Source organism: Arachis hypogaea, chromosome 6 (genome assembly GCF_003086295.3).
Source record: "Arachis hypogaea cultivar Tifrunner chromosome 6, arahy.Tifrunner.gnm2.J5K5, whole genome shotgun sequence".
NCBI lineage: Eukaryota > Viridiplantae > Streptophyta > Magnoliopsida > Fabales > Fabaceae > Arachis > Arachis hypogaea.
Window position 1 is genome coordinate 111,321,579 of NC_092041.1, and position 124,778 is coordinate 111,446,356.

Here is a 124,778-nt window from a genome sequence, read left to right on the forward strand (position 1 = left end):
CCGGTTCTGTTTGTTGGAGGAGGAAGAAGTTGGTTCGGTTGTTGGCTTCAATATGTGGAGGCTTCTCTCTTCTATAAAAAGAGAGAACAGCCACTGTTTGGAGCAAGGAGAAAATTTGAGAGTGCAAGGCACAGAGTTCTCAGAGCTACCTGAGCTAACAGTTTTCTCTTCTCCTTCAATGTATTTTGTTTTGTAATTTTCTGTTTAATTTTGTCATGTCTTGAGTCTCATGGAAAAAGGCAAACAGTGAGGTTTGTATGAAAAAGCCATAGAGCGGAAAAAGGCAGAGAGTGCAAAATTAAAAGAAAAAGCCATAGATGTCTTAGAGTTCCTTTGTTCATCTATGTTGTGTTTCATGATTCTGTGGGAATCCCTTTGTAAGTTGGGTTAGCACTTTACAGTTTGTAATAAAGTTGATTATAGTGAAATTCCATCATTGTTGTGATGGAGACTGGATGTAGGCTGCACTGCACTTAGCAGCTGAACCAGGATATATCTGGGTGTAATCTTTCTTCTCTCCAACTCCATTTCTGTTTACTACTGCACAGGAGCAAAAACTAAAATGTCTCGTGCCAAGTGACAAGACAAAACAAAAAGTCTCGTGGTTAGGGACGAGATAAAAGAAAAAGTCTCATGTCTAGAGATGAGCCAGAACAGAAAAGTCTCCTCTGAGTTCAGCAAGTGTTAGCAACATAAAAAGGGGCTAAGATTCAACCCCCTTCTCTTAGCCACTGAAACCATCAACTTTAATCCGAGAACTAAGAGATCTAAACGCCGATTCAAATTCCAAGAAAGATGGTGTTGCAATGATGAAATAAGGCAGATTGTTAGAGAAGTTTGGCACGAACAGATTGATGGTTCAGCCATGTATATCCTAGCTCAAAAAATAAAGCGTTGTTGGCATAAGATTGTCAGATAGCATCAAGAACACAGATCTAATTCGAAGGTGGAGATTGATTTACTACAGTCTGAATTAGAGGAACTTCATTTAACAAGAATTTATGGAGGTGACATCATTTCAGAAATAGAAGACAAATTTGAAAAAGCATTGCAAAATGAGGAATCTTATTGGAAATATAAGTCTAGAGTCAAATGGCTCAAATCCGCTGATCAGAATATAGCTTTCTTCCATCAGAAATTTAGAAATTGAACCCGAAGGAATAGAATTTGGCAACTAACTGGCAGTGATGGTGAAGTGGCTACTTCAAATGCTGGTATTGCTTCTATGGCTGAATCTTATTTCAAGGACATCTTTTCCTCCACTTTTTATGAGAACCCTGAACCTCTGTTTACTGATTTTGAACCTAAGGTTACAGCTCACATGAACCGTAGGCTTCAAAGACTAGTGACTATGGAGGAAGTGAAACGTGCAACATTTAGCATTCATCCTCAAAGTGCTCCAGGAGATGATGGTATGACAACAAAATTTTTTCAAAGCTTCTGGAACATACTTAGTGGTGTTGTGTTTTGAGCAGTTAAGAGCTTCTTTTCAGGGGGCATAATTTTGAAGAGTTTTAACCACACTCAGATCTGCCTTATTCCCAAGATTTATGATGCTAAAGATATGACTCAAGTAAGACCAATAAGCCTATCTTCAGTCTTTTACAAGATTATCTCCAAAGTATTTTTACATAGACTTTAGGGTATGATGAATAGACTAATTAGCCTTATGCAGAGTGCTTTTATTAAAGGCAGATTAATCTCTGATAATATCCTAATTGCTCACGAGTGTATGCATTACTTGAAGAATAAAAAAAGGGGACTCGAAAATGAAATGGCACTAAAATTATATATGAGTAAGGCATATGATAGGGTGGAATGGTACTTTCTTTGGTTTATATTGGAGAAGTTTGGTTTTGACTCCCGGTGGATCATGTAGATTCGAGAATTAGTGACAATTGTTTCTTATTCTGTTATTGTGAAAGGATAACCTTATGGTTTCTTCAAACCAAATAGTGGTATTCGACAAGGAGATCCTCTATCTCCCTATCTTTTTCTTTTCTGTGCAGAATGTCTCTCCTTCTTGCTACACAAGGCAGAACAAAACAGACTAATTCAGGGTCTTCAGATACATAGGCGATGTCCCAAGGTCAACCACCTCCTCTTTGCTGATGATTCCATCTTATTCTGTAAGGCTAATCCTGAAGCATGTTCAAATATCCTGCATTTATTGAATTCTTATGAAAGCATCAGTGGTCAGAGGGTAAATCTTAATAAATCTGCTGTATTCTTTAGCCACAACACTCCCTCCACTACTCGTACACTACTGGCTAACTCTATGAATATTAATCATATTGGGGCTCAGAATAAATACCTTAGTTTGCCTTCTACAGTCTCTAAATCGAAAAAAGCTTCTTTTAGTATGATCAAAGAAAAGGTTCGGAAAAGAATCCAAGGATGGAAGCGCAATCTTCTATCATCAGGTGGTAGACACATATTGCTTAAGGCAGTAGGAGAAGCTATTTCTATTTATACATTGTCTTGCTTCAAGTTGCATGATGGTTTAATTTCAGAAATTCACTCTCTACTTTCTCAGTTCTGGTGGGGACAAAAATGTTCTGAAAGGCAGATGGCTTGGATTAGCTAGGACACTATGACTCACCAACGAAAAGAAGGAGGCCTTGGATTTAAAGATCTCAGAATCCAAAATCTAGCGCTTTTAGGCAAACAGTTTTGGCGACTCGTAACACAGCCTAGTTCCTTATTATCCAAAATCCTAAGAGGTAAATACTTTAGCAATGGTAATGCTATAACGGCAGAAATTGGAGTCTTACCTTCTTGGGGATGAAGGAGCATACTGGAAGGCCAAAAGATTGTTGAAAAAGGTCTTAATTGGGCTGTGGGTACTAGAGAGAATATCCGAATCTTTGAGGATCCTTGGCTGCCTCCTCCGTATCCTTTAATGATTTCTGACATGCCAAATAGATAGGCTATTTCTGAGTTGGTTCCAAGAGTTAAAGATCTAATTACTGAAGATAGGAATTGGAATCAGAATCTCATTCAAGAATTATTTCTCCAAGACGTTGCAAATAGAATTTTGTCAGTTAAAATTCAGCAGAGAAGGGACAAATTGCAATGGGATTTGAACAAATCCAAGCAATATGATATAGCTTCAGGTTACAGAATTGGCTATTTATTTTACCATCCATCTCTGGAACTTTTCCCTAATTATATGCATCAGAAAAAGTCATGGATTGATCTATGGAAGTTGAACTTGTCTCACAAAATTAAGCTATTTATCTGGAAAGCTCTCCATGGCCGGCTTCCGGTGCTTGCTCAGATTCATCACCGCATCCCATCTATATCACCAATATGCCGCTGCTGTCATGAAGCAACAGAAACAGTCACTCATTGTTTGATCGATTGCTCTAGAATTAAAGATGTATGGTCTCAGATTTATCTTCGTGATTGTCTTCCCCCTCAGAGTCCTAACGACTTTTGGACATGGTGGATTGCATCAACAGAGATGCTTAACCCGTTGAAGAATGCTGACCGTAATCCTCAATTGCTTGCCATCATTTGCTGGAACTGCTGGAAAGCTTGCAACCAGTTGATTTTTGAAGGTTCTACTTTAATGCCGTCTGCCATTCTAGCAAGCTCTGTCAAGTTGCTCCGTAAAATCCAAAGAACTCTCAGTTTAGGTCGTCATATCCATGAGGCAAGCTCTTAGTTTCATTCAATTTGATTTATCATTCTTTCTTCTTTAAGAATTTTCTTCATTTTTTGACCACGCACCGTTGGATGAATACCTTTAGTGTAGTGTTTTTGGAAAATTCCCACCTTTTATTATGCTGTCCTGCTTTTGGACAAAAAAATATATTAGTTGTATGTTTATAAAATATAACCTACTATCTTTAAAAAAAAACAAATTGTATGTTAATATATTAGTTGTGCTGTGCTAGGGCTAGTTGTGCTCTGCTATGACTATTCTTTGGAGAATCCTAGTTTGTGAACACACATTCATTTTTATGCCACATTGATTTATTAGTGAGGCATAATTCTGCTGCATCTCAACTGGGGATTGCGGGAGAGATCCTATTTGTTTCTCTTCAATTGAGGATTCCATTAATCTACATCACAATAAGAAAATTGCGGAAGAGTTTCACTTTGTTCTTCATCACAAAAAGACATCTTATTTAACCAATAAATGGCAGCAGAAGAAGTAAGGCAAACATAAAATCCAGATTTGTTAGGAGAAGAGGAAGAGGAGATAGTATACATGGAAGAGCAAGATGTACGTAAAGGAATTGAAAATTGCTCAAGAAGTCTAATAGGAAGACTCATGGCGGATAGAGGCTTTAGTGGGGGCATAATGGAGGCAGTGCAATCTGGAACCATTCCGATGGCTTTTGAGTCAATGCTTATGGTGACAATGTGTTTCAGGTCTTTTTCGAACGCGAATCTGACGCCATAAAGATAGAAAAGGTATCCTCTTGTGAATTAAAATTTTATTACTATTTATCACATACAACAACACCGTTATGGATGAAGATGAAGTAGAAGGACCAATTTCTACCTAAAAAATAGAACTAATAAGAGAACAAATAAAGAATTAATTACCTAAACAATTGTAGTCTTAGCATAGTTGTCAGAACCGAACCGGTGATCAAACCGGTCAGGTTACTGGATCACTGGGTCACTGGTTCAACCGGTGGGTCACTGGTTCAACCGATTAACCCGGTCCCACATAAGTAAAACGTATAAAATAGCTAAAAACTTAAAAATTAACAGTTTAAAAACATATCTCCAATAACATTTTAATAAACATTAAGTCTCAAATCCTAAAAATAAGTAGTAATACGAAAATAAACATAATGTGAATGTGGTAACATGGCCGAGGATTCATGAAGAAGAAGATGGGGTCCAAACACTTCAAGCCTGCCGCTGTGGTCCCATAGAACATGCTGACATGAGCATTCATAGCCACAGAAACTATTTCATCAGCAACACAGCAAACAATGAGCTAAATCTTAATAGGTATGGCTCCCTACAAGTTATTCCTTCTGGACATACTACCAAGTCACCTGTTTTCCACACACCAAATCACAATCTTGTTTTCTATCCCTTGTGAGTCTAACAGTCCTAATTGGAGCTATGAACTCTGACACCTTACTCAAGCTATATGTGACTGCAATCAAAGGCTTAGCCAAACAAGTGCTTAAGAAAACAGGATCAAGGAGTGTCCTATGTGTGCAAACATATATAACACTAATCTCCAAGAATAATGCACAACAACAATCCACTAACTACTAAGAATAATATACAACAGCAACCAACATATATAACACTATAACAGATAATCAACAATCAATAATCTAACAACAATGGATAATCAACAAACTGGACAAAAATAAAAAATAAATCAACAAACAAGAGAGATCAAACAGAAAAACATGTGGAAGTATTCATGTTCTCATCTGCCAACATACAGAAATTAAACAGAAATCAAACATATGTGATTATGTGAACAATCAACAATCTCAAACAGAAACCAACATACATAATCAATCTACAATAATCAATTAATTCTAACTACCAGTACTAAATTATTGAAAATTTAATATCCTGAATAACTTCAAAAAATTAAAAATACATACCTGGGCTGGACCTAGAGGGATGGAGGGATGAGCACTCGAGCAAAGAAGAGGGAGGTCGAAGGTGACGACTGACGACTGACGAGCAGAAGGTAGTAGGCGACGAGGCGACGACTTGAATCTTCGATGGACCGTGGACGTGCTTCTTGGAGGTGGTGAGTGGTGCACTGGTGTGGCTGTGTGGTTGCGGTGGTGAGTGCCGCGTTGCCTGAGGCTGAACAGGTCTTCGATCCGCGCTGGCGACGAGGTGGCTGAAACTGAAGCAGACTCTCTAGTCTCTATCTCTCAGGCCTCAGCTCTCATGGAGTCATGGTGGTCTCTCATGGCCAAAAGGGTTGGGAAGGGAAACAGGGAATGGAGTGAACACGATGGGGCTAGGGTTCCATTTCAGCAATCAGCAGCTTTAGTTTTTTTTTTAATAAGAAACGACGTCGTTTCAAGCGAAGGATTTAAAAAAAAAAAGAGTTCGAACCGGTCCGGCTTAAATGAAACCCGCCGGTTCGCCGGTTCTGATCAAATCCGGCCGATTCAATCCTGTTCGATTCTTTGTTCGGTTCGAAAGCTTACCCAAACCGATTATGGCACCGGTTCGTCGGTTTTTTGGTCCGACCGGCCGGTTCGGTCCGGTTCTGACAACACTAAGTCTTAGTGATTAGGTTATAGAAAATCTAATATTCAATATTGAAAAGTATTTGTTATCATCGTTGTTTTAATATCCATTTTTTGAATTATTTATCCAAACGCTACAACTTTAAAATAAGTACTTCTATAACTAAAAATCCAAACACAAAATAACCTATTTATAAGCTGCTATTAATAAAAGTCCTTATACTTTTAAGCTCTTTTGGAATTTCCAAAAGAGCTTATTTAAGTTGTTTACCCAAACTAAGCCATAAAACATGAAAGCAGAAACTGCTCTAAATTTATTGAAGTTGCTGCAAGGAATCAAGGGGTAAAGGAGGCTTGGAGCTCAGAGTTGAGAGCCACTTAAATAGGATGGAGACTTAAAGACCAAAAAAAACTCAAACCAAAAGAACACCAAACGGGAATCAAATCAGCACAAGCCCTCTATGAAAACAACATCTGTAAACCTCCTAAAATTTTTTTCAAACCTTGCAGTTAATGAGACAAATAAAGCCCTACTAAATCACTAAAACCAATTAACCCTGGTCCATATTGAACCTCGTCCTGACCACCACACATTTCAATATACTAAGTGTTCCGTGCATATGTAGTCGAGGTATGGTAACTTCTTCTGCTGCCGATCGAATTCGGGTGGGAGAGTTACACGTAGAGCTGGCAATTCATACCCTATCCGCGGGTACCCAACCCGGTCCAACCCGTTCGGGTAGGGTAGAATACCCTACCCGCTGCGGGTAGGGTAGGGTACGGTTCGGGTATGCCTGCGGGTATGGTAGGGTACGGGTTAGGGTGTACCCTACCCTACCCGCACCTCAAATATAACACATATTTTATAAAAATTAGGTATATAGTGAAGAAAGTGAGAGTTAAACCCACAACCTCTCTTATGTAATGACTTACAATAAGTGAACAACTACTAAACTAGTTAGTTAATTTAGTAATTTAGAGCATTAGTTAGTTATTTTTTATGTTATTAATATGTATAAAATTTGAAATGATTGAAATTTATATTTACTTTGAAAAAATTTGATATTTCTGCGGGTATGGTAGGGTAGGGTAGGGTAGGGTTTAGAACTTTAGGGTGCGGGTAGGGTTAGGGTTGAGAGATTCTCAACCCACGGGTAGGGTAGGGTAGAGTTTTAATAGAATTTTCAACCCGCGGGTTGGGTTGCCAGCCCTAGTTACACGTCGGCTGAATTGAAACACTGCGGCGGGAGCACTTGTAAAAAGCACTCCGACGCTCAAGTAAGAATATAAGTTATGAGAAGTGATGATAATAAATCAGAGTGAGTTATATGACCTGTTTTACTCCGAGGTTACCTATCTGCTTATATAGGCGTTTTAGGTTGTTCGGTTATAGCCTATCTCGGGATCCTCCGTTTTTGCCGGAAGTTATCCTTAATGTTTACGTTTGACTTGTCAATGACGTTGTCGAGTTTTACATAGCTCGTCCGGATCTTGTGGGTTAGTTATTGTTTGATCCTGTCTTGTGCCGAGATATTCGTTTGTGAAGACTGCCGAGATGTAAGTTTGTGAAGATTGCCGAGGTATACGTTATGTATCATTAAGCAACATCAAAACTTAAACCAAAATACAGAACCAGACCTCTCACACAACCACCAACACATCCTACCTCCCACCAATACCCATAGCCCACAGTATCACACTAATTATGCCTTACCTGAACCAATTCCAGCAGTGAAAGAAGACCATGGCGGAATGCAAATTGTCTCAAATGTTGAACTCGCAATAGGCGGTAGCAATAATATGACAAGAGGAAGCAGAAAAAGGCTAAAACTAAAACATCCAGCAAGAAACGAAGAAGCAAGAGAGAGACTATTTGTTGGAATCGGTGGTAAAAGAAGTTCAGAACAAAGGAAGATAATAAATAATAAATAAATAATATATATATATGTTATTTTTATGTTTTATTTCTACTAATAATTATTATTCATATATATCATATTATTTTATTTTTTGTTATTTAAAAAAATTTGTTTAATAATATTTTTAGAATAAATATGTTTAAAAGGGTAAAAAAAGAGGTTTATCAGAGTAAAAAAGAGTTTTACTAACTTTTTCTTATGTAGAAATAAATTTTTCTAATATATTTTTTATTTTATAAATATATTGTAAATGTGCAAATCGGATTCAAGCATAAAGAATATAGATATTAGATTCGATCATAAAAAATGCAAATATTTAATGCAAATCAGATCGACCATACCAGATTTGATAAGCAAATTTTTTTAATAGAAAATAACATAATAATTAAATTGATACAAGGTTTTAAAGGATAAGGATATTGACTTACAATATACTATTTTCAAAGATTCTTAAAATATTTTGGATATAAATAAGACAGATAATAAAATTTAGTGCGATTGAGTGGTTAGTTCATTAATCTTCCTTTCTACATGTAATACTCTATTGGCCAATGATAAATTCTTAAGGATATGTAAGGAGTTCTAATTGTATATATAACAATCTGTTAATTTTTAAAATAAGTAAATATTGAAAAAAAATTATTTTGAAAACAAAGAAATTATATGGAAATTAACTATTTTTTCTTATTGAAAAATTATATAAAAAGAATACTTAGAAAGGTGGTTTAGCTTCATGATTTATTATATTTTTCATCATAAAATAAAGAATACTGATATATCATTCAAAGAAATGTGCTAACTATCTCAACAAAATATATGGCATTTAACATTCTTTTTCTGTTTGTCATCCACCTCCTTTGTCAACATCGATACCATCATCACCTATTGAGGCTGAACCCATAAGCATCCTTCCTCCTCTTTTTTTAACCGGTTGTGAAAGTCTTGTCTCCTAATCCTTTATCCTGCCCCCAGTTTCATATAATCCTTTGTAAGCATGATAATATCAACCTTGCATGCATAGTCATAAACTTGAGGTTCAATTGACTGAACAGCTTTTCACTCTATCAAAGCAGCACTACCATTTCCCCATCTCTCAACAGTGTAATATCAAAAGCCTTTTCACTCTATCAAAGCAGCACTACCTTTCTTCCCAAATAGAGAAAACTTCCCTAATACATTGACGAATACTTTTTTAACCTTTTATATGAGCATAGTAGCATGTATACACTTGATTTGGTTGTTGCAATAACATGTATTGAACACATGAAAAAAATAGTCACTTTTTACCTTAGAAATACTTTTGAGATGTTACAACAGATGATCTAATCAATACTTTTCTTTGAAACGCTGTACAATTAACACTTCACATAGCAAACATCTATCTATGAAACCAAATTGTTGAAAAAATTCAGCATACAGAAAATCGCCTAACTTTTCTTTTGGCTAAAACAGAATTCCTTTCAGTTTCATCTACAGGTTCTTTATTGATTCTGGTGTGCCAATACAAGTTATGCTAGTCTAAAGAAATCCTTCAATACTTCTTCCAGACCTAGCATTCTTGTATATGGTGAATGCTTCTTCCATTATTTTGGCCTGGGAGAGCAACTCTGCTCTCTTTCTTCCAGATGGATGAGTAGAGAGATAGTCCCTGAGTGCGGAGTCACCACCGGTGACTTTTCCCAACTTCTCATACACTGTGGGTGCTACCCGTGGATCATATCCGGCGGAAGCAATTAAGAGCAGGCCAATGTAATCGGCTTCCATTTCCATCCTGAAAACAGGATTTAGTTATAAAAAATTGAAGGAAGAAAAAGTGTCCACTTTAACAAAATATCTACCACGAGGAACAAGTACAAGCAGCATGTACATGATTATTCAAGTATAATACGAAATTTAAAACAACATTGACATGCTGATAGATGGGCACGCAATAATATCTCAAGGAAACTACAATTGAGGATGAATGAGAAAAGACATGTCAAAATTTGATTACTGTATCACAACACCACAGTTTCAAATGAATTATTAAATCCCATCTCACTCAAATTTTATTCAGAAAATATATTAACTATCATTCACTTAATTGAAATTATGGTAAATGAAATGGAGTTCTTATTTGCTTGGAACAATCAAAATCTTCTATGAACTAATATGTTATCTGGAATAAAGCACTAAAGCAATCCACAACAGCATTCTACACTATTTTGACAGTCATGACAAACATGATGTTAAGTAAAATGCAACAAGTGTAATCAAAGAACCACCCGCTGAAATTGACTTATTAGAAAGACATGAATGAAGTTATACCGTCGAGAGAATGGTAGCCTCAAGAAAAGAGAAGACATTGTGTTGACGATATCGGGGGTGACAAATTGATAAAGAATCAACTGCAGGATAGCAAACCACAAGTTCTTCGTCATACCTTCAGCGCTGTGTCGGGCCACAGCATGGCCAACCTAATTAAGAAGTAAAAACAGACAATAAGCATAGATATCTTTCAGACAAGTTAATAAAAGAACTCCTACAAATCTTAAACTGAAAAAAGAATTAGTTAAAGAAAGCACAATTATACCTCATGTCCAATTATAGTGGCAATCTCAGCATCACTTTTAAAATGCTCTAACAATCCGGTGAATACAACAATCTTACCACCAGGTAGGCAAAAGGCATTGACAACCTCCTCATTGACAACAAGCACCTCCCAATTCAATCCATCGAGATGCGAGGTAGCTGGCCCTTTCTCGTGGCCTTTCTTTCTACTTTGTTGAACCCAACTGTCATCAAGGATTTCATCTTCTTTGGGCCAACCACTTTCTGCCTTGCCATCAGCACTAGCATCAGTCAACGATTTCAAAGTCTCCTCAGTATGCCCTTCAAACCCTGTGACATGTGCTGATGCATAACCAACATCACTCCAAATTTGTTCCTTGCTCAACCCTCTCTGCAAGGCATCAATGATTTCCTTTGATATCATCCTTATCCTCACACTCTGAGGGTGTATAGGAGGCAAGATCTTTCCCTTGAAACTCGCCTTCAGTTTCTCAAATTCAGCCTCCCCAAGTTGCCTCTCCATGGCTTTAGATAACAAAATCCAGTGGGTTCTCTTGGTATATGGAATTGTTTCTAAATTCCCAAAATACATAGTTATCAATATCCCTGACCCAACCACCACAACAATGAATACATGTCTAGGATTCTCAAACCACTTCCTTGGCCCTCTAGGCCTGAAATGATGCACATTGTAGGGATCCACATAATAGAACCTCCTACCCCCAACATTAAACCGGTTGTGCAAGTTCCTATTAAATCCACCACCCCATGTGACTACCCTAGTAGGAATTGAAGAAAAAGACTTGAACCCATTGGCATTCGACACCTTAGAACCCGAATCCAAATACCTAGATTGGAATATCCTCGAACCACGTTGGAAATTTTTATTTTGGGGAAGAACCTTTGAAGCCAAGGTCCGAAAACAATCAAGAGCAACCTTTCCCTTTCTATAAGAACCCATGATAAATTCACAGGGATTACAAAAAGGCCTATAAATGGAAAACTTCAGAATTTATGTAGGTGAAATGAATTAAAGAGAAAAACTAAAAGAACATGAATGAAGTAGTAGAAAAGGCTTCGAATGACGATTATTACAAACAACCCTGCAACAGAGAGAGAAATGAAGGCCGAGTTAGATAAGAGCATGAAACATTAAGCTACTTAACTCGATTTTTATTAATCCCCGTCAAAATCAAAATCTAATTTTTAAAGTTCAATTGTAAAGAAGATAGAATCTTTACAACTAGCCTGGCATGAACTCAATGAATCATGCAACACAAGCAGAGAAGAAGGTAGGTTGCTATATATAACATGGAATCAGCAATGAATAAATAAATTGAATAATGATAATCAAACCAATAGAAATGAAGAGCAACTCACCAAAGGAGAGGGTTAAGGTTCGAAGGCGAAGAGGGAGACGCAAACAATCGAAAAGAAGAGAGCATCTGAGAATGAGAGAGAAGAGAAAGAAATAGGGACCGAGAAAGAACGAGAAGAAACGGAAAGGAATGGGGGACGGGATTAGCGTGATTATTGAGACATAACCCAATTCCCGTTCACTGTACTAAAATATTTTCCGAATAAATAATCACTCTACCAAATCAATTTGATTATTGTGCCAAAACTTTGATCAAGTAAATCACCGTTTATTTTCCGTGCACCAAAGATTATTAAAAATTATTAAAATTTATTATTTTTAGTTATTATTTTATTATTAATTTTTAGTTTAATTTTTTTAGTTTAATAATCCAATAATATACTTTATCTCATATATTTAAATATTGATGATTGACTAATAACCAAAATTAATAAAATTTTGATGATCTTTTAATAAAAAATAATAATATTTGAAAAAAAACAAAATATAATACTTTTATCTAGGGGTGTACATGGGTCGGGTCACACCAGATTTGGCTTAACTCAGATCTGACTCGAAATATAGACCGGTCCTAATTTTTAGACCCTAACCCGATTCTAGACCCGATAAAACCTACGCACCTTCGGGCCGGATGAAAATCGGGTGAAAACCGGGTCTTTAGCATGTAATAATTATCTAATCTCCAACTATTATTTCACAATTCACATAGTAAAATTCACTTAAAAAAATATAACAAGAATCAACCATTCTCTAAAATTAAAGCATAACCATAATCAATACTAATATTGTCTAATAACACCAAATATTTAAATCAATACAAATAATACAATATTATGCATTAGTCTAAAGTCTTATGCATTTAAACATAAAATATTAACTTATAATCTTATAATGACTAATAACACAAAATATTATGGTTTACAATATTTAAATTCCACATAACAATAACTATCATCCATCATTAATAACACAAAATATTAATTGTGTATGATGACGGGGCCACCGGGCCGAGTTCGGGCGGCCCGAGCTATGGCCCGGACCCGATCCGAAATAATGACCGGGTCTATTTTTAAGACTCTTACCCGACCCTAAACCCGATGAAATCACACTAAATTAACCCCTAAAATGTTCGAGACCGGACCGAGTCTTCGAGTCGGGCTGGGCCATGTATACCCCTACTTTTATCACCCAAAATTTGTTTTCTTTTTTTAAGAGGATGAGCACAGATCAAGTGGGCTCATCCCAATCTGGCCCAGATTATGAGTTCATTTTTGGTTATTTAACATTATATATACTACTTTGGACAAAAAAACGTTATATATAATTATATATTAGTATAATCTGTTGTTCACCAAAAATATATTAGTATAATCTACTCTTATTTATTGAGTTAATACTCAAATTGGCCCCTGAAATTTGACCCCAACTTAATTTAGCCCTCAAGATTTCAATTGACTCTAATTGTACCCGAAAATTTTGCCTCGAGCCTCAATTTGGCCCTTCCGGCGTTTTTCGTCACCGGAGAGCTGACTTGGCAATTTTGGTAGACACCTGGCACCCTAGCAGTTAGATGACGTGGCAAAATATTTGAAGGATTCATTTTAACCCCTAAAAATTTCAAATAAAACCTAGAAGTTCCAATTTTTCCAAATCGAAGAGTGTCTCCAAGAGGTGAGAAGAATGTTGCGAAGCAGCAGCCAAAGCTCAGGTAGCTCTAGTAGAGCTCGTTCGCATGGTGGCTGGGTGAAAAACACACATTGTGACAGAGGTGGGAAGGTTCCGCATTGGTGCAGTTGTGGGTTGCGTCCTATTCTTCGGTGGTCTGGGACGGACTCCAATCCAGAAAGACCATTCTATGGATGCTCTAACTATAATGTGAGTTGGTTGAATTATTGCAAGTTGATTGTGTGTCTTATTTCTCAAATGCTTGTTGATTTTGTAACTGTTTTTCCTCTCAATTTTTTTTTGGATTTTTTGTGTTGTAGACTACCGGTAAGAGATGGTGTGGCTTTTTTAAATGGGCAGATGTTGAAGAAGAAGAAGCCATAGTTGGAAGAAATGAAAGTTCAGTTAGTGAAGATCATTGAAAAATATCTCTGGGATGGAAAATTAGTGCAGTTGAAGCTGAAATTAGAATATTAAAAATGTGGAATATTATGTTGTCTGTGTTTGTTATTATTTTTGGAATTGTGATTGTAACTTGTGGATTAGGTGGGATGAAATATATGTAACTGTATATCAGTTATGTGAATGAAGCATTGTTATGTATTTAATGAGAAAATAGAAATGAAATTTTATGTTCTCTTTGCTAATGATATATCCTGTAAAAATTCTTTAAAACTGAGATTATATATGAAGCTGCTATAAGTCTGTATATGAAGACAAGATCAGGAGCTGGCTCTAATAACTATATATGTAGTATGCACTTCTATTAGTGAATAAATTTAAGTGTATAGTTCATTTGTAAAAAAAGATATAAATAGATGAGATGTTTTGACAAAAGAAAATCTAATAGAACCTTGTGTGGTTCTTGCACTTGACAGAAGACCCAAAAATAAGTAATTCATTAAGTAATTCATAGTCATTAATCATTGTCAATATCACAGCATTAGCAATAGCAGTATCTGTATCATACCTTAGATACCCTAGATAACATAGTTTCAAATATCCTAAACCAAAACAGATTACTCTACATAACATAGTAACAAAATATCAAAAGAGCATAATTTGATCAAATGCTCTCTACAAAATATGTTCTACACAACTTCCAGTCAATATTGCAAAGCGTTTTCTATTTTGTTGTTGGTGGTTTGAAGCCTGGGGTGGGAACAAATGTCATAAACTCTACCAAGCATGCAGCTATCCCAGAACTTGTTCCTTGCATTGGGTCCACATTGAAAGTTGTTTTTCTCTTAGATTGCAACTTGTGAGGCCTTGTCACCTGTTGTGGAGGTGGAGTTGGGTCTGATGGAGGGACCTAGTAAAATTGTGAACAGAAATAGTGACCAATACAACCCAATAAAAACCAATCAATATGTTATCAAATAGTATCAATCAGTTAGATCTACCCAACATTTACTCGTGTATTATAAACCAATATAAACCAGTTAACAGTTAATCAAATATTAGAAACCAAACACTACCTGTTCTTGATTTTCCGGCTATGAGTAAGTGGGTTGGGTGAGTACAAACTCTGAAGAATTTGCATCAGCAACAGCTTGACCTGGTGCTAATGGAGCATTTTCATTAATCTCAGCAGCTTGGGTGTTAGTAGTAGCAACGTTTGCTGGATCTGTACCCTCTCCAGAGTTAGAACCTTTTTCTTTTGCAACAACAGCCGCTGCTGCATTAACAAGGGCACTAGCAAGGTCATCAGCTTTCCTATGAGCGCAACTCCTCTTTGTATGCCCTCTCGTACCACAGTAAGTACATGTGAATTCTTTGTATTTCTTCTTCAGCTTGGTTTCAGTTTTTGACTTCTTAACACTAGATGACTCTTCATCAGCATCCTTCTGTCTTTTTTGGGTTATTGGCCCTGGTTTTCGCTTCATTTTAGGTGCATAAGACCTATTTTGTTCACTTCTCTCCCAAAGATCTTGTCCTGGTATTGGATTGAGAGAGTGCTTGTAGGTATCTCTATAAGCTTCCATGGTCAGCCAATGATGACAAAAATCCCCAGCATTTCGATTTATCTTGGAGATGGCTGCACATGCATGGACACACGGCATGCCTACAAGGACAGATGTTATGAAACAGTATCCAACAATCTATTTAAATAGAGACTAATCACCAGAGACATAAAACATAGTGAAACAAATAAGAACACTTAAATGAATACAAACCAGTCACTATCTAATCTAAACTATGTTTAATTAAATGAATACAAACCAGTCACTATCTAATCTAAACTATGTTTAAGCAATTATTGGCTACCTCAGTACCTGTTATTCTTTGGGTTAGGTGTGGTCCCTTCGACAACGTTTTCTACACCAGTGGCATTGGGTGTTAGCTCTCTCAATTCAGGTGCTTATTCCTCTACCATGGGTTGGGAAACTCCATGCTCATAGTATATGTGCATTGTTCCCCTATTGTTCTTTGCATAGAAGCACATCTCTACTAGCTCTTTGTCATGACTTAGTGCTCGCTGTCCACTCTTCATAGATCTACCAGGAACAAGCCACCAACACTCAACCATGTTATCATAACCTAGAACCTTGTAGTAGTCTCTCAGTGAAAATACTTCTAATACGTCCTCATCCAGCCCAGTCAATTCATCAGTGTGAATGTGTGATCATTGTCATAAACCAAACTGTCATTTGATTTGGTGACAAAATTGCCTCTATGATGTACACAATCGTTATACGTTCATCCATCTATAAATAAGATTCAGGAGACAATGATTAAAAACAACATTAACTTCAATAAATTGACAACAACACTAATTTCAATTTGTCTCATGCAATCCTTAATCATGAAACATGAAAGAATAAAGCAAGTAAAATCAACAAAATTTGAATATACTTACATATATAATTGTTCCCATTTAAAGGGAATATTAAAAGTGATCATAAGTGATTAATGGGAGAAACTATTCAAATTAAAACATTAAGAAGAAAAGTTAAAGATACGGTATAATCCCCATTTACTCAAACTTCTTCAAATATTTTTTACCAAAATAGCACATTCTTCCATTTAACAAATTGATATGCAAAGATTTGAAGTCAACTAACGTTAATGAAGCACCTTCTAGGATAAACACAAGATTCATCCATAGAATTCACACATGCATATATTCAACCCTATTATTAATATAATCTACAATCTTATCAATATAATATAAGTTGACAATGGTGTTCAACTGAGTTTAAGAATTGTCCTATATTAACAATTTATGTGTTCTGTTATATTAGATGAAAATATGTAAACAAGCTCATTTTTTAATGTGATAAGGATCCGTAGAAAACTATGCCAGGATAAGGGAAGAAAGGAATATCTAGAACAAGACGAACATAATGAAAAAAATTAGCATAAACTCTGTTAACGAAACAATAATCAAAAGTTAAATACACTACAATGACTGGCCAAAATACAAAATCCTCAGTTCATGATTATCACTTAAACATTCATAGTGGTCATTGATGCATATAATGTTCAGCACAGAAAATATTTTATTTTTACAAGAAATTATCCAATCAACAATTAAATTAAAATGGGATATGAAGGAGTATAATTGTTATTTTAAAATGGAATATGAAGAATCAAAGACTACTCAAACGGATAAAGAATTGAACGATTCAGTTGATCACAGTCACACACATGCAAAAAAATTAAATCCTAACATACAAAAATTCTATCATCATCAACAACAATAATCAACCACATTCTCCCAAAGTTTCACTGATCAAGTAGTGTGAAAAAAATGAAAAACAACACACAACCAACATTTTGATAAAAACAGAGCACGATAGTTGAGAGCATCGATTTTGTTACTAACCTATTTTTCAAAAGATGACTCCCAAGTAATTAATCTTCACAATGGGAGTAGAAAGAAGTAAGAAAAGCTTCAAAGCTCCATTACTGTGACATCCATGGTGCTTCTCTGACGGAAAGGAAAACGAGAGGAAGTGGAGGAAGAGAAATGGTCAACTGAGTCTCACCTTTGGAGTGGTTAGTGTTTGGATTTTCATTTAACCCCTTCTTAAGGGATACGGCGTCGTTTCTAACAATTTCGGCACCAACAGTAAAACGGCGTCGTTTTGAGACTGCCAGGTGTCATTTAAATTTGTCAGGTCAACTCTCTGGTGACGGAAAACGCCGAAAGAGCCAAATTGAGGTTCGAGGCAAAATTTCAGGGTACAATTAGAGTCAATTGAAACCTTGAGGGCTAAATTGAGTCGGGGAGTCAAATTTTAGGGGCCAATTTGAGTATTAACTCCTTATTTGTTATGTTGCTTATGTATAAAATTATAAAAGTCAAATTAGTTTAGATAAGATAGGAGTCATAGGACGTGGAGTCCGGTGATCTACTCGGATTCAGAGTGATTGGAACCTGGAAAGAGTATTTTGGAAGCTACTCAAATTTCCAAGAGAGACCGATGCTAATTCATTCTAGGGGTATAGTTATTAGAATCAAATTGTTCAAGAGTATTGAATTTAGAATTGGTAGATATAAAATAATTAAAAGGTTAAAATTAAAATTTAAAATATATATTATTGTTGACACTTTAACAATAATCAAATTTCAATTCAATTTCTAAAACAGTAGTGCTAGGGAATTAGTACATTTGGTAATTTATACTCATTAATTAACTATTATTAATACTTTTAATAGTGTAAAATTATATCTAATAGTATGGAATTATAATAAAAAGTGCTGGCTCTCCTAAGACATTCTCTTCCTAAAAATAACATATATAAAAAATAGACATTAAATGCAAAGGACATACCCAATTACCCATGGTTGTTTATGTATTCCTTCACTTAATTTGAAGCATATAAACTCAATTACCACTCAAAAGTTATTATGTAAACAAGTACAGACTTTGATATAACAAAATTAAGAATGATATTAACTAAATAATCAAAAGGCATGGTGATATAAACAAGCAAAGAGACTTTTTTTTTTACTGGAAAGGGAGGAAATTCATTCAACGGGAACCAAAAGGTCCAGCAACGCCAAATTGAGTACATGAATAGGAGCATCCTCCATCCACAAAGAATTTGGATTGGCAGGTGCTAATTGTGCTAATTCATGAGCAATTTTGTTTCCACCTCTCTTTACATGATTGAAACTAACTGATCTAAAATTACTTACTAGATCTAGAGCATTAACAATGAAAATTCCAAAACAAGAGTCCAAATTACCTCTTTTTTTTGAGAGCATTCACAACCTCTATATTGTCACTCTCTAATGTAATATTAGTAAAACAACACTCCATTGCTAATTTTATACCAACAAAGACTGCATAAGCCTCTGCCTCTCGGGGTTCAAGTGGGTACGGTATGACCCATGAAGCTGCTGCCATTATTTGGCCCCAATTGTCTCTAACTACCACTCCCACACCACCATTAAAATTTCTGAAGATTGCAGCGTCAATATTAACTTTCAGGAGTCAGGACAGAGTCTGGTGGGCACTCCCAATTTTGCATTGATGGACGCTGCTGCTCATTCCCTCTTGTCCTCGTTTCCTCTCTGATCTGGGTTTGCTAAAATTCCTCAAAGAGTGATCTAGCTTTTCCCAATCCTCAAACACCATGGAGTTTCTCGCCTTCCACAATTGATTCAGCATGGTACGGAACAAAACAAACACTCCTTAATACGCTTCTCTTCCATAGAATTATGATCCGCAAGTTTGTAGTGGTCACTTCCAAACTTAGAAATTCAATGTTTCTTCTCTTATGATATCCACATACATTCACACACAACTTACTTACTTGATAGATAAATAAACATCACAAAGTTTTCCTCATTTCATTATCTAATAAATCTAGATATTGCCAATCTTGACCCAATCATCTTCCTACTTATCACTATTGATAAGCTCAAAACAATGCGCATAGCTGCTGCCAAAGTAAGCAACACACCTGAATAATTTCCCCTTGAACAGCTTTGCAGAACAATATCAGAACAATCCTTTCCATCAAAACTACCATGAGAGTTATTCATCTTCATAACATATTATCTAATCACTATAACTAATCATCAATTTATCTAAACCAATTAGCATCAATTTATCCAAAACTACATTAAAACTGAAAATACTAAGCATAAAACATTAATAGATATTAAAGAATAACTGAAAAAAAAAAAATCACCTACAGAAGCAGAAGTAGAAGTCGATTCAGAGGTGGAGCAGCTTCAGAGTTCGGAGCTTCAGCACAGCCACACCTAAATCAACTTCATCATTACAATTACAGCAAAATGACAAATTAATTAATTAGGTAAGAAGAATGTAAGAAGCTGTGAAGGATAGAGTGTGAACCACGGAAGACAGGGCCAGGGGGAAAACAGGGGAATGCAGCCAAGGACTCACCACAGCGGCTTGGCGACGGAACCGGCGAGAAGGAGGCGACGAAGCAAGAAGACGACGATGTCCGAACCAGAGGCGGCGATTGCTGGTTGCTTCTGTTTCTTCTCGACTGATCCGGCGACGACGAGACCAAGGAGGGCGGCGATACACGAACTACGGGGGAACGCCAGCGATTGTGATTTGTGAATGAAGACCAAGAAACTGGAAAATTGGGAGACTCTGTTTTGGACACGAGAAACTGGATGTCAAATTTTAGTCCTTTTAAATTTTAATATTTTTTGGAGATACGGATAATTAAAATTTTTAGAAATAAAAAATAAAATTTTTGTAATATCTTTTTTTAGAAATATTTTTATTCAATTTATTAAATTTTAAATTTATTTTTTAATTTTTATATTTATCTAAAATCAAACATAATTTAATATATTTTACATTTCATACAATATAAAAATTTAAACCAATTTTAGTCTTTTAATTTTATTTTTCAGTCTTAGTCTTCTTTTTAAATACAGTTTTAAAATTTTGAGATTAAATAATCTTGTTTATATTTTTTATTTTAAATAAATTTGTCTAAATCTAGATTTTAAAAATCGGCCAAGTTATTGGATTTCTATAAAAATCGATCAGATTAAGACAGATTCTACTAAATTTAATGTAAGAGCGATTTAAAAAATTGTTCGACTCAAATAGATAATCGAATAACTGACCAAATAACTTAGTTAAATCAGTTAAATCAAGTTAAGTTTAATTATTATATCTGAACTGAGTTTAATTATTATATTAAGAGACCTTCTATTTTTTTATTGTTTTTTTAATTTTATTTAATCACCAAAATTATTAAAAAAAATTGAAAAGATTACAATGGTAAATTTTAATAACTTATTTAATACTTCTTTCTTAAAAAATTATAAATATTTAACGACACTGAATGTTATTTGGATGTGTTTAAGCACATCTTGACATTTGCTTAAGCAACTCAGTGAAATAACCACTCTATTTTGGAAAAAAAAAAATATTTGTTTTATTTTTTTGTTTATTTATTTTATTTATTAAAAATCCGCTACCCGGAGGCGCCAACCGACCCGAACTCTCCCAGTCTCGCTCTCTCTTTCTCAGCTCTTTTTTTTATTATTTTCATCCAATCATCCCAAACCAAACCCCATTTCTTTCTCCAAAATCAGCATAATACGATTGACAAAAAATCGATTGCGCTGCTATTTCCAACCAAAAAGGATTAAATTTTTGTCCCCAGATTTGAAAAATAAAAAATGTCATCTTTCAGGTTTCCGTTACAATAATTTTCTGAAACCAAAACATGCCAATATTTTTATTTATACATTGGAGAACCAAACAATTCGAATATTTCATTGCTTTTTGTCCCCCCACTCCACCTCCATTTCTTTTCTTTATTAAAGTCCAGGAAATTCTCTGCTTTTTATTTATTTATTTATATTTTTATGTTTAATTTTTTTTTATTATTGTTATTGTGATTGCAGGGTATTAAATTCTCTTCGGCGATTCAGAATTTTAGCTGGAAAATCTCTTCTTTGACTTGTAAATGCAATTCTGTAGATACTTTCCACCTTGGTTTTGTCAAATTCTTGCGTATATGGGGTGAGTTCTATGCTCTTTTTTTCTGCTTCTATTTGTTTGGTAGATGGAAAAAACAAAAACCTCGATTTCCATTTGAATCTCGCATATACCGTTCTTGTTAATCTGAACTGAAATGCTTTTTCTTTTCTAATTTAATATAGAATTGTTATTTATTAGTATAGTTTCAGTCCTTTTAGCTATCTGTGCAAGTGAATAATCAGCCAAGTGAGTTTTTGAATTTTTGTGTTTAGGGTTTAGGGTAGGAAAGATCCAAAATCAGTAGTTATCTTAGTTGATGTGATGCTGTAGTTCTGGAATTTCAAGAGACTACAATCTATTAATTTGAAAGTTTTATTATTTTTCATATCAAATACCTTTCTAGGCAAGTTAAGGTCGTAATATTTTTTCTATAGTTTTGTTGTGTTTTTCTAATCATGTTTGGGAATCTTTGCTTGTACTTGCTTTGTTTCCAAGCAAGCATAATAAATAAGATGTAGTGAACAGGGTTAACCCTTGATAAGGCTTTATTGTTTGTCATTCTTTCATTGGATTCTTTGGAAGTTTTCCATTAAGATATATAGATAGATTTTGCTTCCTCTATAGGGTTTTATAGGGAGGTATGTATTCTAGATGTTGCTTTTTAGCACATTTTGGTGTATGCTCTGGGAAGAAACCGTGCTGGTCATTTTTACTGTTTTGTTGTGCCTGTTTTCGCGTTCTCTTGCTTTCTTCTATGGAAAAGTTAAAGCTCAAATGCAAGGGGGTTTTCTGTGTAAGTGAGAGTCGATTATATGCTAATTTTGATTTCAGGAAATTTATTGTTAAGGTAAATGGTGGATTTCTTTTTTCTTTTTAATTAATATGAGAAGAGTAGAAGGATTTAAGTGTCAAGAAACTTGAATAGTTCAGGTCCCTTAGGCTTGGTTTATCTCATTTATAATAGATTTAATTGATTTGTGTTTCGGTGTTTAAATTCAAGGTTTGGTAATTGGGTAATAAAAATTCGAATAAGTGGAGATTATGTTGTAAGTTTTGGGATACTTTACTGCATAACTTTCTATTACAAATACTTCTTATATGTGTATATCAATTACAACAATTGGATTTGTTAGATTTTTGTTGTATATGTTTATAAATTCCAGTGGTAATCTATGCACAAAATGATTTGTGCACGCGTGTTTAACTTTAGTTTCTTTTTTGCCATGGCATTATTCAACACTAATCAAAGTATGTACTGTTTAACCTTTAATGCATGGTTATAATCAAACAGATAATCTTCTGTAACTGAAATATGGATTGAATTGACTGATTCAAACAAATAAATTTTTTAATACCAATAGTTTGTATTTTTTTCAAACAAACTATAGTAGGCGAGTTGCATTTTCAAGAAGAATATTGAAGTTCCTAGTTCAAAACCTTAAAGAGAATAATTGTTAAGGAGGTCTCTTAGTTTTAATGGTGCATTTTAGAGGTTGTTCTCATAATAATGCATGTGGTATTAGCCTAGTCAATTGATTAATATCAAGAACGTTTAATTACTCTGTTGATTCCTATAGTTTTACTAAATTTTTAATTAGGTCCTTACAGTTTAATGATTGGCTCTCTATATTAGATAAAAGTTTTTAAATAGATCCTCTACTCTTTTAGAAAAAGCAATCTTAGAATATTCCACAATTCATCCTACATCAAACACGAAAAGAATATTCTAAGAATATTTCATTTTTTTTTTAACAAAAAACAGTTAGCAAGGACCTCATTGAAAATTTTTATCTAGTATAAGGATTCAACAAACTTACAAACAGACTAGGCAATTACATTTCTCTTTATTTTAGTTTCTGCTTAAGGGATACCTTTTCTGTGGATCTATTCGGAAGTGCTGCAAATATAGTGAAGCTATCATGCCAGGTTGTGTTATTCAATTTGAGTTGTAACTGGTACCTGCATTGCTGTATCATTAACATCATGTTCTAATTCAACACCGAAAAAACTAAGTATAGTTATTAGTTGGTGTTAATCATACTTTTGGTTGAATCTGCTTTGTAACAGAGCAGAGGTTGCCTTGGATGCTTCACAAAACCTTCAGTAACTATTCCAATGGATGAGCCATCTAAAGGACTAAGAACTCAAGGTCAAACAGTAAATAAAGACAACAGAACAGAAGATATCTGGAGCAGCAGCACTTTTGAAATGGATAATAGTGCTGCACAGTCCCAGAGAAGCATCTCATCGATCGTAATGTCAAATAATCCTTCTGATCCTCAAAGTAGTACCGGGAGTGAAATTGGTCCGGCTGAATTTGTCAACCATGGCAAGTTTTCATCTGTTGCTTCATTTGACAGTATTAACTATTAAACTTTTATCAAAGTATGCATATATTCTATTGGTACCCACTTTCTCTGTGAGAGCCTCATTTGAATTATCATACTGTCATGAGCGGCTATCATTTGCTTCATATTCCCCTTTTGAAAAAGACATTGAAAAACATAGTTTTTCCCATCTTTGTGTAGGAGTAAAAATTCTTGCTTCTATGTATGTAGTTCTTTATTTTTGTTTCATATGTTTTCCGATGTCTTATTTATATATTTTTTTATTTTTTCTAAACATATTCTTGCATATCAACCATACTAGTTATTTTTAATGACAAAGAAGTTTCACCTGTGCAGGTCTTCTTCTCTGGCATCAGATAAGACAGCAATGGGTTGGGAATAAAATCTCCGAGAGTCAGAAGGAAGTTCGAGAACCGAGAATAAGGTATATCTATATATTAGCTTCCTTAAGTGAGGAGTTAGTATTGGGCTGTAATATCAAACATCTTACAAAGGAAATGGTAGCATTCCCTATTTCCCTTTCATCCATATTCAAAGGGAGTTATGTTTGGTATCTTTGACTACTTGCTTCAAAGTATAATCTGCTAGTTTACATAAACTAGTGATCATTGTCCTCTTTGGGAACTAGTTTATGAATCCGTTTTTAAAAAATTTCATGGAAGAAGCACCCATCCATGCTGACAAGATTATTATTTTGTTGGGTATGCTTTAGCTGATAGCCATCTTTTTACCAAATGTCTCCTATCTATATGGTTGAAGTCTTAATTTAAGAGAATGCCCTTTGTATTTGTCAATATTTGTCAATTTAAAAGGGTTAAATTAATTTGTTTTGCTCTGTAAAATTGTGTTTTGTTCTTGTATTTGTGTTTCTGTTGGTCAAGGAAAATTAAAATGTCTGGCTTTGGTCCTTGCCTTTAGGTTCTCTTTGTTAAATGTTGGTGTGCTAGACGGATATCCAATTCTAGCATGCCGCATCTGGTTTGCCATGTCAGCATCTAACAGAGACAAACTAACTGCAAGGACCAAAACCGAAGATTCCTAATTTTTCTGAACTAAGACCAAAACAAAAATATTACAGAAAGTAAAATAGAAAAATCACAAATTTTGCAAGGACAAAAATTTGACTGTTGATCTCATGCATAAGCACTCTTGATATATGAAGAGACTGGTAAACAGACAGAAAGTTAGCATTCACTCCACGGTTACTCCTTTGAAGTTTATGTCAATCTCTAATTCTGAGTTTATTTTCCACAGTTCGAACGCCACCTACGACAACCTTCTCGGAAACAACAAACACTTTCCTCAACCAATCCCTCTGAGAGTAAGCACCTGCTGCTTCATCTATTTACATTCTTCTCTTACAGTATTAATTCAAAGTAAAGTGACTGCTTAAAGAACAAGGTTTTCATTTTGTGTCATATCCTTAATTGATTATTTTGGTGTCAGGAAATGGTTGACTTTCTTGTTGATATTTGGGAGCAAGAGGGTCTATATGACTGACCAAGGATCTTTTTTTTTAAAACAAGAGAATTGTTGTGAATGGTGTAACTGTTTGCAAGCTATTGTTACTCCCTTTATGAGGCTTCTATTCTAAATGAATTAGATTAAATTAATTTATAATGTCCATTGATTAAATTCCTACTGCAAATTATCTGGTTTCTCTTTTCTTGTAAATTTTTTCGAGCTTGAAATGACGATGATAGCATAGCAACGGTGCCAAGCAAAACCTGACTAGGTGAATATTTAGAAAGACAAATCATCGCCGAGTCATTGTATTTGTGTATTCACTTGTCGTATATTTAGAAGACGACGTGTATTTTTCCTGAGTACTCAAAAGTCAAATTACACAGTTTTGTCACTTGTGTATTTACGTAGTCACACATGTATACATTTATTATATTTAATATTTTTTAATTATTTTAGTAGTAATTAAAAAATATAAAATAAGAAACAAATTAAGAATGTAAATTAATGTTAAACTAGTTGAATTGATTTTATATTCTTTTTTAAATATTTTTGTATGGAAAAAACAAAAAAAAAACATCTAATTAGGAGAATTGATGAAATAGATGTTAAAGGTGTTAATTCTTCAAGAGCTAAATTAATAAGGTATAAATTTTATAGAGAAATTTAAAATTATCTACATTTTTATTGTTATTTGTTAGGTGTTTTTTTTGCCCATGATATTTTTTAGTTCGACATGTCAAGAACTAATTATTCGCTGTCTAAATTCCATTTAAGGGTGACCAAGGGATTGTTACATACACAAGACATAATTTGAACTTCTAATACTTACTTAAATGAATGAGTGTGTTGACTACTCGACCAATCAAGCTGTGTTCATTAGTCTATTTTTTACAACCACTCAACTCAATATGGCAGTTATCCTCAACAGCCTTTAGCTTGTTCTTCTTTAAACACAAACACAAACCATAAGGGGGGGTCGTGGGGACAAAACGGAAATGAAGCTGATCAAACTCTGCACAAATTGTCTAATACTTACCCTCCTGTGGACCAGTTTTACAAGCCCAAGCCCAATCCCAAGTCCTACACCATGGCCGGAGCAATTCCACGCGCTGCTGTACATGAACCTGAGCAGCACGCGGCTCCAACTGAGTGACCTGTGGTACGACTGGCCAAAGGGACGCAACGTGAACATATTCCAGAGACAGTTAAGTGATGTGTTGTACGACATCGAGTGGAACAATGGCACCACGTTCTACTACACTTTGGGGCCTAACGGAACCTGCAGGGTGGAGGATTTCGAGGTTGGGATTCCCAGGCCTGATTTCATGGTTGATGGTTCTGTTTATCTTGGAACCCAGGTCACTGATGGCATCCTTTGTAATGTTTGGGAGAAGATTGACTTCATTTGGTACTACGAGGATGTCCTTTCCAACATCCCTGTTCGCATGGATTTCTATGACGGTATGTGTTATTCATTCTTTTACTTTTCGTTACATTTTATTTTAGGACCAAGATAACATGCTACTATGCTAGACAATATCGACCATTAGTTAATTCAACTTCTAGATCACACATTTTAACCATTTGTGTTCAATTTAGTTCTGAAAGACCAAATTAATTAAAGATAAAAACTCAGATGCATTATCTTTATATCAAATTCGTAGTTAAAAAAAATTATTATTTATACATTATAATTAGTTACTAATATATTTATGTATAAATATATATATTATTTAATTTATTTTTAATATATATTTATATTTTAATATATATTTTATATTAATAACTGGGTTTGATAATTAATTTTAATATATATTTAGTATGGTTAAAAATAATTAAATATTAATTTAATAAATATATTAAATTATTTAATATTTTTAATTATTAATTTTATATAAAAAACAATGTAAATTTTTACTTTAATTATCGATCATGTCCCTTTTGTCTAAAAGTATGCCACGCAGATTACTAAAGAAACAATTAACTTAATTCATTTTTTAAAATGAAGAATTTAATCATTAATAAATTTTGAAGGACCAATTTTTATTGTTATTTTCAACTAGTAATAGATGATAGTTGAGACATTTTTTCTTAAACTAATTTGTTAAAGAACTGTGACTTAAAGGTGAAGCAACTCTCATCAATTTTAGTATGTAATCTTTAGATTAAAGAAAAGAGAAAGAAGGGAGAAAAAAACCATTATCAAAAAGTTTAAAATCGTCAGATTTATCGGTAAAATTTTTAAAAAAATCTAATGGTAATAATGTCATTGTCGGATGAAATTTTTTTTTTGGTGACATCGTTGGATGAAATTTGACAATGTAAATATTGCCGGTAATTATTTATTGGCGAATTTTAAGAATCCAAAGCTAATTATTGTTGGAATTTTTTTACAATAATTTCTTTTAAGATGACCATTTTTATTCATTACTATTGTTAGACAAAATTTGACGTTAAATTTGGTGCCATTTAAAATTTTTGTGCTTTAGTTATTGTCGATTTTTTTTTGAAATTTCGACGGTAATATTATGTAATAAAATAATACTAAAAAATAAATTAAAATACCGTTAAATTTATTCCATACAAAATTCAACGGTAATATTTTTCAATAAAAAAATTTTATTTAATATTTTTTAGCTATGATTATCAAAACTATAACTTGATAAAAACTAAATAATATTGTGATAACTAATATTCAAATTAAAAATTAATAAAAAATAAATATATTTAATTAAAATAAAAATTACAATATAATCCAAATGGATAATAATGTCAAACTACATAAAAAAACACTAAATCCTACGAGTCCTTGTAATTGTCGTCGTCCTCCTCCACCTGATGGTCTCGCTGTTGGTTCTGATGCGGCAGCACTATGAGTGCTAGTGTCCGTGCTAATGCAAGTGGAGATGAGGAGTCACCCCCCAACATCGTTGTCCCTGCGCGCATCTATTTATAGTAGACCGCCATCGGCTGCTGCATGCATCGTATGTGCCCCAGCTCCTATTTAAGCACATACCTCAAGGACCCCACTTCCGCATCCCAAGCATCCCTCTCTACTCTGCGTGCTAGGATATCATTGTACCTCTCCTCAGACAAATGGAGTTGGTGACTCTGATCCTATAGTGCTGGTGGCCAACGTGGAGGAAGCCTGAAGGTGGACATCCACTCTAAAGATGCAGTTCTTCTACGGCTCGGATATGGTCTGGTGCCACACGACATCAGGATCCATCACAAATATGTTCGAGGCATTGTCATCGTCTGCCGTATGCTAAGATTGCTGTGTCACGGACTCAAAGTTTTGGGTGTATAAATCCTAACACATTCAATGTGAATGTTAAGATAACTATAGATATGATAGTATGTTATATTACGTTTACCGATCTTCTCTCCCTGCTTGATCCCTCGGTGTCTTGCAAAATTTGCAAGCGGTGAGTTCTACATCCCTCTTATAATAAAATATGCAATCATTCGTGCAACAATCAATTTTTACCGAATTTACTCCTAGCTTCAAAGCAAGCTTCTTTGCCTCATAATGGTTATGAAGGATCCCAGAGGTTCCAACTAGTACTAATTCATTACAAAGGATGGCTCACTTATTAAATGAATCTTGGTTGTGGTTGACTCGGACTTAATACTCATCATTCGGACATAGGCAACTAACTTAAAGTGAACACAACCATCAATTAGCAGTTGTACGGCAGACTCTAACAGATGATAAAATATAGCCGCATCCAGGTTATGCTATTTCTCGACACTTTCCGTATCTTGAACTCAAACTGTATTAAAGACCATCTCATTGCCTCTCTACTAGTTACCCTCCCAATTCACATCTTCCATATTTGCTTCTCTAACTAAGTTGGTTAACCTTTTTTGACCGACTCTCGTCCCAATTGGCAATAGGTACAGACCGATTGATTTCCTGCTCATCAACTTCTCTGTATTCAGTCCACACCCAATACCCATTCTTGAACCCATTACAATAAAGGTGCATGGTTATATCCAAAGCTTCTAGCCACTTGATCAGCCACCACTTATAACATGGATACCTAGATACCCATTGAGACCTATAAAATTTTATGTTGAACACATACGAAACAAATTGATCAACCCCTCAAAAAACTCAAGTTTTATTCCCCTCATTTGCCATTCTCCCTATCATACATCCAAAAGTGATGATTTAGAATCATTTTACTACAAACAACCTAGAAATTTAACAAACAATACAACTTAATTATTAATTTTTTTTAGGAATTTCGGCTATAATCAACGATCTCCACCAAATGTAATTTTTATCTTTTAAATACCAAATATATCCTAAATAATTTTAACGAAATTTCGGCAGAATTTTTTCTTAATTCATATATCTTCACAAAAAAATTTCTCAATTTTCATAGTTAAAATCATTGCAAGCATATATTAAAACAAACAACTACCACATCTTTTAAATTCTTTCAGAAATTTCAGCAAAGTTTTAGCTATAATTAACGACCTCCACCGAATGTAATTTTGAACTTTTTGAAACTAAACATGTCTTAAACAATTATAACAACAATTCGGCAGAATTTTTTCTTAATTCAAGAATCTTTACCACAAAAATTTCTCAGTTTTAATAATTTAAACAACTGCAAGCATATATTAAGCAAATAAACATTCAAGCAAATATAAAATTTTAGTCATTCTAGTGCGCACCCTTTATTACTCCATAATTTTTCAGCAAACAAGAGTTTCGAAAAAGTATCATAGGCAACCTTTCCCATTTTTGTTCTAAAACTTTATCCTAAAAAAGTTAGTCTAAGTAAAGCTTAAACAATTTAACATGTCTAGAAATAGAAAACAAATTTCAGTATAACACAAACAACCACCTATATAAGCAGCACGAACAATCTATGATAACACTACACAACATTCAAACCAAAAAAAAATCTTAAAACAGACACGAAGTTAGTAAAAATTAAAACCTAATAAACAAAATTAATAAAATTTTTAAAAATACTAATAAAAATTAATGAACCCAATTATTCTAAACTAATCCAATAAGTTGTCAACCGTAAATCTACATAATTAACTACTTAACATTAATTCAAAATCTTAGTTAACACTAAATTAACTTACTTTACCTAAATTTAACCCTAAATTATTCTAACTTCAACCGTAAACTAAATTTAACCTTATCTAATAACAATTTTAATAAAATTCTAAATTAACAAAAAAACACTAATTTATCTAAATAATTACTTTAATTTATAAATTTACCTAACCTAACCTTGTTTAATTTTTAATTATACTAAATTAGTCTAACAAACAATACAATATAACCCAAATCACACATCTCATAAAAAATTTAATAAAAAATTAATAAAAATTTTAATAAAATCCTAAATTAATAAAAAAATTAAAAACTAATTTATCTAATTAATTACTTTAATTTAAAACTAACCTAACCTAACCTTATTTAATTTTCAATTAGACTAATTAATCTAACAAACGATACATTAAAATCCTAACTACACATTTCATAAAAAATTAAATAAAAGTTATAATAATGCCTTAAAATAAAAAACTGTAAAAAGAAAAATTCAATGAAAATTTACCTATGGTTGAGTGGCGGCGCGGTGGTGGGGTGGTGTAGCAGTGAATGGGGGTAAAGAGTGGAATCTGTTTGAGTGAAATAGGATTTAGGATTTTTCTCTTTTGAAAAGGTAAAAAAATGGAGAAACTGGTCACCCTCTGGCGCGGTGGATCTCGGTGGCAATGATGGTGACGCAGTGGTGACTGCCAACGGCGACAGCACAGTGATAACGGGGGTGGAAACGTGGCGAGTTGTGATCGAAAACTCCCACAACAACGATGGCTACATTCTAGAATGCGGCGACAACCAAGGAAAGGCTGCGTTGAGGAGGGTTGCAGTGGCCATCAATGTTGGCGCAATCAAATTTTCGTTCCGTGCCAAAATTTACCATCGAATTTTGGGATGAGTGATTAAATCTGACGGTAATATTTTGGCCAAGCAAATTATTATAACAATTTTATGTAAAATTTGACGAAACTGTGTACCAAAATCGGACAGTAAATTTGATGATAAATTCAATGGTCATTAACAATTTTTTTGTAATGAACTAAAGAATATAAAAAATGAGTGGAAAACAAGGAGGAGGTTTCAGATAAAAGAAAAAAAAAGAAAAAGAGAGAAATGAAATCAATTTTGAAGAAAGAGAAAAAAAACATTGTGCATTAGCTTCTTAAAATGGAAATGAACCAACTAACTACTAACTACTAAGGTGTTGTCTAATATATACTTGTTTCGTCCTGAACGAGCCGAGGTGTGTGGCTTCTTGGACTGTTACTTTGTTCTTGAGCGGAGCTATACGTCGTCCAGGGACTGCGCTGTGAATAGACCTCGGCACTCTGAAACACGAAGGCGGGAGCACCTGCAAAAAGCACTCCAACGTTCAAGTAAGTGTGTGAGTTATAAGAAGTGAAAGTAATGAATTAGAGTGAGCTCTGTAACCTGTGTGTTCATGGACTATTTGGCTTGGCTTTATAGGCGAATGGTGTGTTAATTTCGGTCCGTTTGTTCTGATATTCTTGGTGAGTGCCGTTGATGGTATCTTTGACTTGCACAGAATCGTGATCAAGTTTGTGCCGTTAAACCCGGATTATTAGGTCGGTTACATTAGTGGTATAGTTGTCGAGTTTGTTGGGGTACACGTCATAGCCTCCAAGCTTGTCTGTCTCTGTGCTTTAAGTGGCAGGCAAGCTTTGTTCAACCGGGCTTTTCTTTGTTTTTTTGTTTGGGTTGGGTTTGGGTTGTTGGGCCTAGTTTGTTTCAGTGGTAAAAGGGAGTCAAGGGATTTTCTGTCTCGCTTGGCGTGCTGCGATTAATGCGTCTCTCCTGTGTTTTCCGGGTCGGAGACCGGCCTTCAGGGCATGTAGGTGGATAGCGGGGTCCAGATTGGGTATCTCCATGGTTGCTTCTGCAAATCTGGTTAGGTAGTCTTTCAAGCTTTCTTGGGGACCTTGGCGGATGGTGCCGAGATAATCTGATCCATGCACGTATATTCGTGCTGCCGCGAAGTAGTCGATGAAGGACTTTGCCAGTTCTTCAAAGGAAGAGATTGAACCTGCAGGTAATTTTGAAAACCAAAGCAGCGCAGCGCCGTCAAGGTAAGTAGGAAAAGCTCTGCAAAGTACAGGCTCATTGTTAGGGCCATTGAAAAACATCATAGACTGAAATTTCTTAATATGAGCCCATGGGTCACCAATCCCCTTATATGGCTCGAGCAAGGAAGGTAGTGTGAAGTTCTTTGGCATCTGGTAGTTGGTGATTTCCTCCGAGAATGGGTTATCTAAGGTCAGCTTCTCTTTTGGTGGGTTGACGCTTAGAAGGTCTGCGTTGCCTTTGGCTGGTCCTTTGGAACTGTTTTCCTCATGTTTACTGGCGTTGTTTTGGGTGGACAATTCAGCGAGTCTTCAAACTTCTGCTTGTAGCTCGGCCATCTGGGCTATAAGCTCAGCCTGAGTGAGTTGGTGAACTCCGTTATCGGCCATATTGAAAGGTTGAGAAACCATGCGCAAAAGAGAAACACAATGTGCAGTATATAAGAAATAATGGGGTAAGATTTACTCTCGGACCCCACGGTGGACGCCAAATGTTTCGTCCTGAACGAGCCGAGGTGTGTGGCTTCCTGGACTGTTACTTGGTTCCTGAGCGGAGCTATACGTCGTCCAGGGACTGCGCTGTGAATAGACCTCGGCACTCTGAAACACGAAGGCGGGAGCACCTGCAAAAAGCACTCCGACGCTCAAGTAAGTGTGTGAGTTATAAGAAGTGAAAGTAATGAATTAGAGTGAGCTCTATAACCTGTGTGTTCATGGACTATTTGGCTTGGATTTATAAGCGAATGGTGTGTTAGTTTCGGTCCGTTTGTTCCGATATTCTTGGTGAGTGCCGTTGATGGTATCTTTGACTTGCACAGAATCGTGATCAAGTTTGTGCCGTTAAACCCGAATTATTAGGTCTGTTACGTTAGTGGTATAGTTGCCGAGTTTGTTGGGGTACACGTCAATACTTATAATGCAATTATAAAACTTAGAGTAAATAGTCATTTTAGCACTCGTAAAATTGTAATTTTAACAAAATGATATTCAAAAAATATTAACGATAAAATGACCCCTAAAGAATATATTATATTTGATAAAATTATCCAAACGTTAAGTCAATGGTTAATTTATTAATAATTAATTTTTTTATAAAATTACAAATTTACCCCCTCTATTATCATAATCTCATCTCCATTATCCTCATTCCTCGGCCATCATCCTATATCACTGGCCTCACTCACTGGTATCACCATCATCATCACTACCAGCACTATTACACTCCACCCACTGCTGCTATCTCTCACCAACTCTAACCTCTATCGTGAAACATCAAACTCTTAACACATTTATCTCCGCATACACCTAAAATCATCATCAACAATAACATATTAAAATCATTGAGGAGAGGAGGTAGAAATAGAGATAGAGAAAACGATTGAGGAGATTGAAACAGAGATAGAGACACAAAGAGAGCATCAAAAAAGGAGACAAAGGAGAGAGAGATGTCGCCCCTTCATCGTGCTCCATCATCGAAAGGACACCTGCTTGTCATTGCCCCTCCAACACCAGTTCTCCTCCCCTCTCCCTCTCCAGTTCTCCTGTCATCGCCTTCTCCAGTTCTCCTGTCATCCCTTGCTCGAATCTGACGTCGCCGTCGAGAACCGACGCCGCTAGTCACTGCGACACCTAGCAACTTCCTCTAGACTCTGGATTATGGCGCCGCCAAAAACATCTAGCAACTCTTTCCTTCCTTTGAACACTCTAGTAAAGAAGAAAAAAATATATAAAACAAAAGAAGTAAAATCCCTAATTTCCATTCTTAGAAGTCAGAATTTATCTTTATCACATCTCACAAATTAGTTTGATTTGTGTGTAAGAGAGAGAGAGCGCGCGCGCTTGAGGAGGATGGAGTTGAGGCAGTGAAAAACTAAAAAACTGAATTGGTTATCATGATGGTAGTGGAAGTGGGGGTGACAAGAACAAAAAGAGGAGGTACTGTTACACATATTTGGAATAGGGATAGTGGGCGAATGAAGGGAGATAATAGTAAGTAGGGGTGGCAAAACGGGTCGAATCCGTCAAACTCGTTAAAAAGGGTGGGTTGGACTATGATTTGAAACCTGCCAAATAAAAAAAATCTGTCAAACTCACACCACCCAAATTTGCGAATTTTTGGCGGGTCAGGTTGGCCCGTCGGACCAAAGGCTTTTATTTTATTTTTTATTAAATACAAGAGCAATTATTGCTACAAAATTAATAATTATATAATTTTCAAATACTTTTTTTGTTTTTATTCTTCTTTTAGTTATTAACTTTATTTATTTTATTTTACAATTTTGTATATATATTCAAATTATGTGACTTATTTTTTAAAATAAAGATGGTTCTATTGACAAATATTATTTTAAACAATTTTATTGAAGTTAAAAATTAAAAAAAAATAGTAAAAAATCATATTATAATTTGACTATTTTTTATTTGTATTTAAAATTTTAATTATTTTTTAATTAATTTTAATAAATTTTATTTTTCAAAAAAAAAATCAAACGGGCTAATCCGCCGGCTCGCCAATCCGCCATAAAGCAGGCGCGGACTAGCATTTTGAACCTATTTTAATTGGCTGGGCGGGCCGGCCTGTCCCGTTTGTGGCGTGGGCCTAGGCGGAGAGGGGCGGTTTAGGCGGACCGGCTCGCCACCCCTAATGCTAATAGTAAGTAATGGTGATCGAAGAATGTATGGATAAATTTGTAATTTTATAAGAAAAGATAAAGATAAATTAATATTTTTATGTAAATTTTACCAATTGACTAAATAAATTAATCATTGACTTAACGTTTGAATCAGTTTGTCGCAAAAAATATAATTTTTGAAAAAAAAATTCTCAAAAGTGACAATGTTAGTAAAATAATAAGGTGGTACTTTAATTACTTTTGAATTTGTAATATTTATTATTTGTAAGTTTTACTATTTTAATTTTCAAAGGTGATTAATAGTATATTTTTTCTAAAGTGACTATACTTTTAGAGAAAATCGGATCCATTTTTAAAGGTTATTTACTTATTTTATTATTAATATTTTTTAGATATCATTTTGTCAATCAAAATTTTTGGATGTTAAAATAATTATTTACTCTAAAGTTTATTTGATGCATAAGTTATGGGTCAAAACTCTAACAAACTAACAAACTAGCTCAACTAACTTAATTTATCATAATTGACTCTCAACTAAGTGTGCAGTAGCTACTAGCTATTAATCATGTAACATAATGAATACAATATATATTAAGATTTTAAGTATTATCTTTATATTAAGAATATTTCCATGATAATAAAATGAGCCTAGTTATAATTGGCGGTGTTGACGTCGTTTTTCAGGAATATCGATACACGTGATGACGTTTGAGGTTGGTGCTGTTTTGCCGGATTCATCGGTGACCCAGGCACCCGTGTATTGTTTCAATCAAGGCCTGCAGGCATCTCCGCTATAGCTAGTACATGCACGGTGCCAACACGTGATATTCACTATCATGCGTTGCTGTTTTTTCTTCTAATGATTTTATATTGTATGTCAATGCTGTTTCTTTTTTCTAAAATATAAATAAGAGGTAAAAAAAAATGGTAGGAACTCATGTCAAGTCGACTTCACATGAAATTGATACTTGAAAATTATTGGATGAAAATTTAGTCAAATCAGTCAAATCATCTAACAGTTTTTAAATATCAACTTTACGTGAAGTCGACTTTACCTGAATTTTCACCTAAAAAAAATAAAGGGATAGATAGATGTAAATATTTGATCTCTATTTTTAAAAAGAAAAAACTGTTCAAATAAATATCTAAATTCATTATTTTTATATTTTTATTTCGGAGACAATGTCTAAATATAAATAGACATGACTCTTGGTTAGTGTTACTTCACTTACCTCCAAAGTTTTACCGTTAACAAAACACTATCCATAAAAATATGAAAAATATAGGTAAATAACTTTTAATTATTCAATTTTAAATAATTATAATTAATAATTAATAATTTTATATTTTTAAAAAAATAAAATTTAAATAATTATTAATTAATAATAATTAATTAATATAAAATACAATTTAAAAATAGTTGTTAATTTATTGTGGATTATATTTTTGTTAATTATCTAATGAAATTATAAAAATATATATAAAAAATCATGACGTATAACTTATGCGATATGCTAACTACACCGAGCAATGAATAACTTCGTTTTAGGTAGCGTTTATTTTTAAAAACTGAAATTTGAGAATTAGAATTTAGTATTATATTTATTGGTTAGATATTGAATATAAAATTTTATTTTTTAAATATTTTTAAAAAATAAAAATATAAAATATTAAGATTTTAAAAAATAAAAATAAAAATTTTAATTTTTTTAAATATTCTCATTTAAATTTATCTTTTAATTTTTATAGTTATCTTAAATTAAATATAATATCAAAATATAACTCAATTTAATACATTTTATATCAAATATAATACTAAAACTTAATTTTATCTCTATTTTTTAATTTTTATTTTTCAATCTCAATCTCCATCTCAATTTTCCTTTTAAACATAGTTTATACTATAAGAAACGTTTCAAAGGTACCATATAGTCATTAGAGGCATGGTGATTAATTATGCTATAGAAAATAGTTAATTAGAGCAGTCCACATGTACACTAAAAATTTTAATTTGAATGGAGTAACTCTCCAAAGTTGTCTTCGACAACCACATCATACGCTAAAATCATTTATAAAATTTCAATTACACTCATTATATTTCTAATATTAGTAAAATTATATCACGTTAATCTCTAACTCTTTTTCTATTAATGATACGTTTAGACAGTGTCAAAATTTGAAACAAAATTTTGGGAGCAAAAATTTAACATAAAAATTTAATAATAATATTTAGGAATAAATATTATTTTGATTTCTAACGTTGAGGGTCAGAATCAAAATTATCCCCAACGTAATTTTGGATTTAAAATCATCCTTAATATATTTTTTCGTATTAAAATCGTCCTTTTAATTTTTCTGGACAAAAATGTCCTTTACTACCATCAACACCTATACCTTCACCATCACCGCCACTTTTATTCCCACCATCACCACCAGCACCTTTACCTCCACCACTATTATCTTTACTCCCACCACTACTACTAGCACCTTTACCTCCACCACCAAGAAAAACAACATCAATAAAATCAACACAAATTCAACAAATCTAGAAATCAGAAATTCAACAAATCAACCCAAATTCAACAAATCCAGAAATGAGAAATTCAACAAATCAACCCAAATTCAACAACCAAATCAAAAAACAACAAATCAAAATTAGAAGCAGAAGCAGTCACACAAACAAAAGCAGAGGCAGTCATAGAATCAGAAATAGAAACTCAAATAGAAGCAGATGCAGAAGAAGAAGATGCAGATGCAGAAGCCGTAGCTGCAGAAGCAGATGCAGCAGAAGAAGCAGAAGAAGCAGATATAAAACCACCGGTGCTTGGCCACCCATCAGCAGCGGCGGCGACGCATTCCACCCTCGGATCCCTCTCTCTCCTCGGCCACCCATCACCCGCGGACCGGTGACGGAGCGTGCGCGGACCAGCTCAGCCTCGGATCCCTCTCTCTCTCTCTCTCCTTTGCGCGCCGCCCTCCTCGTGTTGGGCTCTTCTTCCCGGCGACGCACTCCACGGCGGCAGAAGCATGCATGAACGGTCCTCCCCTCCACCAACGCTCCCTCTCTCTTTCCCCTTTTCTCTTCTCCCCCGTCGAAGCCCCTCTCCTTTTTTCTTTCTTCCGGCGACGGCGACGGCAGCTTCAAGCTTCGCCGGCACCGTCCCCTCCCCCCTTCCCCCTCTTCCTTTTCCCTTTCCCCTCTCCCTCCCCTCCCCCCGTCGCGTTTCCTTTCGCCCCCCCCCCCCCCCAAAAAAAAGTATTTCCTTCTCCCCCCAAACGCGTTCTTTTCTTTTTTTTAATTTTATAATTTTTTTATTAAAGTAGGGATATTTTAGGAATTAAATTAAAAATTTTATTAAAAAGAACGATTTTAATACAAAAAATACGTTAAGGATGATTTTAAATCCAAAATTACGTTGGGGACGGTTTCGATTCTGACCCTCAACGTTAGGAACCAAAACATTACTTATCCCTAATATTTATATCAAATAAAATTTATAAATATAATTATTCTTTAAGTTTGTTACTAATAAGATAATAAATAAATAATTCTACAAGATAGAGGATAATTGTCAAAATACTTTTAATATAAACTCCATTTAAGATAAACTCGTCTAACCTCATCTCTCTGGTTTGGGTGATATTGCCAAATTTAAAACCGTTTTTCAGGGTCTCATTCCAAAGAATTAAGGTCAAACTCATCAGATGCAACTCTTTGAATTTTTTAAAGTTGTATCTCAATTTCTTCGTAATTCATTAAAGTAGAAGAACTATTTCCAAGTGTTGATATTGTAGAAGTTATATGTTCTCCTTCTTAAATATTAGACTTCCTCGTAAAAAATACATCAATTCTTTGATTTTTCATCATTATTTATTTTGTTAGATGATTTTTTTTATTCTTATCTCTTTTTGTTAGATAACTTTTTATATTTGATTTGATTGTTAGATAATATTTTTTTATTCTTATCTTTTTTTTGTTAGATAACTTTTTTGATATGATTTGATTTTATCTTTTAATTTTAATGTGTTGTGAAGCCAACAAAGACTCACTTTAAAACTAAAAATTATTATGCAATAAAAGTATGAGATAGAGATTGAACCTAGTTATTCTAAATTATAGTAAAATATTTAAGCAAACTCAATTACTCTTTATTGTTTGAAGAACTACTACTAATTTTTTTATAAAAAATTTGGGGGGCCATGGCCCCATTGCCCTAATAAAGCTCCGCCTCTGCGTTTAGGGACAGATCCACAATCAATAATAAAGAGACATTTGTTTCCACAAATTCTTTTTAAAAAAACTAATATATATATATATATATATATATATATATATATATATATATATATATATATATATATACCACTTGTTATATTTATTAATATTGTAAGTGTGAGATATAGTGTATGAAATTAGTTTCATATTAAAAAAAATAAGAAAGAGTGGGGAGTTTATAAGATGAAAGACACATTAACTTATTACCTAAAGGTTTTGAGTTAAATGTGGTGTCTTCTCATTTTATGTTCTCTCACTTGATTCTTCTCTAAAATCTTTCCAGTGGTTGAGAGTTTCTCACGATGGCTCAACAATATTATATTTGTCCTAAAATAAAACATAAATAATTTTTTTATGTTTTATGTTAAAATAATATTTTGTTAAACTTAACATATAATAATAATTATATTGTTAAATTTAATTTAGTATAAAAATAAATAAATAAACTCAAAAAATAATTTATATTATCTAATGAATTAATAATTAAATTAAAATTTAAAATTTTAATTAAATACAACTTAAATTATTAGTATTTTTTAAAAATTATTTAAGATAAAAAAACATATTATTTATATATTAATATACTGTAATTATTTTGATTAAAAAATTTATTTATATCATAAAGGCTGTAATAAGTAGATTTGATAATTAAATATGAGATAATAAAAAATAAAATAATTGTTTAAGAATAAATATAAAAAAATAATATTTAGTCATGTTAAAAATAAAAAGAAAGACATTATAAATTACTTTTTTTGTTATTTTAAATTTTATAATGTGCGTATAAAATTATATTTTTATTATTTTAAATATTATAATAAGTGATTGTGTGTATATTTCTAGTTCTTATCAATATGTATAGATAGTTCTAATTTAATATTTTAAATATATCTAAACTAATTTAGATTTGTCAAGTGATCAGCTTAGTCTTTCGCTTAAGTAAGTATTGGGAGTTTGAATTCCGTCTCGTATGTGTAGCAACTCATTGTCGGCCAATTGCAGACTCATAAATGGAACTCAAATTCACGATGAATTAGTCCTTAATTTGTTAGGTATTGTGGGAAGCCAACAAAAATATTTATATATATCTAAATTTTATTATATTTTTGTCTCCACTGCTAATTTTTTTTGGGTTTATCACTGGATGAACTGACGTGGCCTTTTAGTGACATGTGTCACCTGGTCACGTGTAGCGATATAAGGTTATTAGTGACACATATAGCATGTTGACGTGGATGTTATGTCATGTGCTATAACACTATTTTATGATATGTCACATATTATTCGTCCACATGTTATCTACGATATCATCATTGTAGATATATTAAATTGATCCCTAATTTTGTACTAAGAAACTCATTTTAGTCCTTAAAATTGAATGTTGTACACTAAATTAGTCTCTTCATTAGTTTTTCCTCATTTTTTTATAAATTTAAATTTTTTTAATATTTTTTTAAAACACTAATTTTAGTTATATTTTTCACAAGTTATTTAAATACAAATATTTTTATAAATTTTAAAATTTAGTTTTAATCGTATAATTTTTTTCATAATAATTTAATACTGACAAATTTTGTAATTATATTATTTAATAAAAAATTTATATGATTGATTAAAAATATATTTTTTTATTTTAGTCTAAAAAACTTGTATTTCATAAGAATAAAAAAATTAAAAACAATGTGTATGTTAATTCTTAATTTTTTTGTTATAAACAATGTTATGAAAACCGGTTCGAATCGATTGAATCGAAAATCGATGAAAATTACTAGGGGTGTCAATAATTTCCAGGAGGCTGGAATCTCTGCGGGGACTGCTCCGAATGGGGCCCCAATGGTGGAGAATTTTTTCCGTAGGGATGGGGATAGGGAGCGAAATTCTCCCGAGACAGGCGCGGGGACCCGAGCGGGAATCCCCGCCCCATCCCCAATAATTCCCCGAATTTTTGAACTTACTTAATAACCCTTACTTTATTTCTAATATAGGTTTTTTTTAGTAATTCACTCATTGAAAAACACTAACCCTATTGCTCAAGATTTTATTTTATGGACTATGATTTGTTATGTTATATTTCTAAATTTATAATCTTGGATACGATATATTTGTGTGTTTGTAATAATATTTTGTAGTTTGTTTTTTGATTTTTTTGATATTTTTTATTATAATTTCCATATAAATATTAAACATAGGGACATGGGGAACGCGGGGAATGCAGAGAACGGGGATGGGGACAATTATTCCCCGCGGGAACGGGGATTAATACTGGGGGCGGGGACGGGGAGTAGGGAGGCATCCCCGCCCCGCCCCGCCCCGCCCTATTGACATCCCTAAAAATTACAGTTCAGTTATATTTTAAAACCGCAAAAAATAAAAATCGAAGTTGAACTGCTGAACGGCCAGCAACCGGTTGATCGAACCGAACTGGAACCCGGCCGGTTCTCTTATTTTGCCCAAAAAAGCGAAAACGCAGCCGTTTAGCATTACGATCCACTAACCAGTAACCTCCCCAACCCTTACCAACCCTCACTCACTCCAGGTCTCCAACGGCGCAGCAGCAGCAGCACACACTCCCTCCCTCGTCCCTCTCATCACCCTCGAGCTGGTCGTTCCTCTCAATGCCGGCGAGATCAGTCCCTCCCTTTTCATTCAGCCGCTGGACTGGTCCTGACGCCGTCGCAAGTTGGGGCTTCGAAGCTCACTCGGTCCCTCACTCCTGCTCGTGTAGCTAACGTCTCAGACTCTCAGCAGTGGAAGCACAGTCGCCGGGCTCGCCTCCTGTCTCCGTCGCGAAGCTCTCTTCCACCGTCGCCGGCACCATCTCTGTTCCTGCCTCCGTCGCCACCTCTATTCTATGCTTCATTGCCAGGTATTTTTATTTTAACAATAATTATTAAATAATCTGTGAACTTGTTATGGGGTAAATAATTGTTAATTAATCTGTGAATTACTAGGTTGAATAATTATAAAGGAGAAGAGAAGAGAACCAGAATCTCCACGGTGCTCTCTTATTCGGCTTCTTCTTGTTCGTTGTTCCGAAAGTCCAAAGAAAGAAGAAGCGGCAAAACGAAACGATGTCGTACAACGACGTTGAGATCGAGGACATGGAGTGGAACGCGGAGCTTCAAGCGTACACGTACCCTTGCCCCTGCGGCGACCTCTTTCAGATCACCAAGGACGATTTGAAGCTTGGCGAGGAAATCGCTCGCTGCCCTAGCTGCTCCCTCTACATCACCGTCATCTACAACATCGAAGATTTCTCCGATCACAATCGCAACAACAAATCTCTCCAACCTTCTGTTTTACTCAAATTTTTGTTCCATTGTTAACAACAAATAAATCAACAATTTTCGAGTTTTGTTTCACAATCTTAATTTAAGGAGCGGAAACGACTCCTTTTGTGGATGTCTCAAGGTCTCAATTGTAGTTTCGAAAGTAAAATTAAAGATGAAAAGAAAACATGCAAGGTGCGGAGGCAAAGTAAAATGCAAAAATTAAAGCAAATAAGAAATTAAAAAGAAGATGAAGAAAGAAACATGAAGGTAAAAGAGAAAAAGACGTAAAGTAGAGGAATTTTATTAATAAAAACTGGAAAAAAGCAAAGTACAAGTGTTTGAGTTCAGAGGAATTACTTAAGATTCCTAATTTTACTCTGTGATGCCAAGGGGCTGAGAGCGTTTTTTGGGTTTCTAAGTGTTTTCCAAGAAGAACTGAACTGATTATAATATTTTCCTAAAACCCTATTTATAGACTAGCCTAATATCAGCTAACAGTTACCATTTGTACACCACTTGCAAAAAATTTGAATTTCTTGTAACTGTTTCCGCACTTCTTGCTTGATGTTAATTTCAAAATTTAAATAAATAACCAACTATCAAATTATCTAATTTAATTTAAAATAGATATAAATATTATATATAGGAATATTACCAAATAACTAATTATTTTTTTTTATAATTTTCTTATAAGAATTATATTTTGTCTAACATAATGCCCCAAAATTTTTCACTTGAAGTCATACAGGGATTGAAAGTGAAAAAATTTTGTTGTTTATAATAATAAGAAAAGTATATACAAACGTATGCTTATTTATTTATTTATTTATTTATCTTCTTGTTTTTTTTAGTATATAAATGATAACAATAAATGTTGATAAGGATGAAATTTTGAAACACCATTTAGAAAGTACACAAGATTACTGTACTCTTTTTCTTTTTCTTTGTTATTTTGTTTATTTATTTAAATTGGCTAAACAAAAAGTAAAATCACTCAGTCCTCTTATCTTCTTGTGGTACATGTGAGAAAGATAATACGCTAGTGTTAAACTTTTTCTTCAACTCTGTATCCCCACGTACTCTCCCAAATTTTATCTATTATGATTGGCTTTCTCTGTTCACAAGGGTTTGATTATACCTAATTTTTTCAATATTTCAGGTAAGGTTTTACTGCTAGCTCCATCTTTATCTTTTCTTTTCCATTAATGATTGTGAAGAACCTTAACCCCAAAAATGGCATGCAAAGTATCCCTTGTATTATTTATGAGTACTCGAATCTTACTCTAAAGAACATTCTTTTTTTTACAGCTTGTTTGTTGATCGTTGACAACCTCAGCATCCAATACTTGAATTTTTCAATCTGCATTATTATGGCAACCTCAAGCAACCATTTGTCAACAATTCTTCCTTCTTCATCTAACGTGGCCACTTGCGATAAGCATGTTGTCAAGAATGGCAAGGATTTTGCTCCTGAACCAAAGGCCTCGAAATCAAAATTATGGGAATCTCAGGTGCTACTCCCTTTGACCATTGACGGTGTAGACTCAGCTTTTGTTGGCCCTATTGTCTCTCTTAAAGAAGCAAACGGGATAAAAAGTGTTTTTCCTGGTCACCCTCAAAGAAAACTTGTTGCTTTTCAAGACTCCATTCCTATTGGATACTTCGACTCCAACAATAGACTATTCAGAAATTCTCCAAAGACCAACATTGGAGGTTACCATGCTTGGTTGGGTAGGGTTGAAACTGAGAAGAAGACCTTGTGGAAAGAAATTGGGATATATGACCTAATTCAGCTTAGTAAAAATTCCTACACTGTTAATTCAGGATTAATGGGAGGTGCATTGTACTTCTGGGACGAGACTTATCATACGTTTCACACCCTTTACGGTATGATTACTCCTACTCTTCTGGATGTGGCTGCAATAACTGGCCTACCTCCCTTGGGAGAGGAAATTTTAACCACTACCCAGTCAACCACAGGCGCTAAGTATGCCATTGACATTTCTTCCACTACCTACCAGAGTTTCATTTTTAATAACAGAGGTCGAGATGGAGAACCTGTTTCTGATAATGAGCACATGGCCTTTCTTATCTATTGGTTGAGTGGCGTTGTTTTCTGTGCCATAAGTATTCAAGTTGAAATCACCTATGTCCCATTGGCCGTTATGTTAGCTGAAGGTAAGAGATTGTGTTTGGCCAAATTGTTCCTGGCTCGACTATATCTCACTCTAGATTGGATCACAGCCCATATGAGGGAGAAGAAAAGAATCACTAATGTTGACGGTCCCATTTGGTTTTTTCAGTTGTGGCTGTCCGCTATTTTTGAATCTGAACTACAACCACGTTCGACCCAAAAAGGTCCTACATATTCTGCAATTGCCGGACACTGCTTGCTCAATTTAGTCTTTCCTGATAAGTTGATGCCCTCACATGATAAGATGAAACACTTTTTCCGTGCTTTTTATCACTTGCCAGAGAAAGACCACAACATCAATTTGACTCCTTTTACTAATTATCAAATTGGTCCGGAATGGTTGACACAATCGCTTACCCCAGCTAAGGTTACACAAAAAGAAAGCATCACTATTTGGTCACAGTTCTTAACTCCCCAATTATTTTTTGCTGGATTCCCGGGTGAGGATGACCTAAGAACAGCGGTCTATATGCCAAATGTCGTCTCAAGACAATTTGGGTTAGCTCAAGCCATTCCATCTCCTTACCATCATCAAGAGTCACAATCTTTGCATGACAAAGCTATTTCACTAGAAGATCTGCTGCGCATTCAGAAAGATAATGTTGCGCGGAGGAATAAATTCCACTTGTTCCCTTTCAAGCCTTGTCCGTTGACCATGTATTCATTCTTTTCTTGGTGGAAAAACTATTACTCCTCTATTGAAGTTGCTTTCAGTACTTGCTGTCAAAGGATGACCACTGTTCTTGTAATGCAACAAGTGAGAAGAGCAAAAAAGGGTAATTACCACTAAACTATTTGCTCATTTTATTATTATTATTAGTTAGGGTAATTTTCTCTATTAGTAACATGTCCTCTCTGTGTTGTTGCTATTAATTTTCTTCATGCACAATGTCTTCTAAGGCTATCACAATGGCACCTGTTTTAATTATTTTTTCATTATTATTATATATTTTTTTTATTATTACAGAGAACACAACTACCCCACTTGCCGCAAATCCTCTTTTGAGAAAGTCTTCTAGTAAGCTTGTAGGAAAAAAGAAATGCAATTTTAATTGTTCAAACTGCCGGGTAAAAAGAAGACTTGAACCAATTGAAGTTTCAATATCTTCAAGTAGTAATGATAAGAATGACACATCAAATACATCCAATGACAATCTTGATGGATTGGTAATCTCTCAACACAATGAAAGGGACAACGAGAACACCTCGTCAAGTGATAAATCAGTCAGTAAATTCTCTTCAGAAGAAGATGTCAATGTTCTTAGCCCCAGTGACCGGCTTGCTTCTCAGGTATTTTTATATATTTTCACGTCTTCCATATTGAAATAACATCATCTTAAAGAACTTACATGGTGATGATACTTCTCATGCTGAGTCCCCTTTTTATTACCTTTGTCCTCATTTCACTTTTTGATTTAGGTTACTGTGACTCCTACCATTTTTTTGATCGTGCTTAATACTGAAAATATGATGGCTGCCACATCTAATAAGCCTATACCCAAAACCAATGCAAATAAGGTATGACATGTCATTTAGCCTTATGGTTGGTATCTCTTCCTTGTATCTTCTTTATTTTTATGTTAACATTTGCTTTTGTATTTTTTGTCTAGCTTCAAAATTCTGAAATCCCCCCAAGTGAGCGGTCAGAAAAATAAATACCCATCACTTTCATCCATGCTCAGACCCCTAATGTGGTGAATGATTTATTGGCTGATTTAGAAACTCTAAATGAAGCATATGCATGTAGCATGAATACACAGAAGGCCATAGTTGAATCTTGTTCTACCATTCAAATTCACCCTTCAACAGAGCAGCCCCATACTACACCTCCCACAACCAAGATTGTTGACAATTCCATCCTGCTTCCATTAAGCCAACAACTCAGTGTCATTCTATCCAAACCTGTTTTGACACTTGCTATAGATCCGCAGTTTAAGGCTCAGATTTCTGTTATTATTCAAACTTTTTCAACTACACCACATCCTGAGACTATTGATCTTTTGTTGGCTCACTTGCGAAAGGTTTATGAGGATCTTTATGCCAAATTTCCAGATTCTCAGGCAGCCATCTCATCGTGTCAACAATTAACTGAATCTCTTTCTAAATTGAAACAAGACACCTCCTCTTTTGAGGCTTTCAAAGCTACCCTGGCTGCCCATATTACAAAAGCTAAAGATCGGGCTCATGAGCTATCTGAGGAGATTCGAGACTTAGAACAACAGCTGACTGTCAAGAGAGGAGCAAAAAGTAGGTTGGATGCTGCTTTGATAAAGAATGAGGCTCAATTTGCCAAAGCAAGTAGCATGCTTGACAGTAGCAATGCAGCCTTACAGTCACTTGAAGAGAAGATGCCCTCCTCACAGGAAGCTGCCAAAGAAGTCAGGAACTTCCAAACCGCTCTCCAAGCTGAAGTTATTCGCTTGAAGGAGATCTTTGAAACCTACTCTTGCATTTCGTATGTGAACCTTTGTGATTTTAATATGTGTCTGCAATCTTCACTTTTTGAACTTTTAGAATTTTGTTTATTATTCGCTCTTTTGAATGCACTCTATCCTTATTTTGGAGATTGGACACTTGCCATATTTTTTTTCTTTGGACACTTCAACTAGATATTTTCGTGTCCTTAAACATGTGGAATGTTTATCTCATGTATGCCTGGCCTATATATCTTTAAATATTTTCCATTTATTGAAGGAATTCTTCTTCCTGATCCGATTTCAATAATCTTATAGCCATTTTCAGAATAAACTTTGTCAACTACATAAGGTCCTTCCCAAGTTGGAGACCACTTACCATAAGTTTTTTACTTTTTTTCTATAGGAAAAATTGTTTTCCACACTAAATCTCCAACTGCAAATGTCTTTGCTTTAACACGACGGTTGTATGATTTTGACATAATCTCTTTTTGTCGAATCACCCGCTCTAAAGCTCTCAACCTTTCGTCATCTAGTTCATTGAGCTCATCATGCAAAGAATTCCAATAATCTACTACTGGTATCTCGTCTTGTCTAGCCACCCTTACACTTTGCAGATTAATATCAATTGGCAACAACGCATCATGACCGTAAACTAACTTATACGGGGTGGTTCCAATAGAACCTCTTGGAGAATTTTGGTAAGCCCAAAGAACTTGACGGAGAGTTTGGTGCCAATTTTTTGGCTGCCTTTCAATGTGTTTTTTAATTAATGCAATCAAAATTTTATTCGCTGCCTCCACTTGTCCATTGGCTTGGGCATAATATGGTGTAGAAGAAAGCATTTTTATATCCCTAGATTTGGCATATTCCATGACCTTTTTTCCAATAAACATGGTTCCTTGATCAGTGGTAATAGACTGAGGAATTCCAAACCTATGCACAATATGCTTCTCAACAAAATCTATTATTTCATTGTGAGTCACCTCCCTCAGAGGGATAGTCTCTACCCATTTAGAAAATTAATCAACACCAACCAAAATGAACTTATGACCTTTAGAAGAAGGTGGGTGAATCTGTCCGATAAGATCTAGAGCCCAACCTCTAAATGACCATGGCTTAATTATAACATGCAGTTCTGACGCTGGAATATGTTGAAGGCTTCCATGTTTTTGGCATTCTTCACAGGACCTGGCATAATTTATACAATCTCTTTGAATAGTTGGCCAATGCAATCTTCTCCTATTTATCACCCATTTCATTTTTTCCCTGATTGATGGGCACCACAAATTCCCTCATGCATTATACGCTTCTTTTTCTCCCAAACATATCAAGAGGTTTCCATCAACAGATTTCTTAAACAAGACATTACTTATTAGAACATAACTTTGAGCCTTATATTTAAGTTTTCTATCGACACTAAGACTTGAATTTTTTAAATATTTTACAATTGGTACTCTCCAATCTTTTGGGTCTAGTTTTTCTAATGACAACACTTTTCTTTCTCTCAAATGCATAAATATGTCCTTTATCCTTACCAATTTTTCTAGTGTTGAGGGCTTGATCTTATATCTTGAAGCAATTTGAACTAATTCATTTGCTTCTTGATTTAACTTCCTTGGAACATGCCTTACAATGACATTATCAAATTTACTCAACAACTCTGTAGCCACATCGAAATACTTTCTTAAATTTTCACTAACACATCTATATTCAAGTGATACTTGACGGACTACAAGCTGTGAATCTCCAAAAATTTCCACATTTTTAACTCCTCTTTCTAATAATAATTCTAGTCCCATTATTAATGCTTCATACTCTGCCTCATTGTTGGAACATGAATAATTTAATTCAAAGAGGAATTTGCTTGGCTCGCCACTTGGAGAAATAATTAAAATTCCTATACCAACACCACCCTTATGGCATGAACCATCAAAATATAATTTCCAAGGCACCAAACCAATGAAACTCAGTAAACTCTCATCAATGTCAATACAAGGATGATCAACCAGGAAATCAGCTAGAACCTGACCCTTAATGGCTCTTGCAGGAACAAAATGTAAAGAAAATTCTGTTAAGGCCAGCATCCATTTTCCTAGTCTACCATGCAATATTGGAGAAGACAACATATATTTAAGAACATCAAACTTAGAAATTACATAAACATTCCTAGGAATTAGATAGTACTTAAGTTTTAAACAAGAAAAATATAAAGCTAAACAAAGTTTCTCAATTGGAGAATAACGGCTCTCAACATCATTTAGCACACGACTTAGATAATAAATCACTCTCTCGTTGCCATTCTCATCTTCTTGAGTCAGTATTCCACCAATTGTTACTTCAGAAGCTGACACGTAAAGTTTTAAAGGTGCTCCGTGCCTTGGAGGTGTCATAATAGGAGGATTAGTCAAATACTGCTTGATGTTGTCAAAAGCTTCTTGATGCTTTGTTTTCCATTGGAACTCTTCCTCTTTTTTCAACTTGATCAGATGCGCAAAAACCTTGGTTTTTCCTGAAAAATTGGAAATGAACCTTCTGAGGTAATTGACCTTCCCTAAAAATACTTGTAGTTGCTTTTTGTTTGCTGGAGGGGGAGCCTCTAAGATAGCCTTTGCCTTATTTTTGTCAATTTTAATCCCTTTTTTCTGTACCAAGAAACCAAGAAAATTTCCTGCACTCACACCAAAAGCACATTTTAAGGGATTCATTTTCAACTTATGCTTTCTCATTCTTTCAAATGCTTTTTTTAAGTTTTCTAGATGCTCTTTTTTAGCATTTGATTTGACAACCACATCATCAACATAAATTTCTATAAAATTTCCAATAAAGTCATAAAAAATTTTATTTATCGCCCTTTGATAAGTTGCACCAGCATTTTTTAGCCCAAATGGCATCACAATCCATTCAAAAGTTCCTAAAGCACCTGGACACCTAAATGCTGTTTTTGACACATCTTCTTCAGCTATGTATATTTGATTATAACCTGAATATCCATCCATAAAACTTAACATTTCATGACCAGCAGTAGAATCTATCAACATATCAGCTATAGGCATTGTATATTCATCTTTTGGTGTTGCAGAATTTAAATCTTTAAAATCAATGCAAACCCTTAATTTTTCATTCTTTTTCATGACAGGGACAATATTAGAAATTCAGTTGACATACCTTGCTGTTCTTATAAACTTAGCCTTAAGAAGTCTTTCAATCTCTTCTTTAATCTTCTGCACGACTTCAGGAGCAAATCTCCTTGGTGGCTGCTTGACAGGTTTAACATTGGCTTTCAATGGCAATTGATGTTCTACTAATTCACGACTCAAGCCTGGCATCTCTGCATAATCCCATGCAAAACAGTCGCAATATTCCTTCAAAATCTCCACCATTTCTTTTTTGAAATCATCAGGCAGCATCTTGCTCACATATGTTGGTCTAGGATAATCACCGTTACCAATATCTACTTCCTCTAAAGGATCCTGCACTTCAAACTTTTTTACAGTGTCAATGTTATTTTTTTCAAAACCTAAAGGACCATCATCATATATACAATCATAAGGTACATTGTCAATGCACCCTTCTCTGTCTGCCATATAGGCTAACAGCCGAGCCAGTTGGCTCGTCAAGCTCATCTAAGTTTCTCCTGAGGCCATATTCGCCCCAGCCTTAGGGACCAAAATAAAACCATTCATATCTATTTCGCACATCTCAATATTTTCAGGATTAAATGCATTGGTGTCAACTGTCAGCGGCTTGACTCCAGGATTATACATCCTGAACTCTACATGCATCTCATCATAGTAACAGGTACTATTGTCAGCAAGAACTTCTTCCACTCCTCCATCTTCATTCCAGAAAATCAATTTTTGATGTAAAGTGGATGGAATAGCACCCATTCCATGAATCCAATCACGTCACAAAAGCAAGTTAAAACCAGCCTTTGAAGGAACCACAACAAATAGAGTTGGCCTATTGACAGAACCAACCTCAATTGACAGCAGAACCACACCTCTAACAGAAGAAGTCCTTCCACTAAAATTTGTTACCCCAATGCTACTTTTAATCAGATCTTTTTCATTCTTTCCAAGCCTTCCCATCATTCTTTCAGGCATGAGATTAACAGCAGCTCCCCCGTCAACCAAAATCTTATTGACTATCCTTCCATCAACACGAGCCTTGATATGCAGTAGACGCAAGTGTTCCTTATCATTTTCAGTAGGCTTCTCAAATAATCCTCCACCACACATATTGTCATCTAGCAATAAGCATTCGCTTCCAGGGAAGACATCATAACAATCATCTTCTAATGACTCTACTTCATGGACTTGACTATACTTCTCATGCAGTATTGACACCACAGCTATAGGTTGCTTAACACCAAATATTTCTTCTAAGATGTCATCAAAATCAGTGTCAAAATTATCAGTAATTAAATCTTTATCCTTTTCTCCCTTGTTTTCAACCATTACCCTCTTCCCAACAAGATTCATCTTGACATTTTTATTGCATTTAGGGTGATTAGAATAATTGCCTGTTTCTACAGACTTGGCCATGATTGGCAAAGGAGAAAAATCTACTTCATGTCCCTTGTATGGATCCAAAGGAACATACTCAGGTATATTCTCTTTCTGCTCAAAAGTTGTAAAAGGATAATATTTTGGAATATTTTGACAATTTGGCCAAGGAGAATAATTAGGAACCTGCTGCATGTTAGGATTATAACAAGAATAAATTGGCTTTGAGGGAACAGGCACATTTTTTGGAATATATATACTCCCTCCATCTTGTGCATGATTCATGTTCCATAACTGAGACTCATAGTACCTGGGCTTAAAAGGTCTAGGTTTCACCCATTTGTTTTTTCCTCTTGCAAAAGTAGTAGGTTGATTCTGTACATTTCTCACATTCTGGACCCATTTATTGTTTGAAATTTTGGTGGGAGGAACTCTTGTCTTTTGAGAAAATCCATCAGGTTTTCCACCAATCATGACCACAGTCTTCATCTTCTGGTTGACGGGTTGTACCCCAGTGTTGTTGACGCACTTGTTCAAAGGAGTTTGACCGCCCAACTTTTGTTTTCCATCGGCTATCTTCCGCTTTAACTCGTTAGTTTCATTTTCTTTTTCAGAAATCTTCTTTCTCAACTCAACCTTATCTTTCTCTTCAACTTTGTACTTTTCAAACTCTTTTGCAGCTTTCTTGTCAAAAACATCATTGCACTTTGGGCACATGGTGATGGTGCTGTCAGATTCTTTAATTCTCAACAAAAAATCTAACAGATCCTCACCAGGACGAGGATAAACTGGCTTCTTATCTTGCTCAAAGACTCTCAGGTCTTTATTTTCATCTTTAGCACTAACCATTGTGGCATCAACTTCTACCATGTTGATTGACAAATTGAATGGCTCAACATAATTTGAGTCAGCAGCAAATGGTTCAGTGTCCACCTTTATAGTAGTTTTATCCTCAAACTTCAATCTTCCCTCCTCAATTGTTTTTTGTATCAAGTCCCTGAAACGGACGCAATTATTAGTGGTGTGAGAAAATACCTGATGAAACTTACAAAATTTCTTATTCTTTATTTCATCAGCTGAAGGCATCTTTTTTCCTTCTGGTAAAATAAGCTGTTTATCTTTTAATAAAACCTCAAATATTTGATCTGCCTTAGAAATATCAAAAGAATAAGTCTTATTTTCAACTTTAGAATAAGAAGAAACTTTTTCTTTTCCTTTAACAGGCTTCAAAGATTTGCATACATAAGGAGAACTCCCACGTAATTCAGCAATATAAATCTCCTTCTCATTTGAATCACTACTATCAGAAAAACAATCAACATATGCAACCTTTTTTGAACCCTTTTTAAAATTTTCTTTTTCTTTCTTAATTTGTTCTATCTGTCTTACTCTTTCAGCTAACTAGGAAAGATCTAAAGTATGTTGATTGACAAGTTTCTTCCTAACTCCAAATTCTAACCCATTAGTAGCCATTTTGATAACTTCAGTTTCCGGAATCGGAGTAAAACACTTATTTCTCATGTTTCTAAATTGTGCCAAATAAGTATCAATGGATTCTCCTTCTGCACGTTTGACAGAGAATAAATCCGTAAGACTAACTTTCAATTCACCTCAGAAAAACTGATCATGAAAATTTCTTTCTAACTGCGCCCAAGAATGAATAGAATTTGGTCTCAAGTTGGAGAACCATGTAAATGCATTTTTGTTAAAGAAGAAGGAAAGTATCTCATCTTGAGATATTCATTAGAAGCTGCTTCCCCAATTTCAACAGTATATCGAGCAATATGCTCTACTGTAGACTCATTTTCTTCTCCAGAAAATTTTGTAAGGGATTTTGAAATTTTCCAACCCCTTGGGAGCTCTGCTTGTTGGACACATTCAGGAAAAGCAGACACAAAATATGGCCTATTTAAGCAACCAACATTAAATCCCAAACGGTTTAAAACTTGTTCAATATTTCTTGCTAGATTATAATGCCCCCTAAGTTGTTTTGCCTAAGTCTTTCTAACATATCATCAGCATTTTGACCATGTCTAGGCATATAGACATCATAATTAGGAATTGCTCCACCATTTTGATTGACATTATCAAATCTTAAACCCTGGTTATCATTTTCTTCTAAATTTACCACAGTAGCAATCCTATTAACTTGCCTATTTAATTGTTCAATTCTAGTGTTTGTGTTTTCTAAAAAAGATTTAAAACTGTCACCATTTGATGAGTTAACATGTTTACTAGATCATGGTGACTTTCATCCATCTGTTGCCTAATATTTGCTAAAGATCCCACAGTTTGAATAGGTTGATTAACAGGCATTGCTCTTGACATGTCAGAAAATACAGGTCTAGAATTTTCTACCCTAGTGACAGTGGATGTAGTAGAATTAGATGCACTGTTATTTCCTGTATTAATAGAATGTGAAAAATTTTGTTGTGATACGTGTGAACCTGACGCCCCAGAAACAGGTACATTTGACATGCCATATGGATTTTGATAAATAGGATTTTGAAAAGTTGAGTAGAGAGGCACAGGCAATCCTTGTGTCACCATGGAGGGGACATACCCCGGTGGCAAGCCATATGGCGGCCACCCCACGGTATTTATGTGAGTTGCATTTAACCCTGTATGGGCATGGCCAACGCCATCATGCCTCACTGATATCAAGGTAGGCTCTACGTTTGAAACCACAGGAGAATTTTCGGATTCATTTCCTCTAATCTCATTACTAGAAGTAGAAGAAGATACTACAGAAGTATTTGACATGTCAACTGACGCTGATTTCCTTGGCTCTGGACGCACGAACTTACCACTGCGCAACCACATGCAAATTCAAAAAATCTTGATTTTTCTTTTGACAAACTACAATCTATTGACAAAGTCCCACTGGGCGTGCCAATTTGTTTTACTCAAATTTTTGTTCCATTGTTAACAACAAATAAATCAACAATTTTTTAGTTTTGTTTCACAATCTTAATTTAAGGAGCGGAAACGACTCCTTTTGTGGAAGGACTTCTTCTGTTAGAGGTGTGGTTCTGCTATCAATTGAGGTTGGGTTCTGTCAATAGGCCAACTCTATTTGTGGTTGTCCACTCAAAGGTTGGTTTTAACTTGCTTTTGGGACGTGATTGGATTCATGGAATGGGTGCTATTCCATCCACTTTACATCAAAAATTGATTTTCTGGAATGAAGATGGAGGAGTGGAAGAAGTTCTTACTGACAATAGTACATGTTACTATGATGAGATGCATGTGGAATTCAGGATGTATAATCCTGGAGTCAAGCCACTGACAGTGGATACCAATGCATTTAATCCTGAAAATATTGAGATGTGTAAAATAGATATGAATGTTTTTATTTAAAAAAATGCATCAAGTTTAAAATCTTGGACAAAAATAATCTCTCATTGACATTTGGCTATGTACTTCATAAATACAAAAGCTTAATTGACTTAGAAATTCTCTTGAGTCTCTTAGCGCTTGGAGTCAAAACTATTAGAATGTTAGTGTGGAGATTTTATAGGATTAGGAATTTTATCAAATTTAATTGACACCTGGAGTTTTACATATGAAAGAAACGACTTCACGAAGTTAAGATTTTGTTACTTCTGAAGTTAGGAAAATTGTGTCAATTAAAACAATGAAAGTGTGTGTGAAAAAACTCTTAATTGAAATATTAAAGGTCAAAACAAAGGTCAATTGATACACATTTAATGTGCCAAAATTAGAACAGATATCATTTGACACACTTAAAAATTTCATACAAAAGAATAGACCCCATTGACAGTTCAACTATTAATAATGTAAAAATTTTATAGACTTAGAAATTCTGTTAAGTCTATTACTAGTAGGTATTTAATCTGTCAAGCGGATGTGTCTAAAATGTCAATTGACTCTCAATATCAAAAATAAGAAAAATGTCAATAAACAACTAAGTTTTCTCACTTTCAATCATTGCATATCTTCAAGTGAGAAATCTTGGGGGACATCTTGTTAGGCAAAAAATTATTATCACTTAGGAAAAAATAATTTGTTTTAAGTAAATAAATATAAAATAATATTATTATTAACTTATGAAGCCAGATTCAATATATTAGGGGAAGCTTCTAATTCACTAGCAAAGAAGCAGTTTTTATTCAAAATTTGAATTAAGCCTGAATTATAGGACGTGCTATATGCAGGAACAGTTATCAACATGGAGCGTTAAAATTTGAGTAAAACAGTTATCTATTTAACTTTTGAAATTCTCAAGAGGTGCGGGAACAGTTACAAGAAATTCAAATTTTTCGTAAGTGGTATACAAATGGTAACTGTTAGCTGACATTAGATTAGTCTATAAATAGAGCTTTAAGAAAATATTGTAATCAGTTCAGTTCTTCTTGAAAAACGCTTAGAAACCCAAAAAACGCTCTCAGTCCATTGGCATCACAGAGTAAAATTGGGAATCTTAAGTAATTCCTCTGAACTCAAACACTTGTACTTTGTTTTTTTCCAGTTTTTATTAATAAAATTCCTCTACTTTTACGTCTTTTTCTCTTTTACGTTCATGTTTCTTCCTTCATCTTCTTTTTAATTTCCTGTTTGCTTTAATTTCTGCATTTTACTTTGCCTCCGGCACCTTGCATGTTTTCTTTTCATCTTTAATTTTACTTTCGAAACTACAATTGAGACCTTGAGACATCCACAAAAGGAGTCGTTTTCGCTCCTTAAATTAAGATTGTGAAACAAAACTCGAAAATTGTTGATTTATTTGTTGTTAACAATGGAACAAAAATTTGAGTAAAACAAAAGTAAAATTAAAGATGAAAAGAAAACATGCAAGGTGTCGGAGGCAAAATAAAATGCAGAAATTAAAGCAAACAGAAAATTAAAAAGAAGTTGAAGGAAGAAACATGAACGTAAAGGAGAAAAAGACGTAAAAGTAGAGAAATTTTATTAATAAAAACTGGAAAAAAGCAAAGTACAATTGTTTGAGTTCAGAGGAATTACTTAAGATTCCCAATTTTACTCTGTGATGCCAAGGGGTTGAGAGCGTTTTTTGGGTTTCTAAGCGTTTTCCAAGAAGAACTGAACTGATTATAATGTTTTTCTAAAGCTCTATTTATAGACTACCCTAATATCAGCTAACAGTTACCATTTGTACACCACTTGCAGAAAATTTGAATTTCTTGTAACTGTTCCTGCACTTCTTGCTTGATGTTAATTTCAAATTTTAAATAAATAACCAACTATCAAATGATTTAATTTAATTTAAAATATATATAAATATTATATATAGGAACATTATCAAATAACTAATTATTTCTTTTTATAATTTTCTTATAAAAATTATATGTTGTCTAACACCTTCAAATCCCCAATCCCTCACCGTTGCTTGAATTTTCAGGTTACTATCCCTGTTTTCTCATATCGATTTTCCTTTCTGTTGCCGCTTAGCTTAATTGCACTGTTTTTTGCACTAATCTGTGTGTTTTACTTTATGTATCAACTTTTCTTTCTTTTTTTTCTTTGTAATAATTTGTTGAGTAGTATATTAGAGATAGAAAGAGAATCTTTTGGCTAAAGTTATGTAACTTAGAGATGAAATTTATCACCTTTGTCTTTGTATCGTGTTTACTTTTAATCCCTAACCCTAAATCAACATATAGTGTGTCTTATATATACGTTTGTTGGAGTATTATTGGTATGTGATATAGCTGATAGGTATAGTCACTCACTTTGCAATTTGCATATCATACCTCCCCCACCATTGGTTTTGGTGTTGCCGACCATGCTCACATGTTGGACTGCATATAGAACTTAGAAGAACTGAAGAAATAAGAGGGGGGGGGGGGGTTGAGTTGAATTAGTGAATTACCGTTTAAGTTTTACCCACATTGAATTGACAATAGGTTTGTGACTGAGCTTCTTTTCAAGTAATCAATGGGAATCTATTCTCATTAGTACTAGTTTGTCATATGCTAAATGCTGATGCACTGATCACTAATTCTATGCATAGAATAGATTATCACTTGCTAACAAATCTATGGTTCCCCCCCTCTCTCTCTTTTTTTTTGGGTCTAATAATGCCTGTTCCTGTTATTGACTATGAATTGTGTTCATTACTATGACACTTCACTTCTTTTTAGTTCCCTTCTGCCATGTTTATGCCTGTTTCATTTGGTCTCCAGTTTACATTGGGATATAGATTTCAAGGAAGTGAAAGTCAAAGGAATACGCTTGATTTGAATGTATTGTATTTATACTGAGAATGTTGCATATTAGTGCTCTTGTGAATGATGAATCTTCTTTTGTGTAAATGACTAAAATTGTATAAAACCACTATATTGCAGGTGTCCTGGAATGGAGGCCGGAACAAGTTTTGTCACAGCTTTTGACTTATTGTAGCATGTACAGCACAGGTCTTGCTTTGCAGATCAGAATTCTTGTTATTTGAAATGAGAAGGGAGAGATAAGCGACACCAGAGATTATATAGTACAGAAAGAGCGCTATTATTTCTGTATCATTGTTATGTGGAAAACTAGCTTAAGCTTTAGTTATTAAACTTGGTTGAACTTTTGATAGGACATCGATTCTTATAAAATAAATCATCATTGGTATATTTATGAACCTTTTATTTTATTTTGGAGCTTATTCATTATTCTATGCTATAGCTGCTCAGTAGTATAAATGGGCAAAAATTTTGGTGCAGCAGTTATTTGACCATGTGATTAATCAATGTGTTTGTCCTATCTACTTGGTACCCTTTGGCAATGTTAGTGGTTAACTAGATTTATAACTCAATTATTTGGTAAACATGATCTACTTATTGTTTGTCCCATACGAACTCGTAATCTAAGCAAGTGAAATAAAAGTTATGGGTGGCAAAGCTGGCCAACTCGCCCCGCCTAGGCCAGCCCTATAAACAGGGAGGGCCGGCCTGTTCTGCCAATTAAGATGAATTTAAAATGCTAGTCCGTTCTGCTTTATGATAGATTGGCGGGTCAACAGGCTAGTCCGTTTGATTTTTTTTTTTTTGAAAAATAAATTCATTAAAATTAACTAAAAAATAATAATTAAAAAATCAAATACAAATAAAAAATAGTCAAATTATAATATAATTTTGTTCGTTATCTTTTTTTTTTAATTTTTAACTTCAATAAAATTATTCAAAATAATATTTGTCAATAGAACATCTTTATTTTAAAAAATAAGTCACATAATTTGAGCAAATATACGAAATTATAAAATAAAATAAATAAAGTTAATAACTAAAAGAAGAATAAAAACAAAAACAAAATACAAGTGTTTGAAAATTCCATAATTATTAATTTTATAATAGTAATCACTCTTTTATTTAATAAAAAAAGAAAAATAAAAATTTTCGGCCCGATGGACCGCTCTGCCCCGCCCCGCCCCGCCAATTTGGCGGTGCGGGTTTAGCAGTTTTTTTAATTTGATGGGCTCCAAATCCTAGCCCAACTCGCTTTTTTTAGCATATTTAGCGGGTCGGCCCGACGGATTCAACCTGTTTTGCCACCCCTATGAAATATTCTGAATAGAGTGACGATGATAAGGGCCAAATTAATAGCCTTTAGTTATACTCACGTCAATATCATCGTAATAAAAATTGACTTAAACTTAAACTTAAAGTATTTATAAAAATTGTACATAAATATTAATTGGCTTAAACTTAAAGTATTTATAGAAATCAGCTAATCATTTTTAATAAATTAATTTTTAAGAGTTCAAATTAATAACATAATTCATTCATAATACAATTTATTTAAATTAAAGTATACAACTCTTTCTTATTTTTTATTTACCAAAATTATAATTTCAATTATACCAAATATCCAATAAAAATTATATAAAAATTTTAATTAATTTAAATTCAAATTATTATAAAAAATTACATATAACTCCTAATTATTTTTAAATTTAAAGTATCATAAAATTTTATTTAATTACTTTCAGTAAAATAATTTTCTTAAAATAAAATCTTCAACAAATATAATAAATTTAATTATTCAAAAGTTTGGGATGTTATAACATTTAATTTTTTAATTTTATTTTTCATGAATAATAACATGTATTTTAAATAATATTATTTTAATTAAATAATATTAAAAACATGTAAATTGCTGAAAAAAAGAAGTGATGTATAGACAAAAAAATATTATATAACTTATGAATACAATCATATAATTACGTAATACATACGTTTAGCAAATTAAAAAAAAAAATTATGATCATCAACTAAATTCTAGTTTTACAAATAATTAGCAAGAATGGAGTAAGAAATAGAGAAAGAGGTATGAAATTATGTTAGAAGTGATAAAAAAAATGTGTAAAGTGAATGTTGCTTTACACAGTAAATATTATTAGTGTTTTGATAATTAAGAATGATATTCAATTTTTTAATTTTAATTTTTATGAATCATGACAAAATATATTTTTAATAGTATTGTTACAACCAAATGATACTAAAAAAATATAAATTGTTGAAAGAAAAAAGAAGTGATATATAGACAACAAAGACATTATATAACTCATGAATATAATTATACAAAAAAAATAAAAAAATAATAAATACAATCACATAATCACCTAATACATATGTTTAGCAAATTAAAAAAATAAAGATAAAAACTATGGTCATCAACTAAATTTTAGTTGTACAAAAAATTAATAAAAATGGAGAGAAAAAAATGAGGTATGGGATTATATAAGAGGAGATAAAAAAAATGTGTGAAGTGAATATTTATTTATACAGTAAATATAAGAATGAGTGATGAGTATGAAAGGAGAAGAGAAGGAATTAAATTTTAATTAAAATTATACATGTTCTTGCTTGCAAAATAGATCGGCCTTTGATGATGAATGTTTGCCGAGCTATCACCTCCGTGGCTGAGCGTCCAATCCTTGAGTCCGAGCTTTCTTCTCAATGTGACGTGAACAGTGCGAACAAATGAGGGGGGAGTATACTTGCAAAGGCACTCCGAAGCTTAAATCAGTATATTGTACTATTTCTTACTTACCTCAAAGAAAATACTTTATCTTGCTTTATATGGTAAATTGTTCTGCCGTTACGTTTTTAGCATTATGGTCGGTTGTGAAAAGGTGGGTAACGTATCTTAATTGTGTACCGTTTTATCGTCGATTATGATGGGAGCATTTATCTGACTGAGTTATGGCTCATGAATGGAGGAGCTATAACGGATCATGCCGAGTTATAGCTCGTTTATGACGACCATATCAATATCTATTGAAAAGAATTAATATTAACATTGAAAGCAATAACACAAAGATAGTATGAGAAGATAAAAATACAATGAGAATCTTATGGCATAATGCAAAGATAGAAGATTATGCTCAAGTTGTGTGAATTAATCACTTAAACCTAAGTGGCATAATAGTTAAAACGTAGAAGGTTAATAATAAATTTATAGACTACTTTTAGCTCTTTTTTAATTACTAATAGATAAATAGATAAATAGATACTAATTTTTTGAATAAACTACATAAATTATCATGTAAAATTGATAATTGAAAGTCGTTAAATAATTTGGCTAAATTATCATCTAACAAATTTTAATTATCAATTTTACATAAAATTTTTATTATATATAAATATGTAATAATTAATTTAATGGTTTATATATATATATATATATATATATATATATATATAGTATTTTTATTTAGAAAATTCTTTTAAAATAAAAAGAATTATAAAATATAAAGTACGTAATTAATCACTGCTAAATTTATAATTTCTATCGTATATAAATCAAATTATCTTAATTTAAAAATAATTAACTCTTACTTTTTCATTTATCTAATTTTGAGGGTATGGATATGTATTACAATATTGTTTGGGTGGACTGTGTCGGTACAGGCCATCCAACAAAAAAATCTAACTACCTATCAATAATTTTTTTTAACCCAAAAATAAAATCAAGTCATAAAATTGTGGATTTAGGCAGACCATCTCATATTCTCATATATCGGTTCATAATTGTATTTAATATTTGATCAAATTTAACAATATTAATAACTTGTGTCCTGCAGCAATTTAGACCCTCCATCAAGAATTTTTTTACTTAAAAATACTTTCTCCACCTAAGACATTTTCTTGTTTAACATTAATATTTTTTAGATATGTGTTGATATGTCTAAATATTATTACGTGTCAGTTAGATATTTTTTGAATTTAAAAATAATATATATCATTTTAAAATATTTATATAATTAAAAAATATAAAAAAATAAAAATTAATTTATATTTTAATATTAATAAAATATCAAATATTATTATAATTTATCTAAAATATATATTATATTATATATATAGTATCTATATGTTATAATAATTTAAAATTTAGAGTAATTATCTAAATTAGTCTCCAAAAATTTTAAAAATAGACATTTTTGGCAAAAAAAAATACAAAGATCAATTTTCAATGTTTTTTTTATCAGATATAATAGATTTTTGTCCATTTTCCGATGTAACTCACTAACAGAGAATGCTGAGTTGACACGCAAACTCACATACGTGGCAGTTAAATGTTCACGTATACGAAAAGGATAAAACAATTTCCACCTTCTAATAAATAATGTCGTTAAATTCTGGTATGAAATGTTGCGTTTAACACTCACCTTCTTAATTATTGCATCTTCAACATGAAGAAGGACGCCATTATTCTATGCCCAACTCTCATATAGAGGCCACTTCCTTTCCATGCTTGAACTTGCAAATTTCGTTGCCATTCACCATCTTTTAGAGTTTGTTTGGGTGAGTTTTTAAGAAAATATATTTTTTTGAGTTATTTTTTTTAAAAGATATTATAGAAAAGTAAAAGTAATTTTATGTTTGGGTATCTCATGCAAAAAGATCTTTTTTATCTATCAATTATGTTTGGATATAAAAAATATAAAAGTACTTTTTTTGTTTATTTATTACATGAAAAACATCTTTTTTTTTTTTAAAAAAAAGATCTTTTAAAAAAGATGTAATTACAGTTTCTCAAAAAAGATGTTTTTTTTTCCTGGTACTTTTACTTTTATTACTAGAAATTTGCCAAACACGCTAAAAAATAAAAATAAAAGAGTAAATTACCAATTATGCCCCCGAATTTGTAAAACGCTGACAAAAATAACCCTAATATTTGATAACGACAATCATACCCTCGAAAAATTTAAAAACGCTACAAATCTGCCCAACCGTAAGGAGAACCCTTCTCCGTTTAACGGAGCTTGGTGATGTGGCAAATGGAAATCCAACGTGGCCTCCGTATTAGGATCCCAATATTTGAAGTTAAGGACTTACTTGAATGAGCTCTGTAAGGCCAACCCAGGATCCACTTGCCGTATGAGCACAACCCCACAACAAGAAGGGTTGCCTAAGTTTAGAAGTCTTTACATCTGTCTAGATGCCTGCAAATAACGGCACCCAGTGTTCTTTGTCTGCCCAACACAAAAATCATTCATCAAGCTCAATTGTCAATGAGGGGAACAAATGAAGCAGAAAATTAATACATACCTTCCACAGAGGACACCTGAAGAACCATCTTCCTGGGTTTCTCCTCGTCTTCGACTTCAACGCCACTACCTGAAGATGGCAGAAGCATGTACCATCATATGACTTGCTCACATGTTCTTCGAGCTCTTCAGATCTACTATTTTCTATAGACTATGTTCTTCGATTACAACTGGACATGACTGAGCATCCACCATGCATGGTAATGGTTAGGGTTTTGCTTTATGCTCAAATTGGGGAAAACATTCTCTCTCAATTCTATATAAGGGAGAAAAGGGATTGAGATCCTAATACGGAAGCCACGTTGGATTTTCGTTTGCCACATCACCAAGCTCTGTTAAACGGAGAAGGGTTCTCCTCACGGTTGGGTAGATTTGTAGCGTTTTTAAATTTTTCGAGGGTATGATTGTCGTTATCAAATATTAGGATTATTTTTGTCAGCGTTTTTACAAATTCGGGGGCATAATTGGTAATTTACTCAAAATAAAAAGATATTTTTTTATCAAAATAATAGCGTCCAAACAAGCACTTACTCTCTATCACCTTCCTCATCTCCACTCCCTTCACATCCACCCCCTCAAAAAATAATGCTTCTCTGCCCTCTCCACTGCCGCCGCACCCTCCATCACCTTCATTCACCTCCCTATAGTCGCAGTCCTCGCCAATCTCCACCTACACATCCTCTACATCGAACTTTTTTGCTACGGCAACCATAACCTTTACCAAATCCTCCATTCCATTTCCAAAATCTCAAACATCAAAGCCATTGTTTTGGACTTCATAAACTTCACTGACACCACACCAGGGTGGGAATGATGAGAAAGGGTGTCTAAGTTGGCTGGACTCGCAGTCGAGTCAAAGCGTGGTGCTGCTGAGTTTTGGAAGTTTAGGAAGATTTTCGAAGAAATAGTTAAAGAAGATAACTATGGGGTTGGAGAAGAGCAAGCAGAGATTCTTGTGGGTGGTGAGAGCTAAGGCTGAGTCAGATAACTCGAAACCGAGTCGAATGAGTTGTTTTCGGAAGGGTTCTTGAAGAGAATGAAAGAAAAGGGAATAGTGGTTAAGGAATGGGCTCTACAGGCAGTGATACTGAGTCATGACTCGATGAGAGTTTTGCGACTCACTACGATTGAAACTCAGTCTTGGAGGCTGTTTGTGAAGGAGTGCTGATGATTGCGTAGCCTCTTTATGCAGAGCGAAAGATGAACATAGTGATTATGGTGTGAGAAATGAAGGTTACTTTGGTGGTGAAGGAGGATAAAGATGGTTTGTGAGTCAAGTGAATTGGGAAGCAAGTTAATGAAGGGGACTGTTTTGTCCTTCTCGCACACGTGGACACTTCATTGCCACGCGTGCAAATTTGCATGCCAACTCAACATTTTTTATTAGTGAGTCACGTTGAAAAATGGACGGAAGACTATTATGTCTGACGAAAAAAATGTTAAAAATTAATCTGTGTATTAATTTTTTTTGGATTAAAATGTCATTTTTTAAAATTTTTTGAGACTAATTTCAAATCATTATTCTAAAATTTATGTCTATATATTTTATATTGCGTTTGTATGTCATATTTCGTGTCTATATCAGTACACATCTTCCACAAAATTGGATGCTATAGCTGATATCATAAGTTTCAGAAAAAGAAAACTAGGAAAGAATAAGAAAATACACTCAAATTATTAAAAAAAACCGACATATCTTTATTTCTAGTAATATTGTAATAGTATAAGATTTTTTTTGTTATTATATATATATATATATACTTTTAATTCCCGAGATCCATTTTTTTTTTGCGTTACACGCAAGTTGGCCGCTCCCCTCAGCAAACTTTGTCATTTTAACAAGGTTTGCTGAACCTCTTAGCGCAATTCAAATAAGTTCGTCAATAAAATCTTATCGAGCCTAGTTGAAAACGAAAATTACTATTAGTAGCTTATCATTTTCCTTGATTTGATCTTTTAATACTTTATACAATGTCTGGAATTCTATTGTTATCTATTCATTATAATAGTGAAACATTATATGATGAAACATGATCTATCGTGTTTAGCTTTGCTGAATCAGTATTTGCATATATTGCACTCGAAATCGAAAGTCTATTAGCGTTGAAGAATTTGATATTATATGCTATTGGCCAACAATACACGAAAAGAATGAAAAAAATTTACTACAGATATCCGTCCGAAGTAGATAATATTTTATTTTACAAAAGGTATATCATAGATTAAAATTGTTGTTATTATTATTATTATTATTATTATTATTATTATTATTATTATTTATTCTAAATCTCCGTTTTGATAAGATTTTATATTTTTGTGAATTAGGTATCGGTTACGTGATGATGAGGACATATGTCTTATTAAGACTTGGTACAACCGTTAGACAAATGTCCATCTGTTGAAACTATTTATTTTTCCAGTCGACTTGGGTGGAGAATCAACTGCAGATACTGCTGATGATACCCCTTTAAGTGGAGCAGTTAGAAGAAATATTAGAAGTACGATAGTTGACCTAAATATGCCACCAAGTGAAGATGGTATGAATATATGATACAAGTTGATGTTGAAAGTCATGAGAATTCTGCCATTAGAGACCTGACGGTAGATCCCTATCAAGTTAACCCTCATGACAGTGAAGATGCTGAGATTGAACCAATAAAAATTCCGGACGAAGAGGAGAAGGAAGAAATGAATTACTACAGTGATATACAAATCGCACTGACACAGCCTGCCATTTTTCGGCCATATGATCATCTGAATCACTTTTTCACATCCGGGTGATGGACTGGGAGATCATCTGGCACAACCCCACCAACCACCAAGTGTTGGTCGCTTTGATCAACCACCTCTATGTGCGCCCACTGAAGTACCATCTCAAATATAGTTGTGATGGGTGCAGGTCAATCGCATGATGTATCTGAAGTCCACGGTCTTCCCAAGTTGCCTACAGCTCATGTCAATCCCCTCAAGAACTCAAGGAATCACTCGTCTCTGCCAAATCTGTCATTGTGTCCATGCATTTCATCAATATTCAGTGGTCCGATCAAAATGTGTTGAAGGCCACCAAACTGACGCACAACGCAGTCTATCTGATGCCACTCGATGATAATAAAGCATAAAAATAGGCATACTATTGCAGTAAAAACTTTAGCCACAACGATCCTATGTGGAACTATACCCTAAATGAGTGGGCCAGCATATATACGACGTCTAATTAACCTGATCACACACCTCAAGAAGCATCATATACACAAAAAAAAGGTTATTTAATATATGAAAATAATTAAATGTTTATGACTTATTTGAAGTTCGTCAAAGAGGACAATGAACTTTACATAATGTATGAAGTTTGGCCAGAGGTACTATGAATCTTGTTAAAATGACCAAGTTCCCGGAGGGGAATGACGAACTTGCATGTAACGCTAAAAAAAAAAGAATAGATCTCGAAAATTAAAGGGAAGATATTTTTTTTGGAAATAATTTTTTTTTATATATTTTATTACGGGGAAAAAAATCCTAATAGTATACATTATTTTTGCTTGTTCTGTCTACAAGGAAACCGAAACGGCTATACCCCATGTTCCTCGTACATATAATCATGTACGTAGCTATGTACATTTCTAATAAAAATTAAAATTATATTCTCACTTCGATTCATCTGTTGTTGTGTAATACAGAAGTAACTATATAGATTTTTTTTTATTTTTATTTCGAACCCACAACCTTTTAATTGAGTATAAAAAAATTATATTATTTGAGGTATAACTCATTGACAAGTAACTATATAGATTTATTTAATACCTTATCTCCTAAACTATTTCTTGATGATGCGATCCTTTCTGTCCAAATAAATATTGTTTTTGAATTTTTATTTAATTCAAATATGATAACTGATAAGCTAAGACTAATGCTCAAAATTAAAGGATCTATTCATGTTCATACTTGATAATAAATTGTTTTAAAAACTTATTCGTTATTATTTTAGAAGCTTAAAGAAGAAAAAGCTATTCACAGACATGTATAGTATCGCCTTCATCCTCCAAATTTCATTAACCCTATTTTAGCAAAATGTTATAATAATGCCAAATATATACACCGACTTTTAAAAAATTGTGCCGGAAGCTTCATTATATTATATATTTAGTCAATATTTTATATTCTAATTATCAAATTTTAAATTAAAATTTAAAAATCTAATTTCTATTATAAAAATAAGATATTGGCGTAATATTAATAAAAAAAATATCGTATCCTAATTTTTTTTCCTTATATATCATTCTGGTGGGAATGATTAAGTGGAGTTAATTCTGCATATTTTGTTTTTGAGTTATTTTTTATTTGTTGTTATATATTGTTGTTAAGTTCTTGGCTGTTTGTCTGTTTCACCTTGCTTCACCTCTATTGTGTTGAATTTTTTTAAAACAAAATTGTTGTATTTTATTTATTTTATTATATTTATTTTTAAATTTAATTATTCTGTTAGTTTTTATAATTTTATCAAATTTTTAGTTAGATTTATATATATATTTTTTAGTTGAGTTCTTATATTACTTTTAATTTTATAATTAAATCTTTTTTAGTATAAAAATATTAGAATTAACTGAATATTTTTTTGTAAATTAAAAATATTCATAATTAAAAATCTAACTAGACTTTTTATCGTATGTATTTTGAAAAAAAATAGTCTGTAAATTTTAATGTTTTTGATATAAAAATGACCTAATTATAAAATTAAAAGCAGTATAGAGATTCAATTAAAAGAAAAAAATATAAAAATTTAATTAAAAATTTAGTGAAACTATAAAGACTGACCAGATAATTAAACTTTATTTTTATACAAAAATAAAAATATATACAAATATTTAAAAAAATGACGTAAATAAAATAAGACAACTTATTTTTTTTCCTTCTTCTTCCTAGAAGATGTGTGTAGTCTTCATGAGCGTTACAGCAAATCAAATTGGCAATTAGCAATTCAAAACAAGGAAAGAGTGTTTTGCTCAAGTGGCTTGAATTTGTTTGGTCAAGTTGTTGTAAAATTAATAAATTATTAATACTTATACTTTTATGCATTCCTTGCATTTGAATAGTTTGTACTTTGTATTGGGTTGGGCTTGTCGCTTTGTCTTGTGATAACGCATAAAAGTAGTTAGCTGCTTCCCAAGTTGGGTATATAAAATAATATTGTGGATCATATTGAAAGTGAAATTAAGGTGTTGATTCATTGCAGGTTCATGAACATCTTCCATGCTTTTCAAATCATTTGAATAACGCAATTTCCATCATTATCACCATAATTATACTCCCATTTTAAAAGTTGCAACTAGTGAGTCAATTTTGTCCCACTAACAAAAAATAAATAAATAAATAACAGTCAATGTTTTTACATAACAAATTAATAAAAGATGAATACCTTCTGTAATATGTTTTTTGTTGGATGTTTATTAAAATTAAATATTTTTTAAAAATTTGGTCTAAAATTAAAAATACTAAAATGCATGCTTACCGTTAAAAGACCATACACAAAGCTTAAATATTCTAAAAGAATTAGTAAAAAGGGGTAAACATTGTAGCTGAATAAATATCCTTGGTCAAAAATACAGTGAAGTACAGTGTCCTTTTTTCTTCAATTACCCCAACAAGTCCCAACCTCTTGTGTTTCCCCATTTATCACTAGTCTCCTCTTTTCTTACACACAAGAAAATTGTTATGTTATGCTATTATGAGGATTGTACTATAATAATAATAATAATAATAATAATAATGTAAGTTTATTCAAAAAATTAAATAATTTATTTAAAAAATTGGAATTGGAAGTAAACTGTATACTAAATAATAACAATAAAAAAAGTTATTTGACACCATGTAAATAAAAATATAAAAAAATTCAAATCATAATTACTCATTATTCATAAACTGAGATGATGATATGTATTCTCTATATTCTTCTATCCTAATCCACTCCATTCTCTCATCTTCCACAGAAACGTTCAAAGTCCAAACATGCTTATCTTTTTAACATGACCTGTGCCCAAACCACTAAACATATCATTTTCTTACAAGAAACATTGATAATAATATATTAAAAAATATTATTATTTATTTGAAAAAAAAAATCATTGTGGTTTCTGGTTTGTGGTATTCATGGTAGGAAGAAGAATAATGAATAATTAGTAATAACAATAAGAAAACCCCACTTTCTATGCACACATACATTGCATGTGCCAACAAAACACAAACCCCCCAATTCAATGCATTGGTCTTTTCTAATTCTATGAATCTCTCTCTCTCTCTCTCTCTCTCAACTTGTTGTAAATAAAAACCTTCCCTTTCTCAAACCAACCGTTATTTTTTCCTCCATTCACACAATTTCCATCTCTTCTTCCTTCTCTCTCTTTTTTCCCTATGTTTTAGGGTTTCAACATTCTACAATCAAAAATCAATCTTCTCTACCCTAAATTCATCTCATGCTTTATTGCTCTCAAGAATCAAACACAGCCAAAACTGAAGTCACCGCCTTGTTCTTCTTCGTGTTCTTCTTCGTCTTTTTTGCTCTCTTTGGAGGGTTCTTTTGTGGAGAACGGTGCGGATCTGACCTCTCACGGTTTTTTGAGCTGTGCCAATGTCTAAAGTCTTCGGCTTTTCCGGTGAGTTAATCGATTCATGGCTTTGTTTCTTGTATTTTGTGGTTAGAATTGAGAAACTTCAGTGTTTGATAATTTGTTGTTTTTATAAGTAAAAGATGAAACTTTATCATGTGTTTGCTTTGAATATCTTAATTTGTGTTTTGTGATGGTTCATCATGTTGTTAACTGTTAAGTTACAAAAGTTTCCGATTTTGAAGCTGTGTAATCAAATTGCATGTATACGCTGAGGAAGATGATATAGTTTTTATACGTAGGTACTTTTTTCTCCGTGTTTGATAGAATGGATAGGTATCTAGTGGTTCTGATAAAGATATGAACAGCTAATGGAGATATAGATAGGGTGTTTTGTCCTTGATTTATGTCATGTATTGTTTTTCCAAGATGGCTGAGCCATGAGTATTTTATCTGTGTATCTATGTGTTATTAATCTCGTTGAAACTTGAAAGTGGATCTGAACCTGTTGTTGATTTCTAAGGTTGAGTTTTCAAGCAAATATGGTTCTTTTGTTGTAAGGTCAAATATTTCTTCAAATGGATATGTAGTTCTTGTTGTTCCTTTCAGTGGTTAAATCTTCATGTTTTGCTACGTATATATGAATGATCTCTGTGTTTCTGATTTTGTTCCTGGTTTGGTTTTCAGGAGTTGATAATTTTTGCCCTGGTGGGTCAATATATGCCTGTGGCAACCCCAAGGAAGCAAGTTTATTCCTTCCTCTTGGTCCACAAGTTGATGTTTACTTTCCACCTCGGAAGAGATCGCGGATCAGTGCTCCGTTTGTTTTCAATGGAGAATGGCTTGAACAGAAACAGAAGACATCTATTGAATCATTACCAGATGAGTGCCTCTTTGAGATCCTTAGGCGGTTGCCTGCAGGACAAGATAGGAGCGCCTGTGCTTGCGTTTCCAAGCGCTGGCTTATGTGTCTAAGCAACATTTGCAAGAGCGAAATTTGCTGCAACAAAAGTGCTGCACCAGAGAGCAGCCTTAGTGTAAAAGAGGGGGGTGATGAGGAATTTGGTGGCGAGGGATACCTCTCCCGGAGCTTGGAAGGAAAGAAGGCAACAGATATTAGACTTGCAGCAATTGCAGTTGGAACTGCATCTCGAGGAGGATTGGGGAAGCTTTCGATCCGTGGAAGCAATTCAGACCGTGTGGTGACTAATCTTGGTCTCAAAGCAGTTGGTCATGGATGCCCTTCTTTGAAGTCTCTTTCTCTCTGGAATGTTGCTACAATTGATGATGAAGGCTTAATTGAGATTGCAAATGGATGTCAACAGCTGGAGAAGCTTGACCTTTGCAAGTGCCCAGCAATAACGGACAAGGGTTTGATTGCAGTTGTGAAGAAATGCCCAAATCTGACAGAGTTATCATTGGAATCTTGTCCTAACATTGGTAATGAATGTCTAAGTGCTATTGGGAAAAGCTGCTCCAATCTGAAGTCCATAGCCATCAAGGACTGCAGTAGTGTTGGTGATCAGGGAATTGCTTGCTTGTTTTCTTCGACAACTTTGCTTCTGTCGAAGGTGAAACTACAAGCACTGACTATTTCCGATCTATCGCTTGCTGTTATTGGACATTATGGAAAGGCAGTTACGGATCTTGTCCTCAATTCCCTCCCAAATGTCAGCGAGAGGGGTTTCTGGGTTATGGGCAATGGTAATGGATTGCAGAAGCTGAAGTCACTTACAGTTGGGCCCTGCCTAGGACTAACAGATGTTGGTCTTGAAGCCGTGGGGAAGGGTTGCCCAAATCTGAAAGCCATCCACCTTCGCAAGTCTACACTTTTGTCAGACAATGGGTTGGTATCATTTGTGAAGGCCACTTCATCTCTAGAGAGCCTACAATTGGAAGAGTGCCACAGAATTTCCCAATTGGGTTTTCTTGGTGTTCTTTTTAACTGTGGTGCCATATTGAAGGCAATTTCTTTGACTAGCTGCTTTGGGTTCAAGGATCTGAATATGGTATTGCCCCCATCATCCCCTTGTGAATCTCTTCGGTCCTTATCAATCCTTAACTGCCCTGGTTTTGGTAATGCTACCCTCTCTGTCCTGGGAAAGCAGTGTCCTCAGCTTCAACATGTTGAACTGAGTGGACTTGATGGTGTGAGAGATGCCGGGCTTCTCTCATTGCTTGAGAGCAACGAAGGTGGTCTGGTCAAAGTTAATCTCAGTGATTGCGTAAATCTGACTGACAAAGCTGTTTCATCCTTGGTCAATCTGCATGGTTGGACTCTTGAGGTTCTAAACCTTGATGGTTGTAAGAATGTCAGTGATGCTAGCATGGTGGCAATTGCTGAAAATTGCCCATTGCTATGTGACCTTGATGTTTCCAAGTGCGCGATCACTGATACTGGGATTGCAGCCCTGGCGGAAGCGAAGCAGTTCAATCTGCAGATTCTTTCTTTGTCAGGTTGCAGTTTGGTTTCAGATAGGAGCTTGCCATCTTTGAAAAAATTAGGCAGCACCCTTCTGGGACTAAACATCCAGCACTGCAACTCAATAAGCAGCAGCACAGTCGACATGCTTGTTGAACAACTCTGGAGGTGTGACATCCTCTCATGAGCAAGAACAACTAATCTCCCTCCCGCAAGTTAGCCCAGGATCGGAACAACCTCAACGCTAGTTGGACAGTTATGATTAGTATTGCACAGTAGTTTTTGGGTCCATTAACTTTTGGGTCTTGATCATCATCCAGCGACTCGGGTTCACTTTTTTTCGGGGCTTGCAGCCATTTCACCACAATTTTTTGCAGGTTTCCTTTGAAATGGTAACCTGTTCTAAGGTTTTTTGGCGTCCCATTCATGGGATTGCCACCTTAATGGCTGCATTATCTCTGAGAACATAGTTACCTGGTTCTGGATTTAGGAATCTTTCTTCACCATGTCTATGGTTTTTCAGCTACTTTTACCAGAGTCTTTTCAATGTTGTTTTACCAAATATGCCACAATGTTTGGGTCTCCCTTTTACTCAAAGGGCACAATAGGTTCCACTTTGTGTTGTTTTTAGGTTGCTTGCAGTTGTTGAGTTCAGAGTTAATGATGCCTTGTCCTTATAGTGGCTTTGGCCATGGCAGCAGGTTATACAGTTCTGCCATGACAACTTCTTCTCTCTCCTTTGGGAAGTTGGTTGTTTTTTATATTCCAAGGTCCTAGTTTTCTCAAGGCTTCATTTTTTTTATGGACTTGTAACTGCAACTTCTATACAATGTAATGTTCATATGTGCCCTTTGTGCTGTAATGCTATGGAAAGTTATGAATAAAATTTGTAGTTTGGTTCCAAATGCAAATGTGTTAAGGTATGCGTGTATATACTTTGATTATGGTTTTCACTAGTATGTTATAAATCATCAATTTTTCTCACAGTATGCTGATAAATTATGCTTCAATCCTTTGTAGAGACATTATTCTTTCCGTTTACCATGTCGTTTCCACTATTACAACATTAATTAGAGTTTTGATACAAATGTTTATTAAGAGTGATCACAAATTATCTTTATTCATCATTAACGTATCTGATTATTTTAATGTATTTCATGAAGTCAAAAAGTTTATTGTTTGAAATCATGTAGACGAGAGTTTCTCATTTTTAGTTGTGATGGGAATATCACTTTCAATTTGCATAGCTATTTGAATCATCATGCCATAATTGGTTATAGTCTCCTCACAAGTCTATGTCTTTTTAAGTTTATGTCTTTTTGACAATTAAATTTAATTAAATTGGTTTAAGTCTAACAAAAATTAGTTTCATTAGTAAAAATATGTTTGTATTCTGTATTTATTTATTTATTTTTTTTTTGCGTTTTGAATTGTGCAAAATTTTATCAGATAAATAGCATTTAAATTTTGTATTTAGGATATAAAAATTTTTTATTTTGACATTGAAATTTTTTAAGCATGATGTATTTTTTTCGTCGTTAAACCAATTGTGTGATATTTAACGAAGAAGAAGAAGATGATGATGATGATGAAAGAACAAGAGAAAAAAAGGAAAAGAATAAATCAAATTAGAAAAGAAGGAGGAGGAGGAGGTGGTGGTAGTGACAATGACAACAATAACAAAAGAGAAAGAAGCGCCTTCGAAGAAGATGAAGAAAATCACGCGTACAGTAAATACTGCGTGATGTGAAAAAAGGTTACAACTTGGTTAGACTTGATTAGATAATTCATTTAGTTATAGAGTTTTTCGAATTAATTAACAACCTAACATTGCTACTAAATATTATGTTTGAAATATTCGTTATTTTTTAATTAAAATTCTCAAGTTACTTTTTATTTTTACTAAAATAAACTAAAATTTTAGAATAAATGGTCAAACTAGTCTTCGAAAGATCACTCATTCTTTAAATTAGTCTTCAGAATTTTTTTTAATCAAATTCGTCCTTTAAAATTTTAAGTTAGTTATTTTAGTCTTTCCATTGCTAACGGCGTTAAAATTTGTTGATTAACACGTTTAGTGACACCACAACACATATCTAGTAGTACTAATTGGCGGCTAACATGATAATTTTATGAATTTAAATCAATTCAACCCCAAATCGAGAGATTTCAATGCCCTAAGTTCTCTCCTACTCTCTAAGGCGCGGGGATCTGACTGTGAAAAATTTTTTCCGTAGAGATGGGGACCGGGTACGAAATTCCCATGAGGCAAGCGCAGGGACCGGACGGGATCTCCGTTTCTGTTAATTTTCGAAATTCATAAATTTATTTAATTGTCTTTAATAATTTATTTCTCATATTTTTTTAGTCATTTCACATGCCATATATGTAGAGAGAGAAACCTTAAATTTTCAATTCTCATTTGCATAATCCTTCTTCCATTTTGATATCCCTAGTATTGTCCATATTCCATCCAACCTATCTACAGCTATTCCCTTGCCACTCTCCCTTCTCACCGTATTATCATCCCTCATCGTGCTGTCAACCCTCACCGTGCCGTTTTCTCTGTTTGCGGTGTTCTTTCTCCTCTTTAATAGTGCATCCGTTCTCCTCTCTGCCATTCCGTCGTCGTGTCCATTCTCCTCTCCATTGTTGCGTCCCCATCTCGTTTCCTGCTCTGTGCGCTACCTCGCTGTCGCATCTTCTTACTGCGTCAGTTCGAATGAAGTCGTCGTCTACAAATTAATATTTTTATATAAAATGGATACTTGCAGCTCTACTCTTATAAAAATTAATAATTAGTCAGAATTATCACAGAAATAAAAAAATGGAGCCCCATAAGAAATGAAATCCCACGAAAAATGGGGATGAGAGCAATATTTCCCATGGTAAAGACCAGAGGCGGAGATGGAGAGTAAATTTAGGGGCAGGGACGGGGAGCATGGAGGCATTTTACGCCCCTATCCTACCCCATTGTCATCCCTTCAGTTAGATTTTGATTTGATTTAATTTCATAAATTTATTATGATAATAGCCAATTAAGATTCCTATGCGTGTGTTGTAATATTACTTAATGTGCCACAAATTTTGGCACCGTCAACAAAAAAAAGAATAAAAAATCTAACATAATTAATTTAAAATTTTTTAAGGACAAATTTGATTAAAAAAATATTTTAGAGACTAATTTAAAGAACGAATAATCTTTTAAGAATAAATTTAACTATTTATTCAAACTTTTATTATAATAAGATAACTACAAGTAGATAAAATCATTTTGACGAACAAATTCATAAACAATCCTTCATTTAAGAATTTTAGTAGTATTAAACTATTAATTTAAGGACTTGGCTAAAATATAACCCTAAGAGTATTGGTTAAGAGAATAAAATAAAAAATAAATAAATATTTTTTAACGAATTAGATGAATACAAAATTTTGAAAAATAATATTTATATTATCAATTATGTTAGATATATACTAAAATCAATTATTAAAATTAGTTATATATCAAAATAGAATACACATTAAAATATAAAATATATATCTATATGTATTTATATATAAATATATGATAGTTGATTTTAGTGTGTGAATAATATTTTTATTATATTACATATTTTATAAAATCCTTTAACTTGTAATAGTCTGAATAAGTATCCGTTAACAAAACTCTTGATTTTAATGATTAAAATAGCAGATATTATGAAATCTAGCCATTCACATTTTGTTGTTTTTGTGGTGGGGAAATGAATCTGTGGTCTGGTTTACAAATCGTCCAGGTTGCATTTAATGTGCAAAACACGGAACTTTAAGAAGCTTTTGGAATCTGTTACTTACATAATCTTAGGTTGGTGGAACAACAATTATTGACAGAAGAAGGAAAAAAAAATGTATGGCACATGGAACTTCACATGCATTGTCATGCTTCAAGGTTCATGCACAAGCTCCATATTACTTAAGCATATATGAACCCTCTTTTATTTTTTGGCCCCACAAAATAAATCATTAATAATTGATTCTGCGAAAGACATGTCCCATTTTCCTCCACTAATAAACTAATTTGACATTTTTTTTAAATATGATTGAACTATTATTATTTGAATTTTATTATTAAAAATTCGATTAATCTTATTTTATCATTGTAGGTTCATGAAAAAATAGAAGCCTTCTAATATTTTTTTAGAATTTAAATTCGAGATTTCTTATCAAGAAGCTAAAATAATTATCAAATTGAATAAGTAATTTGATATCGAATTTATAAATAGACATATCATAGTAATTAACGGAATTATAAGTAGCACTATTAAATTTTACATGATAAATTGATGGAAGGATATAATTTGTCTACTATTTTTTATTATGGAGGACTAAATTGATATTTTTTTCAAAAATTAATTAGTCTGAGATTAAAATCTTTAACGACCTAATTGTCAATATTTTTTATAGTTGTAGATTTATGAAAAAACAGAAGTCTTTTAGTAAAATTATCTTTTTATTTTTAGAATTTAAATTCAAGATTTGAGTGAATACTCCACCCGACCCCTAACAATTACCTCGAAAGGATAATGAGGTTCCTAAGAAAAAAAAAAACACCAAATCTGATCCCTAAACTTTTTTTTGGGACTGATTAATCCCTGTGCAAAAAAGAAACAACATTAACTTTTTTTGGCACAGGAGTCTCGTTATCCTTTCGAGGTAATTATTAGAGACATGATTGAATTTTTTTTTTGGCCTCGTTGTCTTTCGAAATAATTGTTAGGTGCTGTTTTGGTTTTTCTCGCAAGATTTTTTATCAAGAAACTAATATAATTATCAAATTGAATAAGTGATATCGGATTCTCTAAGCATAAAATCTAGTATTCTATTAATAAAATCAATAATGTTATTGATATGCCAAATATGATTAATACATGACAGAGCTTGATTTCAGACAAGAAATGTCAATTTGGTGTTTGATTAGAGAAGTATTTATGATTTTATTCAATAACTCGATTGATAAGATGAGGTTTTGTGGCAAATCTGGAGTGGTTAATTAAGAAGGGTATCCAATAAAGTGAAGGTTTCTTTTCTTTCTTAACTACTACTAATCATTCATGAAACTGCTATTTTAGTTTTTAAAAATTTCAGTTTTAGATAAAATAATATTCTCTAAAAACAATAATGACATTATAATCTCAAAAATTAATTTTATTTAACAACTAGTATCAGGTAAGAAAATAATACTCTAAACAAAATCGATTTTCAATATCAAAATTTGCAACCATACTTAGAAATGATATATTTTTACCTTTTAAATTTGGTAGTTTTACCATAACTGATTTTTATATTTGATAAATAATTTATATATTTAATTGGAATTTTTGTAGAAAAATTTCAATAACTATTTCAAAGGTGCATGAAAAAAGAGCAAAATTTATTGAGAGCTCTTTTTTCGTTTGCCCAAGATACTAATGCTTAAACCTTAAACTTATATAGTTATATATTGATATTATCTTTTGAATTTATTTTTGTCATTGACATAAATTTTTCAATACTATTTTAATAATTTTAATATATATTTTTTTCAAATTGTAACTTTATCGAAAACTATACTCTTATCATTTCTAAAATAATTAAGATGTGAGTTTAGCTATATGTGTTTCTTGCACATGCTATAATTATTAACTAAAGTATTCTTTTAGAAATAAATGTACGAAGTTTAAATTTTTAATTTATTTTTATATATTTATTAAAATAAGTAATTTAAAAGTTTTTTTATAAATAATAATCTTAAAAGTTTTGTTAATTTGTATTCTAAGAACAGAAGTTAAAAACACTAAAAAATATATTTTATAAAAATTATTAAAAAACTAAATCTTTGTATATTTTTAATAAATTAAATACATAAAAAAATTTAAAATTTTTTTTATTATTATATATTTAAAATATATTTTTAAGGCATAAGTTAGTTAAATCCTAATTTTAATAGGGCTTTTTAAGATTAGATTAGATAAACCTATAAGATAAGATTTGTATTATGTAAGAGTGGGATGGATTTGTACCGGATTAAGAGAATTTGGTGATGAAATTAAGAAGGCAGCAGCAGCTTCTACGCAAATTACTTGGAAAGTTAGATTCAATGCATTGTGTTGGTGTGTTTCTAAACAAGGACATTTGTTGAAAATGACATGAGAAAAGCGTAGTAGGAGAGAGGGTAAATGTGAGCCACCACAAAAAAAATAAAAGGTAACCAAAGTCAACGAAAATTTATGTCGTTAGAGAATTTTAGTTATCATATTAGATATTAGATAATAGTATTTCGTATGTGATTAAAATTAGCGTTAAATATGATTTTGATTTTTAAAATAAGGGTTAAAAGTTTTTTTTTTGTTTTCGACCTTTTTTTTGCTATAAAATGGTCTCAAAAATTTCAGTTTATTTTAAAATCGTCATTTTTATCAAATTTTTTATTTTTATTACTATTTCACCCCTAAATAAAAAAATGGGATAAGTATTATTTTGGTCCCTAATGTTGAGGATCAGAATCGAAATCGTCCCCAACGTAATTTTGGGTTTAGAATCATCTTTAACGTTTTTTTTCATATTAAAATCGTTCTTTTAACACTTTTTGGACAAAAATACCCTCCACTACCATTCATTATACCACTTCATAACTTCTTCAAAGTTAGAATTTGAACACAACCAGAACCTGAAGCCACTTTGTGAAGAAGAACTTCTCCATCATGTCCACCATGATATGAATTAGAATAACAGAAGCCCATTTAATTACCCAAAAAAAATGAAATCAATTTAATTGGAATCACTTGGATGCCAGGCACCAAGAACAGAACTCAATTTAAAATGAATGACCTGGTAAATACCTTCTAACTTGTGCTCTTTCCTTGTTAGTAGGGTGAGCACGGGTAGCGGGTACCCGATTATCCGTTTGAATTCGAACCGAACCAATTAAATTGGTTCTGAAATCAATGGGTAATCGGGTCCAACCCGAACCAAATCGATGGCTTTTGTTAGTGATTGGTTCGGGTATCGGTTTTGGAGGTGCGGAACCCGAACCAACCCGCGAATCCGATCATATATTAATTAAATAAAAAAATATATATGGCTTTTCTATTAGACAATGATTATTCATTATTAATATGTTTGGATTTTAATGAGTTTAGTTTTTAATGTATTTGGTGTTTAACATGTTTGGATTATTTCTATTGATGTTACATATTTATTGTACTTGTTGAATTTTTAAGATAAAAATTTGTTTTTTTTTATGAATTTCAAAATCATCGGGTACCCAATTACCCGAACCGAACCAATCCGTTCTTAATCGGTTTGGTTTGGTTCGGGTATATGTACAAAAAAATACAAATCCGAACCAAACCGAACCAATTATATTTTGATCGGTTCAGTTCTAACTTTACCATAAATCCGAACCAAACCGACCCGTGCTCACCCCTAATAGCCATGGATGCACCCAAGTGTGGATAGGAATGGTCTCTCGATGTAATTTCCAAGTATTTGCAAACAATTTTGGCAAGATTATGTTGTCCAATATGGTAGTGAGGACTGAAGGAGGAAGCAACTTCTCCCACAAATCAACAAATCGTAGCATTGGCTCAGGATCCCGTGCTCAGATCATAAACCTTGAAAATGTTCCTTGATTTTATTTCTGATTAAAAGCAAGAAAGCAGAAACAGAAGCAGCAGAAGCAAAAAGCAAGAAGCAGAAGCAAGAAAGCAAGAAGCAGAAGCAAGAAGCAAAATCAAGAAAACAAGAAAGTAGAAGCAAGATGCAGAAGTAGAAAACGAGGCGGCGAGGGGGCGAGGTGCAGATGAAGCGGCGACGCGGCGAGGTGCAGCAGCGAGATCAGCGGCGGCAGTGGCTCGCGTCTCCTCTCTCCTTCGCGATTCCCAACGGCGACGGCTACGACGGCGGCTCCAGGCTTCGCCGCCGCCGTCCCCTCCCCCCTCCCCCTCTCCCCTTCCCCCACCCCATTGCCCGCGTCCTTTCCCTTCTCTCCCCCTTCCACACACGCGTTCTTTTATTTTTTTTTAATTTTATAATTTTTTATTAAAATAGTGGTAGTTTAGGAATAAAATTAAAAATTTTATTAAAAATGACGATTTTAATACAAAAAAAATGTTAAGGATTATTTTAAACCCAAAATTACGTTGGGAACGGTTTCGATTCTGACCTTCAACGTTAGGGACCAAAACAATACTTATCCCTAAAAAAATTATAAAATAAAATTTAAAAAAACAAAAGAAAGAAAGGAAACCGGGGGAAGGGAGGGGAAGAAAAAGAAGGGGGGAAGAATGAGAGGGGGTGGAAAAGGTAGCGCCGCCACTTGTGAAGGAGAGAAAGAGAATTGGGGGCGGGGGAGGGGGGAGAAAGAGAGTGGGGGTGGAAAAGGTATCCGCCGCCGCTTGTGATAGAGAGTGGGGAATCTCCACGTCGCCGCTGTCGCCACCACCGCATCGCCGTTCTCGTCGCAATTCGCGGCATCACCACCACTACCGCAGCCCTTTTCACGCGATCCACCACCACCACCGCATCTCTCCTCCCCTCGTGATTTACAGTTCACCACCGCAGCATTTTTTTCTTGAGTAAATACATTTTTTGGCCCTGTCCTTTTTCAAAATTAACAAGTCGCCCCTTAACGTTTAAAAAATGACAAATCGGCCCCTGTCTATTTCTTCCGCTAGACACATCAACCCCTATCTATTGGCCACAAAAGGGTCTCTAATGGAAGAAATAGATAGGGGGCGATTTGTCATTTTTTAAATATTAGGGGGCGGCTTGTCAATTTTCAAAAGGGACAGGGGTCGAAAAAGATATTTACTCTTTTTTCTTTAATTTTTCTGGTTTTGCTTTTGTTGTTGCTTTGATTCCATTATCCATTGTTGTTGTTGGTGTTGTTCTTCTAGTTGTTGTTGTTTCACTATTTCTGCATTCTGCTTTTGTTTCTGCATTTTGGGGAAGAAGGGGGAAGGACATTTTTGTCCGAAGGACGATTTTAAAACAAACTGAAATCTTTGTGACTATTTTGTAGCGAAAAAAAGGTTGGGAACGAAAAAAATTTCAACTCCTACCTTAGGGACCAAATCGTACTTAACCCTTAAAATTATTTACCATATCATTATTTCAACTAGTAGATTAAATATTTCAACAGCTAACAATTTTTAAGAATTAAACTTTTTATAAAAGCATATAAAGTAATTTTTTAATATATTTATTAAAATTAATAATAACAAAACTTTATTAATAATAATTAACATGTGTTCTTAAAATATATATTAACTATTATTGTTGTTGGTGTGACATTGATTGAGATTTGTGAAAAATAAATTAAGTGAAAAATGGTTAAGATGAAAGATTTGGAGTAAATAAATTTGTGAGGAAAATACTTCTATTAATAACAAATAAACAATACAAGAACTAATGATAAAAAATAGAAGTGGAGAATAAGTGTTGAGACCTCACTAATGTCACAAAAAGATGAATGAGCTTTTTTTTAAGTGGACAGTGGTTGATTAATTACTGTCGGGTGTTCCGGAATACCAATTTTGCTTGTGAAATTGATGAATAAAATGAAGAACAATGAAAGAAATTTGAAGAGAGAAAAAGATGAATTTTTGAGCTTATAAATTTCAGGAAAAAAAAAAAGTCTTTTAAAAAGGTGATTTGTAATCTTTATATAATATAAAACTATTTTAAAAAAAGAGTCTATTATCCAATAGTTATAATGTAATATTTGGCCTATTCTTTTTACTTCAAAACTTATTACTAAATAAGATAGTTGATTAAAAAATATTTTTAGATGTTCTGTCATTTCAAATCTTTTTAACTATAAATAAAAGAAATTAATTTTCACAAATTAGACTAAAATTGTGCTAGATGTTTATAATGAGGTATATGAATAAATGGAGTGTTCATAAGCACGGTAAAATTCACCATCCTTATTTATACTACTCATCATTTCCCAATTATTTTTTTATTTATTATTTTAGGTCTAGTTACCATTGTTTATTTATTGAAATTAAGCGATGAAGTTTCAAATCTTCTATCGGTTTTATGTCAATGTATGCATCTTTTTTTTGTCCCATTGATATTCCGTGCAATCTAACATTTCATGGAACAACTCATATATTATTGATCAAAAACCAAATTTATTCTTATATTTAAAAAAGAGAAAAAAAATAGAAATAGAAACAAGCACTACTTTTTTTTTTTGTCTTTGGTTGATTAAATATTGGATGACAATGGATTAGATGAAGAATTTGTATGCTGAATTTTTTTTTGGGTAAATACTCTTTCCGGTCTCTGAGCATTTTAAATTGGGACATGTCGCACCTTTATTATTCAGAAACTTCAACCAGGTCCTCAACCATCAACATTAGTGGACGTATCGATCCCTGTGACCGGTTGCCAACAGGTTGCCTGGATGACGTGTCAGGTGGAGGCTGAGTTGTCAAATGCAGGTGCCACGTGTCACTAGAAGTTGTTGCAGAGACTAAAAATCCCCTCCCTGCCCAAACTGTTCTCAGCTCCACCGGCAACACCCTCCACTCACCACCCCTCCCCAGCACTCCTCCACCACCGCCACCGCCACCACCACTACAACCGCCTCACAACCTTCGCAACTCATGCGAGTCCTCCACCTCTTCTTCTTCCTCCACAACCTCCCAAAGCTTCACCCAATGGAGGTTCTCTCTCCCGACAACACCTTCCACCACCACCACCACTACTCCTCCGCCACAACAACCACCACCAACGCCACCACCGCTTCTACTTCCCAACAATCTCGAAGAACTCTTTCACCTCTCCGAGCAATATAAATACCTATTTCATAACGTGCTGTTCATTTGTTCAATTCTGTTGGGCGAGGGAAGAAAAGAGAAACATGCTGCGACGCAGGTTTATTGAGGCAATGCGTCGAGCACCTTCTGCCCACCTCCGTTTCAGATTCCTTTGCATCCAATCACCGCGAGAATCCTCCGAAAGCGATTCTGAGAGCCCTCAGAACTCAGAGAGCTTGTCTAGAAGGATCGAGAAGCTTTGGAAAGGGGAGGTTGTTGGGTCTGCCTTCCGCACTTGGATGGGCGATGGATTCCCCGTTCACAGAGGCCATGTCTTCCACGCCATCAACCGTCTTCACAAGCTCAACATGAACAAACGCGCACTTGAGGTAACAACCAATCATTATTGCTTCCAAAAATATGATTTTTACTTCCAAAAACATTCCCTTAAGTTGAACTCATGTTACAATTATTGTAGGTGATGGAATGGGTGATCCGAGAGAGGCCCTGTAGGCCTAGGGAACTTGATTACTCTTATCTTGTGGAATTTACAATTAAGCTTCATGGGATTGAATATGGTGAGAAGCTCTTCCCTCGCATTCCAACCGAGTTTCAGAATGAGTTGCTATACAACAATCTGGTCATTGCAATGCTGGATAAAGGTGTCATAAAGCTTTCACTTGAGTACATGAAGAAAATGAGGGAGTTGGCTTATCCCATCTCACATTTGGTCTTCAACCGCCTCATAATCCTGCATTCCTCACCCTCCAGGAAGAAGTTGATTCCGAAATTGCTCACGCAGATAAGGTCACCCCCCACGTGTCCACCTACAATATTCTGATGAAAATAGAAGCCAATGAACATGATCTTGAAGCCTTGGTAAAGGTCTTTGCTCAGATGAAGAAGCCACAGGTTGAACCGAACGAGATATCTTACTGCATTTTAGCTATTGCTCATGCAGTGGCAAGGTTGTATACTGCAACTGAAGCATATGTTCAAACTGTGGAAAAGTCTATTACAGGAAACAATTGGTCAACATTCGATGTTCTACTTATATTGTATGGATATTTGGGGAGCCCAAAGGAGCTAGAAAGAGTTTGGGGAATCATTCAAGAACTCCCCTTGGTTAGATCGAAAAGTTATATGTTAGCTATTGAAGCATTTCGTAGAATCGAAAAGTTATATGTTTGCGAAGGTTGTGAGGCGGTTGTAGTGGTGGCGGCGGTGGCGGTGGTGGAGGAGTGCTGGGGAGGGGTGGTGAGTGGAGGGTGTTGCCGGTGGGGCTGAGAACAGTTTGGGCAGAGAGGGGGGTTTTTAGTCCCTGCAACAACTTCTAATGACACGTGGCACCTGCATTTGACAACTCAGCCTCCACCTGACACGTCATCCAGGCAACCTGTTGGCAACCGGTCACAGGGGTCGATACGTCCACTAATGTTGATGGTTGAGGACCTGGTTGAGGTTTCTGGATGATAAAGGTGCGACATGTCCTAATTTAAAATGCTCAGGGGCCGGAAAGGGTATTTACCCTTTTTTTTTTTATAAAAGTAATATGTAGGGTGTGCATGGGTCGGGTGAAACCGGGTTTGATGTGATCCAGACCCGGCCTGAAATATATACTGGGCCTATTTATTAGACCCGAATCCGACCCTAGACCCGATGAAACCTATACACTTTCGGGCCACGATTATACCTGGTAAAAACTGGGTGAAAATCGGGCCGTTAACACTACATTATCTTGATACCTTCTTATAAGCTAGCATGTGAAATATCCAAATTTCCAAGACTCCAACCATTATTTGACATGGTAAAATTCACTTAGAAAAATATAACAAGAACCAACTCTTGTCTAAAATTAAAGCATAACCATAATCAATACTAATATTGTCTAATAACACCAAATATTTAAATCAATATAAATAACACAATATTATATATTAGTCTAAAATCTTATGCATTTTAAACATAAAACATTAACTTATAGTCTTATAATAACTAATAACACAAAATATTAAGGATAGCCATAATCAATACTTAAATTCCACATAAGAATAGCCATCATCCATCACTAATAACACAAAATATTAATTGTGTATGATGATCGGGCCACCAGACCGACTTCGGGTGACCCAAGCCATAGCCCGGACCCGACCCGAAATAATGACCAGGTCTATTTTTGAGACACTTATCCGACCTTAGACCCGGTAAAATCATACCAAAATAGCCCCTAAAATGTTCGGGGCCGGGCCGAATCTTCGAGTCGGGTCGGATCATGCACACCCCTAATAATATGTAAATTGTAATTTATATAATTATGTGTATATTATTAAAAAGTGTTTGTGAGCTCGAATTCAGTTAGTTGTCTATTAGATAAAATTATTAATAAATCGAATTCAATTTTTTTTAGTCTAACTCTTATTCGACCCAATTTGATTTTTTTTTTTTTTTTTGTCAAGCTACATTAGGAGAGCCTCAAAGACCTCTCATTCGGAGAGTTGACAAATTTTTTTTAATAAAAGTAATATGTAAATTATAATTTATACAATGATGCGCATATTATTAAAAAGCGCTGGTGATTTTAAACCAACTCATAAATTTTAGAGAAAATGATAAAAAAGTCTCTGAACTTTTGCTTGGCGGACATTTTTGTTTTTAACTATTAAAAAATATTTTTAAGTCCCTGACCTTCACAAAATTTGGATGGATCAGTCTCTGACAGAGGCATTTGGACGGAGGGACTGATCCGTCCAAATTTTATGAAGGTCAGGAACTTAATAGTATTTTTCAATGGTTATGGACGAAAATATCCGCAGAATAAAAGGTTAGGGATTTATTTGTCATTTTCTCTAAATTTTAAGTGAGTTAGCCAATTGGACAAAATTATTAATAAGCCAAGTGGTAAACTGAATTCACTTTTTTTTAGCCTAACTCTTATTCGACCTAATTTGATTTTTTTTTTTTTTTTGAGAGGCTCAAAAGTTAAGACCTCTCATTTGGAGAAGGGGACATGTGTCATTTGAGCAGTTTATTGGCAATTTGATTCAATTTAGTTTTTGGACGTGGGCAATTTGATTAACTTTGTTTTTTGGTATTATATATTTTGATTCACTTTTAATATCAGCATTATCAATCTTCTTTTTGGTCAACGGACCTAGGATCCATCTTTCGTTTTTAATCAACGGACCTAGAATCCATCTTTATGAATGATTAATTAACCAATGGGCAATGGCCAATTGGCCATCCACTATTTGGGCTCTTGGAGAGTTATTTTATTAGGCCCAAATTTCTAAGGAATGACTTGATTCTTTTGCTATATTATAATGGACAGCTTGGATAATTGCTTTTTTTTTTTTTTTTTTTACCAAAAGATAGAAGATTCGAACCCGCAACCTCTTAATTGAGTAAGGAAAGACTATGCCATTTGAGCTATAACTCTTTGGTTACTCATTAGAGGATTTTGGTGTTGATGGATTTATTAAGTTGCTTTTTATTTTTATAAACTCTCGATGAGACGACATTTATTTTACAAGGTCATTGGAAAAGAAGACATGAAACTATATTTTGTGTGCTAATATTGTAATATAGAAATAGTGAATTACCAATTCGATTTTTGTCTATTTTTTTAAAATGATAATGCGATCTTTTAAAATAAAAATGTTTTACTTTGACTTTTATTTTCTATTTCTGTGACATAATATAGTCCCTGTAGGTATTTTTCTATTAAGTCCTACCGAAAAAACGATGACGTATTTGGTTACATACATGAGTTGTCACATCATATTTGTTAAGTTGGTCTTTATGTGTCAACGTGAATAATCAGAAATGAATAGAGATCTAACTGTTTCTAAATTTGAATTTATTAGAGATTTATCTATCTTTATTTTTTAAATAATATTTTTTTAATTATTTTTTATTCATTATATTAATATTTTTTTAATAAATTATTGAATATATAGTATAATAAGTACAAACTAATTAATAAAATTATTATAAACTAAATAAATAATTTTTAAATATAATTTATTATTAATAATAATAACCCTATGATATATTATTAGTATTATGATGTAGATAATTTTTACAAAAAATTAAAAATTAATAAACACATTATTTGATATATACTAAATTTTTCTTTTAGTAATAGCAAACTTAATTTTTATCTCTTTAAACTAAATTAACAATTTTATTTGATATCTTTGCACTAAAATATACTATCGGCAGACTACTAATATTAAATTAAATAAAATATAATATATATTATGGACACTATTTATAAACTCAACAAACTCAAAGTATCAATAATATTATTAATCTATTAATAATATATATTGTCCTAAAATTATAGATCGATAAAAATTTATCAATTTATAAAAATAATATAAATTAATTAAAATTTTACGTATATTAAAATTCAATTACTTGCATAGTATAACTAATAATTAAATTTATATATATATTTTACTAAAAATCATTATATATGACTATATATACAAGCAATTGAATTTTAATTTACGCAAAATTTTAATTAATCTACATTATTCTTATATTGATAAATTTTTATTGATTTGTAACCTTATGATAATATGTATTATTAATAAATTAATAATATTATTAATATTTTGAGTTTGTTGAATTTATAAATGGTTTCCATAATTTATACATATATTATGTTTTATTTCATTTCGTATTAGTAGGCTGCTGATAGTGTGTTTTAGTTCAAAGATATCAAATTGGATTATTAATATAGTTTAAAAAGATCAAAATTAAGTTTGTTATTACTCCAAAATAATTTACTATATATCAAATAATATGTTTATTAATTTCTATTTTATTGTAAAAATTATCTAAATTATAATACTAATAGTATATCATAGGATTATATTATTATTAATGTATTAACTGTATTTTAATGTTTATTATTTATATATTTAAAAATTATTTATTTAGTTTTATAATATACGATATTTTTAAATTTGAATAATTTACTAAATTAGTTTGTATTTAATATACCATATATTCAATAATTTATTTGAAAAAGAATATTAATATAATGAATAAAAAATAATTTAAAAAATATAATATTTAAAAAATAAGAACAAATAAACCCTTAATCAATTTGAATTTAGAGACAATTAGATCCCTTTTTATTTCTCATAGCTCAGCATGTAATCTGACATGTCATCGTTTTTGGTTAAGACTTAAAAGAGATTAAAAGACTCTGTGTCCTAATATATCAACGGACTGAACGGAGTATTGGAGTTTGTGGATTTGACTCCTCTAAAATACACAAAATGGCACTCTGTTTACAAACAATAGTTCATAAAATAGAAGTTATTAATTCTATGCTGCTTAACTCATCACCGCATTTTATGTAAGTTTAGAAAGTAAAACTCGAGGTTACTCAAATGTGCTTCTCTTACAATTTTAAGATTCAAATTACGAGCATAAGCATTTCAATAAAATGAGAATAGAGTGAAGGCTTAAAAACTCCACCATACCAACAAAACCCACAATCATCACAATCACAATTTGCAGAATTTGTAACAAGTAATTTAAGTTCATTTATAAAAATAGTTTAATTACACCACTAAAACTAGTAACAATAACCCTGGAAATCCATTCCAATTTTCATAGATAAACTATACGTTTACATATAAAGAAATTTGGTGGATATTCCTATCTTTACATGAAAATGGCATTGTAAATTATTAGATGGTTTAATATGTTTGACTGAATCATCTAACGGTTCACAATGTCATCTTTTTATGAAGACGATCATAGGAACATTTCCCTAAAAGTCCCCCCCCCCCCCCTTTTTTTTTCCCTTTTCTCCCACTTCACCCTCTAACCAAACACACCAAGTAACTAAGGGTAACAATTAGAGCTGAAAATCGATCTAGTCTTACCTAATAGTGCCAATAGAGAGATTTGATCCGTATAATTTAGCATAAGGTGACCACAAAAACAAACATCTTGTACATTTTGACAATGTCAGTTGTTTTAACAAAGCAAGCCCTGAACAAAATTCACTTGTACCATCATCAGCTGCCAAACTTTTTCTCCAATTTGTTTTCATCAAACTATATCAACTGAACAGAACAAGTGCTGCATACCCAAAATTAAGATCAACTACAATTTATAACCTGACAAAATAGCTACATACATTGCTGCAAGCAAGAAAGGAGAATTTCATAAGGACCAAACCAGCAAGCTTGAGAGAGTAAACACAGAAAAAAAAGTGCTGCTTGGACAAAATGACAACACAAACCATAATGCAAATCTGCAAGCCTCCATTGTCAATTAATCTTTGTTTATATGCTTTTTATGATATTCACCAGATGAATCTATCCATTTCTCATGTAATATGCTGTTTTGCTTAATGCTCAGCTGTGATCGGTTTTTGCATGAGCTGAGGGTTCTCTTCAACTTCTATATCACCATTTACCTGAAGTTCTGCTTCATCTGGATCGTCAGAAGGGACTGCCCTAGGAGGTAGAGCTTCAATGTTCCCACTGATTGAAGTAGTATTCTCTTCATTTTTTGTAGCCACCTTAACTTTCTCCTCTCCGGCAGTAGCACTAGATGAGTTGGTATCTTTTTTTGTTGCACTAGGCAAGGTCTTATCGCCCTTCACCACCTTAGATTTAGTTGTTGCAGCTGTTGAATTGGAAGGTCGTATCCTTTCAGAAGCTAGTCGAGTAGGAAGAGATTTCCTTGGCGGTTTCTTTTGCTCAACTGGAACAGTTTCTTTAGTCAATTTACCCTGAGATGCCTTCTCGTCCAGACTTAACCGACCCTGTTGAGAACTGCTGCTAGTATTTCCATCTGAGTCTGGATTTATTGAGCCCTTTTTCCGACCAAGCTTGGGGGATTTTGCTCTTGTAGTTGGTATCTACGTCAGTAATGTCCAAATTATTATAATATTAAATTTTCTGATTGATAAGACAACACATTACACAACAAGAATAAAAGAGAATATCAATGATCCAGAAGAATTTAAAAGTATATAGTTGCACTCAATCAGATAATTCACCCAAGGATTTAATTTGAATGCATTTTGCCAATATATAAAAGTTTTAGAAATAAATCTAATTATGTAGCTACATCAACCTAAAGTGTGACACTGTGACCCAGCCACCCACTATATTAAACAAAAATTATTAAAAACAGAATCATTTCATTGAATGGCAGTGTCACAGCATACTGTATCACGATCCAAATCTAGAGGTTCCCCATGGATATTGAAGAAAGCAGTTAACTGATATGAAGAGTAATATCTGAATTGGTAATTCTAGTTTAGTTTTGAGAATGCTTTGAGATCTGCCAAATGAAATTGACAACATAATGAACATCAATATAAGAAGTATGCATCTCAACTCTCATACATATGACATAAATAGCTAACCTTTTATTTCACCTATCAACCATTTTGTGATCACAGGATACTTAAGAACATCAGAGAAACTTATACAACAAAGTGACAGACAATGATGTCTAGAAGTGGATACAGTAGGAAGAAAGCTTCCATCAGCAAAATAGCTTGGTTCCGTGCACCCTTTCATTCACATAGCAGCACAGATATAGAATACATACATAAAATATAGCTTCAGATGAACAAAAAATCTTCTGTAACTAATTAGTGCCTACTGCAGAAGCATGAATCATGCAGAGGACCATACACATTCAAGAGAGAGAGAGAGAGAGAGATTACCTTCTTGAGCTCCACCTTAGGAGGAGGAGGCTCCTGGTAGAAACTTGGCATTGGAGTTGCTTTAAATGTTAGACTCTTCCTAAGCATCTTAATCTCGGCTTCTTGAGTCTCCTACAAAGAAGTTAAAGATTGGCATGATTAAATGGCAAACTCCACAATCTAGTTTTAATGTCAGATGTCAAATATTCTCACCTTGGATTTTGCTTGCATGTTACTCTTCTCCACCTCCTTTTGATGAATCTTTTCCTCAAGTTTGGTGTAAAACTGCCCTCCAAAAAACCAGTTTGTTTATTAGCTACAAGGCTACAACCTTATTTGGGAAAATAATAATAGTAAAAAAAAAAATCCAAAGTAAGTGCTAACATATATTTACCTCTTTTCTTCTCTCAGCTCGCTCACCACACTTGAAACTGAATCCATAGTTCGGAAGTGTCCCCACCCTACGTGGTTTGTCATCTTCTGCACCGCTATTTCAGAATAGATTAAAGATAAACCACGATAACACAGCATCACATTCCTCTTTTCACTTATGCGGAACAATAATATATAAACCCACTTTTTAAAAGGATACACTGAAGATTCTGTTTCTCCGTGAGCTTTCTCAGAGGGTCCCTTTTTCACTGATTTTGTTTTTGTATTCTCCCTGTATCCAGTATATTATAGTCCACCAGTCAGCTAATTACAATAATCAATTCTATGTAAGTTTCATATGATGAAACATTCACAAATAAATGAAAACATTACGGACGTTGGTATCTCAGAAGATGCTGCTTCGGATTTTGAAGAGTGCTGAGATAAACAAAACACAAAATCATCAGTGATGCATTTAAATAGACAGAATAGAAAAGGAAAAAAGAAAGAAGGTATGTAAAGCATGAATGGTTATCTGAGTTCCCAAGTAAACATTTTGGAAAGCAAACAAATTTAACCAGTGTTTACCTTGGACGATTGATTCTGCCGATCATTAAATGACCTGGTTTTAGCAGGCTGTCGTGGACGAGCTGAAGCACCATTTGAAACAGCAGATGTGGTCTCTTCAGCTTTTCCATCTTTTCCCCTTCTCACCGAACTAGAATGTACACCTCTGGAACTTGGTGCTTTGGTATTGTTATTCTTCACAGGAGCCTTCCGTGCTTTTGATTGCTGTGTTTGGTCTTTGGCTTTCGATTCCTCTTCCTAGAATTGAGCACACACATGAGATCTGAATAATATAGCTAACTAATGAAACCAACTCCAGTAAAACAAAAACTTCTCAGTTCTCACCTTTGAATTGGTAACATTATTTCCTCTCATGTAGTCATTAGATTCTTCATTTTCTCTCGTAGATGAGTCATCAGTTGTAATGCTATCATGCTGGTTGGAATTTTCAGTTGGAGACGCAGCTTCTGTATTTTGGGTGACACTGTGGTCTACATCATTCAAAGCGATGCCATTCTCTTGTTTTTCAGGTTCCTCAAAAGCACCATTTTGGTGGACCTTTTCTACCCCATCATCAGGTGAAAGGTTATTTGGATCCATCACTCGCACCAAGCTACAATTTTCACGAAAACAATGAATAGCCGCTTAGAGATACAAGAATGTTATATAGTAAACAAATTTATCATCACTAATGCCAGTGTTATTTTCTCACAAAAGTTCTTCCTTTTCCTTATCCACATTGCAAATTTAAATAAAGGGTATACTCTGAAATGTCCACTTACCCACTCGAAGGAACTAGGACTGAGATGATAAAATAGAAGACCTGTAAGGTTGTTTCAAAAGTTACTTACCAGTCAAATTGAATAAAGCAACACAGTCATCATAATTCAAAAGTGTTGTATTTTTTATTTTTTTCCCAAGTGAGAAACGTACAAATTCAAAATCATTTATCACTGAAAAATATATACAAACAATTCATTTCCATGGGGTGGAGATTCATCAATAATGTCTAATATTTTGTTTGTATAGTCTCATAAGTAATGCTCTCTTGTTTACCTAATGCACAAAGAAAAGTTCGGAAGAGTGAAAATTCATTCCTATCAGAATAGGTGAAACAAAACCAGGCCTCAAATAATTGAAAGTGCTGATACAATTGAAATTGAAACATCCAAATTGACACACTTATGCTGCATTTGCTTCATCAACCAATTAGAAAAGGCACTTGTTACTACTAAGCCAAACATGAACAATACACGATTGATGACTACAACTGCAAATAAATCCAATGCCTAAATACACAAACAAACAAAAAAACAAAATAATCAATCAAATAATAACCCCAATCCCCATTTTTGTGACCGCATATTCGTCATCGTCATCATCACCATCATAATCATAATCTTAGTCATAATAATAACAAAACAAATCGGCACAAAAATCCTAATCTCACTTAAGTTGACGGTTTTCAAAATTAAAAGAAAAAAAGAACATTCGATCAGTTTCTGACAGTAAGCGAGTGAAATTCAACAAGAGTCATGATAGGTTTACCTGGTAAAAAGGATAGTCAAAATGCCATGAAAGATTGGATAGAGAACACCATTGATAGATTGATAGTAGAGAGAGAGAGATCTAAGAGAAAGAAAAGCGCAGAATTAGAAATGGTGAAGAAGAAGAAGAAGCAGAGGATCACGATCAGAAGATCCACCACAAACACACACTACTATTACAGCATCAAGATCCGTAACACTCAAACTGTAGTTGTTGCTCGTCGATTTATCTAATTTATTTTTATATTTCTTTTTTTTAAATCTTAATTGTATAATTATTTTTATTATTGTTGAAAAAAAAAAGGAGGTGAAGAAGAAAGATTGCAAGAGAGAGAGAGAGAGAGAGAGAGAGAGGAGCGGTTTTCAAATCCAATAGCGAGTGAAGTCGCTTTCTCTATTTTTTATTTTTTATTTTATTTTTTCTGTGACTGTAAAATGGAGAGATAGTAGAGTGAGTGAGTGAAGTCAGAGAAAAAAGAGAGAGAGGCATGAAGTGAAGAGTGAAGAGTGAAGAGTGCAGTTAATGGTGGAAAAGAAAACATGTCTTTACGGTTTCCACGGAAATGAGCAGGCACGGTTACTTAACTTCCTACTACTGTGCCACCCACGTACCACGTGATTTTCAACTGGCCATCACAGATATCAAAATTACGCCAGCATATTATGTTTATGCATAATTATCACGAAAAAATATAAATTTAATTTTGATGCGTATACAAAATAATTTTATAAATATTAATAAAAATAATTATTTTTTATATTAATAATTAAAAAATATAATTAGATAATTATATAAAATATTTATATTATTAATATATTAAAATTAAATTTATAAAATATATATTTAATATTATAATTTTTTAATTTTAATACATTATAAAATAAATAAAAATAATTATATTTTATATTAATTTTGTAATTCAAATAAAAAAATAAGATTCAATGAATATGTCAATTTATTAAAATTAAATTCTTTTATTATTCTACTTTAAAAGATTTGATTATTTTTAATCTAAATAAAGTTAGTATTTATAACTGTTTGTTATACTGATAATAAAAAACTAAACACTGATTAAATTCGTTATTTGACTTTAATTTTAGAGATTTTTTCCCTTAAAAAATACAATCAGTAAAGCGGAAATAAAGTACAATATTAGAAGAACATTAAGTTCTTTGGAAAATGAAATAGATAGAAATAGGAAAAATATCTCTATTTTGAAATACATTTTGTTTAATTTTATCTTCATCCGCATGCATGTGAGTTATTTAGATAGTGTTTGTTTTAAAATATTGAGATGGGGAGTGGATCTTTTTCGGTAAAAAAAAAATAGATGGTGTGTAATGTTTAATCTAATTATTCATTATTTTTTTTTATTTATTTATAGTCTCACTTATAGAATCAAAAGTAAGAGATCATATTGGATTCTGTCAAGTGTTAAAAAAACTGGAGAGAATCCATTTCAAATATCAAAAGATTATTATTTAATATTATGTTTGGAGACTGATACTAAAATTTTAGTTTATATTTCAAAATTTTAGTATTTTAATATCTCCAAAAAATAAAGACATAAGAAATTGAAATTTTTGGAGACAAATACTGAAATTTTAATAATATTTTATACCTAAAATATCCTCATTTCAATTAATTAATTCTAACTTTATCTAAATTAAATTAAAATTTTATTCTTATTTGAGTCTCTATCTCCTATCTTATATCAAACACAATATTAAAATTTATTTTAATTTTTGTCTATCAATTTCTGTTTCTCCATCTTAATTTTTCAATTTTTGTCTTTATTTCCCAGTTTCAATCTCTTCATTTCTATTTCTCTTCTAAATGCTTTATGTATATTTTTTTGATACATTAATAACAATATTTTAGAACATCCCAAACTAAAAAAAAAATAAATAAATAAGTTGTGTTACTATTTTATTGATTGATGTGGCAAACCCGTCTCTAGCTCAGTGGTTAAGAGCTCATATCAGGTAGTTTGGAATATAATAGTAGTTAGCATGTGCAACTTGAGAAATTATATAAAATAAAAAAAGGAACATTGAAAAATTAACATGACCGGTAATGAACAAATGATTATATAGCACCAAATTAATTACTCTAAACGAATAATTAGTTTCTAATATGGATGTATTTGCATGGATATGATTATGGTTGATGACTGATGAGGACCTGGTTTAGTCTTATGCCTATTTGTCTTTATGAAAGATCGAATAATGCTTGGTTGTTAGTTGTTATGTTACACTTTTAATTAAGACTCTTGTAGCATTTGCATATAATTTAGGCATCAACTAGGAGAGGCCTATTTGAATATAATTTTGCGGTATCTAGTTATTAAACGAAAATTTTGTGGATTAAAGATAACTAAAACTTTTCTAACTTTTTTTATATATAAATTAAAGTTTACTTGTTACACCGACGATAATATAAAATAATTTATATGGTCATCATTTAAAATTTTCTTTTAAATGATTATTCGTCTATTCAAATAGTAAATACTAAAAACAATTATTTGAACAAATTAAGTTTGGCTAATGTTAATGTGCTTGAAAAAAAAAGAAAAAAATATAATGTTCTTTGAAAATTAATTTGCTATTAAAAATAAAAATATAAAATATCTTTAATTTTAAATTTTAAATATTAAATTTTAAATATGAATCATTGATATAAAATATGATAAATAAAAAATTAAAATATATTTAATTAACAAAAAGCTTAGTATTCTTTACTTGATGAAAAAATACTAAGTGACAAATTATTTTTATAACGGAATTTAATTAAATTTTTTATATATTTTCTCTTTTTTTTATTAATTTTTTTGTGTTAATAAGTTATTTAACTAACTTAATTAAACTTAATTACTAAAATAATTTATCTGATCATATAGCATTATCAAATAAAAATTATTTAAGGATTAACTACTAAATTGGTTTAATACAAATTTTAAAATCTAAAGATAAACAAAGTTGGTATGTGTTGGACCCCTTTCAATTTAATAACACCTTTTTGTGCAGGCTGTTCCTAGTTAGCCTTATTAATAATCAATTGATGTAATCATGCTTTCTTTTCATGTGACAAATAAAGAGATTAAAGCGTTAATATAATGTGGCCAGAGGCCACTGTTTATTGACTCTACCAAAGGAATTGCCCATTATAGGGCCACACGTAGGGTCAAACAGAGTTTAGTTTAAGCAATAATATTATTTTCTTGATTTGCTAATTAATTTGCTTAATGGATTGTAACACCAACATGACAAGACATGTATACTTTTCTGCCAAGTTGGATGCCATAAAGATAGGTTTTGGGACCGTATCAAACAAAGATTGATTTTGTTGTGGCGTTCATGGAATATTATTTAGTATTTTTTTTTTCCTTTTAGATGCTCTGGTTAAATGATAGAATAAAATATTGTATATTTATATATAGGATAAAGTACATTTTTTATTTCTGAAAATTGATTAAAATTTTAAAAATATTCTTAAATTTTATTTTGTTTCAAAAGTTTTTGATTTGTATCAAATATACTTTTGATGACTAATTTTTCAAAAAATTTAAGACCAATTCAACAACAACTTCATAAGGGCAACTCTCAACACAAGCAAATTAAGCATAATTTTCATGTATTATTGTTAAATTGATCTTTAATTTTTTAAAAATTTAGCCGTCGAAAGTATATTTGATGCAAATCGAAAATTTTTGGGATAAAATTGAAACAAAATAAAATTTAGGAATCTTTTTGAAACTTTTACCAAATTTTAGGGACAAAAAGTATACTTTACCCTTATCCTTATGTATATTGTTAGAAGATCCAAATTTACAGTAGTACCCTTGGTGATTTTATGAATTGGTTTCTCTATTAACATGTGTCAAGTAAAATCATCTTAATATACATTATTGCTAAATTTTGCACTAGATACAAAGATTAATAACAATTAAAATATAATCAATTATTTCACCAAAAAAAAAGAAAGCTAAAGAAAAAGAATGCAACAAATCCATGATGATTCAAATAGTAAAAAAGTTTTAATCACTAAGTCTAGTATTCATTAATGAAATTATTGTATCACAAATAGTGATCAATGTTTACAAACAATTTTATCTGAATTTCTTTTGCTCTGTATATCTTTGGTCCTTTACCTACCTTTATTAGGAACATTTGAGGGCCTTTTTTCCTTTCTTTATTCGTTTTCAGTTAAATTACCGATACTTACTTAATTTATTTACCAAAAGTTCGACTAATTTAACTTGAATTAACTGAGATTTTATAAAAGAGATTAGGGTCTCCCAATTTATTTATTTATTTTTTATTTGAAGACAAGAATGTAGATACACAACAAGTGTATGTGGTCCAAACTTCCAAATATCTTCTTCAGGAATTACAAAAAAGAACATAGACTCTATTACGTCCTTTTTAAAGTATAATTTTATTTTTCATCTCTTGTGAGTTTGAGTTGGGAGATCAGATCCCACTTTTTGTTATTTATTTATTTATTTATTTTTGGGTTATCCACTGGACCAACCTTCTTTATTCAATCATTCAGTGAAATTTTATACCTTTGAAAAACGCAAAAAAAAAAAAAAAGCAAAATATTATAGGCTCAAAAATTTGATTATGGGGTTTTGAGTGGTGTATTGGCTGGAAATGGATGAACCTAGTGTATTTACGCATGGATAGAGATATCAGGTAGAAGGGTAACACGCAGGGGGCGTGTTGTACCACGTGGGTGTTGGACACGTGGCAGCATCCTGACCAACACGTGGGGGTGTGTTGGACACGTGGGGGCGTATTGAAACACGTGGGGAGCGTGTTGAATGATTTCCACAATACTATAATACACTTTAAATATCAATATTCAACCAAAACATAACCTCTATTTTCGTATTAAAAATAATTTCTGAATATTATAAGATCAACTGAAAAGAGAGAGAGAGAAAGAATTCATTTCTTTCATGATGCACAGAAGATAACCTAGGAATATGCAAGAAGTGGGTGGTGGGTGTCTTTAGAACCTTCAATTTCTAAGCTCACTATTGCTTTCCTTTGTCCCAAGGAAACAATGACATGCATGTTAATCCAAGCAACCAAATGCCTCAAAAAGACAAAAGCCTACGTTGATTGATAAATCATAATAATATCAATTATTTCATTTGATATTAACGGTAAGAAGTTATTAGGACGTGCGTGGAGCATAAGTTAGATATATACTTTACCCCCTTTTTGCCTAGTGAATCATTAATATCTGAACCTTATTTCAGAAATTCAATTATATATATAAAAGCTACGAGTTTTTTAATGAATATTTTTCATTCTTAAAACTCAACCCTAAATCTATTGGTTAAGAATTAGAAAACGTGTGAAGAATTTGCTTTAAAAGTAATGTAAAAAAAGGGGGTTTATTGTCACTTGACATTTGTTGAAACTACTCTATTGTTAATTTCACGGATTATTCATATTGAGATGGTTGGATAATGCTGCATTATGGTAATTCAAGCATGTGTCTTATTTGATGAATTCACCAATCATAGCAAAACAGATATTGATAATTTGAGATAATATTTTATAAAAAAATTGTCAAAACTGAAGCACCGGAAATAAAAATAGGTTCAAAGGATTCTTTTAAAAAATAGGTAGCACCGGTTACCGGTATATGAATTTCTTATGCCAAATGGATATGAAATTTGAATACCATAACACTTACTTTGGCATCCATCAAAGTTGTGTGTGGTTTAAATATTACTTTGTTACAAAGATTCCATTCTTATGAGAATTAAAGATACCCAAAGAAAAGGTAAGAATTGAAATTATGGTATTTTGATTTCCTAGAATCAAACTTGCTTAGAAATAACTTTTCAAACTTTGAACCAAACATGAGAATATGATATTCCCATCTTAAAATTTCTAAGAATTATTTATAATTCCTCCAACCACACACACCCTAAGAGATATTTGATTACTAGCTACTACTGCTTGTACAAGAACTAATATAACAGTAAAAAATAACATGTCCATTCCGTGAGAGAAAGTGAGAACAGAGCAAAAGTAGACAAAAGGTATGAGCAAGAGAGAGTTGAGAGAGTTTGAGTGAAATATATATATTCGGAATTTTAAACATTCATTGCATCCATGGGTGGTTCTATATAATAAGGATTCAATTCAAATTTCTCTTATTTCATTTATTATTGGCAAACATTAACTTTTTTCTTGTTCTTCATTTTTCCATTTCTAAGGGGAATACATCATTTTTCACTATTTGTCAAAGCTACTTTTAGGATTTTTTCCAAAAATACGTTGCTTGAATGATAGAAGGTGGGTTAAAGAAGAAAATAAAACGTGGGATAGAGAGCGACAGATAGAACGAGTTTAGAGTAAGGATAAAGGAGTTAGCAGAGTTTATCATGGATTAACATAGGATGTGCCCACCTACACGTGTATGTATACAGATGCAATGATATATTGACATGTGGCAAGATGATGGTTGCAGGAAACAAGCTTGACAGAGCTCTATAATCTTGGGGAGTAGATCCTCTCCAGTGCAAAAAGAACTGGATGGTATCCAGTGTAAAATCTCACCCTTCATTGTTCTCTCTCTCCTATTTAATTTTGGTCCCACTTATAGAATTAAAGATGAGAGATCACACTTTATACTCTCGTGTTAAAAAAAATAGAGAGGATCTATTTCCATAATCTTGTTTGCCTTGGTAGTGGAAGGGGGAGCCTGCTAATGGAATAAGAAGCCAATGTTACAGATCCCCAACTGGATTTAGGGAGGTGGGCTGGGCCGTTGTTTTATTTTTTATTTTCAGTCATCAGTGGTCTAATCGGGCTTATACATCTTCTACGTTGTTTCAGGGTTTAACGGAACACAACACTGATGTAATCCCTTTTCTGCTGTCACCATCGTGGTGTTCCTCACAGTTGGAGCCCGCGCCTTGTTATGCTGTGCTCCATTTTTGTTCCTCTGCTCGCGCTGTGCCGAAGCGTCTGGTGTGCTCAGGTCGGCGTTCTGAAACCTTTGATGTATATCGTTACAAGGGAGAACCCGCAGCGAAATCGCAACCATATGCAATTGAAGGGTTCGGCGAACAATGTGATGATGAATTCTGTGAATTTGGGTCACCTACAAACACAATGACATGAAAACAAGGAAGCTTCAAAGAATTGGCCGAGGAACAGTTACAGCAATACATGAAAAATTGGGCCAGTCACAGCGAGCAGCAGCGCGGATGGGAGCGGGGTAGCACAGCAACTTATGGTGAATTCGGAGGTTGTTGGAGATAACTTAAATAACTTATCATAGAATAAACTAATGATTTGGTATTTGTGTCTTGTGTTTTCTTAATTGTTCAATTTGGCTGATAAATGTACATTATTTTCTATTGTGTTGTTAGACGTTTGCTGTTTTGTCTAGAGTTCATAGTTTGGTTGTTTGCATCTTGAAAAGACTTCGAGGAAAGGATGATGGTATGAGTGGGAACTTTTTCAGCTGTAAATGGCACTCTTGCTTTGCTAATCTTCTTCTTCTGATTACTTTAAACTTCATATCTGCAATTATTAATGCTGGAGTAGCTGGATGTTGTACTGGCCTTGCACTAGGCTTTTCAGGTATCATTTTTTTCTCCCTTTATTTGGATTTACTGTTAGTTGAGTCCCACATTATTCGACTAATTGGAATTGTATATAAAGGGCATGACAACATTGTATTATTTAATGGGTTTTGGTAACAATTGCTCTAAGAATGCTATTTTTCACTGGAAAGATGAGCTTTGGATGTTCCAATCCGTTGGAATACATTAAAAAAATTCAGAAGTTTCGCTCCTTGATTCCTTAATGAAAGAGAAATATAAATTTTGTTCTCTGCTCTCTCTTTTTAGGACTCATATTCTACTTTTCTCCAGGTGCGCCACAAGCTCTCTTGCAGAGTTGCCTCACTTTTGGGGCATTTTCCTTTATTATGGAAGGGCTAAACAAGCAGCAACCAGCACTTGCGATTCCAATCTCCCGAAAAACAAGTTTGCAACATAATACACGCCCGCCCCTCGTACTCCCCCTTCAGTTCCCTCTTCCAGATGAAATGAAAGGTGCTTTTTCCCTTTTTCTGCGAGTCACTGAAGAAGCGCAACAAGGGAGCTCATGGTACTTGGCAATAAGAAATCAGGGTATCATACTTTTCTAGCATCCTGTAGATTAGATATGCCCCTACCTTCATTTTTGTATTAGATTTCTTGTAGCCTTGTAGCTTTATTGGCATTTTTTTTCCAGAAATTTACGGTGAAAGGTATTGTTCCGAAGACTTTACATGTTACTTAACCGAGTTCTAAATATTGCACTTTATCTTGTACCTTGTTGGTAGAGTATGTTGTTGGAGAGCATAATATATGATGAATGATTCAGCTGTGATTCATGCATGTGGCATATCGAAACAAATGAGTGTAACTAAATATCTACCAATTAGATACCAACTGATTCCGTAATCTTTTTAACTTGTAACTAAAATTGGATGTATACACAATTTTTTTGTATTATATTAATATCTCTAGCTTGCACAATAAATGTAACCGTGGTGAAATTGCTTACCAGTGACAATTTCTGGAAGCATAATTTTGTGAATTTTCTCATGGCAGCCTCCTATTACTAATCAATTTCCTGATTGCCCGTTAGGACAAAAGCATGAATAGGATCCAATTGAATTGAGACAGGTATCCTTACTTAGACATGTATGAATCTACCTATCACATTCATCAATGTTTGCAGTAACAGAGAAAACAAATTGAAGTTGCCAAAGAAAAGATAACAAACTATATAAAAATAGATGAATGTTTAATAGAATTAGTTAATTACCTGTGCAAGCATGAAGGTATGGATTTCCTTCAAAACCTTGGTTGCATTGACACCGGTAACCATATCCGCTCTCTGCCTCCACACAAGTACTATTTCCCTTGCAAGCGTTGGTACCTCTGCTCAAAGATTCTTTACACGTCTCGTTTCCAACACTCCAATCAAAAACCACAGGGAACATTTGATATGGTAGATTCTCCAAGTGGTCATTCGAAAACGAGTAGTAGCCATTCTTGACGACAAAGGAATAGCTACAGTAGAGATAGGTTGCTACTTGAATTGTGGCCGTTGTCATTCCGGTAGGAATATCCACCTTACAACACCCGTTGCTGGAACAATGTCCCTCATCGATTGCCATACTCATGTTATGACATTGTGTTATGCACCCCACTATAGAACCGCTGGTGTTGCTGTAGATAGTAAGATAGCCGAAAGTACTGCAGCCAACAGCTATGAACTTGTTGTCTTTGCTTGAAATGATGAAAGAAAGAATATTTGTGATTCCGAAGGGAGGGGTAAAACTAACGGGATTACCAAGGACTATCATAACAAACATCGATGGCAAAAATCAATATATCTACTTGACCTTGGGAGACGTTTATGGCTATGACTGGCTTATTGTCCCATATTAACTTGGAAATAGTACTGTTGCAAGTAAGTTCAAAAGATTTTTCTAAAAAACAGGTAGCACCGGTATATGAATTTTCTATGCCAAATGGATATAGAATTTGAATACCATAACACTCACTTTGGCATCCACTAAGAGATATTTCATTACTAGCTACTACTGCTTGTACAAGAACTAATATAACAGTAAAAAATAACATGTCCATTCCGTGAGAGAAAGTGAGAACAGAGAAAAACTAGACAAAAAGTGTGAGCAAGAGAGAGTTGTGAGCGAAAGAGAGTTTGAGTGAAATGCAGTTTGAGTGAAAGAAAGACTATTTATGATTCCGAAAGGAGGGGTCAAACTAGCGCAATTACCAAGGCGACTATCATAACAAACTTCGAAGGCAGAAATCAATATCTCTAATTGACCTTGGGAGATGTTTATGGCTATGACTGGCTTATTGTCCCATATTAAACTGGAAGTAGTAGTGTTGCAAGTAACTTCAAAGGATTCTTCTAAGAAACAGGTAATACCGGTATATAAATTTCCTATGCCAAATGGATATGGAATTTGAATACCATAACACTCACTTTGGCATCCACTAAGAGATAATTGATTACTAGCTACTACTGCTTGTACAAGAACTAATAGAACGGTAAAAAATAACATGTCCATTCCGTGAGAAGAGAGAAAAAGTAGACAAAAGGTGTGAGCAAGAGAGAGTTGTGAGGGAGAGAGAGTTTGAGTGAAATGCAGTTTGAGTGAAATGCTCCTTATAGGAGTATATATATCATTCATTGCATGCGTGCACTTTTTTCTTGTTCTTCGTTTTTCCATTTCTAAGGGGAATAATTTTTTGTTCAATCGGAAAGTAAGATTATTTTACTATGATTCAATTACAGATTCAAGGAATACATCATTTTTCACTATTTGTCAAAGCTACTTCAGTCTTGCATTGACAAGAAAACTCTACCGCGTGTAATGGCTGCAAATCAAATATTATGTTTTTAGGATTTTTCCCAAAAATAGGTTGCTTGAATGATAGAAGGTAGGTTAATGAAGAAAATAGAACGTGAGATAGAGAGCGACAGATAGAACGAGTTTAGAGTTTAGAGTAAGGATAAAAGGAGTTAGCAGAGTTTATCATGGATTAACATAAGATGGGCCCACCATAGACATAGCTGATGCAAGGATGTACTGACATGTGGCAAGATGATGGTTGTAGGGAACAAGCTTGACAGAGCTCTATAATCTTGTTTGCCTTGGTAGTGGAAGGGGGAGCCTGCTAATGGAATAAGAAGCCAATGTTACAGATCCCCAACTAGATTTAGGGAGGTGGGCTGGGCCGTTGTTTTAGTTTTTTGTTTTCGGTCATCAGTGGTCTAATCGGGCTTATACATCTTCTACGTTGCTTCAGAGTTTAACGGAACATGGCACTGATGTAATCCCTCTTCTGCTGTCGCCGTCGTGGTGTTCCTCACAGTTGGAGCCCGCACCTTGTTATGCTGTGCTCCATTTTTGTTCCTCTGCTCGCGCCGTGCCGAAGTGTCTGGTGTGCTCCAAAAGGACTTTACATATATGGCAATGTTGGCACAAGTAACTTCATTCTTTCATTTTTCTTTATTTCAGATGAATCTTTATGTTACCTGTAGTTCAAACTTCACCACCACTTGATTTATGGTTATCATAATGTTAACTTGCTTTCAAGTTTTATTCTAGTGTTTGTGCATATACGACAACTTGCTTACTCTCTCTCTCTTGGCTTTAAGTTGGGTGCAGCCGACTATATTGCAGTTGCTGAAAACTATCACACTGTTTTCATATCTGATATTCCAGTGATGAGTATGCGCATCCGTGACAAGGTATGGTTACTGAAAGGTTGAGTTTACCTCAAATGTATTGATAATTGCCTTATTTTACTACGAAGGGAAATTTTAGGTTATGAAATTCGTATTCTCTCACTCTGTAGCTGCATTGTTTCATAGAATATTCCTAAATAACAGCAATTGCATTGAATTAGTATAATTGTTTCTGCATAGCCCTGTCTTGTTTTGATTTTTATATTGTATATATTTTACTTTTCAGGCAAGGAGATTTATAACCCTAATTGACGAGTTGTACAATCATCATTGCTGCCTTTGTTGCTTGGCATCCTCCTTAATTGATGAATTATTTCAAGGAACTGAGGATGGCACACTTTTTGACTTGGAGAGGTAACCTTGTTGATTTCTGTTATTTATGTTGTGCAGAAAGAACTTTCAGATTAAAAGGTATGAATCCTTTAGAGGAGCTCTAACCTGGTAATTGATTCTTATGCTTGTAGTCTTAAATTTTCTTCTGATGCCATGTAGCTGGGAACAGATGGCTCAGATTATAAATATTTTTCATTGAATTCCCAAATCTAGGTAGTTTCATGAATTGCAATTTCTCTGGTGTTGGGGGGGACTTGTTTATAAAGAAATTGTGAAACATTTATCATATGTATTTATTTCCTGGAATGACCCTGTAACATTGTTTTCAAAATCTCGGAAGCGTGCTGCAATTCTATGTTGACTGATGTACTAACCGCGTTACAATTGCTAAAATGTGGCATACATAATATGTGAGGCGACGCAATAAGGAATTTTAATCACAGTTTCACCAATATCTATTGTTAGCAAATGCAGTATTTGTACTGATAGGTTCCAAAAGTGATGTTTTATTGATTTAGTTAAAAAGTTGGACGCCCTAAATACCCTGTATTTGAAATCTAAAATTTTTTTAGTTCTCATGTTTCTATCAAACTTGGGATAAAAGGAACGTAGATGAATAGCTACTGATTTATGTATATCCTATTATTAGAATTTTCTCAATAGTGTATAAACTAGTGCTTGTATAAGCCTTATCAACTCTGTTGGTGGTGGTATTATAGTTATCTTAATTAAATGTTGCATTGCTAACTGAACCTCCGCCATCTCGTCTTGGTTTCAGTTTCTAGTTTGAAACAGAGACCGAAGGTGCTAAACTTCGCCGTGATGTCTTAGCAGAAGGCAATGTGGGCTTAGGAGGTACTCATGTTGGTATCACATCCATATTATCCGATCAAGAAGAGATGTTTACCTTTCATAGAGCCGTTAAGTAGTGACCTCCCAGCTTTTAGTTTCAGTGGAAGCAAGAACACTGCTGATTATGTTTTTTAACCTTTTGAAAGAACATCATTAACAGTAGCTCTTTCTTGGAATGCTTGGCAGGTCTCGCGCCTTGTGGAAATGCAGACGCCATTGTACTTGGGTGGACTTCGCGATGTCCACCCTTATTTTCAAAGGCAACGTATGAGATCTCAAAAATCTAGCGGCAGTGTACTCTCTGAGGCATCATCAATCTGAAAATAAGATTTTTATTCTATTTGTACCAAAATAACTATTTTCCAACGGCCTAACCTCTGCTTGTTATTCCAAACAAGCAAAAGTAGGTGAGTGATCTAGTTAGTGTGATAATAATGTTCATTCTTTATTCCTTACAGCTATAGGTTCTAAATAATGCAGCAATGCATTTGATAAATATGTACTTTGAAAAGTTCAAAATGTACAAGTAATGCTGAGATTATTATATAACAAGGTTCAAAAAATAAAGAACATAAATGTGTTCTACTCTTACCACTTACCAGGAACATGGTACATGATATGTTTTAAGCTGAATTTTTCTTACTTTGAGAAGGAAAATCAAATTAAAAGGTGGAAACTATGAAAAGAAGCTTTTAAAAGATAAGTAGTACTAAATTACACTGTTGACCAGGGAAATTGACCAAGACAAAAGGGCTTACCTTAGTTTCATGAGTCTTGATTTCATACCTGAAAACATTGATAAAATTCAGGTTTTAAAAAAGAATAACCTCATTGATGAATTGCTCAACTTGTGTAGGATTAACTGTTTTAGACTTCTTGATGGCAACAACTTTGTCATTCTCTAGAAGTCCTTTATACACTGTGCCAAAACCTCCCCTGCCAATGACTAAGTTGTTGTCGTAGTTGTTGGTGGCCTTCTTCAACTGTTCGGCAGTGAAAATTTTAGTAGTATGAGAGGACTCTTCTCTTGTAGAGAGTTGTTGTAGCAAAATAAGACCACCGTTTTGCTAAAAGAACTTCTCTTTTAGTTTGGTGAGTTTTCTCTTTTGGTACGTTAAGTATAGGAAACCAGTCCCCACCAAAATAGCCATGAATCCTGCTGCACTTGCACCTGCATGTAATGTGTTGGACACAATTCTTTAATTTTCTTTTACAAAATGGAGTATATCTTATCTTTTCTGATGCTATATATACATTAGAATAGAATAACAGCTATTTATTATTGAAATACAAACTAATATCTATAATTTTATTAATATAAAATAAAAATATGAAATATTTTATGTATTTAAATAAAAATATCTGACTAATTATTTATAAATGTAAACGTAATTAAATTTCTTACCAATGATAATACGTGGAAGGAAATTTTTCTTGTGGCAACCGTCTTCTTTGGTACCATTTCTTGATTGTCCCTTGGGACAAAAGCACTGGTAGGATCCAATTGTATTAAGACAATTATTGTTAGTTAGACATGTATGATTTTCCACATCACATTCATTAATGTCTGCAGTAATAGAGAAAACAAATTAAAGTTGTCAAAGAAAAGATAACAAAATAAAAATAGATGAATGTTTAATAGAATTAGTTAATTACCTGTGCAAACATGAAGGTATGGATTTCCTTCAAAACCTTGGTTGCATTGACACCGGTAACCATATCCGCTCTCTGCCTCTACACAAGTACTATTTCACTTGCAAGCGTTGGTACCTCTGCTCAAAGATTCTTTACACGTCTCGTTTTCAACACTCCAATCAAAAACCACAGGGAACATCTGATATGGTAGCTTCTCCAAGTGGTCCTTCGAAAATGAGTAGTAGCCATTCTTGACGACAAAGGAATAGCTACAGTAGAGATAGGTTGCTACTTGAATTGTGGCCGTTGTCATTCCGGTAGGAATATCCACCTTACAGCACCCTTTGCCGGACAATGTCCCTCATCAATTGCCATACTCATGTTATGACATTGTGTTACGCACCCCACTATAGAACCGCTGGTGTTGCTGTAGATAGTAAGATAGGCAAAAGTACTACAGCCAACAGTTATGAACTTGTTGTCTTTGCTTGAAATGATGAAAGAAAGACTATTTGTGATTCCGAAGGGAGGGGTCAAACTAGCGAAATTACCAAGGCGACTATCATAACAAACTTCGATGGCAGAAATCAATATCTCTAATTGACCTTGGGAGACGTTTATGACTATGACTGGCTTATTGTCCCATATTAAACTGGAAGTAGTAGTGTTGCACGTAAGTTCAAAGGATTCTTCTAAGAAATAGGTAACAACGGTATATGAATTTTCTATGCCAAATGGATATGGAATTTGAATACCATAACACTCACTTTGGAATCCACTAAGAGATAACTGATTACTAGCTACTACTACTTGTACAAGAACTAATAGAACAGTAAAAAATAACGTGTCCATTCCATGAGAAGAGAGAAAAAGTAGACAAAAGGTGTGAGGAAGAGAGAGTTGTGAGGGAGAGAGAGTTTGAGTGAAATGCAGTTTGAGTGAAATGCTCCTGATAGTAGTATATATATATCATTCATTGTATGCATGAACTTTTTTCTTGTTCTTCGTTTTTTCATTTCTAAGGGGAATAATTTTCTGTTCAATCGGAAAGTAAGACTATTTTATTCTGATTCAATTACAGATTAAAAAAATACATCATTTTTCACTATTTGTCAAAGCTACTTCAGTCTTGCATTGACAAAAAAACTCTACCGCGTGTAATGGCTGCAAATCAAATATTCTATTTTTAGGATTTTTCCCAAAAATAGGTTGCTTGAATGATAGAAGGTATGTTAAAGAAGAAAATAGAACGTGGGATAGAGAGCGACAGATAGAACGAGTTTAGAGTTTAGAGTAAGGATAAAGGAGTTCACAGAGTTTATCATGGATTAACATAGGATGGGCCCACCATAGACATAGCTGATGCAAGGATGTATTGACATGTGGCAAGATGATGGTTGCAGGGAATAAGCTTGACAGAGCTATATAATCTTGTTTGCCTTGGTAGTGGAAGGGAGACCCTGCTAATGGAATAAGAAGCCAATATTACAGATCCCCAACTGGATTTAGGGAGGTGGGCAGGGCCGTTGTTTTAGTTTTTTGTTTTCGCTCATCAGTGGTCTAATCGGGCTTATACATCTTCTATGTTTCTTCTGGGTATAACGGAACACAGCACTGATGTAATCCCTCTTCTGCTGTCCCCGTCGTGGTGTTTCTCACAGTTGGAGCCCGCGCCTTATTATGCTGTGCTCCATTTTTGTCCCTCTGCTCGCGCCGTGCCGAAGCGTCTGGTGTGCTCCAAAAGGACTTTACATATATGGCAATGTTGGCACAGGTAATTTCATTCTTTCATTTTTCTTTATTTCAGATGAATCTCTATGTTACCTGTAGTTCAAACTTCACCACCACTTGATTTATGGTTATCATAATGTTAACTTGCTTTCAAGTTTTATTCTAGTGTTTGTGCATATACGACAACTTGCTTACTCTCTCTCTCTCTCAGCTTTCAGTTGGGTGCAGCCGACTATATTGCAGTTGCTGAAAACTATCACACTGTTTTCATATCTGATATTCCAGTGATGAGTATGCGCATCTGTGACAAGGTATGGTTACTGAAAGGTTGAGTTGACCTCAACTGTACTGATAATTGCCTTATTTTACTACGAAGGAAAATTTTAGGTTATGAAATTCGTATTCTCTCACTCTGTAGCTGCATTGTTTCATAGAATATTCCTAAATAACAGCAATTACATTGAATTAGTACAATTGTTTCTGCATAGCCCTGTCTTGTTTTGATTTTTATATTGTATATATTTTACTTTTCAGGCAAGGAGATTTATAACCCTAATTGACGAGTTGTACAATCATCATTGCTGCCTTTGTTGCTTGGCATCCTCCTCAATTGATGAATTATTTCATGGAACTAAGGATGGCACACTTTTTGACTTGGAGAGATAACCTTGTTGATTTCTGTTATTTATGTTGTGCAGAAGGAACTTTCAGATTAAAAGGTATGAATCCTTTAGAGGAGCTCTAACCTGGTAATTGATTCTTATGGTTGTAGTCTTAAATTTTCTTCTGATGCCATGTAGCTGGGAACAGATGGCTCAGATTATAAATATTTTTTATTGAATTCCCAAATCTAGGTAGTTTCATGAATTGCAATTTCTCTGGTGTTGGGGGGGACTTGTTTATAAAGAAATTGTGAAACATTTATCATATGTATTTATTTCCTGGAATGACCCTGTAAAATTGTTTTCAAAATCTCGGAAGTGTGCTGCAATTCTATGTTGACTGATGTACTAACCGCGTTACAATTGCTAAAATGTGGCATACATAATATGTGAGGCGAGGCAATAAGGAATTTTAATAACAGTTTTACCAATATCTATTGTTAGCAAATGCAGTATTTGTACTGATAGGTTCCAAAAGTGATGTTTTATTGATTTGGTTAAAAAGTTGGACGCCCTAAATACCCTGTATTTGAAATCTAAATTTTTTTTAGATCTCAGGTTTCTATCAAACTTGGGATAGAAGGCACGTAGATGAATAGCTACTGATTTATGTATGTCCTATTATTAAAATTTTCTCAGTAGTGTATAAACTAGTGGTTGTATAAGCCTTATCAACTCTGTTGGTGGTGGTATTCTAGTTATCTTAATTAAATGTTGCATTGCTAACTGAACCTCTGCCATCTCGTCTTGGTTTCAGTTTCCAGTTTGAAATAGACCGAAGGTGCTAAACTTTGCCGTGATGTCTTAGCAGAAGGCAATGTGGGCTCAGGAGGTACTCCTGTTGGTATCACATCCAGATTATCCGGTCAAGAAGAGATGTTTGCCTTTCATAGAGCTGTAAGTAGTGACCTCCCAGCTTTTAGTTTCGGTGGAAGCAAGAACACTGCTGATTAAGTTTTTTAACCTTTTGAAAGAACATCATTAACATTGGCTCTTTCTTGGAATGCTTGGCAGGTCTCGCGCCTTGTGGAAATGCAAACGCCATTGTACTTGGATGGAGTTCGCGATGTCCACCCTTATTTTCAGAGGCAACGTAGGAGATCTCAAAAATCTAGCAGCAGTGTACTCTCTGAGGCATCATCAATTTGAAAATAAGATTTTCATTCTATTTGTACCAAAATAACTGTTTTCCAACGGCCTAACCTCTGCTTGTTATTCCAAACAAGCAAAAGTAGGTGAGTGATCTAGTTAGTGTGATAATAATGTTCATTCTTTATTCCTTACAGCTATAGGTTCTAAATAATGCAACAATGCATATGATAAATATGTACTTTGAAAAGTTCAAAATGTGCAAGTAATGCTGAGATTATTATATAACAAGGTTCAAAAAATAAAGAACATAAATGTGTTCTACTCTTACCACTTACCAGGAACATGGTACATGATATGTTCTAAGCTGAATTTTTCTTACTTTGAGAAGGAAAATCAAATTAAAAGGTGAAAACTATGAAAAGAAGCTTTTAAAAGATAAGTAGTACTAAATTACACTGTTGACCTGGAAAATTGACCAAGACAAAAGGGTTTACCTTAGTTTCATGAGTCTTGATTTCATACCTGAAAACATTGATAAAATTCAGGTTTTAAAAAAGAATAACCTCATTAATGAATTGCTCAACTTGTGTAGGATTAACTGTTTTGGACTTCTTGATGGCAACAACTTTGTCATTCTCTAGAAGTCCTTTGTACACTGTGCCAAAACCTCCCTTGCCAACGACTAAGTTGTCGTCGTGTTGGTGGCCTTCTTCAACTGTTAGGCAGTGAAAATTTTAGTAGTATGAGAGGACTCTTCTCTTGTAGAGAGTTTTTGTAGCAAAATAAGACCACCGTTTTGCTTAAAGAACTTCTCTTTTAGTTTGGTGAGTTTTCTCTTTTGGTACGTTAAGTATAGGAAACCAGTCCCCACCAAAATAGCCATGAATCCTACTGCAGTTGCACCTGCATGTAATGTGTTGGACACAATTTTTTAATTTTCTTTTACAAAATGGAGTATATCTTATCTTTTCTGATGTTATATATACATTAGAATATAATAACAGCTATTTATTATTGAAATACAAACTGATATCTACAATTTTATTAATATAAAATAAAAATATGAAATATTTTACGCATTTAAATAAAAATATCTGACTAATTATTTATAAATGTAAACGTAATTAAATTTCTTACCAATGATAATACGTGGAAGGAAATTTTTCTTGTGGCAACCGTTTTCTTTGGTACCATTTCCTGATTGTCCCTTGGGACAAAAGCACTGGTAGGATCCAATTGTATTAAGACAATTATTGCTAGTTAGACATGTATGATTTCCCACATCACATTCATTAATGTCTGCAGTAATAGAGAAAACAAATTGAAGTTGTCAAAGAAAAATAACAAAATAAAAATAGATAAATATTTAATATAATTAGTTAGTTACCTGTGCAAGCATGAAGGTATGGATTTCCTTCAAAACCTTGGTTGCATTGACACCGGTAACCATATCCGCTCTCTGCCTCTACACAAGTACTATTTCACTTGCAAGCGTTGGTACCTCTGCTCAAAGATTCTTTACACGTCTCGTTTTCAACACTCCAATCAAAAACCACAGGGAACATCTGATATGGTAGCTTCTCCAAGTGGTCCTTCGAAAATGAGTAGTTGCCATTCTTGACGACAAAGGAATAGCTACAGTAGAGATAGGTTGCTACTTGAATTGTGGCCGTTGTCATTCCGGTAGGAATATCCACCTTACAGCACCCTTTGCCGGACAATGTCCCTCATCAATTGCCATACTCATGTTATGACATTGTGTTACGCACCCCACTATAGAACCGCTGGTGTTGCTGTAGATAGTAAGATAGGCAAAAGTACTACAGCCAACAGTTATGAACTTGTTGTCTTTGCTTGAAACGATGAAAGAAAGACTATTTGTGATTCCGAAGGGAGGGGTCAAACAAGCGGAATTACCAAGGCGACTATCATAACAAACTTCGATGGCAGAAATCAATATCTCTGCTTGACCTTGGGAGACGTTTATGGCTATGACTGGCTTATTGTCCCATATTAAACTGGAAGTAGTAGTGTTGCAAGTAAGTTCGAAGGATTCTTCTAAGAAACAGGTAACACCGGTATATGAATTTTCTATGCCAAATGGATATGAAATTTGAATACCATAACACTCACTTTGGCATCCATTAAGAGATAATTGATTACTAGCTACTACTGCTTGTACAAGAACTAATAGAATAGTAAAAAATAACATGTCCATTCCGTGAGAAGAGAGAAAAAGTAGACAAAAGGTGTGAGCAAGAGAGAGTTATGAGGGAGAGAGAGTTTGAGTGAAAAGCAGTTTGAGTGAAATGCTCCAGATAGGAGTATATATATATATATCATTCATTGCATGCATGAACTTTTTTCTTGTTCTTCGTTTTTCCATTTCTAAGGGGAATAATTTTCTGTTCAATCAGAAAGTAAGACTATTTTACTCTGATTCAATTACAGATTCAAGGAATACATCATTTTTCACTATTTGTCAAAGCTACTTCAGTCTTGCATTGACAAGAAAACTCTACCGCGTGTAATGGCTGCAAATCAAATATTCTGTTTTTCGGATTTTTCCCAAAAATAGGTTGCTTGAATGATAGAAGGTAGGTTAAAGAAAAAAATAGAACGTGGGATAGAGAGCGACAGATAGAACGAGTTTAGAGTTTAGAGTAAGGATAAAGGAGTTCGCAGAGTTTATCATGGATTAACATAGGATGGGCCCACCATAGACATAGCTGATGCAAGGATGTATTGACATGTGGCAAGATGATGGTTGCAGGGAACAAGCTTGACAGAGCTCTATAATCTTGTTTGCCTTGGTAGTGGAAGTGGGAGCCTGCTAATGGAATAAGAAGCCAATGTTACAGATCCCCAACTGGATTTAGGGAGGTGGGCTGGGCCGTTGTTTTAGTTTTTTGTTTTCGGTCATCAGTGGTCTAATCGGGCTTATACATCTTCTACGTTGCTTCAGGGTTTAACGGAACACGGCACTGATGTAATCCCTCATCTGCTGTCGCCTTCGTGGTGTTTCTCACAGTTGGAGCCCGGGCCTTGTTATGTTGTGCTCCATTTTTGTTCCTCTGCTCGTGCCGTGCCGAAGCGTCTGGTGTGCTTCAAAAGGACTTTACATATATGGCAATGTTGGCACAGGTAACTTCATTCTTTCATTTTTCTTTATTTCAGATGAATCTCTATGTTACCTGTAGTTCAAACTTCACCACCACTTGATTTATGGTTATCATAATGTTAACTTGCTTTCAAGTTTTATTCTAGTGTTTGTGCATATACGACAACTTGCTTACTCTCTCTCTCTCTCTCTCTCTCTCTCTCTCTCTCTCTCTCTCTCTCTCTCTCTCTGCTTTCAGTTGGGTGCAGCCGACTATATTGCAGTTGCTGAAAACTATCACACTGTTTTCATATCTGATATTCCAGTGATGAGTATGCGCATCCGTGACAAGGTATGGTTACTGAAAGGTTGAGTTGACCTCAACTGTATTGATAATTGCCTTATTTTACTACGAAGGGAAATTTTAGGTTATGAAATTCGTATTCTCTCACTCTGTAGCTGCATTGTTTCATAGAATATTCCTAAATAACAGCAATTGCATTGAATTAGTACAATTATTTCTGCATAGCCCTATCTTGTTTTGATTTTTATATTGTATATATTTTACTTTTCAGGCAGGGAGATTTATAACCCTAATTGACGAGTTGTACAATCATCATTGCTGCCTTTGTTGCTTGGCATCCTCTTCAATTGATGAATTATTTCAAGGAACTGAGGATGGCACACTTTTTGACTTGGAGAGGTAACCTTGTTGATTTCTGTTATTTATGTTGTGCAGAAAGAACTTTCAGATTAAAAGGTATGAATCCTTTAGAGGAGCTCTAACCTGGTAATTGATTCTTATGGTTGTAGTCTTAAATTTTCTTCTGATGCCATGTAGCTGGTAACAGATGGCACAGATGGCTCAGATTATAAATATTTTTCATTGAATTCCCAAATCTAGGTAGTTTCATGAATTGCAATTTCTCTGGTGTTGGGGGGGACTTGTTTATAAAGAAATTGTGAAACATTTATCATATGTATTTATTTCCTGGAATGACCCTGTAAAATTGTTTTCAAAATCTCAGAAGCGTGCTGCAATTCTATGTTGACTGATGTACTAACCGCGTTACAATTGCTAAAATGTGGCATACATAATATGTGAGGCGAGGCAATAAGGAATTTTAATCACAGTTTTTCCAATATCTATTGTTAGCAAATGCAGTATTTGTACTTATAGGTTCCAAAAGTGATGTTTTATTGATTTGGTTAAAAAGTTGGACGCCCTAAATACCTTGTATTTGAAATCTGAATTTTTTTAGTTCTCAGGTTTCTATCAAACTTGGGATAGAAGACACGTAGATGAATAGCTACTGATTTATGTATGTCCTATTATTAGAATTTTCTCAGTAGTGTATAAACTAGTGGTTGTATAAGCCTTATCAACTCTGTTGGTGGTGGTATTCTAGTTATCTTAATTAAATGTTGCATTGCTAACTGAACCTCCACCATCTCGTCTTGGTTTCAGTTTCCAGTTTGAAATAGAGACCGAAGGTGCTAAACTTCGCCGTGATGTCTTAGCAGAAGGCAATGTGGGCTCAGGAGGTACTCCTGTTGGTATCACATCCATATTATCCGGTCAAGAAGAGATGTTTACCTTTTATAGAGCTGTAAGTAGTGACCTCCCAGCTTTTAGTTTCAGTGGAAGCAAGAACACTGTTGATTATGTTTTTTAACCTTTTGAAAGAACATCATTAACATTGGCTCTTTCTTGGAATGCTTGGCAGGTCTCGCGCCTTGTGGAAATGCAAACGCCATTGTACTTGGATGGAGTTCGCGATGTCCACCCTTATTTTCAGAGGCAACGTAGGAGATCTCAAAAATCTAATGGTAGTGTACTCTCTGAGGCATCATCAATCTGAAAATAAGATTTTCATTCTATTTGTACCAAAATAACTGTTTTCTAACGGCCTAACCTCTGCTTGTTATTCCAAACAAGCAAAAGTAGGTGAGTGATCTAGTTAGTATGATAATAATGTTCATTCTTTATTCCTTACAGCTATAGGTTCTAAATAATGCAGCAATGCATATGATAAATATGTACTTTGAAAAGTTCAAAATGTGCAAGTAATGCTGAAGGATATTGAATATTATCCTCATAATTGTTGTTTGATACTTTGATTCATCAAGTTTAACAGTAGTTCCTGATACTTTTTCATTGTCAGTGTTATGTGTTGTGCATATTTTTTCTCTCTCTTTTATGGATATGCAAGCTACTTTTTACAGAGTTACCCATGGTTGAAAAAAGCTAAAAAATTGATGGTCTTTTTTTTGCTAGTTAAATCGATGGGATTTTCCGTTTTTATTTATTTATCTTTTTGGGGTCTGAAAATTTGATGGTTTATAAGTAACCTTTTTTGGGTCTGGATTTAAATAACTTAACTGTTATCTTTGATCACAAGGAATAGCCCAACAATATGGAAGAGTGACAAAGCAAATTAGCTTCGGTACAAATTATGTCTAAATATAATATTTTACGCATTCTCCCAAATGGCATTCACAATTATCATCTCTTTTATACATGTAGTATACTTTAGATTTCTGAATTTTTCTGAAATTGTAGATCTTTATATTTGGAAAAAAAATTATAGTAATTAACGTGAATAACAAATTATAGAATTGGTCATAATGGTACACTAACAAAAAATGTTAGGAGGCAATAAAAAATTTGTCTAAAATAATTTAAAATTATCATATTTTGTACTTTTAATTATTTATTTATTTATTATTTTTTAATTATTATTAGAATAATTGAGTAATTAAATATAATAAGTGTATAATTATAAATATTACCTATATAAAATTATAGATATTAAATTAAATAAATTAACTTTAGATTATTATCTCTCTAATATTATCGGTAGATTAATTAAAAATTGAGATAAGTATTAAGTAATATTTCTGTACAAAATAAAATAGGTAGATTACTAAATAGTATTACCCTATTATATGATTAGGGGTGACAAAGGATAGTTTGTCCTTGCGAAGGCTTTCCAAATAAAAGGGGAAAGAAGGCGGCCTGCTCTACGAGCGGATTTAAAATGCTAGTTTACTTAAGTTTTTTAAAATAAAGTAATAAATTTAATTTAAAAAATTATAATTAAAAAAATACAAATAAAAAATAATTTTACTATTTTCTTCTAAATTTTAAACTTAAAAAAACTATTTAAAATAATATTCAACGATAAAATCTTTTTATTTTAAAAAACAAATCACATCATTTAAACATATACATGAAAGTGTCAAATAAAATAAGTAAAGTCAAAAACAAAAAAAAAAGAATAAAAAAAGTTTGAAACATGTCTTATTATGTATGCAGCAATTTATTTGCAATAAAATTTAAATTTGCAATGAATTAATCTTTAACAGACTTAAGAATACTATGGGATAACAAAAAAATAAAAATAAAAATAAAAATTATATATTTAAAAATTATATAATTATTAATTTTTCTATCACTAATAACTCTTTTATTAAGAAAAGAATAGCTTTTGGCTTAATAGGTTAGTCTGTTCTCCTCTACCAAAATATGTGATTTGCCTGTGCAAGTTTGACTTTTCTTTTTTGAGAATTTTAAATTTTAATCGTCCGTTTTTTGTTATGAGTTTAACTCGTTCTGCTATTCTTATATACGATTATTTAATTATGCAAAAATTTGATTAAATTTTTCTTAGTTACCAAAAAAAAATTAATCAAATTTTTGCATAATTTTATAAGTTATGAGTTTTAAAATTAGTTTTTTATTAATGTGCTAATATATAATTAGTTGTTTGTAAAAAATTCTTTAATGCTAACAATGCACAAAAATTAAATTCTTCATTTGTATATACCCAAAATAATTATTTGTTGTTTTTAAAAAATTAAAATCCAATACAATATTTCCTTCCTTTTTTGGTTATAGGATTTATGGTTATTTCTTTTTTTTTTTTAAATAAAATCCAATTTAATAGTTTCTTCCTTTTTTGGTTATACTTTTTTTTAAGATCACATTATTATTTTAGTAATTGATTTGGTGCTGATTCCTTTTTTTTTTCATAACATTTTTTATTATCAAATAATCTTTATCTAAATACCAAAAATATACTTACCTCAATCTACCAAAATCTTTAAATACCTCTTATTTATTGATTGATATGGATATTGATTTCCAAATTCGTTGCTGATTGATGATTCATATTTATCTACATAATAATAATATTTAACATAAAAAATATTCAATAACAAAAAAAATTAACTAAAAATAGTCAAAATTTATTTATTTAATTTTTATTAATTATATAAAAATTAAACAAGACAAGTTTGGATTTTTTTCCCTTAACGTTACCAATTTAACACAAAATATTTCTCTATCATAATGCTGACACAACTTTCAAGTATTTTAATAAAGAATAAAGTATATTTTTATCTTTAAAATTTATTAAAAATTTTAAAAATATTCTTAAATTTTATTTTGTTTTAATTTTATCCCAAAAATTTTTTATTTGCATCAAAATTCAAATATACTTCTGGTGGCTAACTTTTCAAAAGATTTAAGATTAATTTAGCAATAATTTACAAGACAACCTTCAACATAAGCAAATTAGACATAATTGTCATGTATTATTATCGAATTGGTCTTAAATTTTTTGAAAATTTAGCTGTTAGGAATATATTTGATTCAAATAAAAAATTTCAAAAACAAAATTGAAATAAAATAAATTTAGGAATATTTTTAAAAATTTTACAAACTTTAGAGATAAAAATTATATTTTACAGCCTGTTTGAAAATTTTTAATAGTATAGAATTGAATTGAATTCTAATGTTTGGAATGAATTAGTAAACTATAGAATTGAATTGAATTCTAGTGTTTAGAATATTTATCAAATGAATTAAAGTTTTATAATAGACAACTTTATCTTTTATTATTATAACATCATATTTAAATAATAAATATATTTATATATTAAATTATATACAATAATTAAAAATTATATTTTTTAACTATTTTTTTAACTAAAATTTGTTTACTTCTTTTAAAAAAATAAATTAATCTAAAAATATTAAATTGAGAAAATATTATTATTAGTAAAAAAATTAAATAGTTCTTCATGTTTTGGTTCCAACAACAAACCAACAATAGAAAATAAATATAAACTATCAAGTACCAACTTGTTGAGTGGTTTAAAGACATAACAAGTAAAACAAAACTAGTTATTAACGTTAAATTATAGCAACTAATTCATGTTATTAAAATGAAACAAAATTATGCTACTTTTTGCTAGTATCATGATTGACACAACTTCACTTGAAATGTTCAGATATATTGACAAACATTTGGTGTCATTAATCTAAATTAAACACATAAAATCTATACGTGTGGATAATTTTTTAGATCTATATAGTAGACCTTTTAAAAAAAAATAGGTATATATTATATTAAGTGATTTGAAGGAAAGAAAAGAAAAGAGAATGGAAGGAAAGATAATGAAGATGATAAGAGAAAAGAGAATGTGTATTAAAAAGTAAGAGATGTTAAGAGAATGTGAATGACAAAAGTTAAGAAGAAGTAATTAGGTTATAAGGATATTTTAAACATTTTAAGTTTTAAGTAAAATTACAATGGAATAGAATTCCAAATCGGACCTATTTAGGTCGGAACTGATTTTGAAAAAAAAATAATAGAATTGAATTGAATTATATCTAAACTAATTTAATTATTTTTGTTTTAAATACTGGAATTGAATTTCAAAGAATTTTCAAATATCCTATTACTCTTTAATAAATTATTAACATTTTGTTTGGATGTAGGAAAAAAAATGAAAGAAAAGTAAATAAGAGGAAAAAAATAAGAAGAAAGAAAATAAAAGAAAAAGTGGAATTATTTGTATATTTTTTAAATGAATAAAAAATAAATAGAAAGAAAATAAAAAAAAAATTTTGTTTAAATGAAAAAAAATTATAATAGTATAAAACTATATTAATATCTTTATCATAAAATAAAGTATAAATATTTTTATTTATTCATATTTTATTACATTTTATAAATATTATAAAATATTATAATTTTATATATTTAATTTAAATTATTTATTTAATATATATAATGTTTAAATATGAATTTTTATTATAATAATATATTAAAACTAAATTTATATTAATAATTATTAATAATAATATAACTAAGAGTAGTATTAAAAATTAAAAATATAAGAAAAGTAATGGTTTGAATTAATAATAATAATAATATAACGTAGGCATCCTCAGGAAGAGTAATGGTTTGAATTTTCCCCTCTGCTCGAGGAATGTTGCTGGTGGAGCATACAGGAAAGTGGTCACCCTTATGGGAAAAAAAATGACCATGAAAAATATTAACACTACTACAACTACGATAACAACAGCTATGTTTTGTCTCATTAGGTGGTATCAACTACATGGATCAAATGCCTTCAAAATACTCTTTTGTGAATCATATCCATGTCCAAACAACTTATATGTAAAGTTTTTTCAATAACTTCCCATATAATTTCCTATGTCTCATTCTCTATCTCTAGCTATAAGACTACCCTCCATTAGATACACTTACTCTATTGTGAATCATAACCATGTTCAAACTTCAAACCATTAAATTTGATATTTTTTTAAAAATAATTTTCCTTATAATTTTCTTAAGCTTCCCTCTACCTCTCTAGCTAAATGACTATTCTGCATTTGATACTCTCTTAAATACTGGGGCCTCTGAAATCCTTTGTCGAACATAACTAAACTGCCTAAGGCAAGATTCTGCCTCTACAGCATTAGAAGATTGGTATCGCACAACTTGAAGAATTAAGTAAATAATAACCAACCTAAAAATGCTTACATTGATTTAGTGAGAATGAAAAAAGAAAATAATCATAACATTAAACAATAATATGAAATGAAATGCACGAGGCTTCTCATGATTGATAGAAAAAACCTAAATTTGACCAGAAATATGAGTCCAGCCATGTTAAAGCTTCCATTGTTTGGTAATTTTCCTATCTATTGCAATACCTTCTATGCCACAGGGTTAACATGATTGTTTCTTTAAGCTAGGGCGTTGAGTATATAATCATGAACAAACACATCTTCAATTCATGTCCTAATTATTCATGCGTTGAAATTGAATGATTTGCATCGCGCCCCTTTAAAATTTCCCGGCAAATAGAATTGTTCCCACCCAGAAAAAAAAATACATAAATAAATTTACAATCTAAACTGAAATCTGAAAGCAAAATATTTGACTGAAGCCATGTTAAATGCCCAATTAATTGCAGTGGTTGAAGAGATTGAATCCAAAATCAGGGTTCAAACATAAATCCCAATAATAAGAAAGGAAGAGAGAAAGTAACTGACTCTTCCATGGCTTTGAGCCAGAGGGGTTCGGCCTTGGCCATTCCCTTGACGAGCTTTCTAGTTTTAGAGAGCAAGTTTCAACAAAAATTAAGGTCTGTTTTATCAAAATCAATTTTGTTAGCTATAAAAATAATTATTTACTCATGTTTTTTATACAATTTTTTGATCGACCTAAAAAAGTGTTTAACATCGACTCAATCTAAAATCTTATTCACATTCACAGTGTATTGTTTTATATTTGGGTATATTATTTTTCTTTGATATAATTTTTAAATCAAATTTAAGTTATCTTTCGAATATATATTTAAAATATATATTTTACATTAAAATTAATAATAAAATATATTTTTATGATTTAATTAATATTTTTAATATTATATGATATTATTTTTATTTTAAAATAATTTATTATAATATAAATATTATATAATATTTGTGAAATTAAATTACACTAATTATGTATGGAATCAATTCGATTTAATATATTACATAATTTTTTTGGAATTAATCTTCATTCAAATATCTAAATTAGATTTTATAAAACATTTATACACCTATAATTTCAAGTGATTAATCACTTAGTTAGCAACCCAAAATTCACATGCCTTCCAACTAACCTTCTCCTCTTGCCGAACAAAAACACCGAAAACTTGATATCTTCTAACTAAAAAAAAGACTTGATATATCATAAGATCGCTTAACCACTATTTCCCTTAGTACACATCCACATTCCTCCTCTTTACAAATGGTTAATCTATTCACTTCAAACCTTTAATTAAATTTTAATTTTATAATGACCAGTAATTATCTTTAAAATAATATCCCATGATTATATTGTTGATTGTGAAATTAAAATGAGTTTATTATATTAAAATTTAATAAAAATAAAATACCAGATAATAATAATAATAATAACCAAATCAATTAGTTTTTAATTAAAAAAATAATTCAAAATATTTTATTTTTAAAATTTTCGCCAGATTAATCTCTTTTCATCAAAGTATTTTTTATTAGAAATAAAATTAGAGAATAAGTTATTATTTTTTAAAAATATATAAGTTTATTATTGTTTTATTTTTTAAATATGATGTCTATTATTTAAAAAAAATTAATTTCTTAATTTAGTATATTAAAATTGTCTAGTGTTAAATTTAAGATAAACAGCATCTTCAAGGAAAAAACTTGACTTTCATGAACAGGTGGAGATTGATCATGGTTCAGATACTGAACGCAGCATTCACATATGTCCGAGCACCGAAGCTCGTTCCTTCAATAGTATACTTTAAAAGAACATTTTTAAACTCTAATAGCTACTAGCTAACATTGTAGGAGAGGGTACCACTCCTTTGTTGATGCATGCGTCAGTCATACAAGGCAAGAACATTTTTAAATTCTAATAACTACTAGCTAGCATTGTAGGAGAGGTAGGGCCGTCAAAATGGGCTAAATCTATTGGGTCAGTTTGTTTATCCGTTTAAATGGGCGAATTTTGTTTCTAAAATTAAGTTCGTTTAATTTTTGAGCTAAACGGGCTGAGCCCGATTAACAAAAAAAAATGACGGGTTAAACGGGCTAACTCGTGGGCTAAACAGGTGGTCCGTTTAAAAAAAATAGCACTTTTAGTTAATATTTCTCTCCATCCGACCCGAAAATCCGACTCATCAACTAAAAAATATTTTTCAAAAAATAAAATAAAATAATAAACGGACTGACCCGTTTAACCCATCGGACTGACTATAAACAGTCCGGACTAAAAAATTTTGACCCGCGAATAAAGCGGGTTTAAACGGGTCAACCCGTTTAATCTATAGACTTAACAGACCGGACCTATATAGACTGGACTAGTCCATTTGACAGCTCTAAAGAGAGAGTATAAGGCATGATTCGTAACAAAATTTATCTAAAATATAACACGGTAACCTCTCTAGCATGTACTTTTACAATGGCAATTTCCATAGAAAAAATTTTATGCCTTAAATTATTTAAATTGATGTTAATAATTTGATAAACAAAAAAAGATTGAGAGAAAAAAAAATTAAGTCATTTTGAAAAGAATGAAAAGCTCTTTTAAAAAATATTTATTAAATTATTACACCTTATATATTATATATTTTTATATATTTTAACTATAAAAAAATTACAACAAATAAATATATATTTATTATTAATAAAAAATAATTTAAATACACAAGAATTGCATCAAGAATTGGGCCTCCATGTTCAAGAACATGAGGAACTTCTACCTAGCAATACGGTGAGTCTCAAGAAGAACATAAGCTCTTTAACCGAAACAACATAATTTGTATGAACAAGTACAGATTAATCTTCATTCATCACATACTAAACGCCCTATCTACATAGGTTCGACCAGCTTGAGTCTCAAGAAGAACATAAGCTCTTTAAGCCAAACAACATAATTTATATGAACAGGTGCAGGTTAATCTTCATTCATCACAATTCGACCAGCTTGTTCCTTCTACTGCCGTAAGATTTCTTACTACAATAATATACTTTGCAATAATTATTGGTGTTAAATTAGAGGTGTTTTACTTTTACACATGTTAATTAAATAATGCATTATGCCATAATGGGTTCAATATCCTAAATTTATAATAATTTTAGAGAGTAATATTGAAATACTTTTAATAAAATAATTTAGTATATTAGTCAAACTTTAATTCATTATTAATAGATGATAGGTTATCCTGATATTTATTTATATAAAGTTTACAAGGCATGTTTAAGACTCCGTAAGTATCAAAATATTGTTACTAATGTAATAATAAATAATTAATTTTTTTTATAAAGATTTTACTTTGATAATATAATAAAATCAAATGTATAATATTTAATTAATTTATAAAATTTTAGTTATGAATATTATTATATATCTTAAAACATAACTAACAACTACAAGTATTATAAGCTAAGAAACAACAAAATTATAAACTTTATATTAATCTTATCTAAAATTAGATGTGTTTTTAACTCGTTCAACTATTTGAGTAGTATCAATGTAATTCTTTAAATAGTGTTTACATAGATCTAGCAGTAAAATATAGAATTGCAAGAATGGTCTCGTTATATATTTATATTTTAAAAATAAAAATCAACATGTGAATATAATGATAAGGTAGGTAATCATTCATGTGACATGTATTTTGCCATGCATTTTTTATTTTCTTGTAAATAATTCGAATATGAATTTTGAAACAAGATTGAGAGTTTTTTTTAAGCCAATAATACTCGGTCAATATTTGTTTTTCATTT

General features: G+C 33.0%; 5 protein-coding genes, 2 long non-coding RNA genes and 1 pseudogene across 10 annotated transcripts; 5 read left to right on the plus strand and 3 right to left on the minus strand.

Moving 5' to 3' along the window:
- Positions 1-9,377: 9,377 nt before the first annotated feature.
- LOC112755702 (mitochondrial metalloendopeptidase OMA1) lies at positions 9,378-12,313 on the minus strand. Its single transcript, XM_025803965.2, has 4 exons — positions 12,053-12,313; positions 10,695-11,775; positions 10,430-10,578; positions 9,378-9,893 (listed from the first exon to the last, which is right to left on the minus strand). Exons 2-4 carry the CDS (start codon positions 11,631-11,633, stop codon positions 9,641-9,643), a joined length of 1,341 nt encoding a protein of 446 aa, XP_025659750.1. The 5' UTR covers positions 11,634-11,775; positions 12,053-12,313; the 3' UTR covers positions 9,378-9,640.
- A 6,417-nt stretch (positions 12,314-18,730) lies between these two features.
- LOC112755703 (uncharacterized) lies at positions 18,731-20,327 on the minus strand. Its single transcript, XR_003179067.3, has 2 exons — positions 20,084-20,327; positions 18,731-19,947 (listed from the first exon to the last, which is right to left on the minus strand). It is a non-coding gene; the product is annotated as an uncharacterized lncRNA (long non-coding RNA).
- A 778-nt stretch (positions 20,328-21,105) lies between these two features.
- Positions 21,106-25,648, plus strand: LOC112755704 (uncharacterized). Of its 3 annotated transcripts, none has more exons than XM_025803968.3 (6): positions 21,160-21,362; positions 21,577-21,694; positions 23,720-23,981; positions 24,337-24,424; positions 25,255-25,321; positions 25,447-25,648. In XM_025803968.3, the coding sequence occupies exons 3-6, from the start codon at positions 23,768-23,770 to the stop codon at positions 25,498-25,500; spliced, it is 423 nt and encodes a 140-aa protein (XP_025659753.1). In that variant the 5' UTR covers positions 21,160-21,362; positions 21,577-21,694; positions 23,720-23,767; the 3' UTR covers positions 25,501-25,648. The 3 variants fall into 3 exon arrangements, with proteins under 3 accessions (XP_072053748.1, XP_025659753.1, XP_025659751.1); XM_025803966.3 differs by having other exon boundaries at positions 21,163-21,362; positions 23,725-23,981; XM_072197647.1 differs by having other exon boundaries at positions 21,106-21,694; positions 23,725-23,981.
- A 494-nt stretch (positions 25,649-26,142) lies between these two features.
- LOC112755705 (uncharacterized protein At4g14100) lies at positions 26,143-36,400 on the plus strand. Its single transcript, XM_025803969.2, has 2 exons — positions 26,143-26,928; positions 35,943-36,400. Exons 1-2 carry the CDS (start codon positions 26,463-26,465, stop codon positions 36,053-36,055), a joined length of 579 nt encoding a protein of 192 aa, XP_025659754.1. The 5' UTR covers positions 26,143-26,462; the 3' UTR covers positions 36,056-36,400.
- A 32,950-nt stretch (positions 36,401-69,350) lies between these two features.
- Positions 69,351-73,369, plus strand: LOC112755706 (EIN3-binding F-box protein 1). The gene is made up of 2 exons (XM_025803970.3): positions 69,351-70,090; positions 70,730-73,369. The coding sequence occupies exons 1-2, from the start codon at positions 70,066-70,068 to the stop codon at positions 72,649-72,651; spliced, it is 1,947 nt and encodes a 648-aa protein (XP_025659755.1). The 5' UTR covers positions 69,351-70,065; the 3' UTR covers positions 72,652-73,369.
- Positions 73,370-83,385: 10,016 nt separating this feature from the next.
- Positions 83,386-84,541, plus strand: LOC112757811 (pentatricopeptide repeat-containing protein At1g07590, mitochondrial-like; annotated as a pseudogene).
- A 4,640-nt stretch (positions 84,542-89,181) lies between these two features.
- LOC112755708 (protein WVD2-like 5) lies at positions 89,182-93,985 on the minus strand. 2 transcript variants are annotated; one of them, XM_025803971.3, is made up of 10 exons: positions 93,432-93,980; positions 92,666-92,706; positions 92,229-92,496; positions 91,905-92,141; positions 91,714-91,754; positions 91,537-91,608; positions 91,339-91,432; positions 91,158-91,229; positions 90,966-91,076; positions 89,182-90,146 (listed from the first exon to the last, which is right to left on the minus strand). In XM_025803971.3, exons 3-10 carry the CDS (start codon positions 92,481-92,483, stop codon positions 89,631-89,633), a joined length of 1,398 nt encoding a protein of 465 aa, XP_025659756.1. In that variant the 5' UTR covers positions 92,484-92,496; positions 92,666-92,706; positions 93,432-93,980; the 3' UTR covers positions 89,182-89,630. The 2 variants fall into 2 exon arrangements, with proteins under 2 accessions (XP_025659756.1, XP_025659757.1); XM_025803972.3 differs by lacking the exon at positions 92,666-92,706 and having other exon boundaries at positions 93,432-93,985.
- A 10,654-nt stretch (positions 93,986-104,639) lies between these two features.
- Positions 104,640-105,965, plus strand: LOC140173385 (uncharacterized). Its single transcript, XR_011862012.1, has 3 exons — positions 104,640-104,752; positions 104,976-105,103; positions 105,861-105,965. It is a non-coding gene; the product is annotated as an uncharacterized lncRNA (long non-coding RNA).
- The last annotated feature ends 18,813 nt before the right edge of the window (positions 105,966-124,778 follow it).

What these genes read in the sequence shown, in the direction of transcription:
- LOC112755705 (XM_025803969.2), top strand. Translation starts at nt 26,463, where the DNA reads ATGAAGCTGATCAAACTCTGCACAAATTGTCTAATACTTACCCTCCTG. An exon ending in TCGCATGGATTTCTATGACG is followed by an intron (nt 26,929 to 35,942) that starts GTATGTGTTATT and finishes GTCGTTTTTCAG; the next exon opens with GAATATCGATACACGTGATG.
- LOC112755704 (XM_072197647.1), top strand. Translation starts at nt 21,639, where the DNA reads ATGCAATTCTGTAGATACTTTCCACCTTGGTTTTGTCAAATTCTTGCG. An exon ending in CAAATTCTTGCGTATATGGG is followed by an intron (nt 21,695 to 23,724) that starts GTGAGTTCTATG and finishes GTAACAGAGCAG; the next exon opens with AGGTTGCCTTGGATGCTTCA. An exon ending in GTTCGAGAACCGAGAATAAG is followed by an intron (nt 24,425 to 25,254) that starts GTATATCTATAT and finishes TATTTTCCACAG; the next exon opens with TTCGAACGCCACCTACGACA.
- LOC112755706 (XM_025803970.3), top strand. Translation starts at nt 70,066, where the DNA reads ATGTCTAAAGTCTTCGGCTTTTCCG. An exon ending in TAAAGTCTTCGGCTTTTCCG is followed by an intron (nt 70,091 to 70,729) that starts GTGAGTTAATCG and finishes TTTGGTTTTCAG; the next exon opens with GAGTTGATAATTTTTGCCCT.
- LOC112755702 (XM_025803965.2), bottom strand. Translation starts at nt 11,633, where the DNA reads ATGGGTTCTTATAGAAAGGGAAAGGTTGCTCTTGATTGTTTTCGGACC. An exon ending in CCACTATAATTGGACATGAG is followed by an intron (nt 10,579 to 10,694) that starts GTATAATTGTGC and finishes CTTCTTAATTAG; the next exon opens with GTTGGCCATGCTGTGGCCCG. An exon ending in AGGCTACCATTCTCTCGACG is followed by an intron (nt 9,894 to 10,429) that starts GTATAACTTCAT and finishes TCCTGTTTTCAG; the next exon opens with GATGGAAATGGAAGCCGATT.
- LOC112755708 (XM_025803972.3), bottom strand. Translation starts at nt 92,483, where the DNA reads ATGGATCCAAATAACCTTTCACCTGATGATGGGGTAGAAAAGGTCCAC. An exon ending in GGCAGAATCAATCGTCCAAG is followed by an intron (nt 91,755 to 91,904) that starts GTAAACACTGGT and finishes TGTTTATCTCAG; the next exon opens with CACTCTTCAAAATCCGAAGC. An exon ending in GAGCTGAGAGAAGAAAAGAG is followed by an intron (nt 91,230 to 91,338) that starts GTAAATATATGT and finishes TTTGGAGGGCAG; the next exon opens with TTTTACACCAAACTTGAGGA.